General features: G+C 48.6%; 7 protein-coding genes, 1 long non-coding RNA gene and 5 other non-coding genes across 21 annotated transcripts; 11 read left to right on the top strand and 2 right to left on the bottom strand.

The window, feature by feature from the left end:
* The first annotated feature begins 21351 nt into the window (after positions 1-21351).
* On the top strand, positions 21352-38191 carry TRNAU1AP (tRNA selenocysteine 1 associated protein 1). Of its 3 annotated transcripts, none has more exons than XM_063177705.1 (10): positions 21352-21438; positions 24165-24241; positions 24357-24454; positions 25179-25278; positions 27745-27797; positions 28421-28552; positions 31955-32074; positions 33523-33685; positions 34581-34614; positions 36812-38191. In XM_063177705.1, the coding sequence occupies exons 3-10, from the start codon at positions 24369-24371 to the stop codon at positions 36946-36948; spliced, it is 825 nt and encodes a 274-aa protein (XP_063033775.1). In that variant the 5' UTR covers positions 21352-21438; positions 24165-24241; positions 24357-24368; the 3' UTR covers positions 36949-38191. The 3 variants fall into 3 exon arrangements, with proteins under 3 accessions (XP_063033775.1, XP_063033776.1, XP_063033774.1); XM_063177706.1 differs by having other exon boundaries at positions 24165-24247; XM_063177704.1 differs by lacking the exon at positions 24165-24241 and having other exon boundaries at positions 21354-21438.
* Positions 38192-42710: 4519 nt separating this feature from the next.
* On the top strand, positions 42711-45549 carry LOC134429983 (uncharacterized). The gene is made up of 5 exons (XR_010030698.1): positions 42711-42914; positions 43308-43348; positions 43943-43988; positions 44356-44459; positions 45093-45549. It is a non-coding gene; the product is annotated as an uncharacterized LOC134429983 (long non-coding RNA).
* LOC134430160 (small nucleolar RNA SNORA16B/SNORA16A family) lies at positions 42984-43126 on the top strand. Its single transcript, XR_010030750.1, has one exon. It is a non-coding gene; the product is annotated as a small nucleolar RNA SNORA16B/SNORA16A family (small nucleolar RNA).
* LOC134430161 (small nucleolar RNA SNORA44) lies at positions 43696-43826 on the top strand. The gene has a single exon (XR_010030751.1). It is a non-coding gene; the product is annotated as a small nucleolar RNA SNORA44 (small nucleolar RNA).
* LOC134430162 (small nucleolar RNA SNORA61) lies at positions 44027-44143 on the top strand. Its single transcript, XR_010030752.1, has one exon. It is a non-coding gene; the product is annotated as a small nucleolar RNA SNORA61 (small nucleolar RNA).
* LOC134430158 (small nucleolar RNA SNORD99) lies at positions 44894-44964 on the top strand. The gene has a single exon (XR_010030748.1). It is a non-coding gene; the product is annotated as a small nucleolar RNA SNORD99 (small nucleolar RNA).
* Positions 45550-46638: 1089 nt separating the features above from the next.
* LOC134430005 (ras-related protein Rab-42-like) lies at positions 46639-48217 on the top strand. Its single transcript, XM_063177440.1, has 2 exons — positions 46639-46904; positions 47599-48217. The coding sequence occupies exons 1-2, from the start codon at positions 46645-46647 to the stop codon at positions 48011-48013; spliced, it is 675 nt and encodes a 224-aa protein (XP_063033510.1). The 5' UTR covers positions 46639-46644; the 3' UTR covers positions 48014-48217.
* A 295-nt stretch (positions 48218-48512) lies between these two features.
* Positions 48513-51136, top strand: LOC134429948 (ras-related protein Rab-39B-like). Its single transcript, XM_063177368.1, has 2 exons — positions 48513-48762; positions 49568-51136. The coding sequence occupies exons 1-2, from the start codon at positions 48548-48550 to the stop codon at positions 49995-49997; spliced, it is 645 nt and encodes a 214-aa protein (XP_063033438.1). The 5' UTR covers positions 48513-48547; the 3' UTR covers positions 49998-51136.
* Positions 51137-51380: 244 nt separating this feature from the next.
* TAF12 (TATA-box binding protein associated factor 12) lies at positions 51381-58002 on the bottom strand. Of its 3 annotated transcripts, none has more exons than XM_063177366.1 (6): positions 57931-58002; positions 54926-55177; positions 53640-53717; positions 52806-52920; positions 52531-52619; positions 51381-51844 (listed from the first exon to the last, which is right to left on the bottom strand). In XM_063177366.1, the coding sequence occupies exons 2-6, from the start codon at positions 55091-55093 to the stop codon at positions 51809-51811; spliced, it is 486 nt and encodes a 161-aa protein (XP_063033436.1). In that variant the 5' UTR covers positions 55094-55177; positions 57931-58002; the 3' UTR covers positions 51381-51808. The 3 variants fall into 3 exon arrangements, with proteins under 3 accessions (XP_063033436.1, XP_063033435.1, XP_063033437.1); XM_063177365.1 differs by lacking the exon at positions 57931-58002 and adding an exon at positions 57735-57862; XM_063177367.1 differs by lacking the exon at positions 57931-58002 and adding an exon at positions 57601-57624.
* Positions 58003-58379: 377 nt separating this feature from the next.
* On the top strand, positions 58380-58509 carry LOC134430156 (U11 spliceosomal RNA). Its single transcript, XR_010030746.1, has one exon. It is a non-coding gene; the product is annotated as a U11 spliceosomal RNA (small nuclear RNA).
* Positions 58510-58832: 323 nt separating this feature from the next.
* On the bottom strand, positions 58833-68485 carry LOC134429923 (discoidin, CUB and LCCL domain-containing protein 1-like). 2 transcript variants are annotated; one of them, XM_063177335.1, is made up of 15 exons: positions 66357-68485; positions 65695-65916; positions 63334-63471; positions 62835-62886; positions 62577-62649; positions 62277-62410; positions 62100-62137; positions 61788-61982; positions 60978-61099; positions 60721-60889; positions 60513-60605; positions 60234-60324; positions 60004-60041; positions 59721-59837; positions 58833-59270 (listed from the first exon to the last, which is right to left on the bottom strand). In XM_063177335.1, exons 1-15 carry the CDS (start codon positions 66448-66450, stop codon positions 58882-58884), a joined length of 1965 nt encoding a protein of 654 aa, XP_063033405.1. In that variant the 5' UTR covers positions 66451-68485; the 3' UTR covers positions 58833-58881. The 2 variants fall into 2 exon arrangements, with proteins under 2 accessions (XP_063033405.1, XP_063033404.1); XM_063177334.1 differs by having other exon boundaries at positions 65695-68485.
* Positions 68486-69207: 722 nt separating this feature from the next.
* On the top strand, positions 69208-100447 carry GMEB1 (glucocorticoid modulatory element binding protein 1). Of its 4 annotated transcripts, none has more exons than XR_010030720.1 (13): positions 69208-69262; positions 70661-70821; positions 71752-71834; positions 72781-72905; positions 73700-73803; positions 74214-74368; positions 75489-75617; positions 76311-76448; positions 77517-77639; positions 78695-79881; positions 82588-82612; positions 82892-82971; positions 99498-100447. XR_010030720.1 is itself a non-coding variant. In XM_063177545.1 (10 exons), the coding sequence occupies exons 2-10, from the start codon at positions 70694-70696 to the stop codon at positions 79399-79401; spliced, it is 1692 nt and encodes a 563-aa protein (XP_063033615.1). In that variant the 5' UTR covers positions 69658-69809; positions 70661-70693; the 3' UTR covers positions 79402-80764. The 4 variants fall into 4 exon arrangements, 1 of the variants encoding a protein (XP_063033615.1); XR_010030719.1 differs by lacking the exon at positions 69208-69262 and adding an exon at positions 69658-69809; XR_010030721.1 differs by lacking the exon at positions 69208-69262 and adding an exon at positions 69819-69850.
* YTHDF2 (YTH N6-methyladenosine RNA binding protein F2) lies at positions 82067-100447 on the top strand. Its single transcript, XM_063177544.1, has 5 exons — positions 82067-82167; positions 82588-82612; positions 82892-82971; positions 86959-88521; positions 99498-100447. The coding sequence occupies exons 1-5, from the start codon at positions 82141-82143 to the stop codon at positions 99519-99521; spliced, it is 1719 nt and encodes a 572-aa protein (XP_063033614.1). The 5' UTR covers positions 82067-82140; the 3' UTR covers positions 99522-100447.
* Positions 100448-121896: the final 21449 nt, after the last annotated feature.

The following is a 121896-nucleotide window of genomic DNA, read 5'->3' as shown; positions in this document are numbered from 1 at the left end:
ATTCCCTGGCTCACTTTCCCAGAAAGTTGTGTGGTGGTAGAAACACCTATATATATATATTTAGAGGTGACAGTGTTATTAATTGTAGTGGAAAGTTATTACACATGCTGCATTTTTTCATACCATTTATGTACAACAGTGTTACTGTTACAAAACTGCTTAAAACACTTCAAGTTCAGAACCTCTGTTTTCAGTACAGCTGTTGCCACACTGTCTTTTAAATTCCCAATCGCTATAAAGCAACCACTAACACACTGCTCAAACTTTTGCAGTTTGGGCCATTTGACTTCAGATATGAAATAACAGATATTTTCAAATCAGTTTTGCAAAACCTCAGTCTGTTTTTCTTTTCTGCTTTAAGGAAGTTATTTGAACCAATAATTTGCATCTCTGTATTTTAAATTGTTTCCCCCTCAGACACATGATGTCATCTGGCAACAGAGATGGGTTTGAAGACAGACTTTGGGCAAAAAGCAGTCACTTGGGTTTTTTCCAACCTGATCCCTGCAATATGGCCATGACTCAGGTTAAAGAAAAGCTGTAGGTTGTTCCATTTCTTGGCCAAGTGAATACTCTCAAATCACCTTTACTCCAATGCCTCTTCATGCACAGTCATTTCACAATGTTCTCTCTGGTGTATTAGACTGGAAGTTGACAACCTGCCTGGCAGAGAGAGACAAGTCTGCAAGGTCAAGATGCTTTGGTAAAAAGGAAGTTTTGGGGGATTTTCAGATTTTTACAAAATTGAGCCCAAGATGGCCTAACCTCACAAAATGGGATGGGGGAGCTAAAAATTGTAGGGCTGGGCTCTGTTTCAAGGACATGAGGCAAAAAGCCTTTTCCTGCCAGGGCAGCTGTTGGTCACTTGGCACTCAGCGCCTTCAGAACCCACAGAAATGTTCCTGGCTCTGGCATTAATTAATTGCTAGGGCTCTGTATGTGTCCCCTGAAACATTCTGCCTGGACAGTGCAGCTACTGTTTTAGCTGTAGCGGAAAAACTGTGATTCTCCTGGCTTTCCCCAGGGCATGGGAGGAGGTGAAGACCTTTCTCCTGCCCTTTCCTTGCAGAATGGAGAGGCAGCCAGGATGTCTCCCTGCTATTCCAGTCCCAGATAAAGGAAATAATCATAAAAATGTGTGTAAGAAAGGTGAGAGGAGGGTCGGGGCTCTACAGTGTTTGCATCATGGTCCCACATATTTACAGGAAGACATTCACTCCATAAATACTCTGGATTGTGGCTGGGCCTGGAGCTCATACTGAGTTTAATGGACTGTGCTCAGTGAGCAGTGTGGATGGGGATGCACATACATGGTTCCTCTGCCTTCCCAGAGGGAAGCTGCTCTGTGCTCTCCAGAGGCAGGGATCTCTGTGGCTCTCCAGGGGCTAAATCACCACGTCAAAACAGTGCTGATGTGTTTCAGGAGGAAGAGAAGAAAAAAATCATCCACTATCAGGAAATCTGGAATTTCTTCATGGGCACTACAGGAACCTGAAGTCTGGACAGAGCTAAAAAAACATAGATCAGAGGTAGGACCCAGGAGGGCCACACCAGTTTACACCAGTTGAGCATCTGACCTGGATTTCCCTTTTGGCACTCAGGGTGATTTTGGAAATAATTGTTAGCATATGTCTGCACTGCAGACCCCCAGCTACCTCCAGCTCAGCACTGGATCTCGATTCCTTCATGCAGTTGAGCTTGTTTTGATTAAGGTCCTGCTCTGCCTGAGGGCCCTGAGCCAGCAGAGACGCTGCTGTCAGCATTCCCAAAGCTCAACTCTCTCATGTTAGACCATCCTGCTCTTCCACATTCCCATGAGATGCACATGGAGCTGCTGCGCCTGTGGCAGGAGGAATCCTCACTTACACCTCAACAGGAACTGTCCCTCTGCCATTCCTCTGGCATTAATCCACACACTCCTTCCAAGGGCTCCTTCTTTGTTTACAAACTAAAGAAACACAAAATCTTGCATTACTGAAAATTTCTGCTCAGCTCTGGGTCAAATTTTAAGAATCCTATGCTTTTCTTTCCAAGTAATAAATGTTTGTTTTGCTGAAGAAAAGGGGAGTGAACCTGTTCCACTCAAATGGCTGTAAATCAGGAGTAATTCCACTGAATCCCAAAGGCCAGGAGCAGAGAAAACCCAGCATGAAGAGTATATGCCGTCCATTTCTATGAGCACATGAAATCCACACTGCTCATTGCTTCTTTTATCTCCCATTGCTTTTGTTCTTTTCCCACCTTTGCCCAGTCTCCCTGCTGGAAAGAATGTCATGCCCAGCATGTCAGAGCAGTTATTAATGGATGTTTGGTTGTTTTGGTAAATTATGTTCTCCAGATGCTAAAGATCTGAGAAGGCTTCAGATGCTTGCCTCTGCTCTCTTTCACACAGCCATGAATTCCAAGTCACTCCACCTCCTTCACCAGACTCGTGCCAAATGCAAGCAGAGGAACCAGATCAGCATCCAGCCTGGAGCTACTAAAAGCAAACTGGCCAATGGCATTCCTTAGGGAAAGGCTCTTCCAGTGATTAATGATAGAGAAACAATAGAGGGGCCTTGGAACACATTTCTCTAAGCCACAGCAATTTTCACTCAAGGAACTGGGAAGTTTTTAGCCCAAAATAAGAGAGAAAATTATTTACTGTGTTCAGCTTACCCAGTTTATTTGTTTTTCTCTTTAAGAAGAATCAGCCTTACTGGGAATATGAATGGAAAGATCCTGTTCACAATTTGGGCTTGACTTTGCCTGAACTAAAAGTCACTTGGGTTTAAGTCAACATGAGTCAGGCAAAAGGAATGGTTCCCATAGCCCCAGATCAGGAATTTAAGGATTTGGGATGTCCTTTAGTACAACTGCTGTTGCTCTCAGGGGTTCCAAAAGTGCAGGCAGAGTCAGAGGGGTTTTTCTAAACCAGGATCAGGTGTGGCTTTGACATCTACCTGATAACATAAGAGTTTTTGCTGTTGTGTACAGTGAGGTGCAACTGCATTTTACTTCTGTTTCAGTGGGCCATTTGTAACCCTGGTGGGAGTTTGGGGTCTGATGAGCACTGATGGGAAAAAGTCTTGCAGGAAAGGCCTGGTGATCCTCTCAAAGGAGGGCTCAGAAGCAGATTTCCATACAGAATGTTTATTTTTGCACACTCACTCAGGTTCTCGCAATTGAAAAGTGTTTGGCCAATGCTCTCAGGCACGTGGTGTTGTTTTTGCAGTTGTCCTGTGCACAGCCAGGAGCTGGATCCATCCAACTCAGGGCATTCTATGATTCCATGAACTGCAAGACTGCTTGCACTCTTATCCTCACTAACTTAGGTTTGGCACACAGTTAAGTCTCCTGTTTATGTCACTTCTGAAGTGAATTATAGATACTGCTGTTGATCCAAATTTATGGACAAAGTTACTTGATTCTTCAAATAGTTCCCAGATCCTGTTTATAAATTCTTGGATACTTTAGATCAGATGTGTCAGCAGGAGCCAGGACACCATTCCTTTTTCTGGTAGTGCAAAGTAGTCAAAACCTGATTTAGCTGGCCAGTTAAAGTGGATTCACTGGTGTTTTGGAGTTGAAGCTGCTCAGAGAGTCAGAGTGTGTCAGTGAATACTTGTCTGCATGTGGTACATTTCAGATGGATCCTTACAAAAATGCATACTTTCCTCAGAGAGAGGTTTTTGACACTTTATGGTCTCTTCCTTCTGTAAACATAGCTTGTTTTATTGAAAACAGCTGGATTTGTACCAGTGTCACAGAGATGATGGTCAGTGCTGTCTTGTCCTGACAAAACAGGTGTCAAAGAAGATCATTAAAGGACTGTTTCATTTGAAGGTATAAATTAGATGAGGGAAAAACAATGCATTTTAGACACACATTAAATCTCTTATATTGGAGTGTCTGAGCATGTTAAAATCTTTTTCACATGCCTTCATATTTCCTGGTGGGCAGCCCCAGTGCAGCTGTTTGGCTCATTAGCTGTCAGACACAGAGAATATTTGTGCTGGGAACAGTATTTATAACCTTTAGAGACAAACCAGAGCCAAGAGATTTCAAAACACAGTTTGTACTGAAGTGATACCTCTGCTCCCAGATAGCCCATGGCAGAGTTTTCTAACCAGTTACTGGGATTACCAAAACAGCAGGGAATCCAAAGGGAAAAAAAACCAAACCAAAACAAAACAAAACAAAACAACAACAACAAAAAAAAAAAAAAAACCACAAAAAAAGTGTATTCTTGACTTTGTAGGCCAATCTTGCTTTTGGTAAGGGTGAAGAAAGAATTACTTCCTTGAAGTGACACATCTGTGGTGTTTCCTGGCCAAGGCAAGATAAGAAAGTTCCCATTCCTCTTAAATGAGAAGGAAATTTGTGCAGAGAGAGAATGAGGATGGACTGTTTCTGGTGCAGTCTTTTATGGAAAGAGTTTAGGGAAGGTCCCTGGGGACCCATGGGGGTTTCTAAAAGGTTTAAGTGCTGCAGTGTTTTATAGAATCATAGAATGTTCCAACTTGGAAGGAACGCTCAGGGATCATTGAGTCCAACACCTCTGCACAGGCACCCAACAATCCCACCCTGTGCCTCAGAGGGTGCTCCAAAGGCTCCTGGAGCTCTGGCAGCCCCGGGGCCGTGCCCATTCCCTGGGCAGCCTGGGCAGTGCCAGCACCCTCTGGGGCAAGAACCTTCCCTTGATATCCAGCCTCTTGGAACCACTTAAGTCATTCGGGTCTTATCAATACAAACCTACAAAACAAGACAGAGAAGATTTCCTGCAGAACCACTTCCCTATATTTCCCTTGCCTTCTTTGAGATGTAGGGATTTCAAACCTTATGGCCCAAAGGAAAACTAGTTTCATAAAAACAAATAAATATTTATTTGGAGATCTCCTGGCGAGTTTGACAGTATCACAGGGTTTCTTAGGAAGTTTTTCAGTGCCTGAGAGAACATATTTTCTTTCTTCCCTGCAGAAAAGCTGCAGCTATTTGACATTCCACTCCTCCAGGTGCAGTTCCTGCTGTACTAACACCATAGCTCTGAATGATGGATTGCTGTGACCAGCACATCCTAATAAAGGGACCCTCCAGGTTTTCCCAGAAGTATGAAATGGTCATTTTCAGGAATGAGAAGACTCAGGAGATAAAATAACTATGCTACAGTGAACAGGTACAGTCACTTCCATGAGATAATTCCCACTGAATATTCCTAGCTTGATTTTCAATCACATTAAACAGTCCAGTCACTTCTCCTTGGCCTTACATATTTTCTTTTTGGTGTTTCCTGGCATGTTAACTACACACATGAGTTTTTAACTCAATTGTAGCTTCTCAGGATTAGTAGGAATGGTATCAGATGGGAATAGTCTGCTACTCCTTCATAAGGAGGGATGTGAGCTGCACCAAGCCTGGGACTAGAAGCCATGATGAGAATAGATTATAAATTCCAACAAGATTATAAATTCCAACAGATTATAAATTCCAACAAGAGATGCTGGAAAAGCCTCAAGAAGGAATAAAATAAGCAGAAGAGAAAAGTGGTTTGAGAAAGAGCTCCAGCTTGTTGTGTTTGTGGAGCCCATGTGTGGGTCTGTATATTTTGACCTAAGTCCAAGATACATTCTCTCCTTCCAGATGCCCCATTAATAGGAAATTTCCATGCATACACAAATTCACAGCTTCATGAAAAATGCTTTGCTGTGTCCCTGGGATGCCCCTCAATGATAAAAGAAGATTTCAGAGAAATCTAGAAAATCTTGTCACTTCCCAGACTGGTCTGTAGTGTTTAGGTGTAACAGGAATGATATGGTTGCTTTCCATATTCCTGCTGAGAATTACATCCCAGGATTTTTATAGGGTTAGGCTTTGCTTAGCAGGTTCATTCTTTCCATGGGACAAGCAATTGGCGGCACTGGATTTGGACAGATCTGAAAGAGGTTTCCATATTCACTGAGGGAGAAGACAACACCATGCCCTTAAATTCAAGACTCTGACAGTGATTCCCACCTTCTGCCTCACTTTGTTTTTTCTGAAAGGAAGGAAGTCCATGAATCCAAAGAAACAAGTATTTATTTCTTATCTGCATGACATGAGACTTGATAGCAATGTGCAGCAAGGAGCAGGAAGGGAGAACCTAACACGGCACAGCCTGACCTGGCTCCTCTTTTCACTCCTTGAATCCCAAATTCCCTGCTCCTTTCACACCCTGGAGCCACACTCAGTTCTTCAGTCCTGCCCTTCCTAGCCCCAGCCACCTCCCACAGCCATGGCTGTGCCTGGACACGAGTAACAATGTCCTGCTTTCAGATGGGATAAAGTTAATTTCTCAATGACACAGAGCTAAAAAGCTGGGCTCACAATGCAGCAAAATGAGAGCAAAGCATTAAATGTGAGAGAGGCCAAGCCTGGTCCAGTGTCACCTTGATCACTGTCACCTTGATCAGTCTCTTTGTCTCTTTGCAGCATTTCTCACTTTCACTGGTGGAAAAAAAAATAGTCTTGTAACAAGCTGAGCTTTTGGTAAGCCCGTGCTCATCTTTAAGGATGTAAAAAATTAGACCAATGTTGAAACATGTACCTATTCTGAACACAGTCCCTTCCAGTTGCACCTCGCAGTTTAAAAGCCTGGTCAAGAATCCCCAGAGAAGCAGCTGTCCATCCCTGATCTCACCACACATAGAAGGATCTACAGTGCAAAGGAGGAACTTGTTGGAGGCCACAGAGCCTGAGCATGGCCAAGCCAGAAGCACGGGGCAGTTCTGTGCTCAGTCTGCCGCGTTTCCATCAGCACAGACAGGACAGATAGTGCAGTGAGTTCAGAGAACAGAGGGCCCTCTCTGAGCTGCCATGTACTGCCACGTGTTTCCCTGCTGTCAGTGATTATCCATGGAATTCCCAACAAGGACCTACAGTCACTGACAACATTTGCTGCAGACTTTCTAAAGGGGACTCAGGACAAGCTGGTTTTAGCCTCTTGTTTATTCGAACAAGTTAATTGCTTGCCAGAAAAGTTCCCCTCCAAACCCCCCACGCTCTCCTGAGCCAGAGGCAAGGCCCTTCCATCCCACACAGGCTGCTGTGTCCAGCCAGCTCCTCGGGAGGCAGTTCCTCCCTTCTCCCAGCTGCTAAAAGCAGCGCTGAGCTCAGACAGATCTCACCCACCCTCTGGGCTGGGGAGCACATGGGTTTGCCAGGCTTCTGGACAACCCAGATTGGAGCACAATCTGGGTTGTCCAGAAGCCTGGCAAACCCAGCATCCTGCTCCTGGCAGGAACCACTTGCCCATGGCATATGAGAGGGATGCCACATCCCCTTCCACAGATAGATCTTGCTGGTTGCACAAGGCCTGATGCAGTACATGGATAAAGGTTTCTTTTCTATGCAGCCAACATGAGCTCCTGCTGTCCAGCTGTGCCCCAAAACCCCCAGATACTGGTTTCAGACAGAGCCAAGGTGATGTGCTCAGAGTTGAACAAGCTCTGGAGATTCCATGTGGACCAAAGAGAACAAAGACCTGAATCCAAAGATGTTGCAGGATGTTGGAAAAGCCCCAGAACAAAGATCTGCTCAAAGGGTGGATGTTCAATACTGATCACACAGGACTTGTTCAGTCCTGAGCTGTGGGATCACTGCTGTCACTCAGAGGCACTTCCAGGGCAGGATGAGGCAATGTACTGGGCTGCCAGCCCTGCTTAGAGTCTGTGACAAGATCCAGCTCTCCTTCCACAGAGGAGTGTAGGATAAGGTTGAGGTAGAAATCAAGGAGAGCATACAGCACTGAGTATTTTTTACTCTGCTCCAAGGCTGCTTTGGTGCTCTTTGGTCTTCATTGCTGCAGTTACCAGCAATTAGTTAAATAGCAATGGAGAAAATGTAGCTCTGTGAAAAAACTCAAATGGTCATTTCATGGGTCTCAAGGAAACTCAAGAACGTTGTTTCCCTCTCATCTGCTCACCAGTTTAAAGGGGATCCTTTCACCCCCACAACTAAACTCTTCTAACTCAGAGGTTTAGCTGTGAGAACAGCCTATTTTGGAGATTTAGGGATGTCTTGAGGTGCTGAAGTTGACATCCAAATGTCTCCAACTCACTGAACACATGCAGTATTTGTGCAGTAATCCATAATTAGGGAGCACTGCTTTGCCCACACTCCATATGAGAAGGCTGGCTGCTGTTACATGTATTCCAGGAATATTTACAATTCTAAGCCTTGTTACATTGGGTGGGATCTTAACTGCTATCAACACTTAAATGGGGATAAGCAACCAACAGATGGATCCAAAATCTGATCCCATAGGATCACATGCCAGAGGATTTGATGCTGCCAGTTCATTTCCAGTGACTTCCCAGTCAGTCTCGGTGACTACGGCACCAAGGCTGCCAGGCCAGGCCAGGCTCCAGGGCTGTCAGGCTGACACAGCAATGTCAGGGGAAAGGAAACCTTGTTAGGGGCTGAGTTTGGTCCCAGGAGTGAGGTGGAGTTGCTCTCTCAGGCATTATGGAATCAACAAAAAGAGGGATCCAACCTGATCACAAGGAAAGAAGGTCTCTGATCTGCCCTTCCCAAGTGCTATGACCCCACCCAGAGAGAGGGAGGGTGAGCAAAGCCAGAGGACAGCCTAGGCAGCCCATCAAGAGAACTGGGGGTTCCAGACCAAGAGAGCAGCCCCAGGTTTGTTCACATATTTCAGGAATCCCTGACTCTGCACTGGAAACCAGAGCACTCTGTTTTCAGGGTGGCCATTCAGAGCTCGTGCTCTGCTGTGGCTGTTGTTGTGCATGACAAACACAAAGCCTACAGTAAGTGAAATTACATGTTGGCCTTGTTTTTAAAAGCATTAACATTTACGGAAAACTAGGAACTCATACCAGTTCAGGCTAAATCTGAGCAACAGAGAAAATAAATCAGACTGGGCTTCATCCACATACCTTTCCATGAAGAAAGTTGTTTACAATGCATACTACACTCCAGAATAAATCTGGGATAAACAAAGTTGAACTTTTAATCTTCTCAGTCCTTCTTCCCGTGAAAAAAAAAAAAAAAACTTTTTCAAGAGAGAACCAGCCCACCATCTATTCACTCTGTCTAGTTTAACTCCTTGTGAGGATCGGTGCAGACATTGTGGAGGACAGATTGCTCCCCTTCCTGTGTGTCACTTGGCTGCATGGATGTTTCTCAAACTCCTTCCCTTGCTTTGCTAGGCAAAATAACACTATTCTCCAAAGGCAGCAGAACAGCTTACCTATGTGCCAGCTCCAAATCCCTTCTTGCAGGCACCAAGCACCAAAAACTCCAGCAGGAAGCAGGAGAAGATGGAATCATTCGTTTGCAGGAAGGGCTTAGCATTTTTAAAACCAAACTTCTATTCCCTGTGTCTGAATCCTTGTACTGCAGAGGTTTTATGAGAACACTTTTTTAAGGTCCCCAGTAGCCACCAAAACGTTACTCTGATATTCCACCCTGGATGACTGATTCCTTTCCTAAATTAGCACACAGAGAGGTGCCATTGAAAGAATGAAAAGTCACACAGTAATTTTTGAACTTGCAGGACTTAGAAAGTCACACTCCTGAAATGTAGAGAACCTAGTATTTTCCAATCCCTACATCACCTTTTTTTTGCCTGCAAACCCAGAGCCAGCCTGGGAGATTGCTGGCCATGGCAGAGCTTTATACCCAACAAACACCAGCACTTTTACCCAGTGACCAAACACCAAAGACACAAACTGTCTCCTTTGACACAAACACCAAACTACACACATGTGCCTTGCAGCCAAGACTCACTTTGAGGTTCTTGTGTCTCAAAGAGGAGCACAAGGGAGCTCATTTTGGTCTGGCTCAGCCTCCAGTCGCACAAACTCCTGTATTTCCTCTCCTTGTCACCTTCTCGCTGTCTCCACAACTGCTTTTCCACAGATGAAAGATGGATTAGGGAACTGACCTGAAATAAAAATAACCTAACAGGATGAAAAATCAAAAACAAAGGGGATTTTGTCCTGGTTTTCTTTTGGAATTGAGATAATTCCAAAAGCTAGGCATCACATAGCCACGCAAATGGTACAACAAGATGAGAGAGGAGAACAGTGGTGGTACAGTAGGGATCAGTCACAGAAAGGAGAATTTGACTGGCTTCTGGAACAATCAGCCATAGCAAGGAGAACATAGCTGAGTTCTGGAAAAATCAGCTGTAACAAGGAGAACGTGACTGGGGTTTTGGAAATGCACTGCTGCTGTAAAGAAATACTTGTGAAACCAAATCCTGCCCCAGTTTGGAGCTATTTGTTTTCCACTGGAGACTTGAGAGCCTGTCCATTGCTGACTGAGAGCCTGCCACACAGACAAATCCCACTTGGCTGCCCATTAGCAACAAAGAATCATTGTCCTGCAGGACCACAACATTCTTGGGTCCATCTCTGACACTTTGAATAAAAACAACCCGAAAATCTCAGTTTAATAACTTGGTTGACAGAAGAAGAAAAACACAAACCTGTTAATGCAACCAGTGCTATTAATAACCTTTAAAGACCCAGGCTGAGAACTGGGTAAGGCCCACAGGAAGGTGAGAGATGAGCTCCAGGTCTTTGTGGTTCAGGAGAATTTCCTGCCTTGTGAGTGCACATTTCCTCTGATCCAGGGAGGGAAGGATGGTGTCCAAGGCCATTCCTTTCACTCACCGACCATGACATCAGCTGGAGGAAGGGGTGGCTGAGCAATTTTAATGCTAATACATGGTGACTTAGGAATTGAATGACTGGGAGAGATGAGCCAAGTTGGATTTGGGGCCTTGGGGATACTGGGGTAACTGCAGTGAGGATGTGCAGATTAACTCCGCTCCCTTCCTGAGGGAGCTGTTCCAGCAGGACCTGTCTGCACCCATCAGGATCCATCCATTGCATGAGTGACCTGGGCTGACCATCCCCAGCTGCCTTTGGAGAGCCACAGTGGAGACTGCAGGGGTCACACATCACTGCTGGGAGTGGGGAAATCCTGTGCAATGGGCCAAGGCAAATGCCAGGCTCCCAGTGAGAGGGAATCCTGTCATCCTTCTGTTTGCATGGCCCAGGGAAAAACACTCCCTATCATGTTCTTCTCACCAGCAGACAGACCTCTGGAAATGAGACGGCCACACATGGATTTAGGAGTCTGGGCAATCAGGTTGGTAAATGTTTAGTGCAGGGATTTTCAAAAGCAGATATAGCATGTCCTTGTTGAAAATCCCCCCTCCAGTAGTATTGCATGCAAGGTGCTGTGGCAATGTTCCTTAATTAGTGCATACACGTTGTGAGGTGGAATTCTTTTCTTACCCCTCTTTTATGGCTGGGAAAGGCAAGGTGCAAACCAGGCAGCCTTTCCCAAGGCTCCATTGTGTGCTAGTGCCCAAACCAGAAACAGACCCTACTGATTCTGACTCCCAGTTCCTGCTCTCATTACCAGAAAATTCTGCTCCTCTGTGGCACAGCCAACTGGTTCCAATAATAAATCCAACCTATTGCAAAGATTAAGTCCATTTTTTCACTGCTTAATCCAAAAAAACATTTAATTTTCAAAACACAGGTTTGGCTTTTCACTAGAGAAAATATTTGTTTTTCATTATTCATCTGGTTTTTGATTTCTCTCTCTCTCTCTCTCTCTCTCTCTCTTTTTAAAAGCCAAACATTCAATCACTCTGTTCAATATAGGGTTCCTAGGCCAGGAGCACTGCAACTATCATTACCCTATAAATCTTCATTATTCTTCCTATAAATACACTTTTGTATTTTTCATGTTGTTATTTTTATGACTAAAAATGGCACCTTTAGTAAACTTCAAAATGCTTTCCAGAATTAAGAACTCTGAATCAAATCCTGTAGTCCTGACTTCTGAGAAGAAACACTTTAAAAAAAATTATAGTATTCCTTGGTTTATGCCCAAAGCAATAACATTTAACTATAGCTTTCCAACACTGCTTTTATTATGCCAGTCTGGTGGTAAAGATAATATTGTTTTACTTAGACACAGTCAGATTGTCATAATGGTATGTTACCTAATCCTATATGGGAATATTCTAAATTGGGATAAAAAACTCCATATTTTTAAACTGTGCCCACTCAAGTTATGTCGCAGAAATTTTTTTAATAGAAATCCTTTCTTTGGGATTTGTTCATCTTCTGGGAAGCTGAGGCCCCAGAAGAAGAATGTAAACAATTGTTATCGGCTGGTGTGGAATGTAACAGGAGCATCTGTGATTGGTCTTCTGTGAGTGTTTGGATTTGCTGACCACTCACAGGAGAGTTGGTCCTTGCTTTCTGCTGGACACAGAACTTTGTTATTCATTCTTTTCTATTCTATTCTTAGGTTAGCAGCCTCTGCAACTTCTCTCCTTATTATTTTTAGTATAATTATAATGTATTATATATCATAGATCAATAAATCCAGCCTTCTGATCATGAAACAAGATTCTCGTCCACTTCTCTCACCCATGAAGACCTCATCAGGCTGCTGTAATAAAGTTATGTCAGAAAAGATTTCTGAACAAGCTTTAATGTTTACAGGTACTTCTAGCACATACTGCTGGGCTAAAAAAGAACACATATGCACACAAAAATTACATTTGTCCTTTCATAAAAGTAGCAGAATATTATTTCTAGCTTTTCTTTTTACATACTTGGGTTCTTAACCTGGGAATTCAGATTCTGTGGAGGTTGGAAGATTTTCAGACAAGCAGAAAGTAACTGAAAATAGTTTTATCACCAAGTTTATGAGTGTAAAGACTGATATGTTGGAAGGAGAAGTAAATGCTAATTAAATCCTTAAACTCTGTTTTTCATTCCTCATTCAGCACAAATGAGTAACTAATTTTGCAGAGAAAGGATGCTTTTGTTGAAGAACTGAATCACACCAGGCTCCCATTAAATCCCATCTTGTCCAAGAACCAGTAACTCACTATAAACAGGAGAACAGAGGGGGTTAAAATGTCTGAATCTATCTGGGATGGATCTTTTATCTCTGCTCCCCACTTGAACTTCATCCCATCAGATGGGGTTGGACACAACTTTTCAGTACAACAACAGGTAACAAGGAACATTAAACTAGGTGCTTTCGTGGGTGTTTTTGTTGTGTTTCCTCAGGCCCAGAGCCCTGTGCTGAGCAGGCAGGTGTAATTCTAGAAGCAACACCACTCCATGGAAAACTCAGGAGCTTTGGGGCTTCCAAACAATCAAAACCAGTTTGGGAGATCCAAGTTCTTCACCCTGGGCCAGCTTCAGCCTTGGTGGCCCCATTAACCTCCCTGCCACACAAAAGAAGCAAATTATTAATTTTTCTGGATGCCTTTGATATGGACACTAACTCTCTTCTATCAAAGCCAAAGAATACTTGGAAAACTACTTCAGAGGATTTGAAATTATCTCAATATATCTTCAATACAAAGAACACTGAAATAGGAGAAAACAGGTTAAGAATTAAAAATCAAAAATCCCCCACAAAACCTTTGTTGAAAAGCCCAAGCCTCTGAAAACTTGTTGAGCTTTTAGCCTGAACAAAGAGGGGAATTCTACCTTCCCTTCAGTTTTTCAGCATTCACTAAGACAAGAGCAAGATCAAGAAAAATTGTCCCACTGTATTCCTCTCCCAGAACCTGATGGAAACCTTGCAAGCAGAAATAAGGAAACTACAATTTACTTTTGGAGCCTGCAGCCAAAGAGTTCAGATAGCAAGGCCTCATCTCTTTAAACTTTAGACAAAAGTTTTCACGATTCCCACCCTGATTCCCTGATCCATGTTTGTTGGAATCAAAGAAACAATGTAAAAGTTAGACTGATTTCTCTGTTGGGTTTTTTTTTTCCAGTGAAAAACCATCTCTAAGAAAGCAGCTCTTGGTAAACTGGACTGCTGGCAACCAAGAAAATATTCAAGTGTCTCTCTGTTCACTGAGGTATTCATTCAGCTGGCCTCTTTGGAGCAGAACATTTCCCCACTCACCCCCAAAATGGGTACTGCTCCATCAAATCCAGAGAATTTCAGGGATTTATTGCATTTTCTCTGCCCAGATAATCTTAGATCAGCCTTACAGACTTTATATGCCCTGCAGTGTGCAAAACCCACAGGTATTCCATCCTGGAAAGAGGTGTGGGTATCATCTTATCTCCCCTCCCTTCCTCCTTCCTTAGGACTGATTGGGGTTTTGTAAATATAAGGGTTAAATCCTTAAAAAAATTCCTTTAGATCATCTATCCAGTAATTGTAACTGTGATGGTCTCATTCACAGAAATGGTCATTTTGGGAATTTGTTCTGGCTTATTCCGTGTAGTCAGTTCCAGCGTTATTTTGTAAATGTGGAAATTCCCTGAGTCCATGGGAGAACTGGCTGGATGGCCGGGCCCAGAGAGTGCTGGTGAATGGTGTCACATCTAGCTGGCAACCAGTCACCAGTGGTGTCCCTCAGGGGTCTGTGTTGGGACCAGCTTTGTTCAATATTTTTATTGACGATATGGATGAGGGCTTAGAGTCTTTTATTAGTAGTTTCGCTGACGATACCAAATTGGGAATGAGTGTAGATCAATTAGAGGGGTGTAGGGTTCTTCAGAGAGACTTGGAAAGGCTGGACATATGGACAGAATCAAACGGGATGAGCTTCAATAAGTCCAAGTGCCGAGTATTGCACTTCGGCCATAATAATCCCCTGTACCGATACAAGCTGGGGATGGAGTGGCTGGATAGTGCCCAGGTGGAAAGGGACCTGGGGGTGCTGGTTGACAGTCGATTGAATATGAGCCAGCAGTGTGCCCAGGTAGCCAAGAGGGCCAATGCCATCCTGGCCAGTATCAGAAATGGAGTGGCCAGCAGGAACAGAGAGGTCATTCTTCCCCTGTACTCGGCACTGGTGAGGCCTCACTTGGAGTATTGCATCCAGTTCTGGGCCCCTCACTTTAGGAGGGATGTCGAGTTACTTGAGCGTGTCCAGAGGAGGGCAACGAAACTAATAAGGGGCTTGGAACACAAGCCGTGTGAGGAACGACCGAGGGAGCTGGGGTTGTTCAGCCTGGAGAAAAGGAGACTAAGGGGTGGCCTCATCACTCTCTACAACTTCCTGAAGGGTGGCTGTAGTGAGCTGGGGGTCGGCCTCTTTCTCCGGGCGACAACGGATAGAACAAGAGGACACAGTCTCAAGTTGCGTCAAGGTAGATGTAAGTTAGAAGTAAGAAGGAAATACTTCACAGAAAGAGTGGTCAGAAACTGGAATCATTTACCCAGTGAGGTGGTGGAGGCATCATCCCTTGAAGAATTTAAAAAAAGACTGGATGTGGCACTTGCTGCCATGATCTAGCTGAACAGTTAGAACATCGGCTGGACTAGATGATCTTATAGGTCTCTTCCAGTCTTGAAAATTCTGTGATTCTGTGATTCTGTGATTTGCCGATGGCACTGTGCATCTGGCAAGCCAGATCCTTGTGCATAGCTATACCACTCACACCCCTTCAAATCCCCTGCTTCCCAATGCCACTGAATCTCATCCCAAGCACAGAGGAGCAATCTTTCCTCCCTCAAAGTCATGATCCAGTTTCCACATGTATTACCTTTTTCCATATGTATTACACATATACACCATATTCAGAGGGTCTGCTATGGTAAAAAAACCCACAAAAACCCCCATGTGAACCCTCCTGTCTAATAAAGGAAAACCTGTAAAAAGGTTCTTGAAATGTGTGTTGCTGGAAGTTCAGCACCTCCCCATCCTTTCTACAGCAGTCAGAAAACAGATTCAGCCTCTTCCCTTTCATCATTGTCCTTAGCAAATCCTACCCTTAATCTGCAATTTCTGGATTAAATAAATCCAGTTCCTCCATCTTCCTCCATAGCACCAGAGTTTTAGACCTCTGGTTGTTCTTTTGGTTCTCCTTTGTTCTCCAGTGTGTCTTTCTCTCCATCAGTGCACCAAAGACTCCCAGAGTGGCACAATTAATCACCCTGTGCCTCACATGACTTTCCTGCTAATATATTCTAGGATAAAAAGTTGGGGTTTTGGGTTTTTTTTCCTAAACACCAACTGTTAAACTGTGGTCTCCTAAAAACTCCACATCAATCTCTGCTGTGTCAATGGGAATGAGCAAATTCCCATTCCTACAAATCCACTCGGGTTTTCCTTGCTTGTCTAGGAGAACCTGACCTACCTGTTCCAGACTTACAGGAAGGAATGAACCAAAAATATATATTAATTCAACTGCACAAGCTTCTGGAGAGACAAAAGAGATGAGGGATAGGTCTCTGAGGAGCTTTCTTGGCACACCTCCAGCCTCATCTGGGCAAGGATAGATTTGTAACTGCTCCGGAGACTCAGACAGGAGTCCCTCAAGTGTAATTTTTCTGATCAGTGACCATTTGTGGGGTCGTGCAAGACCTTTCCAGCCATCTCCACTTGATGCTGTGTTTCCAGCTCAGTTTTAAGGCTGCAGATAGAGCCAAATGTCACATAACTGGGACCAGACCACCAAATGCTTCTGCTCTGCCACCCCATGCTCAGCTTTGCCATGGCCTCATGACATGGGTGCCACACTCTACACAGGTCCAGATTTTAACTTACAGAGTGCAAAATACACACAGTCAGTGAAGAAAAACCTGAACACTCCACACACTGCTTGGAGCTTGGTTAAACTGGAACACAGAGAAAGTGCTTTTAACTGCATTTTACAGAGGGAATTAAGAGAAAAGAGGCCTGATGTGGCTCCTTAACTCCAGGTATCTTTTTTATGTGCTTCAATTAGATGCCTAAAGTGAAGAGCAGCCCTTCTCCACACATCCTGCACTGCTACACACTTACATGCACAGACACATGCACACAGGTGCCCACCTGAGTGTAAAGGGTGCAGCAGAGACTTGTGCCAGCTCCTGCAGTGAAAACTGATCACCTGGTACTGCCATCTTCCAGCCATGCTATTTCCAGCACAGATGCCCTGATGAATCCCCTGTCTCAGCCTCCAGCTCCCCCTCTTTTTCTGCCAGCCTTGCACTGTGCCCTTCCCTGTGCTGGCTCCATTCAAACAAGGCCCTTGCATGACTTTCTGTGTTTCCTGTTGCCTTAGAATAAATTTGAGCAGACTGGGACTTGTTTTCAGCAACACTAGAACTGTTGTACTGGGCCATTAGCTGAATACTTTGGTGGGCTGGAAAAGTTCATTTACGTACTTTACCTTAAAACATCGTTATCATAAGATCCCACAGCTGACTGCATATGGACTACAAACACTCCAACAGATATCCGAAGAGCTACTCACAATCAAATATCCAGACCCAGGATTTAATCTCTTCCATGGGATCCTTATGGAGGATGTGAACAAACGACCCCTGCCAGTTAGTAACTTATTCCTGTGAACACCCAGAACAGTCTTATTTGACCAACTGACCTTTCCATAAATTCTCTGAGGGTGAATTCCCTGTATTACCAAGGAAGAAAACACAAAATAGCCCTCTTTTTGACCCTATTCCTGGTGAATTCCATCCACAATCCAAGATGGCCCTTGCTGAATCCTGGTGAGACACAGCAGACTATGATTTCGTCCCTGTGGAGGATAAATGTGGTCTCCAAAGAATTCTCTCTGAGGAGTGAGTAAGGACACCCCTCAGTGAAGATATGAAGAGGATAAAAACTACAGAGGAGTGAGGATTGACTGATGGTGTGGAAATAGGAATGCAAAACCAGCAAGGGGAGCACGTTTGCTCCTAGACAGCAAAACTGACAGCCCTGGGAATAAATTCCTCTGGCCCCACTTACTCATGGATGTGCTCAGCTATTCCCCATACTGAACTCCTTGTGTTGTTGCTCACAGTCATCCCACTCAGGAGCCACTGAAACTGGAAATGCATTCCTTTACAGCAAAAAGAATGGACTGTCCTTGTCCTTTGACCTTGACTTTGTCGAGGGATCTCACAAAATCCACGGATAAATATGAGTATAGGACTTCACAGAAATAACTGCACTTTTTCTTAAATAGAATGCAATACAGGACATCAAGTTTCTCCAACTGCACCTTGATTATATACAAGAGACTGGGTCTGGATAAGAAAGCTAGCAGGCACAAACACATCAATGAGCTTTTACTAGAACATCTTTCAAAAATACTACGGGCAGCTAGAAATCAATCAGAAATTATTTTTACTTGCTGTGAAATCATGACAGGAACAGTGAATCATCAATAAATAAATAAACAAATGAGAATGTCAAGCCTACAATAATTTGTAATTCTACACCGAAAAAGACCCCAGATCTCTACATCACTTTAAGCGGCATTATCTTTATCATGAAAAAATGGATTTGATCAAATTTTAAGACACACCATCTCATGCAATAATGGAAAACAGATTTCATGGCATATTTTCTTCTGGATTACTTCAATTACTTTCAGAATCTGAGAAGCTATTCCAAACTCAAAGTTTTGCTTTATGTTTTGGTTTGGTTTATTTTACTTATTATTTCAATTATCCCTGGCCAAATTAACCCCTGATCTCAGTCCACTGCATGCAGTTGCTTAAGACTTGCACCTGCAAGACCAACAAAGGGAATGTTCTAACACACTAACATCCAGTAATGAGGGCACAAAACCCATTTAAGTCAGTTTCAAGCTCAAGCTAAAACCAGCAAATTCAAACTAAAATCTCCCAGGCCAGATTCTCAAGATCAAAACCATTAATTCTAAAAGTTGAAAGCAGTCACTCAGGAGGTACTGAGTGACCCTTAACGCCAATCAAAGTTACCAAGAGCTGAAAGAGCTATGAAGCCTCCAGGATTAGGGCCTCCAACAGGCTACAGCTCCTAGAGACCAGTTAAACGTGGGCTCAGGGATCACCCTTCCAGTGGATTCCAGTGAACACTACTTGGAATTTACTCAGCAGTTTTCAGGATCAAGTTTCTAGATCCAGAAATACCGGCTGTCCTAGCAAAGGGAACAAGGAGCACATATGCTTTGGCTCCTAACTGCTGACACTCATACTCAGGACAGAGGAATAGCCACATCTTTCTTTCATGGCCTCTTTGCCAGTTCATAAATTTTTAAAGGGGAATAAACACTTTTTCATGTAATAACATGCTCCTGGCACTGTTTTCACTCTGTCACAAGGTTAAGTGCATAAACAGCAGTCACTTCAGATATAACACTGAATTTAAACTTGTCTTCTCCTAGTCCAACACAATCATATCCTTCTGCATTTTTGTTGCCCAATATCCATGTCTATGGATTATCCTAGGAAAAGCAAGTTTCGTGTTACTCAGTTGGAAGGAAAAGGTCAGAAAGGGATTATTAAAGACACTGGACTCACTTCATTAAATGACAAAGAACTACTGGCTTTTGTAAGTAATAACAGAGAATGAGCGACAGCTTTGTGGACTGTGCAGAGCAGAGCTCCAAGTTAACCAGTGGATAAATTGCCATGTTGGGAACATAAAACCATTCTGGAAGCTGACATCTGAAAGGCAGACACAGCAGGGGGTTCAAAGGGGGTGAATTTGCAAGAGACCAGGTTGCCAGTGACACCAAGGCACAAAAAGGGCAACTTGACAACCTAGGGTCTTTGTTCAGCTGAGTTATCAACTGTGGGTCTTGCTGCCTTTCTGATTTCATGTTAGATTTTAGGGAGGAGCTTGGAGGAAAATGATCTGAGGGTGCTCTAAGGACTCAGAAATCAGAAAACACAACTGTTCATCTCACATCTTGCACCCCTCAAGGCTTGATATTCTAGAGCAGCCAATGCTGGACGTGCGTGATGAGAGATGCAGATCCTGCTCAGAATAAGGATGAAGGATTCTCACTGTCTCCTGCGGGAATGTAGGAAGGATCAAACGTGCCCTACTCTATCCGCAGGGAAAAGCAGAGCAAGGAATTCTCCACTCCCCTCCTGGCGGGTTTCTGCCCTTGGTCGTGGAAGTGGGATATTGTTGGGCAAGATCTCAGCGAACGCTAACACATCGCTTCGGAAGGAGTTCCAGAATTGGCTCCATCGCACGAAGCTGCCCAATGCCAGCACCGGAAAACCTCGGCCCGACACCGGCGGGCTCTTGCTGCCCTCTCCCGGGATCCGAGCGGCGGAGGCACCGCCCGGAGCCCGAGGCACCGCGGCGAGAATAGCGCGGAGGCTCTCGAGTGTCCCTGTCGCCAGGAGCTGGATTTATGGCGTGCAGCAGCGCCTGCACAACCACAGCCAGGCATTCAGCCCGTGCGTGGCGTTCCGTAACAGAGCAAAGGCCTTACCCGTGATGGGAGATGCCGGAATTCCAACCGGCTCTCGGGATGCCGGAAATACCAACCAGTTCTCAGGCTCACTCGCCTCTGCTCCGTCGGTAACAGGGGGTTCATCTTCTCCAGGAATTGCCACCCACGCTGTCGAAGGCCTGCGGAAGTAAACAAGAGAAGAGGATCACACCGTACCCAACCCAAACCCGCGTGTCGGGCTGATCATCCCGAGGATGGATCTCCTATCTGTATGAAGAGGCAATTTGGCTGGGATTCGAAGCTTCTGATGCAGCTGCTGCCCCATTGGGTGGAGGGGAGCCGGGATCATGGTCTCTCTCAAGCCTCTCTACAACAACAACAACAAAAAACAAAAAACACCAAAAAAAAAAAAACCTACAAAAAACCCCAAACACAAGTCTTTGGCCTTTCAGCATTGTCAAAAACTGTCCAACTTTGTAAACCCTGTGCCATCTCTGACAGCAGTGGTGCCTTGAAGAGATGACCAAAGTGTTTGTCACAGAATAGAGCTGTGTCAGGGGAGGGTTAGGTTGGATAGCAGAAAAAGGTTCTTCTCCTAGAGGGTGCTGGGACACTGAGCAGGCTCCCCAGGCAATGGCCATAACTGCAAGGCTGCCGGAGCTCCAGGAGCGTTTGGACAATGCTCTCAGGCACAGGATGGGATCGTTCCAATGTCCCGTGCAGAGCTAAGTGTTGTTCTCGATGATCCCGGTGTGTCCCTCCCAACTCAGCATATTCTATGATTTTTTTTCCTGATATCTGAATCTCCTGTCTCAGATTAAGGCCATTTCCCCTTGCCCTCTCACTGCGGGCACTATAGAAGAGACCGCTCCCCACCGCACTCCAGTGTCCCCCCGGTGGCTGCAGTTGCCCCAAAGGGTCCCCCAGATTGCCCCAAACCCCCCTCACCCTCTGCCCCGGCTCCCTCCCGCGGCTGTCGCTCCTCCTGCCGCCAGGGGGCGCTGCGGCGGCAGGGGCGCCGCTCTCTCCGCCCGCCGGGGCCGCGGAGGAGGCGGCGGGGCCGGCCCGGGCGGCGGCGGGAGGGACCGGGGGAGGGACCGAGGGACCGGGGCACCGGGGGTGGGACGGAAGGAGGGGCGGCGGCGGCGGGGCCGGGCCGGGCCGGGTCGGGCCGGGCCGGGCCGGGCCGGGCCGGGCCGGGAGGTGGAACGCGCGGCCCCGCGGAACCCGCCGCGGGGCCTGCGGGAGCAGCATGGCCGCCAGCCTGTGGATGGGGGACGTGAGTGTCCGGCCGGGACCGCGCGGCTTTGTGCGGGGGGCGACGGGGCTACAGGGGCACGCGGCTGGGCCGGGGGGGCGCGGGAGGCACTGACCGGCTGATACCGTCACTGACCTGCACCCGCACAATGACTGACACTCTCCCACCGACCGACTGACACCCTCTCATTGACACTCGCACTGACTGGCACTCTCACACCAATTGATGCCGTCCCTCTGGCACCGTCACACTGGCTGTCTGACACCATTACAGCAACTGACAGCCTTACGCTGGCTGACTGACACTCTCACTCTAACGCCCACACAACAACGGACAGACTGATATCCTCACAGTTCTGACACCCTCACTCTGACACCTGACACCAGCTGACCCTCTCCCTGACCGACTGACCCCTTCACACCACTGACACAGCCTCACAGCCCCTCACACGTTCAGACACACCTGAACTCCCCAAGTGACACTCACATCATACACTCCTGTGCATGCTGACATGCTCACCACAGGCTGACACACACTCAGACATAAACCCCAGCTTGACAGGCTTATTTGTGAGCAGTTATACACACACACCCCCTAGAGTGACCCTCATTGCCTGCCTGCAGCCAGGTCACAGCGAGACTTACACCAGTGTCACTGGTGGTCAGACACATGCATGGGCAGCGAAAGGTCTCACAGCTCCATACTCTTAAGAGGCACTTACTCCCATACTCACAGCGTGTACACTTGCATGCTTCAAGGATTTATCTGATGTTTTACATGCTCAGCTGCTATAGGCAGTTACATGCTTACATTGTGCAAGGCATTTACACATACTCATGGTTGTGCTGCTAATTGTGCTCACACTTGTAGGCACATTTGTATGCACCTGTCCAAGATTATCCCTCACAACCTGCCGCCTACATGCACACCTGTGGGTGCACTTACGCCCTCATAGGGATTTGTACTCCCCTACGTGCACGCACATTCAAAGCATTTGCACTTCCTGCTAGGTCCCTCATTCCTGCCTGTGTGTGTACCTGGCAGAAAGAGCAGCTGTGTGAAGCACACTCACAGGGGCTTCCTCACCCAAGAGTATCTTGATGCCCACTCACGTGCACACTGTAGGTACACTCACAATTATGCACAGCCCACGATGTTCCTTGTGTGCCCCTCATACACCTTGTGCCCCTGTGTCCTTTACACTCACTACTGAACACACTGCACTTTCACACACGTGTACTCACCCCAGCATGTTGTAGTGCTCTGCCACCCAGCCGCACTGCATGTGTGTGTGTGCTCAATGTGTTGTGGTGCCTGCATTGCTGCCACTGTGGTACACTGTGACACACACATGCGGTCCCACTGCTGCGTGCAGTGTCTTTGCTATCTGTCACACACTTGTACACACCTGTGTGCACTCCACTATGCATGTACAATGTCACAACTTCTCTGCCACCTGTTTCTTGGATGCACATCTTCCTTCAGCCCCTTTCTTGCAGCTCACACCATCACAGTCCTGCTTGCACGTAGTGTTCCTCATCTCTCACGTGTGTGTGTACACACAGCTCAACACATCCCTGAGAATCCCACTGGGTACTTCTCTTCCACACACACACTCAGCACACCCACGTTATCAAGGTGTCATCCTCTACCTGCCTCTGCTCGGGCATGGAGACTCTGGAGTCTGTTCTCCCTTTTCCCCACAGAGAGGGTTCTCTGCCACCTGTCTATGATAAAGCCCATCTTCTTTTTCATCGCTACTCTCACAAGCAGGCCGTGGCTCTTTGAGCCATATGGACATATCCAAGCAACTGGTTGTGTTTACAAATACAGCTTTCCTGTGCACACACACAGCCAGGATCACCCTGCATGGCACATCTGTGCAGAGTGGTGCTGCCTCTGCACCTGGGACAAGTCAGTTGTGCTTCACACTCACCTCCACAGGGCATCTACTGCCTTTGACACGTGCAAGTGCAGTACGGTCACCTTCTTTCACATACTGCACAATCTGTCACACACGCAAGTGGTGGAGCCACCTGGTACGTGACAGATACACAAATACTTGAGGGCTGTAGGTTACCATGAGCCACCTGTCTTACACAGGTAAATACATGGAGCTATATATATTTTATACATACATTTTTCAGCTCCATGTTACTTGTCACACACACCGCTCCCCATTCTAATTTTGGTTAGTTCCCTCCTCCAGTTTCTGTTATACACAGAGGTGCCCTGTTCACCCAGGCTCTTCGTAGTATATTTGATCCAAATTCCAGTGCCATTTCCTACTTGTCAGTACCTTACACCACTCAGACACTTGCTCTCCAGCATGTTCACATGCACTCTTACCTGCACAGTGCGGTCCTTCCCTGTGACATGAACGTGGTCAGTGCTCCCATGGGCAGGATGAAGCGTAGAGCTGCTGTGGGACGCGATTCCAGGGTTTCCCCCGAGTGTTGCCCTGGTATAACCGGGGTTGTGCGGGCAGACACAGCTCTGCAGACCCCTGCCGCAGCTCCACGGGGCAGTGTCACCTGCCACATGCCGCCCGGGGTTGTGCCACACTGTGTATCCACAGTGCTGGCCCAGCCTTTGCTTGCACCTGGGGAAGGAGCCTGCCACCTTCTCCCCTGCTCCATGTAGGAAATGCTCAGTTTGTTGCTGTATGTTTCTGAGTGGCTTTTGTCCTTCTGTGAAGCTCCCTTGTTCTCTGAAATTCATGCTGTCTCTTGGGTTCCACTTTGCAGACTGTTGAGCCTGGTTCATGCATGCCTGCTGGTTTTGAGTGGCATCGACCCTCTTAAATGAGTCTTCTTTTTGAAGTGTAAGGGTAAAATCCTTCTCAATAATGTTTTAACGGCTTAGAGGGACTTTGACACATATATTCTCTTTTTTGTAGATGCCCAAATCTAACTTTCTTTCTCTTTTTGCTTTTATAGCTGGAGCCCTATATGGATGAAAACTTTGTTTCAAGAGCCTTTGCCACCATGGGAGAGCTTGTACTGAGTGTAAAAATCATTCGAAACAGGTTGACAGGGTAACTGTTTCTGTTTGTTCTCCGAGTGTATTTGGACTGAAGCCTCGCTGTGGTCCATCCATATCAGAGTGAATTTTCCCTTTGAGTTTCTCACCATTGCTGCCACCAATATGTGAATATTGCTGAGAGCAATGGAGAGGGCACTGCTGGCTCTTCAGCCTCCCCTCAACAAACACGGTTTGGTCCACATCCTGCAGTGCTCCAGCACTCAGCCAGAGCAGTGTATGTATCTCATTCCATCCTTCTGGCTCTACACCTCCCCAGGCTTTGATTGCTAGTCTGTAGTACAGCTATGTGACGCTGGCAGAGGTGGGAAGTCAGACTCAGAGCAATAAGAGAACCTTTAAAGTTCATTTGAAATAAAATGAGTGATTTATGCAGAATAAAATAGTTTCATTCTTATTCGTTATTCTTTTAAGTGTTGTAATTTCAGTTTTCAGTAGTTTAAACTTGGGTGGGCAAATTGATAGTCAATGAAAGTGGGAAGTAAACTGTAAGCTAAACAATTTTCCATGTGCTTATCTACTTGACTTATGGTAAGTAGGGGCTGTCTCTTGAGATCTGACTTCTCTTAGGTAGCCAATATTTATACTTTAGAAAGAAGCTCTTCTATGTATTGCAACTACAGCAAATTTCTTACCAGTTATGTAAAATACAGCTTTCCTCATCAAATGTGTTTTAAGTTTATAACTTTTGTCTCTTCTCTTCTGTGTTGTATGTTCAGAATTCCAGCAGGCTATTGCTTTGTAGAATTTGCAGATCTAGCTACTGCAGAGAAATGTTTACACAAAATCAATGGAAAACCACTTCCTGGTGCTACACCGGTAAGTAAATGGGATCAGCCAGTTGAGAACCAAAACTTGGTAGGGACAGATAGTGTAGATTGTGTATTTTTAATGATTACAGATAATTCAGTGGTTAGCAAACTGGGATTCATCTTTGCTTCAGAATTGAAGTTATGACTATAAAACTGCTAATGTTCTTGCTCCGAAAATTGTTGAGAAAAAACAGTGATTTCTTTGTGACTGTCTAGATAAAATTCAAGTGTAGAAGTGTTGTGGGGTGTGATGTTTTTTATATCTAACCATTGCTGCTGTTACCAAAGTTGGACTAATCAGAAACCTGAGAAGAGCAAGGAAGAAATTAGACTGAGTATAGTGTATGTCTGCCTCAATTCTTCCATCTCTCTCATTTTGTATAATCATGGAGTCACAGAGTGGCTTGGGTTGGATGGGATATTAAAGCTTATCATATTTCATCCCCTATCATGGGTAGGAACTCCTTCCACTAGACCAAGTTGCTCTAAACCCCATCCAACTAGGCTCTGAGCATTTTCAGGGATGAGGCAACCTGAGAATTTAGCTGTGTGTATAGAGGATGAACTTGCAAGTTTACACTTTCTTTTGAATAGCATTGATTGGCAAGAGAAACATGACTTTTAATTTTGCATTGTTCTTGGCCCTTAGCAAACAGAGGTTACTCAAACCTCTTTAGAGTGGAGAACAAGACAGAGTATTGAATAATTGCAGTGGACAACTAGCATCTCTTCTACATAAAAGCTGGGTAGTTAGGGAGAAGAAGAGGAATAGGCGGAGAGGCTAATTTTAGGATGTTGACTAGAATATGTGGTAGATTAAAATGGGACGGCTGACACAGCTGTCTGTTGTACCCACAGGAGTTGGCTGCAGTAAGCTGGGGTGACTGATTCATAAAGCAGCTCTAGAATCACCTCACTTATGGTATGATATACAAAGTCAATGGATTCCTATTTCAGAGTAGTTAATACCCGGAGGAGACTGGGAAGTTCGGGTTGAGCTATTCAGTCAACATTGCTGAGAGGGTGACGTGCCCCGTTAAAAGGAGTCGATGAGAGGCCTGGAGATATCTGTTTCATGTGTTTGCTCATGATTAAGGCAAGCTGATCATCCTGGATGCTTTCTATAGTCACTGGAGAGACAAAGAGAACAAGGAGTAAGATAATAATGGAAATCTGGTTTTGGGAATACCCATCTTTCTTCACAGTTTTGTTCAAAACACAGTGCTGTGGGGAGGGATGATTTACATAACACATGGAGAGAACTACAGATGTCAGGCAGAGATCCAAAGCAGCCCAAATCAATGCACTCAGCAGGCAACTGCCCAGCTCATCCTTTGCATTTAGAGAATTTTGTTTACAGAAAACTTGAGTGTGGCTCATGCTTTTATTTCTTTTTAAATACTGAATCAGTCAAGGGAATAACAGAGAGCCATGGTGCTGGTGGTGTTTCTCTTTTCCAAGCATTGGTGTTCACAGTTCCCATCTGAGTGGCAGTACTCTCAGGTGTCTTGTTGATTGTAAACCCAGAATATTGCAATGAAGAGCAAGATCCCCCCCCAAAAAAGATCTACGTGCTTCAAATGGAATCTAAATTTTGTGTTAGCTTGTAAATAATCCACAGAAAGTTGTGTAGCACTGTGCTCCAGAGAATGCAAGCATGCAAGGAGCAGGATTATAGTCTAGAGTTGAGTCTGTGCTCTATTTCCCAAGAAGTATTTACCTGGTTTTGAGGGAAGGAAATCCATCATATGAGGGCTCTTCACTGTACTGAACAAGTACCCTGATCTTTAGGGCATTTCTGATTGTGATCTGAAATCCTGATTTTAGGATCTGAAATCCTGATCCTGAGATTAGCCCCTGATCTCTAAGACTGATTCAAAGATCTTGGTCTCCTTAGATCTTGGTCTAAACTTAGATGTAAGTTGGATAAAAGTTGCTAAAAGTCTGGTAGGTGGGGGACAGAGAGTTCCAGATGTGCCAGAGGGCACAAATGTGGTCTGCTGTGAAACTTATTTCGAAAACAAATTCAGATGCAAAATTTAAAGAGGGCTTCAGTGTCCAATGTAGTTCTTTCAGAACCCTTTGAATCTTACTAAATGTCCAGAACCAAGTATTTAGCCACACTTCCAGACTCAGGTTGGTTCCATTTTCCAGTGTGTTGGATTCTGGTCTGCTAGTGTTTGTGTTAAATCACAAAAGTCCAGTAATGGTACTGTCATTTCATTTTAAGACCTGAAAATTGGAAGAAATTTAACATTTGTTGTTTCTACCTCTGTTTACATTTTTATTTTCATTATTATATCTGTACTGATGCTAAATAAAAACGTACTTGTTACCTTAACTGGCTGGCATGAAGGCATTGAACATGTGTCAGCATTAAGTTGTATTAAATCAGCTTATTGTATTTTTCCCTAATTGCTTGAATTCACATGACAACGTTTGAATGTATGGATTCATTTTTGCCTTGTTTCAGGCGAAGCGATTTAAATTGAATTATGCAACATATGGAAAACAGCCTGATAACAGGTAAGTGCTCAATATTTAAATATTAATTTTTCCTGCTTAATGTCTCTCTATTAATTGCCTTGCAAAAAGTATTCAGAATATGTAAACTCAAAGTTCATCACTGCCAGTCTTTAGTAGAAGGAAGAGAACTTAGACTGCCAGTTTTGTGTTTTGCACTGTGTGTGGCACAGCACATTTATCCAGTGTCCTTTAAGGTATTTAAACTTTGTAGCATCAAAGTATCTAATTCATATATTATAATTTAAGATCTATATATTATAATTTAGATCTGTGTATTGGAAATAGCTTATCTATAAATGAGATATTTTTTCTTGCCGTTTTAGAAATCGGAAATATCCTGTGAGTAATAAGCTTGGAAATAATCTTTAAATAAAAAGCAGTATTAAGTTGATTGGTTGTGCTGCTTCAATTAACTTGAAAAAGCAGTGTCAATCGAAATTTTAGTTAAGCAGCTTAACTAGTGGCATTTAAATTCTCCATTAAATGGTCTTTTAGTATCACTCTTCTCTGAGTTCAGATATTTAGGCTAAATGGTAACTGTCACTACTGCGCTACTGTCACTCAGCATGTCCCTTTTTTTTTTCTTAATGATTATATTTAAGATGTTCTTTTGATTTCTTTAGTCCAGAATATTCCCTTTTTGTTGGAGATCTGACTCCTGATGTGGATGATGGGATGCTGTATGAATTTTTTGTTAAAGTTTATCCATCATGTAGAGGTGGAAAAGTTGTTTTGGACCAGGCAGGAGTATCCAAGTAAGTTGTCTTTTATTCACATTTTTTTTTTTTTTTACTTCACATGTTGCAACAGGAAATATAGAATACAGCAAGGGGAAAAATATTCTTTTAGCATAGATTTTAGTAATCTTAAAATGTAGTGGTTTTGGCTGTTCAGTCTGCAGTTTGCTTGAGTTTTGATAGGCACCATGGGTATTTTCACTCCTCTGTCAGTGTGAGGCCCTTTGTGTGTTATTGCACTTCTTAAAATGCTGAAAAATATCTTAAGTAATCTTGAAACACTCTCTTCCTGGACTCTTGCATGGAATTATGCTTTACAAACTTCAGGCTATTGAGTGCATATTCCTGTGAGAGCTGTATGTGTTTTCTTTCAAATAGGGTAGGGCACACAAAGCTATGATTCACTGTCAAGTTCTCAGTAGCTGCCTTGTCTTTTCTGAAAATGTCTTGCTAAAAGTAGGTAACAAGTGGTCAGATCTCTTAATGTAATTAAAACATTTTCTAAATAACACGAAATTAAGCTGTATTTTCCAGAGAAGGAGCAGTTGGTGAGCATCCTTGTTTTCGAAGCAGAGCATGGCTCTGTGAAGCACAATTTTGTGATATAACACCTCTGAGAATGTTGGGATAAGATATAGTTATGGCTGTAGGTCCCTCCACCTTCTCATATGTGGTTTCTTAGTCTTAGGTTGGTTTCTGGAGGTCTCTGGTCCAGCTCCTACCAGGACTGCAGCCAGCGCTAGATCATATCATCCATGGATTGTGTAGCCTGGAAAACCTCCCAGGATGGAGTTAATTCAGGCTGTCTGGGCAGCCTGTTCCAGAGCTGCACTTCTCCCCAGTGATGAAGTTCCTCTTCATGTGCATCTTGAACCTCTTGCAGAGCTACTTAGTCTCTCTGGCTGTTGTGTCCTCATGCTGTCATTACCACCTCCCCTGGGACTGACACTGCTGGGCTGGGCTCTGTGTGCCTTCTGCTCTTCCTCAGTGTAAACCCCACAGTTCCTGTTGTGCTGCACCTGCTTCAGTCTTTGTCTATAGAACAGGTGTTGGTGCTGCAGGTTGGACTATTGCTGCAGGTTGGGTTTGGGAGCTGTGCATAGGTGCAGACCTCAAGGAAAGGTAGCTGCTGAGTAGCTTCCCAAGCTGTGGTAGCTTGAGAAGCTGGGGAGGAGCAGGGACTTAAGAGTCCTGTTTCTGGGAAGAGCAAAGCTGTCTCCCGTGGCAGTGCCAGAGTGTTGGTGCCAGGGGCTTTGTTGGGACTTGTGCAATTGCTCAAAGCTGAGGCATCTGCAGGTGTCAGTGTGATGTGAGAGAGGAGCTTAGGGCTTGTGGACATGCCCAGTGAAGTCCTGGCCCTTCCAGCCAGGGCTGGTGGATCAGGAAGGCCTCCTCCCAGCACCTCTTGTCCAGACAGGAGAGGAGCTTGGAGCATGGTGCTCTGGTGCTGTGCCTACTTCTCTGGTCTCTGCTGAGGGTACAGGTGCTGGGGCCTTCCAGACTTCAGGGGCAGGACAGAAGGTCTCCAGGGAGGTCCTGGCCAGGAAAAAATTATTTCTTTCCTTACCAGTGGTTTAGCCATTGGTGTGGACAAGCTAAATGTGTGGAAGAGTTGGAAGAATCAGTGTCTGGAAGACTTGGAAGAATCACTGTCTCCCTTGCAGCACCCAGCATCTATTCCTGTACACTGCATCCATCTCTATCCGTTTCTGTTTTGGAACTGCCAGTCTTCCCAGTTTCTCTTACACACTCCTGGTCCCATCTGAAAATCTGGAGGAGTCTTTTGGCAGCTTAGAAACTTAGTTGGGTTTGTGTGTGAACACCTTAAACTGACTTAGAAGTTGACTTTCACTGGATTAATTTGCCATAGTCGTTTGGCAGAGGGCAAGTTAAATGAACGTCAGTCTGTGTAGAGTTTTGCTTGTGTTTAATAATCTAGTTTCTATGTAGATAAGTCTAAGCTTTGATCTGGTCTTTTTGTGAGGAAGATACATCCATACCTGTGTGTGTATATGTATATATATATTTTAATTTTTTAAAATATATATATATATATATATACATATAAATAAGATATTTATATATCTTGTGTGTGGAACTTGTTGTGCAAGGTACTGCCTTTTCTGGGGCATGAACTGCTCTGAAATAGCTGCCAGTGGGGACCTCCCTTGAGTAGTACATGATGCTGCTTTCAAAATAGAACATAACTTGGCGTTTAGCAGTTCCCACAGAATAGATAATGCACTGTAAGTTTACACCCTTGTTATGGCTCATTCTTTTCCCCAGGTAGACAAGCCCTTCCCTCCCAAACTTCTTCCTTTGCTTAGATGGATTCCTCTTACCCTCCCACATCTAAGTCTTTGATCTTTCTGCTGTGTTAGGCAGCCCATCCCATGATGGGATCCTGGCACTGCCCTCTTGGATGCTGTTGCATTGCTTCTGACTCACTACAGCATCAGAATCCCACGCAAACAGGACTGTTGGGGTTGGAGGGAGTTGGAGTTTTCTGTCTGGCTGACGTGCAGTGCTGCCACATCACAATGAAGGCTTGTTGCAGAGTCCAGGGGTTCTGGATTGATATAACAGTCTTTTCCAGCCAGGTCTTATAAGATCTTGGAGATCTATATCACACCCGAGATAGCTCAGCCACCTCAGATGGCATAAAATTAGCAGGATGGCTTCTGTGGCAGTGTTGGAAACACAATAGTTTTAATGAAAGGCAAAATAACAAAGCTCTTTACAGAGAAAATCCGAGCCAGGTGTAAGAGGCTCTTGCTCCTGGTAAAACACCTCATAAAAGCTATTAGTTTCTTTTGTTGTCTTCTTTTTCTAGTGAATTGCTTGGGCGGGACTTTTTGGCTTCTGTCCAATTGGCTATCTTTAAGTTTGAGGTGAAGTCCCCCAGGTCCTATGAGGTGTTTTTTTACCTAATTGAGGAGAGAAACTTCTGGGCTTTTTGCATTTTTAAGGAGACAAAAGATAATTTTGTCACTCCGTCAACAGGGGGCACATTCCTACACTGGATGTACTGTCCCCCCATTCCAGCTGTGCTTTTGAGATTATCAGTTTCCTCCAAGCAGAGATTTGGGGCTTTACCATGTGTCAGTTCACACATTTCAGCATGGCTTGTGTCAGCTCACTTCCAGTTCCCCAGAATCCGCTGGCACAAGAACTACATTGTTACATTGACAAGCCCTCCGAAGTACTGCCAGAGCTTGGACGTGTGGCTTCAGGCATTCTGGAAAAGCAACTGAAACGCAGAATAATTTGATCTTTCCCAAGAGCAGGGACAACAACCCTAATGAACCTTTTTGTTCACTGTGTTTCCCAAACCAAATCAAACTTCGCCGTAACTAATTTTTATAATGTGGCATTGCTCTTTGGGGTTGGTTTTATGTGAGTTTTTCTATGTCTCTGCAGAGGTTACGGGTTTGTGAAATTCACAGATGAACTGGAACAGAAGAGAGCGCTGACAGAGTGTCAGGGAGCTGTGGGGTTGGGCTCTAAACCTGTACGCTTGAGTGTGGCTATACCAAAAGCGTGAGTAGAAGAACAGCTGGACATTTATTTGAAAAATCACATCTGGTTTTAAATGCCTTTTAGTGCTTTGGGTACATGTCCTGGATGTGGCCATCACAAAATGAAAGAATACCCATGAATAAGGGGTGTATCAAAATGCCCAGGAGTTCAAAGAAATTATAACATTAGCTCAAGACTAAGCATTTTACACTGTTTTGAATTGTATATATTGTTAAATCCGTACACGTGTGCACACACTGTAGTTAAATATGATTGTTTTTAAAATGTATGTTCCTTTGCATTAAATTGAAATCGTTTAAATCTTCTTAACGATGTCTGGATAGCAAAGCTCAACTACCTTGCTAATTCTCTTATGATGTCTACTACACATAAGACTTTTGGGGCAGGGATTAACTTTTTTTTCTGTGTTTGTTCAGAACCTGATACAATGAGATCCTGGTCTGACTTGGGGCTCGTAGCACTAGGGTAATACGAATCATAGTAATTGCTCCCTATTTGAATAATATTTAGATTTTCAGTGACCTCATAAGGCTTGGGGGGGGGGGGGAAAGGAAGAGAAAAGCAGAAAAAATGGGTGCATTGTGGTGAGAAGATTGATGTTTCCTTCTTCCTGCTTCTCACTAATTTCATCATTAGTAGAAATAGCTTTATGTGTGACATATTTTCATTTCCAAACAATATTTGTCATCTCATTATTTCAAATCTTGGTAGTTAGGTGGAATGATGTTCCTTGGGAATGCTGCCACTTCATAAAGTGGCAAGGAATAGAAATTTTAGTCAGTTCTCAGGGTATTTAAGTTTATTTTTTGATTACTATTACTTTGTATTTCATGAACTTTCTCAAGTCTGTGCATTGAACATCAGTTCAGAGAGAAAGGGGACAAGTCCTTGCTTAGGTTTCTGTATGACAGTGGCAGAAGGGAAAGTTTTTTTCCATTCTTACAAAAGAAAACGTGAGGTTTTTTGCCAGGCTTTAAGTCTTTAACTCTTCATGTAAAGCAGGACTCAGGGCTTTCTCTCAGAAAGTTGCAGATCACTTAAATTCATCCTCTTTACCAGACAGAAGAAGGGACTCCAGTATCTGGATTGTGGTTCAGGATTGTTCTAAACTGAAGCTCATAGTCCTGAACTCTTCCCTTCCCAAAGCCAGGAAGTGATATCCAATTAGCTCATAAAGAATGAAAGTCATGTTTATTAATGAAGAGGAATATGAATACAGGAAAGGGTATTTAAATCACTTCTTTATGCAAATAATAAATATTGCTGCAGTAAATAGTGAATATATTTTCAAGATTGAAATTTGCTTGTTAGACTAAACCTTGTATCTTTACCACATTGTATCTTAAGCTGTTTCACTGCTTTTTTCATACTTGTTCTATTTTATTGCAATTTTAAAAAATGGTTTATTGCTGTTTTATTGCTATTTTTATCCTGCTTTGTTTTTGAAGTAATCGTGTGAAACCAATGGAGTACAATCAGATGTACAACTATAATTACAACCAGTATTACCAACAGTATCACAACTACTACGCTCAGTGGGGGTACGACCAGAACACGGGCAGTTACAGCTACAGCTACCCCCAGTATGGCTACACGCAGAGCACCATGCAGGTAGGGCAGCGCAAAACCACAGAGCTTGAAAGGTGGGATGGGAACATCTCATCTTCAGTTCTGAGAATCATAGAATGTCCTGAGCTGGAAAGGACCCACAGGAATCATTGAGTCCAGCTCCTGGCCCTGCCCAGGACACCCCAACAATCCCACCCTGTGCCTGAGAGCATTGTTCAAATGCTCCTGGAGCCGAGGCAGCCTTGGGACCGTGACTATTCCCTGGGGAGTCTGTTCAGTGCCCAAGCTCCTTCTGGGGGAATAATCTTTTCTGGATATCAAGCCTGACCTCCCCTGACACAGCTCCAGCCATTCCCTTAGGTCCTGTCCCTGGTCATGGAGAGCAGAAATTGGAGCTGTCCCTCAGGAGGAGCTGCAGACCCTAATGAGCTCTGTCCTCAGTCTGCTCTGCTCCAAACTGAACACACCAAGAGATCTTAGTATATACCTCTTAATAATGAAGTCTTAATATCGCTACTATTTAGTGTTTAGCCCCTGGTGTGTCCTGTTGCATTATGGAGAGTATATTGCTGAGGTAAAAAAAAGTCTGGAGGACACAAAAGGTCCCTTAGTACAGTTGTGATGGTAGAAGAGTATAGGTACAGGCAGTGCTCGGAGTGCCTTTGGGATCCTTCATAAGCTTTGTTTTAAAGGATAGAACACATCAGAACAGTCACCCCACTTCAACCCTGGAATTTCAAGAACTGCCTCTGATAGAAGTTTAGTGTAGGGTCTTGCCTGTGGAGTGTTAGGAATGGAATACAGGCTTAGGTGTGAAAAATTCTGTTCTAATAACTCCAGTATAAAAGTCAGTCTCTGACTGTACTAATCAACAAGCAATGCTTGCAAAAGAAAAGATAATTATCCACTGTCCTAAGGGATTTGTTTTTCCTTGCAGACATATGAAGAAGTTGGTGAGGATGCGTTGGAAGGTATGTTTCTCAAATTGAAGTTGTCTGTATGTTCTGCACTGCTTGGAGATAGACTTTCTCATATTGGCCCTAATTTCAATTTATAATATACCTTTATCTTTGAGTAAATCTGAGAACATTTGTGAGTCACTGTCACCTAGAACAGTTGCATCCTGGTTTTACTGTTGCTGCTCCTATTCTGAACCTGGTGAGGACTGAAACTCTTTGACTTTCCCAGCACTGAGATTTTAACCTTCTGTAGTACTGAAATTGTTATCCTTTTTTTACTAGGGTTTCTTTTTCTGATATGCTACCAAGAAAAAGGTAGATATTCTGGTGTTCTATAAAATCCTGACATTTAGAGCCCAGAATACTTCGTTGTGCTTTTAGTTTACAAGTAAAAGGGAATAATATTAGTCACCACACTGATAAAATATTTCAAGCAGTTGTTGCTTGAAATGGGTCACTAAACCGGATTGGGGTTTTAGATACCTGTACAAGTAGCTTTTATTTATTGATGCATGAAACTATAATTTCATGCCAGCCATTCCAGATTTCTGTCTTAAGTGCAATATGCACTATGCAGTGTATCTTACTCTATTCTTAAAAAACAAAAAAATTAAAAATAGTAACAGATCTACAGGATTCACAGGTATGCATGATGATGTGTGTGGAAGCTGTTAAAAGCATTCTAGGAGAGTTTCCCTTTTGCTGAACCAAACATACCAGGACTAGAATTGGGATATCTCTGGATATTTCTTTTCCTGGTTGATTAAATGAAAGATTCGTACCTTTGTAGGAAACTGAATTAATGTATTGTCACTGTATCATTCCTTTTCCTTAAATCTCTTCTCCTGTAATGTGTTACAATATGACATAGCTAAAACCAAACATAGAATCCTGGAATGGTTTGAGTGGAATGGAACTTCTAAAGCCATCTTTATCCACCCACTGCCATGGGCAGGGACACCTTTCACTTAACCAGGTCACTCCAAGCCCTGTCCAACCTGGCCTTGGACATTTAAAGAAATGGGTCAACTACAGCTTCCCTGAGCAACCTGTGCCAGGGCCTCACCTCCCTCACAGGGAAGATACATGTTTATAAACATTTTGTTCCTGATGTGTTTTAGAGTCTTCCCAATCCTTCAGCTTTGTACTAAGAGTCATTCACTGACCTTTGTGATTGCTCTGATAACCTGAGCTTTGGGTTGCTGGTGTTGTCAGGTGAGCTTTACACCCTACACCATCACTGTGCATTCAGAGCGGCAGGATTGGATCTGCACGCTTGTTGTCCAGCTCCAAAATGCTTTCCAAACATTTGTTCTACATGTAAAATAGGGCTATGCTCACCATGATGCTGTGGTGCCACTGACACTCCCTTCATTCCTAGCTGTGACTCCAGCTTTGAACTGCTGGAGGCTTTGGCAGATGAGCTCTGGTGGCTGCTTGCAGCAGCACAGAATGTTCCCATCCATCCATCCATCCATCCATCCATCCATCCATCCATCCATCCATCCATCCATCCATCCATCCATCCATCCATCATTTGTGACCTCACAGTGGAGGGAGCTGAAAGGAATGTGTCCCTGCCTCTGTTTCTGCCCTTCTCATCAGGACAAACCCCTTCTGGCAGTGCAGGTGGCTGCACTGGGCTGAGAGGTGCAGTTGTGTGTTCCCTCCACTGGCTCTCCTGTGGGCCAATCACTGTTGTCAGAAGGGACATGTTTTTGGATGTAGTTATTCCTTATCTCATTGCAGAGAAATTGAATAGGACTGATTGGGTCAAGTTTATGATTGGGCAAGTGCTGGGAATGTTTGGTGACTCACAGAATCACAGAATACTTGGGGTTGGAAGGACCTCTGGAGATCATCCAGTTCAATTCCCTGCTAATGCAGGCTTACATAGAGTATGGGACACAGGAACACATCCAGGTGGGTTTGGAAAGTCTCCAGAGAGGGGGACTCCACACCCTCCCTGGGAAGCTGTTCCAGTGCTCTGCCACCCTCCATGAAAAGAGCTTCTTGTTCATGCTGAAGTGGTTGCTCCTTGTCCTGTCAGTGGCACCACTGAAAAGAGTCCGGCACTGTCCTCTGACACCTGCCCTGGAGATATTGAGACTCCCCCCATGTTTGTTTTAATATACCAACTTGTTTACAGGGTGTATTTTTTTCTGAACACCTTTGATGCGTGACATATTTTCTGTCTTTCCTCCCATAGATCCCACACCTCATTTAGATGTCCATGAAGCAAACAAGCAGTTTATGGAACAGAGTGAAGAGCTCTATGATGCCTTGATGGACTGTCATTGGCAGCCTTTGGACACTGTCTCATCAGAGATCCCAGCTGTGTTATAACCTCGTTGCTGAGGTGTCTGTGAGATCCTCCCAGTGCGCTCCAGACTGTTACACTGCCCCGGATCCTGCACTTGTGAGGGGTGGCCCTTTCCCCACCCAGGCCAGGTACTCGGAGTACAGGAGGACTGTGGCCTTTCCTGTAGAGAACAAGTATTGTAGGAGCATCACGGTAACCTTTATTCATGGTGAAAATTAGAACTGCGACAATTTTATTCCTTTTGTCTTGAAATGAACTCTTAATATTTACTGGGAATTGTAATTTATAAACTTTCAACAAGATGGCACAGGAGAGAGACTCTACTCCATCGTACAATAAAAAAGTTGGTCTTTTAAGTAAAATTACCCTTTGCAATTTGGTTCCTGCCCATCTTTCTGCTTTGCTGCCCATTCAGCTGTCTTAAGTCATTTGACCCAACGCTCATGAATGTGTTATTTCAAAAAAGACCATTTTTAGACACCACTAAAATATCTCAAAATCTTTCCAGTGACTGGGTAAGGTTGCTGTAACTTGAGCATGGGATGAAAGCTTATGTTGTGGTTAACTTAAGCTGTGATCTTGAGCTTGCAAGTTTGATATTCTTAAGCAATCGACCCAAAGAGCACGTTGGAGAGCAAAGGCAGAAAGGAGTGTTATAAAGCTTTTACCTGGTGGTATTTTGCACACCTGGCCTGCTTCTTCACCTGTGTATGAGGAAATAATTCCCCATGAACCAGCAGTGTAAAACACTTTTTCCAGCAACCATATTTAAATGTTATTTTGTGTATCATGCCTATTTTTTTTTTCATTGTGGACACACCATGATGGTCTCATTGAGATGATGAGATTTTGTAGTGTCTTCCACTGTCCAGTCAGAGTGAAACTTAAGATCTTGCAGCAAAAACGGGTCAGAGCAATTGCCTTGATATATTGTGCAACAAATGGTTGTTAACTTGGAAAGCGGTTTTTTACTGGATGTTGTATAAGCTGAATGGACAAGCAATATATTTAAACTGATATGTTGCATTAGAGGTGAAAGTGAAAATAATAGCACTTATATACATGTTATAAGCCCTTTTTCAGGCTTTTGTGCCTTAAACTCTTGGAGAAATAGGAACAGAGAAACTACCTGTAATAAATGTCTATCCAAGGAATAGTTTGGTAACTGAAATTGCTACTGCAGAGCATTTCGTTGCCTCCCTGCCCATGTTGATGCAGAGATTTACGATAAAATTTAAATACTTTGATAAAGTTACTTCTACTACACCTTTGTTTGTGTCCATAATTATGACCTATTTGTCAGTCTGTGGTCTCTTTTTTATCAGCTGGAAGTGGGATGTGAGGGGAATGGTGATGTGACTGGAGTTAGGTTATTCCTAATGAGTGACTAGAGGAACTAGAGGGCTGCTGGACTCCTGCGTTCTCATCTGCTGTGAATTTTCCTCGTGCTGTGCCCCTGACTGTGCTGCTGTCTCACCTTCAGTTGCTCTGAATGTAAGGAAAGGAATGTTCCCTGCGTATGCCAGGAGTTTCGGAAGCAGCAGAAGTGGAAGAGAGCAGAGCTTTATATCCTCTGATATATCCACTCAGCTCAAGACACCACCTCTTCTTGGGAAGTTCAGCAGAGTGACATTGCAGAAATTATGTAAAGAAGGGCATTTAAAACACTTTTTAGATCATTCTGTTACTATGCTGCCCTGTATGCCTGCCCTTCTCCTATTTTGGAGTTGTCTTTTCCTATCCCCCATGAATTTTGGCTTTTACAATGTGGCCATCCCATTTTCCTCCAGAGGATGAAGCTGCATTTATTTATCAATATAAATTTATTCTGCTGTTCTCATCTGCCTAGCATTGCTGTCTGTGGAGTATTCCCTAATGCCTGGGTAAACTCTTATCTATACAGGTCTGTCTCTAGAGGAGAGGGGAGCAGGTTATCAGGGATCAGACAGCAACCCTGTGGGAAAATCCTTTTGCTCTCTGCTTTTGTTTTGTGGTGGAAAGAAAAATGGTAAATATGAATCCAGCCCATCCTAACCCCTAATTCCTGGAAGAGCTGGGCATGTACAGACCCTTGTGAGGAATAATTTGGGAGTGCAGAAGCCAGCAGAGATGACCTGCTGACTCCTGTTTACTGGTGCTGCAGAGCTTAAAATAGCTCCAGCTTTTGTTTCAGGAGAGAGGTTGATGCAAGGCTCTGGGCTTCATTCCCTGGAAGTATGAGCCAGGCTTTTGGGGTTGCTTGGGAGAATCTCAGCCAAGGTTGTTTGGAGCTGTTAAACCTCTGCATTATTTGGGTTTGTTTTGGTTTTCTTAATATCACTTACTCATCTTAATGTTCGTTTTCAGCTCCTGGCCATTATTGCTGTGTCTTATATAGTCTTATATATAAAACGAGAGACTTTTCTATGGAGCTAGAAAACAGCCACCTCCTGGGATTTGTAAGGTTTTCCTTGTGGAATCCCAGTTAAATAGAGAGTGGGATTTTGTTTTTCCTGGATGGCTACAGGAAAAGCCCAGATTAATTACCATTTAGTGTTAGACAGGATCACAGACAAGACTTCATGTAGTAAGGTAAATTCTCCTTTTATCTCTATGTGCTAAAGACAAGAAGTCCAAGGCAGATGATATCACAGCTCCTGAAAATAGCATCCGTATCAGCAACAGAGATCAAGAAGCCCTCTGCCCTTCAGCAGGCAGGGTTTATATCAAGTCCAAAAACAACTCAAAATTTCTTATTGTGTTCTTTGATGAAGATGAGATCATCTAATTTAGATTAAAGTGTAGGGACTCCAATTCTCGTTTGAGTTACACAGACTGGGAATGTTCAGCAGAGCTGGAGGGACATGGGTGTTTTAGGGCACAGAGGAGTGATTTCCAAAGGGCTGAGCTCTGAGGCTGCAGGGAGGGCTCTTGCCATTAGTCTGTGTTTAATTAAAAGCTTGACAGTACACATTGGGGTGGCCTGGGGACAATCCTGACCCACTTCCAAAGGGATGAGGAGTCTGGAAGCATTTCTTTAGCAAATGATAAGAGGGCTGAAAGGGGCTGACAGTGATGCGGTTTTTTCCATGTGAGTCTGACTAGAGAAAATTTCTGTTACTTGGATCAGTTTCTGGAGACAGGTTCATATCCCACTTATTGAGACATACACAATACCCTTAGGAATTTCTCTAAATATCTTTTGAGGAACAGAAATAAATATTTAACTCTAATCTTCCTGTACTGGCTATCTCATTACTGGCTTGTTAATCTTCAGTTTTTGCTAAACAAGATCTGAGAGAAATTTTTATGTTCCTGCCTTGCTATCTTCCAGTGATCTTATAAAGCTTACTGGATACACCCATTTCTGGGTTTTACTTGGGAATTGCTTAACCATCAAACTAATTCAGTGGCAGGATGGGGTGTGAATTTGAAATGCAGTAGCAGGAACTGATAGAGCTGCTTCGGGAAATGTCACTGACAGAGCTCACTTTCCTTTTTTTCCTGGTTAGAACATTTTTTCAGAAAATATCTCTTTTTTTTTTTTTTTTTTTTTTTTTCTTCCTTAGGAGTTATTCCAAGTCAAAATGTTTTTTCCAAGTGCAGTCAGATTTTTAAGTAGGTGTTTGGGGTCCTGCTCAGCACACACTCATTTTTCCCAGGCACATGGTGGGATTCTTGGGGTGTTCTGTGCAGTTCTGTTGGATTTGATGATCCATGTGAGTCCCTTCCAAATCAGGATTCTATCATGATTCTATCATTCAAAGATCATGCTGATTCTGCTGTAAAATTTCCAGGGAAAAAGCAATGGTGGATAACACAATTGGTAGAGATTGAGAGCTGACCATGGCCAAGACTTGCTTCAGCCCCTTGATGTGTTCCAGGGAGCCATAGGCACAACAATCCACCTGGATCACTAATGCAGTCCTGCTTTTCCTTACTGATAGTTTTCACATCTCTGTGTATTGTCTGCTCCCATCTGTCAGGTGCTGGGAACTGCAGCCTCTCCCAGCATGTGCTCTCTGTTCTGTGCTGTGACAGACTCTCAGGAGGTTTCATCAGGGCTTCGCTGACCATGGACATGCAGTGGGATTTTTCTCTGCCCCTTTTGGATCTCCATCCATCTTGTCATGGCAGGCTGACGTCTGCTGGGCATCCAGTATTACAGCGTCCTGAGTGGGTCGCTGCTGGTGAGAGAGAGACGGTGAATCTTGTTTCTAGATCAGAAGGCTGGATTTATTGATATATGATATATAATACATTGTTACTATACTAATAGAATAAAAAGAGAAGTTTGCAGAGCTGCTCAAGCTAGGCTAAGAATAGAAAGAAAAAATGAATCTATAACAAAGTTGTGGCCAAGGACTCAGTCCCCGGCTTACACTTTGTGATTGGCCCTTAATTATAAACAAGAAGCATGAGCCAATCAAGGTGCCCCTGTTACATTCCACAGCAGCTGATAATAATTGTTTACCTTGGCTTCTGAGGCCTTTGCCCTCCAGAAGACGCAGAAATCTGAAAGAAAGGATTTCTGTGAAGAAATGTCTGCGACAATCCAGTACTTTTCATTGCTGCTCTTTGGGGATTCTCCCAGTTCACCATTTGGAAGAGTCTCTTCCCAAGCAGTCTTTGCCAAGGTTTGAATTTCTGGGGAAGGTTGATGTTTTTTCCAGAGTAATCTCCCAGGCTTTACTCTACCCTAGGATTTGACATGATTTTTAGGCTCACGTTGTATCAGTGGCTGTGCCAAGGAGACTCCAGGGATTGCCTTGTGCCTTGGCAGAGCAGCTGTGAGATCCATGTAGGAGGAGAATGGGAGCAGCTTTACCTTGTCCCTGACAGCTTTGGCAAGGGCTGTCTTGGGGAGAGTTTGTCCACACAAAGTCTAGGGCTTGTTCCCAGACTTGGCCTTAAATGACTGAGGGTTTATTTTGTTGCTGATCTGCCATGTTTGATGGAATTACCAGCTCAAAAGGCCATTGATGAACACTGGGAATTTTTTCATCTGTTCATTTGCTCAGAACAGATTAAAATATGACCATCCATTTTGCCCTTTCTCCAGGACTTGGGCAGGAAGCACTCTCAGGCATTTCCAGCTGATTTCCCGCTATGGCTGTGCCTTCAGCATCAGCACCAGCAGCAGTTCCAGCACTTCCTTCCAGCCGGTTGACAGGTGCTGCCATTTTAAATACTTTCTACGAATTATGAATCATGAACCAGGAGCCTTACAGAGGTATTGTGTTGCCAAACAGACTTCTGTTTCCAAGAACCTTTCCTTCTATTCCCCGAGGGTGGAGTGTTCCCTCCACCCCGTTCCAAAAGGGAAGAAGGAGAAGGGGAAATGCAGCTGCTGTTTTCAGCTTTTCAAAGAGCGGCCCCTGGTGTGGACCTTGCATGGAGAAGGAGAAAGAAATTGTACTTGTCCCACCCGGACTGGAGAGTCATTTAGGTGGGGTGGGGGTGTACAGCTGCTCCCAGTGCTAGTGGGAGTTGTGAATCATGGGATCCTGAAATAGTTTGGGTTGGGAGACGACTGAAAGCTCATCTCATTGCACCCGCTGCCATGGGCAGGAACACCTGCCCCTAGAGCAGATTGTTCGGGAGTCTCGTTTATCCTTTGGGATGGGGCGGAGCGGGGGGGCTGGAAGGGAGCAAGGCAGGAACGGTGCTTGGGACTGCAGGCAGCGCGACCTACAACTCCCAGAAGCCTCTGCGAGAGAGCCCGGCACCAGCAGCCAATCGGAGCCCGCGCTGCCGCGCTATAAAAAATGGCCGCGGAGCAGCTTCCGCCTCTTTCTGCCATGGTGGCGAGCTGGGGAGGTTCTGCGGCGGCCATCGGCGACCATCCACCGCCATCCGTCGTCTCTGGGGCTCTCCCGCCAGTCGGCTCCGCCGCATCGGCGCCCTGTGGGCATGGCGTCCGGCGGCGGCGCTTTGGTGCGCTTCGAAGGCTGCGAAGGGCAGCGCGACCTTGCCCCCGCCCTCCTCCTCCGGCCGGGCCCGGCCCCGGGTGAGTGAGGGACCCTCGAGGCTGAGCTAATGCCCTGTCCCGGGCCAGGCGGCCGCGGGTGGAGAAGCCGCCCGGCCCTATCGAAGCTGCGTCTGTCGGTGCGGTGGTAGATGCAGTCAAAAAGGAGCCGAGAGCAAAGGGGTTTTCCTCGACGGTCGCCGCTCAGTTGGAGCCTTCGTAACTGTCCGGCAACATTTCGGGAAAGTACATGGCCCGCCATGGGCTGAGGGGGCTTACTGGTGCTGGAAGGAGGCGGCTGCCTCAAATCCTGCCCCTGGGGTCCAAATTGATGCACGGCCTGGGGGAAGGGGAAGGAGTGTATCCCATCTTTCTGTACTTTTATTTTAACTTACTTCTCTCGCAATTTGCTTAAAGTTCTCTTCTTCCCAGCAGCATCCTGGCGTAGAAGGTGATCCCGGGACATGGGATGGCAGGTGAGATGGACGATCCTGGTTCTGGAGTCCTCTTTTGAGAGGCTGAGAATTGGTTGGTTTTGAGGCCTCCCTGGACCAGAGTAGGAACCAGCAGCGTTTCCTGCCCCTCTGCTGTTGGGCAGTGGCAGCACGTGCTGTTCCGAGGCTGTGCATCCTCCACGGGGCTTGTCCTTGGGGCTGGGCCCTGCAAACTCCCTTGGTACTTGCTCCATCCAGATGATGTATGGATGAGATAAGGGCAATTCGTCTCTCTGGAGCCGGCTAGAGACAGATCTGGGTGTCAACCCTGATCCCAGAGCCAGTCAGTCACTCAATCACTGACTTTACCAGATAAACTCTGTGTTAACCTGCATGTTAATCCAAGAGCTGTGGCTCCATGCAGTAGCTGCAGGTCTCCAACAACATGCCAGAGCAATGGGAAGGTCTTTGACTGCTGGGCCTCTTCTGCCTGTGGCAGTCACTCACCCCTCCAATACATTTTTGGGAATTGGGCTGTTCCTTGCTTGGGGTTCCAGGGTACAATGAGTCAGAGGTGGGTCCACAAAAGTCTGCAGCCTACTGCTGATATTGGGGGTATGTTGTGATGTCTTCCAGGGGTCCTGCGTGTTCCAGAGCTCACCCATCTGATGGATAGACCCAGGTGAGAGGGTGGTACCCTTGTTGAAATTCCACAGCCCATCCCTCCAAATCCCTTTCCCACCAGATCTGAATACCGATCTTGTGGTCGAAAAAGGAGGAAGAGTAACATTCATGCTGGTCTTGGGCTCTCAGCAGATGTGTCCTGTGCTGAGAGGGGCCACTAGGAAGACAGGCTGCGCTGGCCTCACTATTTTGGGAATTCTGCTTAGGAAGGAAACTCCTGGTCAGGAGAATGGATAAAGATGGGGCACGGGGGGCAGACATGCCATGAGGGTTGGGGGGGGCTGGAATTAGTTGGGAATATCTGAGCCGTGGATTTACAGTAACCCATTGGCTTCAGGCACTAAACTCCAGCTCTGTTTTTTCAGCAGTAACTCTGTGGAAAAAGACTAAAACCTGTGAGCCCAGTCCCAAGGGCTTCAGCTTGCTTTCTGTAGGACCTGAGTTGTGAGGAAGCTGCAGTGTGGAGCGTGTGAGTGTTCTCTGGAGAGCTCCTGGTGCTGGGGTGAGCAGTAAGTGGAAACTAGATACTGGGAGGAATTTCTTGGCTGTGAGGGTGAGAAGGCCACGGTTGCCCAGAGAAGCTGTGGCTGCCCCATTCCCTGAAGCGTCCAGCGCCAGGTTGGATGTGACTTAGGCTGTCCTGGTCTGGTGGACAGTATCCCTGCCCGTGGCTGGCTGTGGAATGGGGCGAGCTTTTGAGGTGCCTTCTAACCCAAACCATTCTGGGATTGTGTGATCTCGAGTGGGGTCTGGAGGACAGGGGACAGTTCATGCTGACTGCTGGAAGTGGCCAGTTGTTCACCTGGACTGTGCAGGTGGGAATGATCACCTTGTTTCCAAGGCTTTTCATTGGCCAGTTGTGCTCTGTGGTGCAGCGTGTGGGTGAGGTCAGTGGCAGTGCAGCCTGGTCCGTGATGATTCCTGAGTCTGGAGACTGTTGGATGAGTCCTGCGGATATGGGGCTGAGGCCTGGCAAGAACTGCCCAAAACCACAGGGCAGGGAGGGGACATCCAGGAGTTCTGGAATGTGGATGGAATCTCACACAGTGCTGAGCCTGACTGCTCATCCCTCAGCTGGATTCTTTTTTATCCCTTTTTTCAGGTCTAAGCAGAGGATGAACCATCCCTGATGGACTTGGTGCTGCAGTGCCAGACTGCAGTTCTTTCCCAGCCCTCTCCTCCAGAAGTGGGAGCTCTGCAGAGCCAGATCCTGGCTCCTTCCTTAGCTGTGAGCTCTGCCAAGTGGGATCAGCCACTTCTGGGCTCCCCTCACCTGCAGTGGAGGGAGGTAGAACTGATTTGGCTCCAGGTATATCTGAAGCTCTGGTTCAGATGCTCCACCTGGAAGAACAGTCTGTTCCATGGAGTTTTTTCAGGAGGGGGTCTGGATAATAAATATTTGATTAGAGGAGAGAGCCAGTAATGCCAGGGTGGTGGGTTTGATCCCTGTACAGGCCATTCGCTTAAGAGCTGGACTCAGTGATCCATGTGGGCCCCTTCCAGCTTGGAATATTCTCTGTGTGTGATAGGAGTTTGAATAAATGCAATTACTTCAAATCCTTATGGTGTCTCCAGTGTTTGAGTTGCATTGGGATGGGGTGAAGCTGGGCTGGCTCTGAGCCATGGAGCCTGAGGATCCCCCAGTGGAGTTCACCAGTGCTCAGAGGCAAGTTCCTGTGCTTGCTGTAGCACCTGCCGGTGGGATGTCCCCCACAACCCTCCACAGGGGTCCCTGGAATGCAGAAACACCGTGGGCCTTCATGGAGGGGCTAGAGCAGCTCCTTGCAACCTCTGGATGCTCCAACACCCTCAGCTGGAGAGTTGGTGATTCTGGCTGCCTGTTTTCTCACCATGGAGAAAAATTGGTAGTGGGGAGCCGCAGCCTCTGAGTTGGAGCCACTCTTATTTCTGTCCCTGGGTGGCTGGGCTGTGACAAAGTCCCAGAACCTGAGGTAAATGTTTGTCCTGAAATAATTGGGCTGGTGCCTCTGACTCCGCTAGTCTCCTACCTGCAGGTCTTGGGAGCCCTTTCCCTGTGGAGCATTTCCCAGGATCTTGGCTCCTGGGGACAGCAGGGGGTCTGCACTCACTGCCTGGTTGTCCCTGTTGACACCAAAGCCAGGCACTGGAGACATGAGAGACTGCCAGTAGAGGTGGACATCCAGAGCTGGCATGTGGCCACACTAAATGTCCTGGCCACAGCAAATGGAGACTAAATGCCAATGTGATTACAGCTGAAGCTGTGCTGCTGCTAAGGTTTGAAATGCTGGGCTGTTGCTAGGGTTTGTGATTTGGAGTTCGGTGGTTGGGAAACAGGTAAATGGATAAAAATCGTTTTAAAAACAAGGGAATAAAAAAAAGCAAGTAAATAAATTCAGTGGTTTTCTTAAGTGGTTAAAAGAACTATGCAGCAGCTCCAAAGCCTTTTTTGTTTGTACACCTGAGAAGAAAACTTCTTTCCTCAGTGTTAGCAGGAAGGATGAGGACGGAGCTGGCCAGCTGCTCCCTCCCTGGGACAGTTTGTTTGCCTGTCCGGGTGACTGCGGGGCCAGAGCCGTCATTGTCCCGCGGGGGGGTGGGGACAAGGGTGGAGACCTGTCTGTCGCTGTTAGCACAGCACGGGCACGGTGGGTCGGGATCGAGTCAGCTCAGCCATGGAGACAGTGACAGATTCCCCCCAGGATCCTGAGCCCGAGGGACACTTCCAGTTCCGTGTCATCGTGCTGGGAGATGCAGCCGTGGGCAAGTCCTCCCTGCTGCGCTGCTTCACTGATGGGCCGGCTGGAGGTCCTGGTGGGGCAGCCGTGCCAGGCCCCACCGTCGGCGTCGAGTTCTACAGCCGGACTATCCCGATGCCACCCACCGGCAAGGCCAAGCTGCAGCTCTGGGACACGGCTGGCCAGGAGCAGTTCAGGTGAGGCAGGCATGGGGACCCCAGCATGCCAACCGAGTCATCTTCCCACTCTGGGGTGTTTGTAAATCCCCAGCTGGGTGTGCAGGGACAGACCGCAATGGCTCACTGGGATGGTGATTCTTTAGGGGCCAGTGATGCCTTGTGCTGAGCTTGCAGTGACACTGTAGTTGTTCAGAGGAGCAGCCAAGGGAGCAGGGCCAGGTGCTTGTTGCTGTTTGCTGGCGGTGGGCTGGGGCTGGGTGGTTTCTTTCCTGATTGCATCAGGCTGGAGCCAGGAGCACCTGGGAATGTGAGAGGCTCAAATGGGACGTGAAGGGCTGAAAACCAAAGTGCTGTGGCTGGAGCTGGCCTCCCAGGCCCTCCCCCCATCCCTGGGAACCTTTTGGGGACCAGAGGGTTGGCTCTGGTGGTGCCCTATTTCTGTTCAGTGCTGCCCCATCCCCACAGATCTGGGGCTTTTGTGGGGATAAACAGTACCACAGAGTCCCTGAAAACCCCCCAGATCTACTCTGGAGCCCCCCACTCTGGGGAGAGGGATGCTGAACAGAAAATGGCAGTGTAAATGCCCAAGACAGGTCTCCCTTTCCCACTCCTGAAGTCTGATCTGTCACCCAAAAATCTCCCAAGCGCCATCCTAGGGTTGTTGGTGTTAGAGCTTCCCAGTATCCTTTGAAAACCCGCTGGGTATGCTCAGATCCATCACCAAGTCCTTCTACCGGAGCGCGGCGGGGGTGCTGCTGGTGTTTGACCTCACCAACCGAGCATCTTTTGAACACGTTCCTGAGTGGTATCACGAGGCTGCGGGGGACCAGCTGCCTGCCTTTGTCCTGGTGGGACACAAGTGTGACCTGGAGGATGAGCGAGCTGTGTCAGCAGAGGAAGCTGGACACCTCGCCGCCACTCTGGGCATGGCCTTCGTGGAGACCTCGGCCCACAGCAACCTCAACGTGGAGTTGGCCTTCCAGACACTGGCTGGAGGTATCCAGCAGGCACTGGGCCAGGGGATCCTTGCCCCGCACCAGGGATGTGATGGCATCAGGCTCATCCCCAGCCAGAGTCAGCGCCAGCCCCTGGCAGGGAGGAAGCCCCACAAGCACTGCCAGTGCTGATGGTGACAGGGGGACGTGGGACCCCCAGTTGTGCGGATGCTTTTCTCTCCACCCAGCACCTGCAGCCCTTGGGTGACCATGAGGGTTGGGTCTCCCACCTGGGCTTGGGTTTATTTCAAACCTTAATTTGGGGGCTCTGAAAAAAATAGTACTCTGCTGTAGGAGTGTTTTTAATAAACCTAACGCTTTTCCACACCAAATAAAGGCTGTGCCAAGCACTTCATCCCAGGCAGGGGCACAGCACTCAATGCATGGCGTGGGGGGATGGTCTGCTTTGGGGGGCATCACTGGTGGGGCAACAGCTCCCCATGTCTGGGACACTTTTCAGGGTGTCCTGTCCATGGGAAAATGGGAGCAGGCACTCCTGAGTGCTTCCTGCTGGATAGAGCCAAAATAAAGGGGACAAAGGGGCTCCAAAGGGGCCACGCGGCACCAGTGGTACTGGGAACGCCTCCTGGGTGGAGGAGCTCCCTGCCTGCCTGAACACGCTCCTGGTGCGAGGGCGGCAGGTCCTGGCAGGCAGCAGAAGCACCGATGGAGCCACGGTGGCAGTACCAGTTCCGAGTAATCATGCTGGGGGACTCGACAGTGGGGAAATCCTCACTGCTGCGGCGCTACACTGAAGGTGCCTTCCTGGACACTGTCAACCAGACGGTGGGGGTGGACTTCTACGTCCAATTCGTGGAGCTGGAGCCAGGGCTGCAAGTGAAGCTGCAGTTCTGGGACACAGCCGGGCAGGAGAGGTTCAGGTGGGTCCATGGGGTCAGGAGGGGTGGTGGAGATGGGTGTCCCCCTCCAGATTTGGGGTGGAGTGTTGTGACTCCAAGCCTAAGGAGGTTGTTGATGTGGCTGTGTTCCCACTTGTCCGTTTGGGTGAGGAACGACCATGTCAAAAGCCAAGGGAAAGGAGCCCTTGGGACTGCCTTGTAAGCCCTTGCTCCAGCTCTAAAGGGGGTACAGTACTCCCTCAAGCACCCCCCTGCCACACCAGCTGCAGAAGGACTGGCGAACAGCTGGGAACCCACTGAGGGCTGGGCAAAACTTCTTCCTCAGCTGCTAGGAGCCTCAGACCTCCCTGTGGGGCTGTCTCCACCAGCCAGGCAGCTCCTGGGAACAGGAAAGCTTGGGAGATGTTGGCTGCAGGGGATGAGAGTGGCAGATCTGGGTTTGCAGGAATGGGAAAGTTCCAGGACTGTTGCAACAGAGATGGGAAAATACTGGGAACACGGCAGCAGGGACAGAAGAATTCCAGGACCATGAAAGCAGGGATGGTGGAGCCCTGGGGACATGGCTGCAGGCACAGGGGCACTTGGGGGCTGTGGTTGCAGGAGATAGATGAGCTATGGTGGCTGAGCACGCACAGAGCTGCCCCTGGAGTCCTTATTGACACAGCAAAAGGCACCCCTCTCATGGTGCTTTGAATGCAAGATGGGTGCTGCTTGCAGGAGCAGGTCCTGGACAGGGCCACTCTGTAGGCAAGGAACATGCTGCCCGAGGTGCCACAGGAAACCCCAGGGGCCACTCACTCCCCTGCTCTCGGTGTCCCCACCCCAGGTCTGTGACTCGCTCCTACTACCGCAACTCAGCCGGGGGGATGCTGCTTTTCGACATCACCAACCGCACATCCTTTGAGAGCATCCGGCAATGGCACCAGGAGGTGACTGACACCATCCAACCCTTCCGCATGGTCTTCCTGCTGGTGGGGCACAAGAGTGACCTGGCTGGGCAGCGCCGGGTGGGCCAGAGGGAGGCGGAGAAGTTGGCGGCCTCACTGGGTGTCCAGTACGTGGAGACCTCAGCCAAAGATGCTTCCAATGTAGTCCAGGCCTTTCAGATGCTGACAGTTGCCATTTACCAAGCGCTGCAGACGGGGCGGTTGGTGGCCACTGAGGCATGGGATGGGGTGAAGAGCAGCATCCCACTGCCAGTGCTGCCCAAGGCTCAGGCACAGGAGAAGGAGAAGCAGAAGAGATGCTCGTGCTAGAGCTGAGGACACTGGCAAGGCAGGGACATGCTGGGCTCAGGAGGGGAAGTGGATATGGAGCAGCCAGGCACAGGCAGGGGTGGCATGGGAAGCGCGTTGGAAGCGTGAAGTCCCCAGGTGGAACCCCACAGGCTTGCAGAGGCCAATGTTACCCTTTCCCCTATGCTCTCTTGTACTGACTGAGATCCCTACCATAAAGCCCTAAATCTTTAAGTCTTTCCAAATAGAATTAAAAATGACAAATTTATCGTGGAACTCAGATGATGTATCTGCCACTCCGGCTGAGTACATGCCTAGTTGAGCCCAAAGCAAAAACAACCACATACCATTCTGAGGAAATGCCCACTTTCCCTTTCAGATTAATCTTCATACAATATAATTTGAAAAAAACCTTCTCTACAAGGTTGCAGAAAGGAGCTCCCTAGGCTCCTCATCCCACAGCGACATGAGGAGTGACACCAAGATGGTCATGGGATCACTTCACCCGCCCTGGTTTCCCCTGCAGGTACTGGGAGCCTCCAGAGAGCTGGACAAGGAGGATGAGCCCAGCTCTGCCTAGGGCTGCAGAAGCCTTCCTGAGCCTTCCTGTCATGCAGGGGTTTGCACTGCTGTCAGCTCCTGCATCCCCACAACAGCCCCTGCAGCTCCTCTGAAGTCTGAGCAGAGCAGCGGGAACAGCCAGGGGCATGTGGCCTTTTCAATGTCCAGGCACAAACAGAATCAGGGGGACTCTGACTTCCTGCTTTGTCACAACATCCCCCTCCCAACAGTCCTAATATCCCAGCAATGGGTTGGAGGTCAGGAGGGAAATGACCCCGCCATCCTGACTGGCAGGTGAGGGACTGGGCAAATTCTTGTGGTCTAGAAAGGTCTGGAGGGGAGGAAACCTCTGGAAGAGCAGCTGAGGGCACTTGGTTTGTTCACCCTGGAAGAAACAGGGGAGACTCACCAGCATGTGCAGCTCCTCCCAAGTGACACCTCCAGTCTCTGCTCCCTGTGACCAGACAGGACCTGAGGGAACAGCTGAAGCTGTGTCAGGGGAGGCATAGATTGCATATTAGGAAACAGCTCTTCCCACGGAGGGTGCTCCGGCAATGACCAGGCTCCCCAGGGAATAGGCACAGCTCCAATGCTGCCACAGCTTCAGAGAGCGCTGGACAGTGGCATAGGGTGGGATTGGTGGGGTGTCCTGGGCAGGCCAGGAGCTGGACTCAATAATCCTTGGGGATCTTTTCCAGCTCAGGATATTCCATGATTCTGCTCCCTGTAAACTCTCAGATCTCCCTCAGAACAGCACCACACACAGAGCTGAGGTAACAGGGAGCCCTCCCCCTGCCATCCCTCTGCAATGCTGCCTGAAGAGCACAAGCCTATACCAGCAGCTTAGAATAATTTCTTTATTCATGTAAAACAAATGCAAGTATTTATATAAACACTGACATTACAAAGTACTGGAGCAAGTAGGGGCAGGAAGGAGGAAACAAAAACCTCTACAGACGCTTCTAATACTGTCCCACACACGATCAAATGCTCTGTCCCTTGGATAATCACTTGTACAATAAACCACTTTCAAGTCACAAATAAAAGTCTGTTTGAGATATGTCACACTTTGAGGAGGAACGAGAAGAGGGCGTAGAATGTTTTTGGCAGGTCTCCTCATCAAGTCAAGATATTGCTGCACTGTTAATAAAAAATAGATGCTTCTCTGTAAAGCATTAAAAAAATATCCCACAGGTGACATCATGGAGGCTTCAGTGGAGCGGCAGGTATCCCAAACTGCACTGGTGGTGTCTCCAGCTCTGTCCAGGGGGCTATTTCTTGGTAGTTTTGCGAATCAGTGCCATTCTCTGCAACAAGAGAGGGAAAACCATGGGAAGCTGAGCAGCTCAGAGTGGGAGACTGCACAACCACCCACAGCAGAAACAAGGCATCCCAGGTGCTCCCAGGACGCGGTCTGACTTGCTTCCACACTGGTCTTTCAGGTCTGTTTGAATCTTAATGGGGTATCAGGCTGAAGAGGAGAAGGAAGTATCTGTGCTTCTCCACTTGGCAACTTGGGGCAGTGGAATTAAAGCCCATCTCAAGGTCCCCCTCTCTGCCCAGTGGGAGCTGCAGCATCACTCATGAACCCACTGCAGGGCAGCTCCTTCTAGGCTCTGACCACGGCTTAAAAACCAATGGTCCAATGCAGTTTAAAAGCAAAATTAGCAAAATTAAGGGTGTTCTCAGTTCCTTTGCACAGAGATGGAGTTGCCAGGGGCAGCTGAGAAGCGCCTGTGTGCAGCTCCCAGTTGGTTTTAACCCTCCTGAGCTCCTCAGCACCAACAGCTGCTGCTTCTCTTTGGGCAAAGCCAACATAGCTGAGGAGACACAGCAACCTCAGTCTGCTGCATAAACAGATCAGGAGGCTCTGGAAGTCATTTCTGGTCTGAACAACTTGGAAGAGGCCACAAATTCACAGTGCCAGGAGGCCATGACCTCCATCCTCACATCAGCCTTCCATGTGATTCCTGGTGTTGTGAGGGCGCCTTACCTGTTTGTGAGCTTCTGTAGTGCAGGCTTTTTTGTAGGGCCTGATTTCTTCAGAACCAAAGCCCGGGATCCACATGTTCCACTGGCGCTCTGGAAGTCACAGAATGGTTTCAGTTGGAAGAGACATTAAAGCTCATCCAGTTCCAACCCCTTGCCACAGGCAGGGATGCATTATCTACTCACAGGCTTCCACCACAGCACTGCAACTGTGCCCTGACTCCAGGAGGAGCTGAGAGCTGGGGGTAGAAGGGAAAAAAACAGGTAAGAGTCACTCACCAAGGTGCAACTGGACATCTTTGACTTCCAGAGTGTTGGACTTGCGGTGCCGTGCAAGCTGGCAGGCGGCTGTCACCACACTCTCAATGAAGTCGTCAGCGATCTGTAGCAGCATCTGTGGTAGAACAAGGGCAACAATCAGTCTGGTCAGCACTGAGCAGTTGAAATTATGTGGGAAGATGAAAACAAGCCCTCAGAAGCTGATATTTAGAATTACAGAATGTCCTGAACTGGGAGAGACCTGCAAGGATCATACAGGCCACCTCCTGGCGCTGCAATCTCCATCCTGTGTCTGAAAGCATTGTCCAAATGCTCTTTAAGTCTGGCTGCCTGGGGAGCATGGTCAGGGCCCTGCACCCTCTGGGGGAAGAACCTTTCCCTGATCTCCAGCCTGACCCTGCTCCAGCCATTCCCTGGCTCCTGTCGTGCCACGGGAGCAGAGGTTGGAGCTGCAGTCCCCACGGAGCTCTGCCCTCAATCTCCTTTGCTCCAGCTGAACACACCAAGAGCCCTCAGCCACTCCTCTTATGGTCCTCCTGATTCTTCCCCATCTTCAGAGTCTCCTTTGGGAGCCCTCTGATAGCTTTAGATCTTTCTCATATTGTGGTGTGCAAAATTCCACTCAAAGGAGTGGATTTCATAGGTGATTGCTGCAATTGCTGTTTTAAAAGCCTTTTTGGGACTGAGATGCAGAAAACCAGGGATGGCTGAAGACTGCATGGGAAAACAAGTGTTACATAAACTAAATGCTCCCTCCTTGGATAAATGGCCACTGATCTGTGACAAATTACAAATTAACTCTTCCTGCAGTCCCTTCCATGGGCTGGAACCTACTTCTTCCACATCTTCATCCAGCTGCTCGTTCGGATCCACCTCACGCACCAGGTCTTGCAATTTCTTCTTGGTTAAAACCTGAGCGTGTGGGAGGAGAGGAAGGATTTACTGCCCTGCTCCTGCAAAGAAGCTGCCCGTGGAGCACAGCCACAACCACAACCACCTCCTCCCCCATGCCCCCAGGGCCGAGTCACACTATTGACACAGTCTATCAGCTCAGGAATGGCAGAGATAAGAAATATCAGGTGTTAAGGAGTCATTTTCAAGCACCAGCAGTTGCTCTGGACAGCAACTGGAGTGCAGCAGCAAGAATAAATGTTTCCAGCATGAAAATGCAGCTGACAAGGAGTGGAAAGGCAAACCTACAAGTGTTAAGAAGCAGACAGCAAGTGCAATCAGCGTATCAGTGACTAAAGTTGTGCCTAGGGCATGAGGGAAGCATTTCCATCACTCTAGCACTTATCAGCTTTAGTGCTTCACGTGGAAAACAGAGTTGTGGGAGTGCTGGGTTATTCCAGGGCAGTCAGACGTGGCAGAAGCAGAAACCACACTGGGCTGAACAACAGGATGCCGAGTCTTAAAAGATATGGATGGAAGGTGTCAGCCTGGTCCGGTCAACCAGATACATGGGAAATTCCTGCCCTTCCTCATTCCTTCACTGCTGTGGCTGTTTTATGTTTTATGGGGTTTTATGTTTTATGGGGTTTAGTGCACTTCCTAACAGTCTGGGTGCCAGCAAAGCCATCAGGGAGCAATGCTGGGACATTCCCTGGGCAGCAGTTTGTTTTATGTGCATCAAAGGCTCCTGTGCCAGGCTGGGTTGGAAGGACCTTAAAGCTCATCCCACTCCACCCCCTGCCACGGGCAGGAACACCTTCCACTATCCCAGGCAGCTCCAAGCCTCATGCAACCTGGCCTTGGACACTCTCAGGGATGGGGCAGTCACAGCTTCTCTGGGCAACCAGCACCTCACCACCCACTTCTCCCCATATTTTTCCCATCTAAACCCCACTTAAAAATAACTTCCCCTGTCACACTCCAATGTACACTTTCCTAAGACTGGAAAAGGCTCTACACCTACAGCATCCAAACCCCATCCAGCCAGGAAGCACCTGGGAGAGAGGAACTCTGTGAGGAAGTTTTGTTCACTCAGTAACTGAGTAAATTTAATAAACCTTATATTTCTGCTGGTGATTTAAAGAAGGCAAACAAAGCCACAGGCAAATCTGTGATACTTGTGATGCCCGAGCATCATCCCTGTTGTCCCAAACTCGGGATGGAATTACCTGGTTGCTTTCAGGACTGAGCCGCCCTCCTCCACTGGGTGCTCCTGGCATCTTTGCCACAGTGGTGCTGTTGGCCATGGAGGTCTGGGGGGGGGTGCTGGCTGGTTCTGGCTTGATCGAGGAGAAGCTGGAGAGGTTGATCAAGGCAGAAGGGCCAAACTGGTTCATAATCTGTTGGGCTTTAGGTTTTAGATCATAAAGCTTGTCTAGGTCCTGCTTCTTCTTGGGGTTGTGGGGATCCGAACCAATCAACTGGAAAGGGAGAGAAAAGCCATGGTTAGCAAACAGAAGGAATTCAGCAGGGTGAACAGGTGTTTGCCCAAAGAAAACTGCACTGTTCTGAAAGGGCCTGCAGTTTATAGATCAGGAACCTCCGCTCACAGCATGAAGGGAGAAGTGATGCTTAGTAGCAGAGAAAACCTTCCCTTGATGTACAGAAAATTAAGTTTTCCAGCATCACAGTGGCTGCATGCTGGTGACAGCACTGACCCACCCACCCATTCATCCCTTGAGCTGAACTCCACCACATCCAACCCCACACAGCCTTCCTGAGCCCAATTCCCACAAAGAGCAGACCACTCAGAGCAGATTTAATTGCAGGACATGGTTTGTTCCTGCTGCAGCAGCATGGAAACCCTCATCCCCACAATCCAGAGCCCCAGAGAGAAAGTAGGACCCAGCCTCCCTGGGGCCTTGCTTTTGGCAGCATCACGCTCACAGCTTGGCCTGCAGTGACCCCTCCATGTGGAACTGATAACATTGGTTCATTTTGGGTTCTGAGAACACAATCTGGCCCTCAGAGGGGGAGGAACATGTGTGTGCCCACACTGGGCAATTGACTGCAGGAAATGGAGTGGGATTTATAGAGCTCACAACGGTGAACTACAAGTGGATTGTGTGGTTACACAGATCCTCCAGGTGCTGAAGTTACTCAGGTTGTTGGTCATGGGGTGAACACTGACTGCACCTCCTCTGTTTCTGCTCCAAGCCTCAGGCTCAATGAAGTTTTGCTCTGTCTTCAGTGCTCCATGACAGGAAATTCATCCAAACCCTGCACCTTCCACTACCACAACCACCGTGGGCAGCATTGATGGGTCTGTCACAGGAAAGAGAGTTTAAGGAATGGTTTTATGGCAAAGCCTCTGGCCCTACGGCAGGGCCAGAGATGGCTGAGAAACCAAGGCTGAACTCACAAAAAGAGTTTGTTTAACCAGCTTTAGGTGTCTGCTCCCTGATCTACAAATAGACATTTCCCTTCATCAAAGCAAACCTAGTCAGTTTGGATTAATTAATATCAAAATCCACACAAGAAGGTACATGAGAGAATTTAGAAGCTTTAGTACTTCACTCCAATGCACACTCATGCACCTGCAGACATGGAGCCCTCTGAGGGGAATTTATGTCCCTAACAGCCTTCTGCAGTGCCCTCAGCAAGTTTCCAGCTCCATTTTAATTGAATTCACAATGGAAAATCATTATGCTGGCACCCTAAACCCCTCAGCTGGCACGTCTGGCTGAGAAGTCCAGCACACGATTGAGAGGGACCTTCAGTCTTGGCTTTAGCTGGGGTTGATCTCAGGCTGTTCACCCCACGCCTCACTTCACAGATCCACAGAGCAGAACTCCCACCCACTATGCAGGGAAGGAAGCACCAAAATCCTCGGACACAAAGCCCCAGTATCCTCGGGCAGAAGCACTTTAGCAGCCTAAGGTTGGTTTATTCTCAGATCTTACTGTACCCTTCACACGCTACTAAGATCCCTGAACACAAAACTAATGGGAGGAGCAGATCCACAGGGCAAATCCCACATGCCAGCCCCATTTACCTACAACTGAGTGTCTTGATCTTTAATTACATCAGCAACTGCTGTGAGCCCAGTGAGTAGAGAAACCATAGTCCACACCCTTCCCAGAATGTCACCAGTCAGCATTACCTACTCTGGCATCCTCCTCTTCCACATAACTCTTATTCCTACAGAAACACCAGATACTTTTTGTATCACCAGTTCTATATAAGATGGTTAGAGGAAAGAGTTTCACAAATTGTCCTCACTATAGTGCCACAGATTGCATTGTCAGAAAAGATCACACAGAGTTGCTGCTGCAGAGAACATCATCCCACAGGATTCTGAAGAAAAATATGGTCAAAATCCATTTTTCTGCCAGGAAACAGAGCATCCTGGTACCTGCTGATGTGCAGGTAAGCCCAAATCCTCAGAGCAGCAGCTCCCTCCAGGGCAAGAGGAGCTTTGGGTGCTGCCATCAGCACCACAAATTGCTCAGCTCTGCGACAGCACAGCATTAGAGCCGTAACTAAAATCCATGTTAATGACAAACAGCACATTCACTGGAGTGCTCAGGGGCCCCCCACTTCCATTAACCATAGTGAATTTTACCAAATATCTAAATACAATCATAGAATCTCAGAATGGTTTGGGTGGGAAGAAACTTTAACGTCATCTCATTCCATCCCCTGCCATGGGCAGGGACACTTTCCACTGTCCAAAGTGGCTATAAGCCCCGTCAAACCTGGCCTTGGGCACTTCCAGGGACGAAGCAGCCACAGTCTCCCGGGTCAACCTGAGCCAGGGCCCCACCACCCTCACAGGGAGGAATTCCTTCCGAGTATGCCATCTATCCCTGTCCTCTGGCAGTGGGAAGCCATTCTCCTTGACCTTTCCCTCCAGGTCCTCGTCCAAAGCTCTTCTTCAGCTCCCCTGGAGCCCCTTCAGGCGCTGGAAGGCGCTCTAAGAATCTCCCCGGGGCCTTCTCTTCTCCAGGCTGAACTTCCCCAGCTTGAAGCGCTCACCCCACGGAGACAGCGGGATGGGAACGAATCCCCCTCCCAGTGCAGAACGTCCCCGCCGGGAGTCGCGGGGCAGAGCGAAGGTCACCGACCGCCACCGGGACCGACTCGGCGCTCACTTCTGCGCTCCCTCCCGGATTGGCAAGAGCCGATGTGGGATCCCCGGGCGGTCCGCGCAGCCCCCTCGAGCCCTCCGTACCTCCCCATGACCCGCGGGCAGTCCAAGCCCCGCCGCCACCGCCGCCCGCCGACACTCGACAGCGCTTCCGCTTCCGGCCGTCGCCTCTGCCAATAGGAAGCGAGTCCCCTGCGCTCGCGCGCATCATCGCCAATCAGGAGCGAGTTCGCCTGCGCGCGCGTGCGCGCCATAGCGCTCCCGCAAAAAGCGCTCCTCCTCCCCGCGCTGCCTCAGGAAAGAGGTGTGCCCAGCATGCCCCGCGCGATTTGCATAACCCTGGCCGGCTAAAAAGCGGGGAAAACGGCGCTTTTTTGAGAGATAGCCACAGAAATGGCGATAAGAAATAAGTTGAGGATGGGTGAAAGAATAGACACACCGATCTTCATGTTTAGTATCTGCGGCGTCTGTCGCCCTGTCCTAGCTGGTACACCGGCGCTTTCCGGTATTGGTTGGGGAGGAAATGGCGACTTAAAAAGGGCTTCTGTCGTGCGTGGCACGGGGGGGGCCGCGTGTTCCCCCCGCGGAATCGACATCAAGAGATTTCGGAAGCACAATTTTTGTGAGGGAGGGCTGCTGGTAACCGCCTGTTCCGGCACCCCGGCATCGGTGAACGATAGAGAATGGGCTGCGAGCGGCGTTCGCTGCTGCGAGCGGCTCCTGGCGCTCAGGCGTACTGCGCCCTGTCTGAGCAGGGGTGGAGCCGAGACACCACGGATGGCGGGAGAGGCGGGACAAGGACTGTAACAGTGTGGCCCGGGTGCATTGGTTGCATCCCCGGGCAGCAGGCGTTGCAAGGCACTCCTGGCACTCCAAGGCACTCCACTCCATATCTGTCTTTCTATGTATAAAGCATATATTTACATACGATTACTTTTAAAAAGCCCACTGCGAGCGCGGGGAAGGTCCTCCTTTACACGCTTTCCGCCCCCCCCTCCGCCCCCCCCCAAATACCGTGCTGTTGTGCTCCCCTCCTCACAAAGCCTCATGGTACACGTGTGCGAGGGGACAGTGCCTAGGCCACCCACGGGACTCTTCAGAACAGGGAGTGCCAGTCCCCTCCACCGCAGCTGGCAGCTCCCCGGGCCGCAGGGCAGGGGTCTGGTACTGCCCCGGGGAGCACTCGGCAGGTCCTGTGATGATGCAAGTGCTGCGGTGCATCCCGGCAGGCTCCGGCTCACTGAATGGCATGGCGTACTCAGGCTCTGGCGGCAGTGGCTCCGCGTACTCATTGTGCTTCCCTGGGACGTCGTAGTGGTTCAGGACCAGTGGTAGAGTGTAGCCCTCTTCTAAGAGTGGTTTGAAGGTGGAGGGACCTGTCTGGCTGCTGGGGTTCGCCTGCACCAGGTCTGGCTCAGTGTACTCTGAAACAGGGAGGCTGCCATGTCAGGAGGGAGGGTGGTGGTGCTGCGGCAGAGGTGGGTGAGGTGGGTTGAAAAACTGAGCATGTTTGGACTTTCAGGGATAGAAAAACTGCTAAAACCCACCCAACACAGGGTACCCACCCATGGAGAACCCACATTCCTTTGCCTCACCACAGAGAGGGGCTCCTGCTGTCCCCAGCCACCCTCCAGTGCCAACAGCTGTAATTGAGGTGGACTACTACTACTAAATAATGTGTGGTGCTATTACAATAAATTATAATAATTAATTATAATAATTAAATGGGCATGTCTAATTTATCAGGGCCTTCTTGTTGCACAGGTCCACGATGCAGGAGGGGTCAGACCATAATGGGGAAAGAGGTACGATTGGGAAGATTCGGCTCCAACTCTGGCCCGAGGGACCAGTTCCTGCCCTGATGTCCCTGTTACCTGGCGAATGGGTCCAGCTGAGGTCCCCTGGTGTGGGGGCCATGGGGAAGGAGGCCAGGCTGGGGGCTGGCAGGCTCTGCAGGGAGCAGACTTGGCTCGACTCCAACTTGGGGTACCCTGGACAGGGAAAGGAAACCCTCGGTTGTCATAGACTGTCACCTGGACGTGCAAGTGCCCCTGGGACATGGAACAAGTCCAAGCTTGGCAGCAGCATCAGTTAAACCAGCTGCACCCCACAGCACATAGACCCCTGATTTTGGGGAGGAGTTGTGAACCCTTTTACCTTTTGTGATCCCACAGTTCAGCTCCACTGTTGATTTCCTGCCAAGGGGAGATGCAAGATGAGACAAGAGGTCCCAGCTACCCTGGGCCCACCACCACCTATCTCCTCACACCCACTGCCTTAGGGGCTGTGCCCCTTGGGACCTGGTGAGCAGCTAGATGAAGCTGCTGGAATCTGGGGAGGTGATGCTGAGCTCCCCAGGGCAAAGCAGGGGACAAGGCAGGACCAACCTCTTCCTGTGGCAGAGGAAAGCCAGGAGCAGGAGGCAGGAGCAGAGGAGCACAAAGCCTCCAATAAGCAGTATCACCAGCAGTGTGGAGCCTAGGGAGGGAGTGCAGTGTCAGTGCCCTGGGCCCCATTCCACCGCTTTGCACCCATGAGTGCCAGAAGCCCACCTGGGGCCACTAGAGGAGGAAAATGTGTACCCACGGTGGGATGAAGCCCCAATGGCACCTTGAACACCAAAAGACAATGCTGCACCCCAAGGACAGCCCCCCCATGGCACCCACCTGCCTTCTCCGGGTCCAGGGCAATGCCAGGGATGGGGGTGTGGCTGGCTGGGTGGCTGGTGGCTTCAAGCACCTCCTTGGGGACACTGGGCTCTACAGGACAGAGCAGGGACCGTGACTGTGGAACCACCACAGGGTGCACAGGAAGGTGAAGGTCCCAGGAGGATGTTTCAGATATGGGGGTGTGAGCTCCTGTGGAGGGTCTCACCATAGGGACGGGGTATGCGGACCCGTGCCAGCTGGCAGCCCATCAGGGCCACCTTCAGGGCAATGCGCTGGTGCCAGCTCTGCGGTGTGACACGGATGTAGCGGGCGACGATGGGGGGGATAAAGGCATTAGAGACCTCCCCGTGGCTGTCAGCATTTCCTTCAAACACCTACCAGAGAGGGTGAAGAGGCACCAGTGGCTAAATATCCACTGGCAGGGGTTCTCAGCCTGCTCAGGGATATTCTCCACATGCCCACCTTGTCCTCCTGACCACTGCTGCCTCTGTAGGGTCTCCAATTCTTCCCGTCGCGGCTAGAGGAGACATGGTAGGACGTCACATAGTAGTCGTGCTGCTCAGAGGAGCCCTTTGTGATGATGCCTGTGAATGCAGGAGGGAGTTCCCTGCTGTCAGTTAGGGCGCTGGGGAAGGGCTGCCCTCTACCCCGCTGCCCTCTTCTCCCAGCTGGAATAGCCCTTTATCTCTGAGATACTCAAGACCCAGCTGGGAAAGGACTATTAGGGCAGGACACGTCACCTGGCAGAGGGGGATCCTTCTGACCCTGGGAGGGGATTTGGGTGGCAGATTCCAGTGTGGGATACTCTGGTCTGCCCCCACGAACTGATAACCTCCAGCCCCGGCTGCTAGCCCTGCATTCCTCCCTCCTCCAACCTCTGGCTGGACAATGTTCCCATTTTCCTTGCTGCGGTCGCCAGTCGCTGGCACACAAAGCCCCTGCTTTTGGCAGGCTCGGGCCGCACAAAAGACGCTCACTGGCACCAGATGCAAGAGCATAATATTAACTTGTTCATCCCAGAAATGACTGCAGATGAGGGGGGCAAAGGAACAAAAGGAGGACAGGAGCAGCCAGAGGGGCTGGTGTGCTTTGCATCCTTGTTTGCACCAGTAAAACCACGGCACAATGAACTCCAGTCTATCCTGGGAGTTATAGAGGTGCAACTGCCCTGGGCATTTTTGTGGGGATCAGTGAAGCTAGCACAGCAGGAGGACAGTCATCAGGGTAGCATGGGGACATAGGCAGCTGTTGTCTCACTCGGCCAACTCTCACCTGTGACATTCTTTCGGGTGCCCAGGTCCAGCTCCAGCCAGGCAGCCTTGGCACCGGGTTCAGCTGCCCAGGAATGGTCAGTGGTGCTAAGTGCTGCTCGTTCGGCCACCCAGGCTCGGTCCTGGCCCAGCACGTCCACCTCATGCCACCAGGACGAGGCATTGAAGGTGACCACCTCCAGCACATCATCACAGGCTGGGGACAGGAGACAGCACACTGGGAACCTGGAAACCTCAACTAGGCACAGGGGAGTGGCAGCAGGTCTGACAGCTAAAATCCTCCCTTAATTTCAAGGGAAATGGGAAAAAATACCTTTGTGGAATACAAGTCGCTTCTCAGAGAGAGATCCCCTGTGTGGAAGAAAGCAGGGGGAGCATCAAACAGGGTGAGCAAACCCTAGGGTCTCTGAGGGGTGGCAGTTTCCCAGTGTCAGTGTGAGTGGGTCCTGCAGCTCCATGGGGGGTGCAGCCCCAGCCACTCCTCACCCACCTTTTGGAGCGGAGCCCATTGGCAAAGGCTGACTCATAGAGCGTGATCCCCTTCTCTCGGGACAGGGTGACCTGCCCTCCCAGCTCATCCGCAATCACCCCAGCATGCACAGCTGCCTTGCACAGCACCGATGTCTGCAGGGAGTGGGTAGTAAGGGCAGCCCCCCACGGCAGGCCTGAGCACCCCGTGGGGCCCCCCAAGGCCACACTCATCACCTCTGGGTTGCTGAGGGTGACAAGCAGTGGCCACATGTGCTGTGGGGACCATCCCCAGCAGGTGCACCATGGTGCCCACACTTACGTCCCGGTAGCCCTGGCTCGGGTTGCCCCAGATGTCCCCATGGATGTCCTTGCAGCCTGCAGGGCAGTACACACTGAAACACATGGTAAGCGGTGGGTCAGGGCTCCCTCCCATCCAAACCCTCTCTTCATACCCACTCTGCTCCCCATCCCACCGGAGCTGTACGTCAGGAGAGGGATGGGGATTAAACCAGGATTGATAGGGACCCCTGCAGCAGGGGAGTCCAAAATGGGACAATTCCCCACCCCGACCACTCACCTGATGTACTCCTGGGTGTAATGGGTGCCTCGAACTAGGCAGGAGATCAGGTCTGCAAGGCAGGAACACCCCAGGGTAAGGGATCCCCACCTGCCCCACAGCACACACCCACTTCTGCCTCAGGGCACTCCATTCCCCTTCCCAACTGAATCCTGCTCCTCATTTGGGTTCTGCCCTTCATGCCCCCCTGTCTGGAGGGGCAGGGAGAGATGGCCCCTTGGTCCCTGCAGCCATTGGCCCCATGGCACAACCTATGTTGCCTGTGGCTCTGCCTGATACTGGGGTGCCACCTGCCTTGGGGGTTCAGGGTTCTCAGAGGGGTCTGTATGGCCTGTGGGTCTCCCACATTTGCCTCCAGCCAGGGAGAACATGGAAGTTCGGGAGCTCAGGGCAATGGAAGCTCATGCTGGGGTCAGCAAGGAGCTTCCTTCATGTCCTTGCATGGGCCAGGACACATCCCAGGGGTGTCTCTGCATGCCAGGGGATGCTGCTCCCATACCTGGGTGCTGTGAGGTGGCATAGGACATGAGGAGGCCTCGTCCCGAGCGGTGGCTGGTGCTGTTGAACAGGACGGTCACAGTGCTGGAGTTTGTCACCAGGAGTGGGGCAGAAGGGACGGAGTTCCTGCAGTAGGGCCCTGCCGGCAGGGATGGCACCAAGGAGAGGATTTGGGGTCCCTGGAGACACACTTCAACACATAGACCCCAGGACTCCACCTCCTCTGGCCTGGCCCTCACCAGGGCCAGGGGGGCTCAGGCATTTGGACTGTGCTCAGGGTGGTCCCAGAGTTGTTCCACATCCAGAGTGACCCATCCCCACCAGAGTGCTGAAGGGTGATCCCATGAAGCATGGACCTATGCCAGGCTGGTCCTGTCTTGAAGATGGTTTCATATTTCAGGATAGTCCCACACCCAGGGTGGTCCCAGGTCAGGGCAACATCATGACAGGATGGTCCCATGCCCAGGCTGGTCCCAGCCCCAGGGTGGCTCTATTGCCCTCATTGGGCACCTGCCACCACATCCCCCACTGCAGGGACTGGTACACATGGCATCACCCCACAGGACCCCAAAATGGGAGCCATGTCCTTGTCTCCTCCACATGGCCCCTTTCATAGGTGCTGCTGAAGCTGCCTCCTAAACTGCTCCCTCCCCCCATTTAATCCACGTTAATTTGCAATTCTATCTCTCTGATTAAAACTTCAGCTTAGCAAGCAGGCGGATTCCTTAGGGACATCTCTGGTTCCAGCTGGGGACAGAACGTGGCCCCAATCCCTGGACTGCCATCACCCCCTGTCCCTCACATTGCTCTGCTCTGTATCATGCCTATCACTTGGGCCTCTGGACACACAGAGGTGTTTTGAGCAAATGCCATCATTGTCCTGGGGACAGGGAACTGTGTCCTTGTGTTCCCCTGGGGCTGCTGGTGACACTTCCCCCTGTGCCTCAGTTTCTCTACCCTGACTCACACCCTCATTGTGCCTGGATCATATTGAACCAGGAGGTCGATCCCAGGGGACGTGGGACACATGTGCGCGCAGAGATCTCACATATATCTCACATATCTCACTGTGCCAGAACTGAGATCTGCACAATATGCAGATGAGATGCAGATGAGCCCCCTGCAGATTTCCCTTCCACTGGTTGCCAGATGGCAGCGCTGCCCTGGGTCACTCGTGCCACCTCTGTATGGATCTTGGTGATACCCTGGGAGCTGGGGACCCCTCAGCTGAGCCCCAGAAGCTGCCACCCCCATGGAGACCCTGCCACATCCCAGCAGAATCAGGCCAGCGGCCAGACACCAGCTCTGAGTCAGGGAACGAGCCCACGGCCTCTGCCTGCTCTAGCCTCTTCCCAGAAAACATCTGGAACTTCTCAAGGGCCAGTGTCAGCCACGGGAGAGGGAGTGGAACCCAAGCTCTGTGTCATGCTGGCATGGCTCTGGGGGCACCCAAAGGGTCTGTGGGTGCCTGGCCACCTCCCCCAGCCCCCCAAGAGCATCATCTGGGAGTCCCCCCCCTTTCCCACATTGCTGTATCTCAGCATGGGGCCAGGATGTCTCTTAGCTTTCGGCACAATTATGTCCCTGAGGCCACAGCAGAGAGGATGGGGACCAGGGACCTTGTGTGCTGTCACTCCTTTGGGGACCAGCCCAGAAAGGGTGAAAACCCTGAAGAACAGGGAAAACTCCCAGTCCCGTGGATCCAAGCCAGCTCCTTTCGATCCTGTATTTCCCACTGCATCTCCTGTCCAGCCCCTGCCCCTCACCAGCGCTGCTCCTCCATCCCACCCCACCACTTGATGCTTCCCCCCACCCGCAAAATGTTTTCCTCAGCATTGGTCATGTTCCCAGTGCTGCCAAATCCCTCCAAGACCAGTAAATCTGTCTGGGAAAATCCTGGAAGTGTTTGGGCAGTGGCTGGTCCAACAAATTAATTATTCAGTGGCTGCATCTTGTCCCAGCTGGGCAGTTTCCCACCAAGCTTTGCAATAATCATCTTGGGTACCCATCTCCTCAAATATCCCCATTCACAAATATTACTCTCCTTCTATATCCTCCTCCTTGGATATCAACCCTTATCTTTGGGATACCACTATTTGGGTATCCCCTTCCTTGGATATTTCTCTTCTTTGGATAACCCACTTGTCACATACCAGATACCCCTTGTCCTCTGATATTCCCCTCCTCGGATACCCCCTCCTTGGATATCCCCCTCCTTGGATACTGCCCCACTTGTTTACCCTCCTCCTTAGATATTCTCCCTCCTCATGATGAAATCAGCTAAAACCCCAGATTTTCCTGTTATTCTCCCTATCCACAACACTGTATCACCCTTGCCTCCATTCCCCCAGGACCCCCTTACCGTAGGCAGTGCCAGTCTGGGGGTCAGCGAGCAGCAAGGAGCTGTGGGCACAGTGCTCTGAGGGCTCCAGATCCACATCCCCAAATGCCAGGAGTAGGGAGGAGCCCGGGGGGGCTTGGAGCCGCCAGCAACACATGGTGTGGTTGGGATACGTGCCCGGGTAGTTCTTGGAGCTCAGGGTGCCACTGTGGGGTGTCAGCAGCGTGTGGCCACAGCCGTTTCCTGCAGACGCACCGGGGATAGTGCTCAGAAAGGCTGTTCCCTGCCTCAGTTTCCCCCCTTGGTGAGGCCCCCAGAACAACCCCTGGGCACCTTCAGCCTCTTCAGATGTTTTCCTCATCCAAAGCATTATTTTCTGGTGGCTTTTCTGGATGCTCTTGGGACTGGGAACTGTCCACAGGGGGATCCAGGGATGAAGCTGCCATAGGTTCCCCCACAGCCACCCAGCATGACCCTCTACCTCCAGCTCCTCTACATCCTCCAGTCCAGGACAACCCCAATTTGGGGGGATATAAAAGGATTAAAGGAGAGAATATCCCCACTCCATGGGGCTGTACAGCATCGAGCAGCCCCAGGAACCCCTGACTGCAGCCTTGACCTCGAGGATAACCTTGGGCAGCTGCATTCCCATTGCATCCTTCCCAGGATGATGCCAGACTCACCACAAAAGGGCCTTTTCTCTGGGCTCACTGCCTTTGGGCATGAGGGAATATCCTGGAAATAAGCTGAAAGCATCAGGCATTGAGACCCGGCCATAATTTCTGGGCAGAAGTGGAGTGCAGGGAAAGGGGGAAAGCACCACTTAGCCCCACTGTGTGGGCCAGGCGTTTGTAGGGGTCCGGTGCTCAACACCTCCTCCTCACATCCCCCAAAAGCTGTTGCTCCTGCCAAGCATAATGCTGGCACAGCCAGAAAGAAAAGGGATGGTGGGATAGAATTGCCCAGCCTTGGCTCCCCTTACTGTCGCTGGGAGACAACACAAAGCGCCAGCAAGGGAAAATCCTACAGGAATAAAAACCAGGGGGCTGGCAGTGAAAGATGCCAGCCCCAGCACAGAGTCCCCTCCTCTCCAGCCTGTGGGAAGGGCTTGCATCCAAACTGGGGGAGGTTTATTCTGTAGGACTGGGAAAAATCACCAACTTTTCGCCTTTCTGGGCAGTGTCCACTGACAGAACAGAGCTGGGAAGGATCAGGCCCTCCAAGAGTGGGGGCTGGGGGGGCAGCGGGGACCCCAGGGCTGCCAGGACAATAGCTCCCAGAAGGGATGCTCTGCTGGGGGAGAGAAATTTGGGGTATTTGGGGGCAGTTTGAGCACAGAAAGTTGAAGCCACTGGGATATGCATGGAAAACCCTCTATGGCCAGGACAGCCGGACCTGTGTGCAACTGGGGGGGTGCAACTGGGGGGTCTTGGATGGATCCCCCTAGCTCTATATCCATACTGGTAGTGCAGAGGAGCTGTGGGGACCCATTCCGGAAAAAACCAACCCAAGGAAAGGAAATCTGTTGAAAACATCCTGAGTGTGACCAGCGCATGTCGAGAGGGAATGCCAGAGATAAACGGAGAGATGCAGGCACTCCTGGGAATTTGGCTCCAAAGATGATACCAAGAGGCCAGGAATAGCCAAGACAGAGCCACAGGGGACTTGCCCCCAGCCACAGAAACTTTACTCCCCTCTCAAAAAATGTGAAAACTGGATTTCCGGTGGGCGAGGGTGAACTCAGCCGGGCCCTGCTGGGATCATTCCTGCCAGGGATTTGTTTGTTTTCTTACAGGATGCAAGAAAGACACAACAGGGCGATGCTCCGACAAAAGCCCGGCACATTCCTGCCTCTGAGATCATGCGGCTGGCCCCGGGAAAGCTCCCCCGTGTCCACCAGTGGGTCGGGAATCCGGTGGAAACCTGTTGCGTGATGTGCCCCAAACCACACTTTTTGACCGGGAACGTACTGGGATTCTGCCTCCAATGATCCCAGCCTGTTCCCGTGCCTCAGTTTCCCCTCGGGGATAATGCTTTGGATGACCCATCGTTGTTTCCTCGCTCTTGGATGAGTTGGGGACGAGTGACACCGGGAAACATGAACTTTGGGATCACGTTTGGGTGAACATTTCCTCGGGGTCGTCCTGGACCCCGCGGTTACAAATTCCCCCGGGAGCGGCATTCCGGGGATGGAGGCCACTGCCCGGCTTTGCACGTAAACCCCAGCGATCCTCTTAACCCGTGGATTAGGGGTTCCCCGGGAAAGCCCTGCAGGCGGGATGGAGCCGAACGCGGACTCTCGGGACCCCCGGCGTAGTCGCCACCGGGGGCAGGGACAGAGAGAGTTGGGGTGGGGCTGCGGGGAAAATGGGCTGGTGCAGGACCGGCGTGATGCGGGGGTGGTGGGAGCAGGGACAGAGCTCGTCCCGTCCGGTACCGGAGCAGAGGGATACTGGGAACCTCGTCCCGGACCAGTACCAGGACAGAAGGAGGGCGGGGACCCCGTCCAGTCCGGTACCGGGACAGAGAGATGGCGAGGATATCGTTTGGGTTCGGTACCAGAGCAAAGGGATGGCAGGGACCCTGTCCCAGGTCGGTACCGGGACAGAGGGATGGCAGAGATCCCGTTCAGGAAAAGAACCGGGGCAGGCGCACCGCGACGACGCTGTGCCGGTGTGGTCTGCTCTGGTCACAGCAGGGAACCGTTCCCGTGAGCCTATCCTGATTCGATCCCGGTCCAGACACAGCGAAGAGCCCGTCCCGGTGCAGAGGCGAGCCCGTTCGGTCCCCCTTCCCAGTCCCCATACCGCACCAAGTTCCAGTCCCATCCCGGCGAGCGAAGCAGAAGCTCCGACGGTACCGGTGGGAGTGGGGCTCCCGGTGCCGCGTCTCGGTGTGGGATGTCCCGCTGCCGGTGCTCCGCAATCAGCACTCACCGTCCTGTGCGCCGGCCGAGCGCAGCCCCAGAGAGCCGAGCAGGAGGCAGTGGCGGACCAGCACCAGCGCCCCCGAGGCCGCCCCGCCGCCCGCCCGCATCCTCCTCCCTCCGCCGCCACCCTGGCCCCGCCACGGCTCCGCAGCGCCGTCGCCCCGGCCGCGCCCTTCTCCGCCCTGCCACGCCCATTGGCTGTCACCGCCCGACCCCGCGTAACCATTGGTCGGACCCCTTGTCAGTCGACCGGCACGCACTGCAGGGGCGGTGGGAGGTTGGGCAGGCCGGCCGTGGGAGGTCCCGGTGGTCCCGCCGGGGCTGGCTTGGGGCGGGGCGGGAGATGCCCGGTAGTGCGTTCTACGACTCGCTGCTGTGACCAGGGGGGAGCGAACTTCGCCGTGACAGCCCCGCCTGCAACTCCTGGCTTGGGCTGGCGGGTGACGCCGCGAAGGCGATACTGCCGGCGGCCACCAGGGAGCAGCAAAACGCCGCGTGCTTCGCCGGTCGGCCCCTTTAAGGCAGGAGGCGGCCGGAAGTGCTGGCGGCCGAGGCCGCGGCGGGCACTGCGCATGCGTTGCTGCTGCCCGGCCCGCCTCCCCCCTCCCCATCCCCCCGTTCCCCCGTCCCACAGCCCCCGGTTTCGGCCGCTCGCCGACGGTAAGGCCCAGCCGGCGCCGCGCTACGGGGGCCGGGAGGGGCCATGCGGCGCGAAGGGGCGGGGCGAGGCGGGAGGGGGCCTGGCCCCGCCGAGAGGGGAGGGAGGGGTCGCCGCCGTACGTGCCGCCGCCGCTGCCGCGAGGGCGGGCGTCGCGCGCGCGCCGCTCGGGGTGGGGGGTGGGGGGGGGGCAGCGGGGGGTAGCCAGCGCCGTGGGGAGGGGGGCCGAGGCCACGCCCCCTCCCCCGGGCAGGCCACGCCCCTTCGCCGCCGTGCGCGCCGCGGGGTGGTCCCGCCGGTCCTGTGTCACGTGACCTCTCGACCCCGGCGCGGGGCAGGCGGCGACCCCCGAGCCGCGGCCCGGAGACCCCGCGGGGCCCGGGGGGGTTCCCTTGTGTAGCTCCCCCCTTCTCCTTTAAGGCCTCGGCGTGATCGCCGCCGCGATTTGTCCGTGTCCTATTGACCCCCCCGCGCCAGGTATCCTGGCGAAGCTCTGCCGTCTCTCGAGGGGCCCCGGGTGGCTCCGTCTGTCCCTCGGAGCGGGATGAGGTGCGGGAAACCGCGGGAGTCCCACGCCTGGAGCCGGGTGGGTGCGTAGTCCCTGTGTCGGCGGCTCCCCGGGTTTGTCCTGGTGTATCCCAACCAGGGGATACCGAAACCCCTGTCACTCGCCAGGAGATCCTGACCTGAAATCTCTGAGATTTACATGGGATATTGAGAAGAAATTGTTCCCTGTGAGAGTGGTGACGCCCTGGCATAGGTTGCCCAGAGAAGCGGTGGCTGCCCCTGGATCCCTGGAAGTGTCCAAGGCCAGGCTGGATGGGGCTTGGACCAACCTGGTCAAGTGATAGGTGTCCCTGTCCATGGCTGGAGGTCGGATGAGATGAGCTTTCAAGTTCCTTCTTACCTGAACCATTCCACGATTCTGAGACTGGCTTTCCCAGCAGCATGTAGACCTCAGGCTAGCAGGGATGACCTCCAGGCACACATTGTAACCAAACCACCTCTGTGCCTTGTGCACAACCATAGGCTCCATCTCCTGGGAGTGCAGCTTCTCCGGGACCCCCTGTCAGGTCCTCCTGTGTTAACACCACACCTTGACACCAGCTTCTCCTGGGAAGGATCATCCACAGGCATGTTCCTGGTAGTGAGGGATCAGAACATGCCAGGGGTGGACCAGAGCATTCCAGGGGTGGCTGGAGGCACCGCTGTCCAGGGCCAGTGGGAGAAGCTCTGTGTTGAAAACACACTCTTGCCAAAACCCACCAATGTGGGTCTGTTCCTTGGTGCCAGGTTGGGGGTTCAGAGCTGGAGAGAGCTGCTGGCTCGGGAAGTTACGAGTGGGATGACACTGGGGGGATCTGCCTCTGGGATCTGTTCCCAGCTCTCATGATCCACAGGGAGGAGAAAACCTTGCCACGTTCATGTGAGAGATGGCGAATGCCGAGGTGAGCGTCCCTGTGGGTGATGTGGTGGTTGTACCAAGTGACGGGAATGAAGGGGAGAGCCCGGAGGATACCAAAACCCAAGTGATCTTGCAGCTCCAGCCGGTGCAGCAAGGGTGAGTAGGATGGTACTACCTGGGAGGTGTGAGGTGGGATGGGGGGGAGCCCTGTGGGTTTTCATGGTGTGGGTACAGTGTGTCACTGTGTTTTCCAGATCTGCATCAGTTTTGTGCCATGAAGGGGAGAGAGAAAATACAACAGATTAAATCTTTTGTGTGTATGGTTGTCATGGGGCCTCCGAGCGCTGAAATTGTCCTGCAAGGCTGTGTTGCTGCAGTGCTCCCAGATTGTGGAAGCAGTGCTGTCCCAGTCTCTCTCTTCCTTCTCCAGTCCCCGGGCTGGTTTTTGCCACACTGCAGCTGCTGGATGTGGTGGTCTGTGTGTTCAGACCTTCATGTGCCACTGTGCCAGCTCTCTCCTAAAATAATCCTCTTCTAAAATAATGTGGGGCTGGGATGTGGAGGGAATTTTGTAGTTCCCTGGCAGCTGCTGCAGAGAGTGGCTTCATCTTCACCCTGGATCAATCAGGATGGAAAAAAAAACTGGCTCTAATTTGATAATATTTGCAGGGGCAGGGTGGCTGTGGGCCTGACAGTAGCTTCCCTTTGTGGTCGTCTGTGTTGCAGTGTCACACAGGGCTGAAAGGGAAATCCTAGGAGACTGGGCTCTGCTTCCTGTTGTCGAGGGTGACCAAGGGCAGAGGAAAAGGCACAGGGAAGCCTGAAGAGCTGCCTCAGTGGTGCTGGCAGAGTGGAGGGTGGGATGACAGTGCTGGGAATGCCTCTGCATCTATCAGCCCTTGGGATTATTTGTGTTTTATTAGCATTTACCAAAAATTTCCAGGTGATTGCAACTGTATCAGACAAAATTAATGTCCCTTGAGGATAGGCAAAAAGAAATTTACTGATTTTTTTTAACCCTGTGCTGTGAATCCTAATTTCCCATGATTTATATAGTTTGTTTATGGATGGCCACTTTCACCACAGGATTTACCAAGAGGGCTCCGAGGCCAGTGCCGCTGTGGTGGCCGTGGAAACTCACACCATCCACAAGCTGGAAGAAGGGATTGGTGAGTTCACACTTGGTGTGGATGAATCCCCTCCTGTGCAGGGCCAATTTTCTCCAGTTCGCTGGGCTTCTTTCTGGCTCTGCCCCTGCAGATGCTGATTCCCAGGCATGGATGTGGGTAAAGGGGCTGGGCTTACTCTGGAATAAGAGTCTGCTGTTACTGCTTGGTCTCAAAGTCCTGGAAGTGAGATCCTGGCTCTCCTTCAATGAATGGTAAGGGCTCCCATGGGGTCCAGGGGAGCCGGGATGTCACCCTAGTCCTAGTGTGCCGACACTGGCAGCAGGAATGATAGTGATGAGGATGTGGTGACTGAAGCATCAGGTTCTGGTTGTGGGGTCTTTGCTGAACTAGCGTCTGATGGTTTGGATTGGATGTTCATAAGAACTGAGCAGGTTGGCTCCAACTGCTTTCTCCCATCCTGAGCAGTGTGTGGAAAAAGGCTCCTGTCAATGGATGCTGTCAGTAGATCTTGACTAGAGTTCTGCTTTCTGTGTTGGTTTGGGTCTTTTGGCAGGATTAGCAGAAACTCTGCACACGAAGAGAATATATTATCAGTAAATATCTGATATCATTGCTAAAGAGATACCAGAGCTGCAAAAATCTGAGAGATATCTGTGCTTGAAATTTTAAACCATTTTGTTGCTTCTAAGATTGTTCTCACTGACACCTCCCCCCTTAGAGATGCGTTGGATTTCTGATTTCATGTTTCCTTATAGCTGAGCTTCATTTGGAGCCAAATGTTATACCAAAAAGCAGATGCCAGTTGCTGTTAGAGTTAATCTGAACTAACTCTGAGAAGATGGAGAGGACTGATCCTGAACTGGGATCTGCCCTTTTTTTTGGTTTCCCACGTGCAGGTCTCATAACCTATGAACTTTCAGCTCCCGTCTTGTGGGATTGGAGCCTCTTGGGTGGAAAGTTTAATTTTAAGCCATTCCTCCCTCAGACCCCAGCACCCTTGAAACGAGTGAGGAAATCGAGATTGCCTATCCCATCACCTGTGGGGAGAGCAAAGCCATCCTCCTCTGGAAGAAGTTTGTCTGCCCAGGAATTAATGTCAAGTGTGTGAAGGTAAAGGAGAAACTCACAGTGGATTCCTTTCTTCTCTTCATGTGTGCTGGTTGGCCTCCACAGGAATTCCTTAGTTTTTGTGTTTCATCCTGGGTCCTTGGACTGTTGGTGCCAAAGTTGTTTTTTCATGGGGAGAAGCATGGAAAGAGTGGATTAAGGAGGGAAGGATATCACCCCCTTCATATTTCAGTGGTATTTGCCCTTGAGGAAGGACTGAAGGCAGGCAGGAGATATGTGTTGAGATCTGGCAGAGCTTTGCCTCCTCCCTTTTCCTTCGTGTCCTGGTATTCCACTTCTGTCACTGCCTTGGCTAGCAGGTTGCATTGAGAAGGGAAATCTTGATGTTACCTTTTCCCACTTGAGAACATGGCAGTTTGACAGCCAAGTCCCTTGTACTCCTGCCCCTCAGCAGGAGCTACTCAAGTCACTGGAGCAGGGCAGAACAGATGCTCAAGGGAAAACCTGTGTCAGCTAGATGCTGCTGGGCCATTGGATGTAAGAGAAACCTCCTGTAGTGATCTCCAAAATGACCCTACATGTTCATTGGAGATTTTTTGGTTCACATAAACCCTTCAAGGGCTGTTTTTGATTAGGGCTCTGAATGCCTATGGTTGGCAGGTCATCCCTACAGACATGCTTCCTGGAGCTGTGAGCATTGCTGTGTCCAGGGGATCAAAGCTGGGAGGGATCTGTGGAGCAGCTCCTCTCTCTGGGTGGAAGTAGGGGCTCAGATGAGCTGTACTGGATGTCCCAATCCTCCCTGTTTGCTGAGCCTTTGCTTGTCTTGTTGCCAGTTCAATGACCAACTGATTAGCCCGAAGCACTTTGTTCACCTGGCTGGGAAGTCTACCCTGAAGGACTGGAAGAGAGCCATTCGCCTTGGAGGAATCATGCTAAGGTATTTGACCCCTGTCCAGCTTCAGGGCTCCACCCCTGCAGCTGCAGGACCCCCAGCAGGCATTTTGTCTGCGTTGCAGTCCCAGGAGGCCTCTTGGAGGCCCACAGTACCTGCAGCCTGCAGAGATCCTGGCTCCATGATTTGAGAGTCAGGATCCCTCACCCTGGACAGAAGTGGCATTGCCTGGGGAACCTGGGGTGGAACAGGACTGAAACAGTGTGTGTGAAGCTGGGAGTCTCTTGTGTTTGCCATTTGAAAGCCTTGCAGGAGATTTTTTGGGTGCAGAGTGGCCTGGGGATCTCTCTTTCTCTTTCCTTCCCATGACCATAGCTTTCGCGGGTGGAATACTCCCTTTTGTCTCTAGGCTGAGATTTGAACTAAGCCTGATTCTATCCCCACTCCCTGCACAGGAAGATGATGGATTCAGGGCAGATTGACTTCTACCAACATGACAAAGTTTGTACCAACACCTGTCGAAGCACCAAGTTTGATCTCCTGATCAGCAGTGCCAGAGCACCAGTGCCGGGGCAGCAGAGCGTGGTGCAGACTCCAACCTCAGCTGATGGTAGGAAACCAGTTACCAATGCCATGGGAACTTCCCTCTGATGCTCCTCTCCCTCCTACACGCACTTCACACCTTCTTCCCAGGCACATCAGGGCAGTCCCACCAGGAGATTGCTCTGGTTTCTGGAAAGGAAAATGCTTCTTGTGTCTGTTCAGAGAAGTCTTGGCAGCATCTGTCAGGGGGCTCTGTTCTGCAGGACTGGGAAGGTTGGAAAACAGCTGGCATCAAGAAGCTGCTTTCCAGAGAGGCAGCCTTCATAGCCAGGAGAAGGATTGAGAGTCTTGCAGGGATCTTTGTTCTGGGATCATCATGGGAGCAAACAATTGTGAGAGCTTGCACAGCATTTTCCGATATATTTCCCATTTGTGACTCTGTTATAAAGGCATGAGTTGGTCTCAGGAGTGAATTTAGAAATGCTGTCCTTCTTCAGAACGTCCATGAACAGGATATGGTGGTTGGACATGATTTGATTGTCATTCCAGCTGTAAGTTCTGAGTGATCCTGTGCTCCAGATCAGATATTGATCTCTTTGCTGAGGTTAAGGGAGAAGACTATTCCCAACTGTACCCCACTGTTAAGCTGGGTGGGTTACATTTCTCTGCCCCTGGTTGGGTGACATGGCAGAGTTGTCCATAGGCTAACGAGAATCTCTTGGAAAGCACCATAGCCAACTTACAGTGGCTGCACATTGGTAAGTCCCAAATTTGATCCAGAAATTTAGAATTGGGTCAGATTCATTTCCCTTTAATAAACCAGCTGGGACCCCAGCTCCATTTCATGAGGGATTAGGGGTGCAGAGCTTCCTGTGAATGATGCAAGGGGAGAAGAGTGGCTGGACTGAGCCTTGTTTGTTCCCTTTTTTATTCTGATCTCTTTCTGCTCCCTTGAGCCAGGACTCCACTGTGCAAGGCACATGATTTTCCCTCCAGAAGCTCCAGAGCTTTTCACAGTCACAGTTCCAATGAGAAGCAGCAATACATACTTTTGAGTGGTTTGGTTGAAAGAAGCCAAGCGCAAACCTTACCCAAAGAGTGAAAGAGAGCCTGAGGAGGGCTGAGGGGTTGGGAAGCAAAGCAGGGATTCAGGCTGTCAGAGGGAGTTGATGAGAGCTTTCTGGCAGGGAGCATCACCCAGATTGCGCTGTCAGAGGAGAGTATGGAGGAGGGGATAGAGTGGAACTCGGCTCTGACAGCTGCTGTCACCATGGCCACTGAGGAAGGCATGAAAAAGGACACGGATGAGATTTCAGGTAAGCTTAGGCTGCTTGTTGGGTGTTTTCTTCCCCTCTGCTCCCCTGTTACATTTTTGGAAACCTAAATCTTGCAAATAAGTAAAGTTTGGACAATGACAAAGCTGTCCCTCAGCCTCTTGGATCTTCAGCATTACCCAGGCATTCAAGATTTCTGCCAATGGAGCTCCTCACCACTGCAGGACTTTGACCCTGGCCTCATGGCTGATGTATAATCCCTCAGATCAGATGTTACTGGTTGCTGTGAGGGGCTTTTCTGTTTTATTCAAAGGACATGAAACACATCTGCCAGCCTGGAGCCAGGCTGGAACCAACAAAGAGCAGAGTAATGTTTGCTCTCTGTCAGCTCTGTTCTGTGTCTCTCTGGCCTTCCATCCCCTTGTATCAGTATGGAAGCTTAGCTAGAATTTCCTCAAATTATGATTTTAAGCTTTGCATCTTGCAAAAATGTGAATTGTTGCCTTGGAAGTCATGGACTTGCTTAAAAACCTATTCCTGATTTTCTGCCTGAGTCCATTTTACTTGGTTTGGAGTTGGTTATTTTTTTCAGACGTCCTGTCCACCCCAGTAGCCAAGCTACCTTGCAAAGGTAGTCACCTTGAAAAGATACATTTGCCTTAGAGGGTTTAAGGACTCTGTGGGAAAAATGCCAAATGCTTGTATATGTTGACTTTTCCTCCTCTTCTGTGCCAGAGGACACACTGATGTTCTGGAAAGGAATAGCTGATGTGGGGCTGATGGAAGAGGTGGTGTGCAACATCCAAAAGGAAATAGAAGAAGTCCTAAGAGGTGTGCAGCAGCGGTTGAGTCAGTCTCCCTTCCAGATGACAGGTAGGTTGTGAGGAAAAAGCCTCAAAAAGGCAGTTGCAAGCAAAAAAAAAACAAAACAGTGCTAAGGGTCCATTCCACCATGTGAAGCTGGTGAGTCAGGATGGGGAGTGAGTTCCCACTCATTAGCTGAGTTGTGGGAGCATAGTCTGCGTTCTCAGCCTGCCTCAGCCTGCCCAGCTGTGAAGTGCCTTTGCTTCAAAGCACAAAGGTACACCATTCCCTCCTGTTCCCTGAGCAAAGTGACCCTGGCAGCTTGCTCGGACCATCAGATGACTGTCCACAGCTCCCAGCCCTGATGGAAGCTTTCCCAGAGTCACTTGGACTGGAGTTACTTAAACACTTCTCTGTGACACTGCAGGGCTAAACAGGTCCTGCACCCTCACTTCTTACTCTGCTTTTACTGGTGCCAGAAAACCTGTTTTGGGGCTGAACCAGATGAGGGAAATTATCTGGGTTAAAAATAAATCCCCCTCCCCTTTTTAGGGTTATTTTTAACTTGTAACAGGCTCCCTAATCTGATTTGGAACATGCCCCTGTGAACACCTCTTGTTGATGCTCTTCCTGGGAGAACATACATGTAGCCACAAACTTTATTTTACCCAGGATATATATTTTTTTTATTTTCTAATTTAACTTTGGGCTGGTTCATCTTTGTGTCTGATAGGTGTCAGGTTTTGGGAACTATGAGTGATTGAAGTCAGTGGATTATAACAGACATTTTGCACAGCTTTCTGTGGAGCTTGGCATGTTAATGACACTGTCAGGAGCATGGGGGTGATGGTTTGTAGGTGGAGAGCTCGTTTGTATCTCCGTGATTGCAAATTACACTTCCATTTGCAGCAATTAGGAGCTGCTGGAGTGACACAGCTCTGTCAAATTTGCTATATCATGTGAATGGGATGATTTAATCCTGGGATGTCAGAAGGATGAGGGAGTTGAGTTTCCATTTTTCAGCTAGCCCTTGTGAAAGAACAGAGAGTGTTTTAAAAAGTAGTAGAAAATATTTGGTGTAACAGGAGCATCTTTTGAGTGCCCAAGTCTTAACATCCCTGTGCCCCTTCCTTGGAGATGCTGCAGTCCTGAACAACGTCGCCCATACATTTGGCTTAATGGACACAGTCAAGAAGGTACTGGACAACAGGAAAAACCAGACAGAGCAAGGAGAGGAACAGTTTCTTTACACACTGGCAGGTAAAGGGCCTAATAGGAGTTCACATCCTGCTGCTCCTCTTGGGAATGGACATGACTTTCCTTTTCCTCAATTAATTAGGGTTAGTGTTCAGTACAGGCTGCCCCAAAACAAGTGCATCCCAATCATTTTCTGTCCTAGGGCTTGAGTGAAATTTCCTCTCTCCCCTGTCTCACAGAGAGCAATTGCTTGGGACTTCGGACAACTCAAAGTCTGTGCCCTTTGCTGCAATGGGAGTGCTGCAGGCACCTGAGGTCCAGTTCCCTCAGGATTAGGGGTAGGACCTGCCAGCTCAGGGCTGTGCAATCATCACCTGAGCTGTGGACAGTGTTGTGCTGTACCCAAGCTAATAAGCCTCTCTGAGTATGGGGTGCTGAGCTTCTGCTTGTCTTGGCTATCAGGACTATCTTCTTGTCTTATAGTGCTATTGGGTATCCTGCTCAGTTTTCTCTGAGCTGAAGCCACTGACTGACCTGGGATCCCCAGAGCTGCTCATTGGATGTGTCTCCCTCCTCACCATGTACTGTAGGATCTGTTATTATCTGAGATGTCCTAGTCCCCTGCTGCCTGGATAAATGAGGTCACTGTGCTACTTCTGGCTCCCAATGTTCCCACTGATAAGTGTTGAGGGGGATGTTTCATCCTGCTGGCTGTCCCCAATGCAGGTGCTTGGCTCCTGGGGAGGTGATCCAGCCAAGCTCAGGAAGCAATTCCAACTGCCTGGGGGGGGTTTATCCACTCTCCCTTGCAAGTGGGTTTTAGCTTGTGGGGAGCAGAAATGTCCATCTCGTCAGTAGGAGTAGCCAACACGTATGGAATGTTACCTGTGTCTTACCCAGGTGCTGGCAGCTGGAACATTGACCAGGTCTATGTAGGTGGCAGGAGAACCTAGCCTTTTCCTTCAGTGCCCTTTGATCTCAAGGGAGAAGCCAAGATCAGGCTTGCTGGGTGGTTGGGTGACCTCCTGTCACAAATGTGGGAGTGATGGTTGGTTCTGGAGCCCCAAGAGCTCCTACTTACCCTGGCGTGACATGTTGCTCAACCATTCCCTATGCAGACCTGGAGCGGCAGCTGGAAGAACAGAAGAAACTTGCCAGGGACCAGAAGACCAAGTCTCAAACCATCCAGAACGTGGTGCTGATGCCCATGAGCACTCCCAAGCCTCCCAAGAGACCCCGTCTGCAGCGCCCAGCCTCTGCTACCATCCTCAGCCCCTCCACCCCCATCCAGCAGCCTCAGTTCACTGTCATCTCCCCCATCGCCATCGCGCCCGTTGGACAACAGTTCTCTGTGGGCAACATCCCAGTGGCAACCCTCAGCCAAGGCTCCAGCCCAGTGACTGTTCATACCTTGCCGTCTGGCTCCCAGCTCTTCCGATATGCCACCGTGGTTTCATCCTCCAAGACCAGCTCCTCGGACACCGTCACCCTGCACCCATCCTCCAGCCTGGCACTGCTGAGCTCAGCAGCCATGCAGGACACCGGGGCCCTCGCCAACGTGGCGACCATGGTCAACCCTGTGGAACTAGTGGCCATGGAGTCTGGCATCACTTCCACCATCCAAGCTGTGGAAGGCACCTCAGATGATGGGCAGACCATCATAGAGATTGACCCAGCGCCGGATCCTGAGGTGGACACAGACGAATCAGAGGGCAAAGCTGTGATCCTGGAGACAGAGCTGAGGACTGAGGAGAAAGTGGTGGGAGATGTGGAAGACCATCAGCACCAGGTCCATAATGTGGAGATTGTGGTCTTGGAAGACTAGTGGGGAAGGCAAGCATCTGTTAGTGGAAGAGTTGGGAATTCGTTTTATTTCAGGCTTTTTTGTTAAGCATCTTTTCCAGCCACCTCAGTTGTTACTATGGATATTTTCATTGTACTGTGTATATATATATATATATATGTGTATATATATATATATATATATATATACACACACACATATACATATACATATATATATGTGTGCGTGTGTGTAAAAGGTTTGGGGTTTTTTTTAAACAAAGCTGGAGAAACACATGAGACATGGATAAGGCTCCGTCTCTGTGGAGCACTGAACAATACCACCCGTGGCAGGGTCAAGGAGAGACTGGATCTCTGCTGGACAAACCAACCAGGAGGAACTAGCCATGCCCCGGTGCTTCTGCTCCAGGGCTGCCCTGGCCCGGAGACTTTATTTGAGAGACAGTAACACTTGCGTGTGGATGTGGCTGTGAGAAGGGGTGACGGATTTGGGGTGGAACAGGTACCTCATTTGTATTTTTATTTTCCCCAGGGAAAGGGAATTCCGTCAGACCCTTCACTGTCACCTCAAATGGGATTTTTTATTATTTTTCTTGCTTTGAGGAGGCTGACAGTACAATGAATTTACTGTCCATGTTCTCCTCCTCCACACAAATTGTTTTTATATCTCTATTTTTTTGTATTTGTTTGCTCTCTCCCTTCCCTTGTCCAGATTTCCCAGCCGCAGAGCCCTGGGACCCTCTCTCAGGGTCCCTGTATCCCAATCCCTCCTCTTCCCATGGCACTTTTCCCCCATCCCTTTCCCTGCCTGGCAAGGCTTGGTGCTGCAAATGCCACTTGAAGATTCCGAGATCACTTCAGCCTTTGAATAAGGCAATGAATATCAACTCAAGCTCAAACCCAGTCCTCCCCCTTGGCTGCTCAGCACCCCAGGGACCTTTCAAGGTGTACAAAGCATGTTGTGCTGTTGCTTTCTGGGAGAGACAGATTTCGGATCAGGACAGCTTCTGTTTACACTGTGTGCTGAGGCTGCTCCGTGCTTGTTGCTTCTTGTTTGGTGGTTTTATTTTTGTATTACTTTTTCTTCTTTCTTCCTGTAATCTCTTGGCAGGGTTAGAACTGGCACATTGCTGAAATACGGTGCACTCCGCTGTTTTCCCACTTTCCCTCTTTTTTTCCAGTGGCTGGAGATCTATTTGGGCTTTGCCACACTGGGAAAATGGAGGGGGAAAGCAACGGGTGGCTTCAGAGGTGCAGAGATTTGGGAGGCTGGAAGGGTGGGAACTGCTTGGCTGGAAATACTAAGCAAAGGAAACACACCTGGGGAGGGTGGGGAAAGGGCAGGAAGATGTGTCTGGCTATTTTTTTGCATTAAAAGGAAAAATGGAGTTAAGCTCCAATGGATTTTTTCATTGGAGAGGTGAAAGGCAGTGCCACCACCGCCTTGGGGAGAGCAGGGGATGGGCAGGGATTCCTGAACCTTGATTTTTGAGGGGTGGGCGCTGCTGCTCTGACATTGGCCTCTGGGAAGTGCTTCCTGGCTTGGAGTGGAGGTGGGAATAGCTGTGGGAGTCAGATCCCATGCTCAGTCTGGAGAAGAGAAGGTTCTGGGGAGACTCTTAGAGCCCCTTCCAGTGCCTAAAGGGGCTCCAAGAGGGCTGGAGGGGAACTTTGACAAAGGGCCTGGAGGGACAGGACAAAGAGGAATGGCTTCTCACTGCCAGAGGGCGGAGTTAGATGGAGATATGGGAAAGAATTCTTCCCTGTGAGGGTGGGGAGGCTCTGGCACTGGGTGCCCAGAGAAGCTGTGGCTGCCCCTGGGCCCCCGGCAGTGTCCAAGGCCAGGTTGGATGGGGCTTGGAGCAGCCTGGGACAGTGGAAGGTGTCCCTGCCCACAGCAGGGAGTAGAACAAGAGGAGCTTTCAGGTCTCTTCCAGCTCGAACCAGTCTGGGATTCTGTGGTTTTGGATCAGGGATCCACCTCCTTCCACATCCAGCCAGCTTCCCTCCATTCTCCTCTGGCTTCCTCAGGCCCATGATTGAAGGGGAATGGGGACCTTTTGGGGACCCCCTTCCCCAATCCAGGCATACAGCAGATCCTGTCAGGTCCCTGCTGGAGGTTTTTGTGTCTTTTGGCCGGAAAGTGGGGTGACTCTGCACTCCCTGATCGCTGTACATCTACCTGGCACCCAGGTAGCCCCCTTGACCTGGGTGGGTGTCCTATGGGACTATGATGTTCCCTGGGTTCTCTGCACCCTGGAGTGCTGGACTGGGGACGGGGGGAGCTAAAATGTCGCGCGCGACAGGATGAGGTTGGGCTGAGCCCGCAGCCGGGTCCCGAATTTGCCATTTTTTGCCTTAGAACCTCAGCGAGGCCGCCATGCCCTTTAAGAGGCCTCCCACTTCCAGTCGAATGGAGGCGCTGCTCCCCACCCCGCGCCGGTCCTCCGCCGTCCCGGCATGCACTGCGCCCCCCAACCCTACACCCCCCCCCGTTTCCCCCCCCGCTTTCCCCCCTATTTCCCGCCATTGTGCCTGGGCGCGCGCGGTGCCGCGTGACCGGGCGGGGGGAGCGCGAGGCGGCGGGCCCGGGCCATAGAGACGCGCGGCCGGGGGGGTGGGGTGGAGATGGTGGGATAGAGCGTCCCCCCGCCCTGCCGGCGACCGCCCCGAGTCCGCCAGGGCCGCCCCGAGCCCGCCGGGCCCGGACAAAGCGCTGCCGCCTCCCGCCCCGCCCCGCCTGCAGCCCCGCCGCGGAGCCATGTCGGCTAGCAGCCTCCTGGAGCAGGTAGGAGTCCCCCCGCCGATACCGGGACGGCCCTGCTGGGCGAGGCCGCGGCTCTGGGCCTAACGGGTTGCGCCCCGGGCCGGGCGGCGGCTGCGGCCTCACTCCTCTCCCGTCGCATGGCCGCGCTCCATTGTGATGCGGCCGGGTCGGGCCTGTCCCCGCAGGGCTCGACCCTGCCGGGCCGGATCTCTCCCCTCCCCGGGCCGGGTCTGTCCCTGCCGGGCCTTGGCTCTCCCCGCTCTGACGGGTCTGTTTACCCACCCCAGATCTGCCCTCCCCTCTCTCGGCCGGGTCTGTTTACCCTCCCCAGCTCTGTCTTCCCCTCACTGGGCCGGGTCTGTATCCTCACCCCAGCCGGGTCTGTTCCTCTGACTCACCGCTTTCCCTTTTTCTTTCCCCACGTCGCTGCTGGCGCGCCAGAGACCCAAGGGCCAAGGCAACAAAGGTGAGATCCCGGGGGGTCGGGCGGGCCTGGTTGGGAGAGGGAGGATCCCTCTGCCGGGAGGGAAATAAACCCTGCGACCCCGTCTGCCTGCTGGGCTGGGGATAGTTTGCAGGTGGTGCCTGTGCGGTGGGAAAGTGTCTTGTGTGCCGTGGGCTGAGCGTGGTGTGTTAGAATTGGCAGAAGTTCATTATATTCTCGGGTTTGACTTTAAATACTTTAAGCTCATAATAATGGGAGCTTATTGCCTAGGTTTTTCTAACTTTACGCATCTCTTCTCAGTGCAAAACGGCTCTGTGCACCAGAAAGATGGGTTGAATGATGATGACTTTGAGCCCTACCTGAGTCCCCAGGCTCGCCCGGTAAGTACCTGTTGCAGGCAGGAGGACCAAGAGCAGCAAGGTTTCCTGCTGCTCCAGTGGAGGGAAGTTTGGCCTCCTTGTATGTTTCCCATCTCCACTGATTGCATTTTGATGTTTGCCAGCTGCCATAACTAATACTCTATCCTATATCTGCATTTCTGCTGGTAGAAAGCATTGACTGCCCTTAGATTGTGGTGGGTGAGGTAGGAAGGTTTCTAGCAACTTTTTGAGAACTTCCTGGAGTTGGTGTCCAGCTCTTTTTTTTTCAACGTGACTGTCTCAAAGTCACCATTTCTGCTCTTTCAGTTTTAGTGTTGTGACTGTGTTGGTTTCTGGTTCTTTACACCAGAGAAATGTGCTGAGTTGGGTTTTGAAGTTGCTTCACAGCAGGCTACTGTACCTTTCAGAGGATCAGACCAATCTTCTTACCTCAACACCAAGTCAACTGATGATGCCTATCAGGGGGATTTCTCTGTTTTTCACAAAAAAAACCCAAACCCAGAGCCCACATGTGATTCAAGTTTTGAGACTTTCTGAGAAGTTGAGCCAGACAGTTTTGGAGCTTTGTGACCAGATCCTGGAAGTCAAACTTGCAGCTACTTTTCCTCTTCACTTTCTCTTAGAGTAACACCACTGTTAACTGGTGTTTGTTTTCTGTAATGAGCTGCAGGGGAGTGACACAGAGCAGATGGAGTTCAGCTGATTAGATGTACAAGTGAGTACATAGATAAACATCTGTAATAGCACTGGAGCAGACAGGTTGCTGTCTTGCCTTCTCTTTCCAGTTGCGATCAGTAAAAATCAGCTGATCTAGTTTCCCCTTTTTGTGTATGCTGTATATATATGTGTATATAAATGTGCTGTATTTTTGCATATTTTTATTTTTTAGTACGTTATTTTTCTCATGTAAACGTGATGCATGTTTTACTGGAACACATGAACAGGTTACTGTCTCAGTTAAATTTTCAGCAAGTATTTTCCTAGTTTGTGCTAAAGATCTGAGGATAAGTATTCTTTATCTGTCAGCTGTTCATAATCTTCAGAATTCAGCCTGTCCATCAAGACAACTCACTGCATTCAACCCCTTGAAAAGTTACAAGCCTAAATTCAGCCTTCATAGGGTGAGAGAATGTTATTGCTTTCTCAAGTCTTGAATAAAAGCAGTTGCTTTCCTAGTAGCTGTTGTTTAATGCTGTTTTTTTTCTTTCTCAGCTATCAACATCCCTAATTCCCAGCTTCTTTCTGAATATGGATGTTTTTCATACAAACTGCAGTTTTATTTAATTTCCCAAAGACAAAAAGGTTACTATAATTTTGAAGCAACGCAGTATTTTACTCTCTTTTACATGTTTTGATGAAGTATTTCTGGATCTTTAATTTCTTTCAGTGTGTCTCAGGCTGGTAAAAATGCATTTTAAAAATAAGGAAGTGGTTGTATGTGCCCCAGGAGACAGAAACTGAGCCAGGGCAAGATGAAACCACCAAGTTAACTTGGAGTGGAACCTTTGAGTGACTCTGTTCCTTGTTGTGCTGTGTAGAGTCCAAAACCTCCAGAGCTCAGTCTGGAGGGAGGCAAAAATACATAGGTATCCAGGGGTACACCTCTTTAGTGGAGATGGGAAAGGGAGTTAGAGAAACTGCTCTGAATAATTGAAGTAAATGAGTTTTGGAGTTGATTCCTGAGCTCTCCACATACCCGTGAGGTAACCGTGTTGTAAAGTTTCACTGCTCCTTATTTTCCGCACCTACTCTTTCAGGTCTGACTGTTACTTTTCAGTTCCCAGGAGGTTACTGTGTATTTTAAAGCTCAGATACACAGTAAATGATTTTTTAATCGTTTAAAATCCAAAAGCTCAACAGCAAGGCTCACTAAGAACCTTGGTCTGAGGTGAAGAGGAACAGTGAATTTGAGGAAATAACTGTGCGAAGAGTCTTAGTCATGGAGAGAATGAGAAGCTGGTGTTGTTTTATTTGCATGGTAATCAGCAAGTGTGTCGGCTGTGTCAGGGCAGGGGAGCAGAGTGAAGTGCTGTTTGATAACAAAGCAGTGTTGAAGACATTCAGGTGGAGAACAGCAGCGACTGTGTCCCAAACAGTGTCCCAAATTCCCAAATCTGCTCTGAGCTGCCTGTGCTCAACTCTTGAACTACTCTGCTCTCTTACCTGTATGCAAGTGCTTAGTATTCTACAGGTCATAGCTTAATATGCCCTGTGTTGGATATGTCAAAGTTGGACATAATTGACCAGTGGGAAAATATTTTAAGCTGGCAAGAAGAAAGATTTTTTTTTTTTTTTTTTATATCTGACAGTGATGTGCTTTGAGTACTCTTGTGGAGAAATGCTCTGCCTCAGGTTTAGGGATGGGCTGGCATGTTCCTGTTTCTTTAAAGCTGAGTTCAGGAGAGAAAATATTACTCTTATCATTGAGGCAATAAACTTATGAAGTGATTTTAGTGGCTCAAAATAGTAATAGGAAGTTTAAGTTTCATTTTTCTTACAAGTTAGTGTCAGTGTTGGTGCTTTTGGACAAATTAAGTCCTGGATTTAGCAGGATTCAGTTCCTCAGTGTGTAAAACTCTGGATGAGAGTCAGTTTTTTTACTAATTTGCTTTTGGGAGACGTTTGTGAAATCAAAGCTTGAACAGAGCATCTCTTGAGTTTTCAGGCAGTACCACAGAAATCTTGTCTCAGAACACATGGTGTTAAATAGTTCCTATTAATTTCTCTAAAGTTGGGGGTTGGTTAGCCCCAAACCTGTTGCTCTCCTGTAAGTAGAAGGTAGTGGCAAACCTTCAGGTATTTCTGGAGAGTGCCAGAGCCGACTTGAGAGACTCCCTGGATTTCAGTGTAACGTAAAATCCTCTGGGAGCTGTGCTTCGCACGTGAGTGATTCAATGAAAAATGGAGCAGAGCCTGCTGCAAGCCAAGCTTTTAGCTGGGAACTGAATGCACCTTTTATCTCGTCTGTACTGGGCTCATGTCTTAGGGGCTGGGCAGGCGAGGCTGCTGCTCACAGGTTCAAATTACTCAGGATGATGCCCATTAGCAGGACTGAAACCACTCCCCAGAGGGGACCTGGGTTTGAATGGGAAATGACAGATGTTTTTCATGTAAGCAAATCTTGGGGATGTCTGAGACTTCCCTAATTGTCAAATTAGGCATTTGTTTTTTGTAACCTGAAGGCTACTTGGATGTTAAAAGGGAGATCAAGACATGGAGGCGGGTTTTTTTTTTCCTCTCTGGATTTGAAACCTGCTTGTGCTGGTGCTGTCACTGTGCTGCAAAAGGCTTCTGTTGATTACTTCCCATTTTCAGGTAATTTTCAGTGTGTACCCACAGCACTGGAGGAGTTTGTGTTTTGAAGAATAGGGCTTAAATCCCTGTTTGTTTGCAATTGCTTGAAATATTGTGAAGTGTGGAACTTTTAATTGAAGGAATAAAGCTGTTTTCATGGCTAGTAAGTTTAAGGAAAGCAATCAGGGACACTTGTGATTTTCACTGTGTGTGTCTTCTGGATCCTTTTCTTTCTTATTCCCCTTCTCTCTGCATTCTTTCCCCAGATCCTCCCTGGAACCCCCTAATATGGGTTAAGTATGTTACACAAGCAGGAAAAATCCTTGTTGGAGGTAGCTACTAGCAGAAGATGATATTTGGATGCAAGATACTGGATTTATAGCCTGAGCAGGAGCTCCGGGGATTCTCAGTGTCCAGTGTATGTCAGGAACACCACACACTCCCCTCTTGGCATGAGAAGCTTTGTCTTTAACCTTTCTTAGCCTTTATCTTTAACCTTTCTGGCAATGGAACAAATTTTTGAGCCCTTCTAACAAAGGAGGTGTTCAAGGCTGGGCCTATTTGTCTGCCCAGTCCTAAAGCAGGAAGGAGCAGGGCATGGGGAAGTCTAAGGTGCCTTTACTCCTGGTCCCTTAAAATTGGTTCACTTCCTTCTAACAATTCAGTGCTTATGTTTTTGTGGTTTTCTTTCAGAATAATGCATACACTGCAATGTCTGATTCCTATTTACCAAGCTACTTCAGTCCCTCCATTGGATTCTCCTACTCCTTAAATGAAGCTGCCTGGTCTACAGGGGGAGACCCCCCCATGCCCTACCTGACCTCATATGGACAGCTAAGCAATGGGGAGCCTCACTTCCTTCCCGATGCCATGTTTGGGCAGCCAGGGGCCCTTGGCAGCACTCCATTCCTTGGGCAGCACGGCTTTAACTTCTTTCCAAGTGGGATTGACTTTTCAGCTTGGGGAAATAACAATTCTCAGGGACAATCTACTCAAAGCTCTGGCTACAGCAGCAACTATGCCTATGCTCCCAGCTCACTGGGAGGGGCCATGATCGATGGGCAGTCAGCCTTTGCCAATGAGACCCTCAACAAGGCTCCTGGCATGAACACTATTGACCAGGGCATGGCAGCCCTCAAGCTGGGCAGCACGGACGTGGCGAGCAGTGTCCCGAAAGTCATCGGTCCAGCCGTGGGGAGTGGGTCTATCACCAGTAATATTGTGACGTCCAACAGTTTGCCTCCGGCAACGATTGCACCACCAAAGCCAACCTCATGGGCTGACATTGCCAGCAAACCTGCCAAGCAGCAGCCCAAGCTGAAGGCCAAGAATGGCATTGCAGGGCCAAGTCTTCCGCCTCCTCCCATAAAACATAACATGGATATCGGAACTTGGGATAACAAAGGGGCAGTGGCAAAAGCCCCATCACAGACCTTGGTCCAGAATCTTGCTCAGCAGCCGCCACAGGTATCTCCACAGCCCCTGGGCCAGCAGATCAGTAGTAGCCCACCGGTTACCCAGACTCCGGGTGGGCAGCAGCCGCAGGCACTGCCACTATCAGCCCCACTGCCTGTGCCACCAGCACAGCCCACCCGCTGGGTCGCCCCTCGGAATCGTGGCAATGGCTTTGGCCAGAATGGAGTGGACGGTAATGGAGTGGGACAGGCTCAGGCCAGTTCTGGTTCTCCTGAGCCACACCCAGTCTTAGAGAAGTTGAGATCTGTTAACAACTATAACCCCAAGGATTTTGACTGGAACCCAAAGCATGGGCGGGTTTTCATCATTAAGAGTTACTCTGAGGATGATATCCACCGTTCCATTAAATACAATATCTGGTGCAGTACGGAGCATGGCAACAAGAGACTGGATGCAGCCTATCGCTCCATGAATGGGAAGGGCCCCGTATACTTACTGTTCAGTGTCAACGGTAGTGGTCACTTCTGCGGCGTAGCAGAAATGAAATCTGCTGTGGACTATAACACCTGTGCAGGTGTGTGGTCCCAGGACAAATGGAAAGGACGTTTTGATGTCAGGTGGATTTTTGTGAAGGACGTTCCCAACAGCCAGCTGCGACACATCCGCCTAGAGAACAACGAGAATAAACCAGTGACCAACTCCAGGGACACTCAGGAGGTGCCTCTGGAAAAGGCTAAGCAGGTGTTGAAAATTATTGCCACCTACAAGCACACCACCTCCATCTTTGATGACTTCTCACACTATGAGAAACGCCAAGAGGAGGAGGAAAATGTTAAAAAGGTAACATGTTTGTGTGTCTTGTCCGAGTTCAGAAGGGCAAGAGGTGGTGGGCGCTGCCTTGCACCGGACAAACTCTGGGGTGTGGACTTGTGGATATTAGCCTGCCTTTTGGCTGTCTGCCTCCTCATACCTGGAACCCACACCCAAATAGTAGCCTGACTTTGTGGGGAAGTATGTCCAGAGAAGCCACCAAGGTGATTAGAGGGATTGAGCAGCTCTCTTGTGAGGAAAGACTAAGAGAATTTGGATTGCTATGCCAGGAGAAGAGAAGGCTTTGGGGTGACATAATTGTGACCTTCTAGTGCCTGATGGAAGCCCAGGAAAGATGAAATTAGGCTATTTACGAGGGCCTTAAGAGACAGGACTAAGGGGAATGGCTTTAAATTGAGAGAATATATTTAGATTGGATATTAGAAGAAAATTGTTCCCTGTGAGGGTGGTGAGGCCTTGGCACAGGTTGCCTGGAGAACCTGTGGCTGCCCCATCCCTGGAAATGTCCAACACCAGGTTGATTGGGGCTTGGAGCTGCCTGGTCTAGCAGGTGTCCCTGCCCATGAGTTAGAATTAGATGATCTTTAACATCTCTTCCAATCAAATCTGTTCCATGATTCTATGAAATAGGTGCCAGCACTTGGCAGAGTGGGGTGAGAAGCCTTGCCCAGGCCCCACCTGCGATTATTGACTGTGTGTTGGTTATGCTGAATCTCAGCCTTTGCCGAGTGCTGTGATGTAAACAAAATGTATTTCTGTGCCATTATCAGCTCCTGGATCAGAGCAGTTTGAAGCTGGAGACCAGGAAGGGATTTGGGAAGTTGTTAGAAACCAGAGCCGGGTCTTAGAATGGCTGCTAATCCACCCCCTGGCCACAGTGGGGTCAGCATGACAGATGTCTCCCTCCACTTGTAAAACCTCTAGGAACAGCAGTTCCTGTCCCTCCCCAGGCAATCTATCCCTCTTCTTAATTATCCTTCCTGTAAGGAGGCTTTGTCTAATGCCCAACCTAAATCTCCCTCACTGCGATTGAAGTCCATGCCTGCTTGTCCTGTGGACACGGTCGCTGTGTTCCTCCTTGCTCTCTTTGGGGCCATGGTGGGCTGTCACCTGCATGGTGCTGCCAGCAGTGTGGTACATGAGCTGAGCTCCCAACTTGCTTTGCAGCTGCTCTCAAATCTTCCCATCGTCATCTACTCCTTAATGATACATTAATTGAAAATCCTGCCCCAAATTCAGGAACCAGTGGACTTTGAATCTTACTTGGGTTCAGCTGTAGTAAAGTCACCTGGTGCCCTTCCCCTCAATGTGGATCTGGCTTATGTTTGATCAAAACGATAATTATAAAAATTAGCATTAGCACAGCTGGCTGGGAGTTTGCCAAGTTTCCTGATGATCTCTTTAGTTTGAGCAATAGGGAATTTTCCCCCCCAAGACCTGAAGAACATAATCAGGAGCTGCAGCTGCTCACTGTGACAGTGAATGCAGTTTTAAATTTTTTTATATATATTTTACATGGAGCATCATATAAATTAAAATAATTAAGCACAAATGTGGTTACTTGCAGTACTTAGCGAAAGTCTGTAAGGGAGGCATAATAAATGGCAAAGTGTGAAGGTGTAAACTGGTGTTTTGTGAGGACCTGATTGTTTTGTGTGATTTCACCTCCTAGAATTGTTTCACTTGTTGTCTAGCCTCTGTCTTCCCTGTGAGGGTGGGGAGGCTCTGGCCCAGGTTGGCCCAGAGAAGCTGTGGCTGCCCCGTTTGTGGAAGTGTTCAAGACCAGCTTGGATGGAGTTGCCTGGTCTAGTGGAAGATGTGCCTGCCCACAGCAAGGGGTGGAGCGGGATCATCTGTAAGGTACTTTTCAACCTAAATCCTTATGGGATTCTGTGAAACCCTCCAGACCTGACTTCAGGGAGCAACAGTTAGCATTGTTAGAGAGTCAGACTGTGGCACAGTGGGAGAATGCAGGGGAAAGGAGAAAATGCTCCTTAAGGACAGGTTAGGGATGGATGGATGAAAAGAGTTAATACTAGGTATGGGTAAGCAGAAGGAGGAGGAGAAGAGAGAAGGCTTTGGGAAAAGCAGACAGAATGATGGGCTCTTCTGGAAGGCTGCTGCATTTGCTGTGTGAAGTCTTAAAATCGGGAATATACTAGAAATAAGGCTTAGCAGTTTTCTTAAAGCTGTAAAGTATCTTTATTCATCTTCTCAGTTGCTTTTTGAAGTCTCCTCCCCTTGCTTGCATCTTGAGACGTGCTGGTGTGGAGAGTCAAAAGCAGCAGCGGTAGTCTGAGTGCCAGTGCTGCCTTTCTGAACCATGTTCTAGAGGATGCAGCAGTAGTTGATTAGGAAAGCACTCTTTCTCTGCAAAGGAGCTTAGTCATAGGTCTTTGGAATTCACAGAGGAGAAGGGAGCTGTGTAAACACAGTTGGTGTTTGCTCTTTGTTATTTACTCATCCTGTGTTTCATGCTCGGGCCCGTGTAACATCCGGCACAGAGGAGGTGACTGGGCCTTGGTCATTCTTACAGCAACAGTTTGACCTCCTCAGTCATTCACTGACACAGCCTGGAATGTGGTTAAGGTTTCTGTGTCTTTTCTTTCATGGTTTCATTGAGGAACAGTTATTTTTGGTGGAGGAGGGTTTTCTTTTTTCTTGGAGTGATTCCTACCATGGGACTAGAGGTGCCAAAAAGCCCAAACCATGCTCTGTCTGCTTGAAGCATCTCAAGTAATCACCTGAATTTAAAAAATATATGAGGAACCAGAACTGAAGCACTGAAAAGTTAAAACACTGGTCTGGCAGTAGCTCCCTGCCTGCTTTTGTGCTGGGGAAATTCCATTGCTCCCAGCTCTTTTATTTCTCCTACAGTGTGAGATGTTGATGCTCTGCAGTTGTATTCTTTGAAGCTTAAATGTTTCAAGGTTTGGCTTGCTTCAAACTTATCCTGAGCTGCAGTTATTTCATTGAGCTGCAGCTTGCCCAAATCTTTGTCTCATTTGCAGTTTGATTGCGGCTTGCTGCCTGAGCAGATGGATGATCACTTGTGAAAGTCTGGAAACTCTTGATTATTCTTTTATACTTCTCCCTGTTAGTCATTTCTTCAGAATCCCCTAAAGCAGGTCCAAGAAATTATATGAAAAATGTATAGTGTTTATGCTGTTTCCATTGTCCAGTGAAGGGAGGGGGTGGGTAGTTAGTTTAGTGTTGAAAACACTGAAATAATCCTCTTTCTTTTCCTGTTGCCTGTGCCCATCCTTTTCCTCTAATGCTAATCCCCATTCCTTTTCCATGTGTTGCTTTGTTCTACTAATCCATTTTTTAAAAAGGTTTGAATATTCTCCTGACCCACAATGGTTGAGCCAACTTGCAGTGCAATCCTGTCCAGCGCAGTCTTGAACCCCAGAATAGCTGCTTTTATGGTAGAGCTTGTCACTGACTTCTTCCATGTAAGAATTCTTTTATCTTTGCTTTAAACAATCAAAACAACTACACAATCCCTGCCCTGTGGTCATGCACTTGGATTTCTAGGAATGCTGTGTTGACCTTGTAGTAAAGGTCTCCCATAATGATCTGCTTGGTGTGAAAGGTTGACAGCTTGTGTTTTGTGGAAATGCAATCAGTGGAAAACTCCAAGGGAAGTTTATTTTGGTTCTTTCTGCCTGCCCAGGCATGAGATATTTGGCTACTCACAGGTTCCAGGGATTTTAGGAAGGCTGTCAGGAAAACCAGTGCTGTGTAGTGTTTAGTGGTAAGATTTGCAGCTGAGAAGAGACACTGTCTGCTGAGACTTTGAATGTTGAGTCAAGCTGAGCTGTGCAGAACGGGGAGAGCTTTGGTGGGGTTTTTCATGATCAGGATCAGCCTCAAAGCACAGAGGTCAGATTGGCCAGATTGGATCTGTTATTTCTGGAATTGTGCTGCTTTGTGCCTCAGATGATGCTGTCTACTGGTTAAGAGAGTATTAATACTGGCAAGTGTCACTGCCTCCTTGGAACATGTGATTTAAGGGAAAACTGAGGGGTGTTGTATGAGGCTGTTTGAAATGGGCAGGCTATTTTACAGTCACTGGAATACATGAATGCTTTCTGATGGATTTTACAAAGCTCTTTTTTACTTCTTCCCAATTTGTAATTTCAGAGGGGAGGAGGGAGAATATTCCCTATAGGGTGGACCAGCACTCTTTTTCCCTGCTGTTAGAGTTGTCCTGAAACACAGGTGTGTGTTTCAGGTTATGTTATTAACATCTGCTTCCCCAGAAAAAGTTCTTATCTTCCAAGCAAGACTCTTTGCTGTCTGTTTCGTTCAGTGAAACCCCAGCGCGTGGTCTGGTTCAGTTCCCTGGATTTTTCCCTAATGCAGAAGTACAGTGGGTCACAAGACATTGCTTGAAAGCCGATTAGGATCCCAAGAAAACAGTTGAGGTGCATTGTTTTGTGAGCAGTCAATCAAGTACAGCTCCATGCACAGTGTTCCTTCCTTGTTCTTATTGAAACTGTAATTCTGCACCAGCTTTTTGCCTGAAAGAAACTTTTATTTTTTTTCTGTTTCAGGTTCATGAAGCTCCTTGTTTTGTGTTGTGGTCACTCTCATTACAATTAGTCCTCTCATTTTCCTGCATGTTCTGGTTTGTACCTGGTAGTAATTGTGCTGTCTTACAGCTTTGTGAGTTAATAATTAGTTCCTTAGTGGTACAAACCACTGGAGGTTTGTCAGTCAGAACAGTGCCAGCACCCTGCTCTACCACAGCAGTTCCTAGGGAAGTCCCTCTTAAACAAGGATGGTCATTACCCAAACTGTGATGGCTAGGATAGAAGTTATTTGTAGCTCCTTCCAGTGACTAGTCCCCAGTATGAGCCTTTTTAATTGACATATAAGTCATATAACAGTGTGTTTGAGCAGTTAATAATGAACCATTTGGGGTTTGTGCAAGAACTTGGAAATTTCTGGTTCTGTATAATTAGATTTTTTTTTCTTAAAAGTACAATGCTGAGCTGCTTTTTTGTGTGGTTAACTGCAGAGCTATTGTAATGTAATCCCAGTTTGGAAGATTTAGATAAAATCTACCTAAAAAGCTTGTACTTTGTTTCTAATCTTGGGGGGAAAGGAAACCACACTCTTCGGTTTCCTTCTTTGTATCTATGCACAGTGGGGAAGGGCTCTGCTGTCTCCATCTCAGCTGTTATTTGTGGTACCATCTGTAAAATACCTTCAGAGAATGTTGCTTGACATTACACCTGCATGGTGTGACAGAGGGCACTGCCAGGGCTTTAACTCTAAAGCAGTGAAGATTTTGAAACATTTAAGTGGAGTTCCTTCCTTTTCTGAAGAGTTTTGTGACACTTATGGTAAGACTTCTTGCCTGAGCGATCGTTTAAGGTCACCAAAGTAATGAAATGCATTTCCCTTGTAGTGATGGGGAGGAATAAAAATCTCCCTGGTTGTTGAAGACCAGGAGAATTTTCTTTCTTCCTAATGACTGGAAAGGACTTGTGTTTTGGGTTTTTTTTTCGCTCCAAAATCAGCCAGTCCAGTTCCAGGCTGTGTTGTGAGCGAAGCTGTCTTTCCATGGAATGCCACTGGGAATCCTCCCAGCTTGCTCTGTCTCTTTTGCTCTAAATATTCATGCATGTTCTCAGCTTTTCACCATTCTGTTTCCTGACCTGTGGGACAAGAGTTCCTGTGTGAGAGTAATTAGAAATGTTTATGGGAATTGGTCTGCTTTATTCAGGCAATTAAATGTGATGTTTAAGAGGAGGTTTGTTTAAGAGGTTTGTTCTTGGCAATTGTTTGAATCAGTTTTAAAAGGTGCCTGGAAAGATTCTGGGGAACAGCAGTGTGCCTGAGGATACCCAATAGCACAGACCACCTTGTGTAAACCCCCCTGTAGAGGGAAAGCCTTGGCTGTCTTCATGCCCTTCTCGTCCCAGGCTGGTTGCTCTGACATGGAAATTAGGTGTCCAAGGCCATGTCTCTTCTTGGTTCCTGCTTGTTCACTGATATGAGTTTGTTTTGTTTAGAGTTCTGTGGATATATGGGTTTGCTGTGTTGGATTTTGATCTGTAAAACAAAAGGCCTGTCCTGCTATGACAAAGAATCACTTTTATTTGCCTCATCTCCTGTCTTCCTTGGTGGTGAGCCCCATTGAGTGAATGGGAAGTACGATGAAGGTGTCAGGCTATAAGCAGATCACTACATGATTTTTATCCTCTTTTCTAGACAAGGATGTAGCTTTTTTTGGTAACCCTGATGGCTTTCTAATGCTAACAGGAAAAGTCATGTTTGGTTTGAAAGTACTGGGACTTGAGACTGCTTGTGGAGCATAATATACAAGTGATACATCATCCATCATTTGTGCTGTGTCTTCCTTGAGCAGATCCTGCTGGGAGGGCCATGGGCTGCAGTAACTCATGATTTCTAAGGCAGTGATCTAAGATGTCTGCCTTGGAGACATGGGCACATGGAAGTCCTGCTGGGTTGTTTGGCTGGGATTGCATCAAACAGCGAAGTGCAACATCACAGGCTGAGTGGGGCTGATGTGTGTGTGTCTGCGTGTACCAAGGCCAGGGTTTGATTACAGGCTCTCCAGGGAATGGTCATGGGCCCCAAGGCTGCCAGAGCTCCAGAAGCATTTGGACAATGCTCTCTAACATGGGGTGGGATTGTTGCTGTGTCCTGTTCAGGGCCAGGAGCTGGACTTGATGATCCTTGTGGGTCCAACTCTGGATTTTCTGATGGGGTGTCTTAGCATTTTGAGGAATGATACTGGGAGTTTCATTGCTCCAATGGAGGAATTGCCTGCTGTTTCCTCTATGGGCAGGCACTGGGTGAGTGATGCGTTTTGCTTGGAGGACTTTCTCAGGCCAAACAGACTGTGCCTGGCCTGGCCTGCCCAAGGCAGGCCTGCAGCACTGGCAGGTTCCAACAAACTAAGGTTTGTAAGCTTCACAGCTGGGAGCTGTGCCCTGGCTTCTTCTCCAGGTCCTCCTTTGGCTTAGTCTGGCTATTTCCCTATCTGTGGTGTGGCAATAAAATCCTTACCTTTGCTGGGAGTGTTGATGCTGAACCTTGGTTGTCAGTCAAGGTCAGAGTCTCTGAACAGATGGGCAGTGTTGTCTCTCACTGTCATTTTGTCAGGTGCAAACACTTGATCCTTTTTTTGTTGGCTCCCCTGCAGTGTGAATATATAAGGTGATCTCATATTGCTCAGTTGCTGTTATCAGGACCTGGCTTGTGGCATGGCTGCAGCCCCTGGGGACAGTAGTGACAGGACTGAAGTTGCTTTGAGTGGTGCGATCAGAGAGCTCCTGTTTGCGTACTTGCTTTGTGTGAACTTTGTGTCAGCACAGGATTTGAGCTGTGGCACAAATCAACCATTTCCATGAGGTGCTGCTCTTGCCCTTCCTGTTCCTGGGGGGTTTGATGGATGGGGATGAGTCTGAGCAGGTGTCTTTCTTATTTCTTCCCATATGGATCAATAAGATATGACCCAAGTTTAATGAAACTGCAGCCAAAGGGCATAAAACACTTATTGATGGAATCCCTTTGCTCTCCAATGATCATATCCCAGAGCAAAGCCCAGTCTGCGTGCACAGATGCTGCTTTGTCTTCTGGGGCTGTCGCGTAGCTGGGTGGGCTGTGACACCTACACTGCTACATAGCCTGTGGATTTGGACAAGGATGAGCCAGGAAGGACAAATGTTTGCAATGTGGTTGAGCCTTGCTGTGTATTCTGGTAGATCTGGCTGGTGGTTGAATGATCACTGTAATGCTCCTGAGGATAAGATGTCTTGGATTATTCCTCTGCTCCACTCAGATGACACCTTACATGCAGTGCTGCATCCAGCTCTGAGGATTCCAGCATCAGAAGGATGTGGAGCTGCTGGAGAAAGTCCAGAGGAGGCCACAGAGATGCTCCAAGAGCTGGAGCCAGGCTGGGAGAGCTGCAGGTGTTCACTTGGAGAAGAGAAGGCTCCAGGGGGACCTTACAGGCCCTTCTAATGCCCAAAGAGGCTCCAAGACAGCTGAAGAGGGACTTTTGACAAGGAATGGAGGGACAGAACACAGGGAATGGCTTCTCACTGCCAGATGGGATATTGGGAAGGGATTGTTCCCTGGGAGTGTGGTGAGGCTCTGGCACAGGGTGCCCAGAGAACCTGTTGCTGCCCCATCCCCAGAATTGTTCAAGACCAGGTTGGACAGGGCCTGGAAGAACCTGGTCTAGTGGAAAGTGTGCCTGCCCATGGCAAGATGAGATTTCAGCTCTCTTCTAGCCCAAACCTGTTAGGTTCTGTGGTTTTGGATCAGGGATCCACCTCCTTTCATATCCAGCCACCTTTCCTCCATTCCCCTCTGGCTTGCTCCTTGAAGCAGGCTCTTGACTGAAGGGGAATGGGGACCTTTTGGGGACCCCCTTCCCCAGTCCTGGTTTACAGCAGGTCTGAAGTGAAGATGTTCACTTTGGCCCCCTCTCTAGCTTGGTGACATGGGGAGCGTCTGCTCCAGGCTCTGTTCTGACACATCGGTATTTAAGAGTTTGGATTTTCCCTGGGGTTGGCTCCTTATTAGCTGCATGCAGGCCTTGGGAGCAGCATCATCTTCTCAGCAGGAAGAGGTGATTCAATTAGGGTCCAGCTGCTCAGCTAACAGGGTGATGTGTGCAGCAGGAACCTTGGCCACTGTCCCAGCCCAGGACACTGGCCTTGGAGATGCACAGGGCATGATTGAACATGGCAGCCAGCTTATCCCATGTCTGCATTTGGGAAGTGGTTACATTAGCTCAGGCAGTTGCAGCTGCTTCCCAAAGGGATGTGTGACTTTGCCATCTGTCCCTGTGTAACATATATAACATGCTAGCTGCTGAACCAGGAACAGGGCTTGGCACCTTCCTTTGGATTTGTGGCTCTCCCTGTGGTGCTTTTTGTGCTCTGTGTTCAGGCCTGGCTCTGCTTCCCAACCTAGCAGTTGGATTTTGCTGTGCTGTTGTGGTGTTTTGGCAATGAAAGCATCTGCAACAGACTTGGGCAGGATTACAGGAAAAGGGGAATTAAATTGACTTACTTGGGTAACTGTTCTTGATGAGAACATGTGCCTTTGTCTGATCCCTGTCCCCAGAAGACAGCAGAGGATCATGCTGGCCTTGCTCTGCATCCTACAGAGGAATGGGAAGTAAAGCCTCCTTGGGTCTGTGGCTGAGGCTAAAGCCAGTGGTGGTATTCTAAGCTGGAGACCAGGCCTCCCTTTTTGGGAAGGTTTCTAAGGATAGATGGCTGCACGTGTTGTTGTCCGAGGATTGAAGCTGTTTGGGGATGGGCTCTTCCTGGATTCAGCAGTGGCAAAGGATGAGGTTTCCTGTAGCAGCCTGTGTGCTTGTGGCAGAGGTTGCGTGAGCTGCCAAGATGGGAAGGTGCCCCCCCATCAGCAGGTTAGCATGGGACTGTGGGAAGCAGGCAGGGGACTCTTGCTGCCCTTATTTCAGGTGATACAACTCCAGGCAGAGAGGGACATGCAGGGAAACATCCTCAGCTGAACCAAAGTACTAGGTTCAGAGCCCTGACAGCATCTCCTCTGAGTGAAGAGGGAAAACCTGCTGTACCTGTGGGTACCGGCTGCAGGTATGGCTTTGCTGTGGAAGTGGGATGGACTTGGCACCTCTTGGACTAGTTAGGTGGTGATGGGCTCACTCCGCAGGAGCTGGAGCCCTGCAGTGCCTGTCATGCCCAGACTACAGGCACCTGACTGTCTTCAGGGAAGAGGCAGAGCCAGGGAGAAGCATCAGCTCAGGGCCCTCTGGCTGCTGACAGGTTTCATTTTTTAGGTGGTGTCTTATGATCTGGGAATGACACTTCAAACACCTCATAACCCTTTGAGGAAGCCTGGACCTGCTTCTGTGAGAGCTTCTCCATTAAACCCGAACAGAACTCTGAAGAGATGGGCATGGAGTGCTGAGAACACCAAAGGGGGTAGCAGCCTTTGGTGTCTGGGGGTATTTGGTGCTGTGCTGCCTCTTTGTTCTGGTGCAAGTGTTTGGACAGGGTGTTTTCACAGTGCTGGAGGAAAACCCAGGGTGATAGCAGTCAGTGGGAAATTCCTGTGAAGTTCTTGTTTTTCAAGTGAGATACCATCAAGTTGTGACAGGGGTATTGGAGAGATTTTCTGCAGGGGAGCTGGGACTGTTTCAGTCCCTGCAGATCAAGGCTGATGTCAGTGCTCCCTGGGTTTGGGCTCCAGCCTACTTTGATGCCTACAGGGGAGTTCAGGTGGCATTTGTTTCATAGAATCATGGAATGGTTTGGGTTGGAAGGGAACTTAAAGACCATCTCATTCCAATGCATATATACCTTCTTCTAGACCAGGCTGCTCCAAGCCCTGTCCAACCTGACCTTGGACACTTAAAAGCATGAGGCAGCCACAGCTTCTCTGGGCACCCTGTGCCAGGTTCTCACCAGCCTTACGGGGTAGAATTCCCAAGATATTGCCTAACCCTTCCTTCTGGCAGTGGGAAGCCATTCCTCCTTGCCCTGTCCCTCCAGGCTCTTGTCCAAAGTTCCTCTCCAGCTCTCTTGTAGCCCCATTAGGCACCAGAAAGGGCCTCAGAGGTCTCCCTGGATGAACCACCCCCAGCTTATCTCCAGAGCAGAGGGGCTCCAGTCCTCAGAATGTTTCTGTGGTCTCCTCTGGAGTTCTTCCAGCAGTTCCACATCCTTCTGATGTTGGAATCCCCAGAGCTGGATACAGCTCTGCAGGGGGTGAATCACCTGAGATGAAAAAAGGAGAATAAGGAGCTGTTTGACCTCAGCAGTGCCACATCTCTGCAGTGACTGGATGCAGTAGCAGCACTACTTTTGACAAGAACAATGCTCTTTTCCTGGCTTTACTGGGACAGGGTCTGTGGGAGAGCCATGTCTTGGAATGCCGATGTGTAACAGTAGTGAATAAAACTGCTCTCAGTTAATATGATCTCTGTTATTTTTTTGCAGGAACGCCAAGGCCGTGTCAAGTAAAAGGCCATTCCTCCAGCACAGATTGCTGCAGAGATTGCATCCCAGCTGTCTTTCAGAGAGAGAAAGGAGCAAGAGTATCCCAGAAAGAATTAGGACTTTTTTTTCTTAATTCCTTTGACTTCAAACAGACTTTTACAAACTTCCAATTAAAAAAAAAAAAGTATTGGAATATCACAAGACATAGGACTAAAAAAAACCAAAAAACAACTACAAAAAAATCCCTTCTAGGTAGAGTAGAGGTAAAACCTGTCCCATTTCTTTTGGTTTTGGTTGTGATTTCAGAGCATACACTTTGTTTTTGTCTTTTTACTATGGTTTTGGATTTTCGAGTCCGTAAGTGGCATATGCCTTTTTTTTTTGTCTAATTTTTAATCTCATTGTTCCTCCTCTTTCCACCCTGTTGGGCCTCCTTCCCTGGTTTTGATATTTGCACTTGGAGCACTGAATTATAGCATCCACCATGCAAAGTGGAGTAACTTTTTTTTGTTTTTCTTTCCCCGGACCAGAAGAGGAGGAATTCTGTGAGGAAGCTGGGGTTTTGGCCTAAGAAGAATTGAACAGAAAATTGTCCCCGAGGTTATGTCTTAAAGGTGGTTCATTTTTCTCTGACCCTTTGTTACTCAAAAGTCAAGTACTAGGAGTCCTAAGAAATGTTCTGTTCTTGTGCATTTTATAGATTTAAAGATTAGGTCTGGATGAATTTGATTTTTTGAAAGCTGAGAACAGTGGTAAAAACTTGCCTTGTTTACAGGAAAATGAATTTTGGACAATAAAAAGCCCAAAACAAACAAACCAAGGAAGAAATATTGTAAAATGTGTAGTGACTATGTTTCAGTTTCTTGTTAAGCCAATGAGGACTGGGCGTTGCCTTTCTTTTCACCATTAATCACTTCTCATTAATAAATGTGAGATCCTGTTGAGCATCACTGTTGTCTCCTGCTCCCTTCCCCTTGCTGTCAGCTCCTCAACTATTGGAAAAATACCTGAAAAAAGTAGTGGAGAGGTGTTTTCTCCTTTAGTTTGAAGTAAAGTGCTCTCATCGTGGCATCCCCAGCAAAATCCTGGGGCTGTTCCAAGCCCCTTGGGATTGCTGTGGCTCCGTAGTGTCACCTGGCTCCAGATGTGAGGGGCAGTGCCCACCTGGCCTTGCTCCCAGGATTCCTTCCCATGTCATGGGTAAGTTGGGGACGATCCAAACTCCTTCCAGGAGTGGAAGATGCAGATGCCTCACAGCCCAAATCATCTTCCCTGGGAAAAACACATGGTGAAGAAAATAATAAAAAACCTCCCCATCCCTCTTCCTCTTCTGTCATCATGGACCCTGCTTCTCCATTTTGGTGGAGTCCACCTCTGTGCAGCAGCCTGTTGCTCCAGGAGGTGACCCAACTAACCACTGACAAGCACTGCTGTGGAACAATGTCAGGTGTCCTGGGGGCATGGCCAGTGTCAGGGCCCCCAAGTACCAACAGACTTGCTGAAGTAACTTGGTGAGTGAGTAAGTGAGTGAGTGGTGGAATAAAACCATACTGGCTGCCTTTTCCTCCCTTAGAACTGGGGAATGAGCTATGAGGGAGCCCCGGTTAGGAGATGATACAGAGATGGCAATTTGGGGGAGCCGAATGTCAGAGGGAGAGAGTGAAGATGCAGTGGAGGAGAAGGCAGACTAAAAGAGCAGTTAGGTGGGGGTCCTCCCAAAGAAAGGGAGGTTACAGCCCTTTTGGAGCTGTAAACTCCAAAATTCTCTGGAAGTTTTGGGGGTGTTAGTGCAAAAATTACAAAAACTGGTATAATTTCTTTTATGTATATAAAAAAATTATTCTTGTTAAAATTTATTTCAAAATAGAACCTTGTATCTACTGTACTATACACAGGATATTGGAGTATTAGAAATTCTAAATAGAGATATATACAGGGCTTAAAAAAACAAATACAACTTTAATGTATATAAAATAAAAAATAAAGGGCTTTAAAATGGAAGAAAATATCTCCATGATGGCACTAGTAATATATCGAACTATTCAGAGTTTTTCTCTATCTCAGCGTAAACAGTCAGGTCTTGGATGGGACTGAAATTGCTGCAGCAAACCGGTGTTAAGTATCAGTGATAAGTGCCAGTGGGAGTGGCTACAAAGGGAGGCCATTTTCCATGGGAAAAAGAAGCCATTTCCCCAGGGACTGGAAAGGTGGCTTTTTGGGCTCTAAGAACTTGCAGGGTCCTTGTTGCTGGCAGCTTTTCTTTTGGAGAAATCCAGCAAAGTTTGCAAATTTTTCGCCCGGCAGCTCACAGTCTGCAAGTGCAAGCAAACGCAAAGGGAGGCCATTTTCCATGCCAAAAAAGAGGTCATTTGCCCAGGGTCTCAGTATCAGATTAAATCATTTGGGGCTCTAAGGACTTGCAGTGTCCTAGTTGCTGGCTGCTTTAGTTTTGGAGAAATCCAGCAAAGTTTGCCAGTTTTGAGCTTGGCACTGCCCTGTCGGCCAGGATGAATGACCCCAAATGGAGTCCATTTTCCATGGGAAAAAGATGTCATTTCTCCAGGGTCTGGGTGTCAGTTGGAATGTGGCCATTTGGGTTCAAAAGCCTTGCAGGGTCCTAGTTGCTGGCAGGTTTAGTTCTTGACATATCTAGCAAAGTCTGTCAATTTTGATCTTGGCACTGCCGTGTTGGTCAGGGTGAGTGTCCGCAAACGGAGGCCATTTTCCATGGGAAATAGAAGTAATTTCCCCAGGGTCTGGGTATCACTTCAGAGGTGGCCATTGGGCTGCTAAGGATTTGGAGGATCTTTGTTGCTGGCAGCTTTAGTTTTGGAGAAACCCAGCAAAGTTTTCCAATTTCTCACTTGGCACAACTCATTCTGCCAGTGGGAGTGGCTGCAAATGCAGGCTGTATTCAATGGTAAAACGATATCATTTCCCCATGGTCTGGGTATCAGATAAAGGTGGCATTTGGGGCTTTAGAGATTTGAACTGTCCTTGTTGCTGGCAGCTTTTCTTTCGGAGAAATCCCACAAAGTTTGCAAATTTCTTGCTTGACACGTCACAGTCTGCCAATGGGAGTATTCTTCATGAGAAAAAGAAGTCATTTTCCCAGGGCCTGGGTATCAGATTAAATAATTTGTGGCTCTGCGACCTTGCACTGTCCTCTTTGCTGGCAGCTTTAGTTTTGGAGAAATCCAGCAAAATCTGCCAATTACGGACTTGGCACTGCCCTATCATCAAGGGCGAGTGGCCGCAAACGGAGGCCATTTTCCATGCGAAAAAGAAGTCATTTTCTCAGAGTCTGGGGATCATGGTAAATGTGGATTTTGGGGCTCTAAGGACTTGCATGGTCCTAGTTGCTGGCAGCTTTAATTTTGGAGAAATCCAACAGAGTCTGCCAATTAAGGGCTTGGCACCGCCCTGACGGCCATGGCAAGTGGCCCCACTTGGAGGCAATATTCCATGGGAAAGCGAAGTCACTTCCCCAATGTCTGGTTATCAGTTTAACAGTGGCCTTTGGGACCGCTAAGGAATTGCAGCATCCTAGTTGCTGACTGCTTTAGTTTTGGAGAAACCCAGCAACATCTGCCAGTTTCTAGCATGGACTTCCATGTCAGTCAGGGCAAGTGGCTCCAAATTGAGGCCATTTTCCTTTGGAAAAAGAAGTCATTTCCTCAAGGGTCGGGAATCACTTGAAAGCTGGACATTGGGCTGCTAAATACTTGGAGGGTCCTAATTGCTGGCAGCTTCAGTTTTGCAGAAATGCAGCAAATTTTGCCAATTTCAAGGTAGGCACTGGCATGTCGGCAAGGGCGAGGGGCCGCAATGGGAGGCCATTTTCTATGGGAAAAAGAAGTCATTTCCCCAGGATCTGGGAATCAGTTGAAAGGCTGCCTTTGGGGCTCTAAGGACATGCAGGATCCTATTTGCTGGCAGCTTTAGTTTTGGAGAAATCCAGCAAAGTTTGCCAATTTCTAGCAGGGCAACAACATGTCAGTTAGGGCAAGGATCTGCAAGCGGAGACCATTTTCCATGGAAAAAAAAAGTATTTTGCCCAGGATCTGGAGATCAAATGAAAGGCGGCCTTTGGGGATCTAAGGAATTGCAGGGTCCTATTTGCTGGCAGCTTTAGTTTTGGAGAAATCCAGCAAAGTTTGCCAATTTTGAGCTAAACACTGTCCCAGGACCCAGGGTCCAGTGGCGGAAAATGGAGGCCATTTTCTGTGGGAAAAAGAAGTCGTTCCCCAGGGCCTGGGTATCAGTTGAAAGGTGGCATTTGGGACTGCTAAGGAATTGCAGGGTCCTATTTGCTGGCTGCTTTAGTTTTGGAGAAACCCAGCAAAGTTTGCCAATCTCTATCATGGACTTCCATGTTAGTCAATGCAAGTAGCCCCAAATTGAGGCCATTTTCCTTTGGAAAAAGAAGTCATTTCCACAAGGGTCTGGGAATCACTTGAAAGCTGGCCATTGGGCTGCTAAATACTTGGAGGGTCCTAATTGCTGGCAGCTTCAATTTTGCAGAAATCCAGCAAAGTTTGCCAATTTCACGCTTGGTACTGCCCTGTCGGAAAGGGCGAGTGGCCGCAAACAGAGGCATTTTTCTGTGAGAAAGTAATTTCCCCAGGGTCTGGAAATCAGATGAAAGGTGGCTTTAAGGCTCTAAGGTCTTACAGGGTCCCAGGAGCTGACACCTTTAGTTTTGGCGAAATACAGAAAATATTCCCGTTTTTTAGCATGGTACAGCCCTGTTGGACAGGGCGAGTGGCTGCAAACATAGGCAATTTTCCATGGGAAAAAAGGAGTCATTTCCCCAGAGTCTGGGAATCAGAAGAAAGGTGGCCTTGGGGTTCTAAGGACTTGCAGTGTCCTAGTTGCTGGCTGCTTTGAATTTGGAGAAATCCAGAAAACTTTCGCCCATTCCTACCTTGGCACTGCCCTGTCGGTAAGGGTGAGTTTCTGCAAACAGACTCCATTTTCCATGGGATACGAGTCCTCTCCCCAAGGTGCTGGTATCAGATGAATGGTGGCCGTGTGGCTCTAAGGGTGTTCAGGGTCCTAGTTGCTGGCAGCTTTAGTTTTGGAGAAATCCAGCAAAGAGTGCCCATTCCTAGCTTGGCACTGCCCTGTCGGGCAGGGCCTGTGGCAGCAAAAGGAGCCCACTTTCCCTAGGAGTAAGAAGTCATTTACCACCGTCCAGGTATAACATGAAAGGTGGCCTTTGAAGCTCTGCGGCCTTGCAAGGTCTTAGTTGCTGGCGGCTTTAATTTTGCAGAAATCCCGCAAAGTTTGCCAATTTTGAGCTTGGTACCGCCCTGTCGGAAGGGGCGAGTGGCCACAAACAGAGGTATTTCTCCATGAGAAAAAGAAGCCATTTCCCCAGGGTCTGGGAATGAGTTGAAAGGTGGCCTGTAAGGCTCTAAGGCAGCTCTAAGGCCTTAAAGGGTCCAGTTGCTGACAGTTTTAGTTTTGGAGAAATACAGGAAAGATTCCCATTTGGAGCATGGTAGAGCCCGGTTAGACAGGGCGAGTGGCCACAAACAGAGGCAATTTTCCATGGGCAAAAAGGAGTCATTTCCACAGGGTCTGAGTATCAGTTGAAAGTTGGCCTGGGGCTCTAAGGACTTGCAGTGTCCTAGTTGCTGACTGCTTGAGTTTTGGAGAAATCCAGCAAAGTTTGCCAATTTCGCACTTGGTATTACCCTGTCGGAAGGGGCGAGTGGCCGCAAACAGAGGCATTTTTCCATGATAAAAAGAAGCCATTTCCCCAGGGTCTGAGTATCAGTTGAAAGGTGGCATTTGAGACTTTAAGGACCTGCAGGGTCCTTGTTGCTGGCAGCTTTAATTTTTGAGAAATCCAGCCAAGTTTCCAATTTCTAACCTGGTGCCGCCCTGTTGGTCAGAGCGAGTGGCCTGCAACGGAGGCCATTTTCCGTGTGGAAAAGAAGTCCTTTCTTCTGGGTCTGGGTATCAGTTGAAAGGTCACTTTTGGGACTCTATAGCTTTGCAGGGTCCTAGTAACTGGCCAATTTAATTTTGTGGAAATATTTCCGGTTATATTTCTGTTTCTGCCAGACACGCGTAGGATGGTTCTGGGGCAGCCTGTGCTTCAAAGGACAAGACTGGACCCTTCAGTTATTTGGTCCTCGGACTTGTTTATTATTTCTTATCTGCAGAGTTTTTCTCTCTGCCCAGCCGGGATCTGACCAGCAAGGCAGCCAGAGGCACTCTGCTCACCCACGGGGCGGTCGTGTCTTTTTATAGTAAAAACTACGTACAACATATTTACCTTTTATCCCCAGTACGTTTCACCCTTGTTAGTAAGTGCACCTTCACCATGAACCAATCCAAAAGTGCCAACGTCACCACAGAAGATGGATGACAAGAAGAAGAAAGAAGAATCACGAGGCAGACCCTGATTCCTTCATCTTGTCTCCATTACCCCCGCTACCAAAACCCTAAAATCTACATTTCACCCTATAAATATGCCATCCCTGCACCATTCAGACCCGAGTGATTCCCATGTCCCCACACACAGGTGGCACATCCCTAGAAGGGTCAAAGTCAAGCCACCAGGCACTTTTGGCAACATTCCAAGACCTCTGAGCCCTCCAAGGGTTCTCTCAGTAACACTGAACATCCGAAGTGATGTGCTGAGTTCCCACAGAAATCCAGAAAGTGTGCCCATTTAAACCTTGGCACTGCCCTGTAGGGGAGAACCTGTAATAACTAAGTGGACCCCACTTTCCATACAAATAAGAAGTCATTGCCCCAGTATCTGGGTATCAGATGAAAGGTGGCCTTTGAGGCTCTGCAGCCTTGCGGGGTCCTAGTTGCTGGCTGCTTTAGTTTTGGTGAAATCCAGCAAAGTTTGCCAATTTTGCGCTTGGTACCGTCCAGTCGGAAGGGGCGAGTGGCCGCAAACAAAGGCATTTTTCCATGATAAAAAGAAGCCATTTCCCCAGGGTCTGAGTATCAATTGAAATGTGGCCTTTGAGGCTCTAAGGACCTGCAGGGTCCTTGTTGCTGGCAGCTTTAATTTTTGAGAAATCCAGCCAAGTTTCCAATTTCTAACCTGGTGCCACCCTGTCGGCCAGAGCGAGTGGCCTGCAATGGAGGATATTTTCCATGTGGAAAAGAAGTCCTTTCTTCAGGATCTGCGTATCAGTTGAAAGGTCACTTCTGGGACTCTATAGCTTTGCAGGGTCCTAGTAACTGGCCAATTTAGTTTTGTAGAAATCCAGAAAGTGTGCTCATTTAAACCTTGGCACTGCCCTGTAGGGCAGGGCCTGTAATAACTAAACGGACCCTACTTTCCATGCAAATAAGAAGTCATTGCCCCAGTGTTTGGGTATCAGAAGAAAGGTGGCCTTTGAGGCTCTGTGACCTTGCAAGGTCCTAGTTGCTGGCGGCTTTAATTTTGGAGAAATCCAGTAAAGTTTGACCATTTCTACCTTGGCACCGTCCTGTTGGCAAGGGTGAGTTGCTGCAAACAGAGTCCATTTTCCATGGGATACGAGTCCTCTCTCCAGGGTCCTGGTATCAGATGAATGGTGGCCATGGGGCTCTATCGCCTTGCAAGGTCCTAGTTACTGGCAGATTTAGTTTTGGAGAAATCCAGCAAGTTTTGCCAAATTCTAGCTTTGCACCTCCCTGTCGGGCAGGGCCTGTGGCAGCAAAAGGAGCCCACTTTCCCTAGGAATAAGAAGTCATTTACCACTGTCCAGGTATAACATGAAAGGTGGCCTTTGAAGCTCTGCGGCCTTGCAAGGTCCTAGTTGCTGGTGGCTTTAGTTTTGGAGAAATCCCGTAAAGTTTGCCCATTTCTAACCTGGCGCCACCGTGTTGGTCTGTGCAAGATGGTGCAAACGGAGGCCATTTTCCATTGGGAAAAAAAGTCCTTTCCCCACGGTCTGGATATCAGTGTAATGGTGACGTTTGGGGCTGTAAGGACTTGCAGGGTCCTAGCTGCTGGAAGCTTTAGTTTTGGTGAAATACAGAAAAGTTTGCCAGTTTCTAAACTGGCTCAGCCCTGTCGGCCAGGATAAGTGGCCTCAAACGGAGCCTATTCTCCATGGAAAAAAGAAGTCTTTTCCCCAGGGTCTGGGAATCAGTTGAAAGGTGACTTTTGGGGCTCTAAGGTCTTGCAAGCTCCTAGTTGCTGGCAGCTTTAGTTTTGGAAAACTCCAGTAAAGTTTGCCAATTTCTAGCCTGTCGCCGCCCTGTCGGTCTCTGTGAGATGCTGCAAATAAAAGCCATTTTTTGAGGGAAATAGACGTCATTTCCCCAGAGTATGGGTATCAGTTGACAGGTGACGTTTGAGGCTCTAAGGACTTGCAGGGTCCTAGTTGCTGGCAGATTTAGTTTTGGAGAAATCCAGCAAAGTTTGCCCATTTCTAGCCTGGCTCCACCCTATCGGTAAGGGCGAGGTGCTGTAAATGGAGGCCATTTTCTGTGGGAAATAGAAATCATTTCCCCAGGGTTTGTGTATCTGTTGAAAGGTGACTTTTAGGGCTCTAAATCCTTGCAGGCTCCTGCTAAGTGGCAGCTTTAGTTTTGGAGAAATCCCGCAAAGTTTGCCCATTTCTTACCTGGCACTGCCCTGTCGGTCAGAGCGCGAATCCACAAATGGAGGCCATTTCCCATGTCAAAAATAAGTCCTTTCTACAGGATCTGTATATCAGATGAAAAGTGGCCTTTGAGGCTCTTCCGCCTTGCAGGGTTCTATTTGCTGGCATCTTTAGTTTTGGAGAAATACAGAAAAGTTTGCCAATTTCTAATCTGGTGCTGCCGTGTCGATCAGTGCAAGATGGTGCAAATGGAGGCCATTTTCTGGGGGAAAAAGAAGTCATTTCTCCAGGGTATGGGTATCAGTTGAAAGGTGACGTTTGGGGCTCTAAGGACTTGCAAGGTCCTCGTTGCTGGCAGATTTAGTTTTGGAAAAATCCAGAAAACTTTGCAGGTTTTTAAACTGTTTCTGCCCTGTCGGCCAGGACAAGGGGCCTCAAACAGAGGCCATTTTCCCCATGGAAAAGAAGTCCCTTCCTCAGGGTCTGGGTATCAGCTGAAAGGTGATTTTTGGGGCTCTGAGAACTTCCAGGGTCCTAGTTGCTGGCAGATTGAGTTTTGGAGAAATCCAGTAAAGTTAGCCAATTTCTAACCTGGTGCCGCCCTGTCAGCCAAAGCGAGTGGCCTAAAATGGAGGCCATTTTCTGTGTGGAGTAGAAGTCCTTTTCTCAGGATCTGGGTATCAGATGAAAGGTGACTTTTAGGGCTCTAAAACTTTGCAGGGTCGTAGTTGCTGGCAGCTTTAATTTTGTAGAAATCCAGCAAAGTTTGCCCATTTCCAGCCTGGTCTCCACCCTGTCAGTTAGGGCGAGAGGTTGCACACGCAGGCCATTTTCTGTGGGAAAAAGAGGTCCTTTCCCCAAGGGTATGGGTATCAGTTGAAAGGTGGCCTTTGAGGCTCTAAGAACTTGCAAGGTCCTCTTTGCTGGCAGCTTTAGTTTTGGATAAAAAAAGCAAAGGTTGACAATTTCTAAATTGTCGTCGCCCTTTTGGACAGGATGAATGGCCTCAAACAGAGCCCATATTCCATTGAAGAAAGAAGTCTTTTCCCCAGGGTGCAATGTCCGTGGGTCTCTAGGCTTATTGTAATCCAGAGCCGGCCCGCTCAATACTAAAGTCCACACAGAAACGCATGAATGAGACAAAAGACGAAGAGCGCTCTCTGCCTCGTGGAGATTAGTATCCAGTTTATTAGCTTGTCCAGGGACACTTCTGAGGTCAGTGACCACCAGGTAGCAAAGAGGCGGAGCCTCACCTGTGGTAGGGTTTTATGCCTCAGGTGATGGGGGCGGGGAAAGAGGACCGCGGCCAATGGGATAACACTGGGGAGGTGTGAGGGGAGGGACCACCCATGGGGCAGACCACCAGGGATACAGAGACCAGGGGGGTGAGGGAGAAACCATGTGAGGGGGAATATACCATCCACATGACCCAATAACATATTTTCCCAACACCCAGTGCAAACAACTAAATAACTATTTAGCGCAATACCACACCTCCACGTTTTCAGTTAACTAAAACTAAAGGAAATGTGTCAGACTATCCCTGCTGGTGATTTTGAATTTGTCCACCACTCATGGTTTATGGGCCTGTCAATTTGCTTTAGTTTCACAAACTCTGAGCGGTTGACTTCTGCGGTACTGGAGACCAAACCGTTGATAGCCTTTAAAAGTATATGACGTAGAATCCCGAACGTGAACATGACCAGGAAAAGAACAACAAAAAACAACAGAATTTTCCTAATTATAGAGGTCCACCACCCCGAGAGTCCCCAGTCCTTGAACAATCCACTGAACCAGTCCTCGGATTCCTGCTTGACTTGTCCGATCAGGCTTTTCACTTCTCAGAGAGCTGCATGGACATTGGGTGCCTTTGATGCTAGGTTCAGGCAGCACAATCCTTCAAGTTCCTGGCACTCACGTCCATGCAGCAGCAGGAGGAAATCTATGGCTGCACGATTTTGGAGTGTGGCCTGTCTAGTAATCTCCTCGTCCTCTAAGAGGGAGCTGATGGCCGTGGATGTCAAGTTTGCCTGTTTGACTACCCAGCACTCTAGGTGGCCCAATTCACCCAGAGGTTTGGCTGCTGCAACCCATGGAAGGAACAGGGATACAGCAACTCTTTTTGACTTAGCCCAATGGAAGATTTCTGCATCACAATTTGGATCCAAATTGTCTATGCTTCTCTTATGAATTTTGCTGACTGAATTGTTCTTATGAGTCCACTCGCCAGTCATGGGTTGGTTGGGTGCCAACAGGGACATGGCCCTCCTAAAAGCTGAGAAGGGATTCCTGCCCATGCCCGAGATCCACAAATTAAAACCAAACCTTTGGGGAGGCTCTTGGGATGTAAATGGTCTGGATTGTCTGCTGCAGCATGGCTTAAAACCTTACACCACCTTTTGGCAGTGAATTCCTCTCGGTACTGTTTAATGTTGTTAAAAGGTTTGGTGTTGGAACGTGGGATAAAGAAGGGTATGCAGTATGGTGCCGGGGAGGAGCCCAACAGCTCTAACTCTTGAGGCTCCTGAGCAGCTCTGGGTAGCTTTGGCAGCCACTCCTCTATGGGGTTTTTAACTATTGCAGCTCGATGGATATTGTGTGGTTGTGTGTGATTTGGTCTGGGACTTGGGTGAGGTATAGGTGTATCTACATGGTCTGTGAACTCTCCAGCTTGCAATGGAATCCCTACCAGGTAGGTAGACATAGGGTCTTTCACTGCTGCTGTGGACAGGCGTATATTTTCCTGTTAGAGCGTCTGTGCCAGGGTCACCCAGATGTTTTGGTGTGGCTGAGGAACGATCCACGCGGCTGTCAGACTGCTCAGCACGAACAGGATGACAACTCGGACAGGGCTCATAGTGAGGTTAGGTAGCAGGTAGATTTTCTGTTCTAAAAAGGAAAACAATTTTTTTTTTTTTTAAAAACACATACAAGTTCATGGGTCTGCCAGAATGCAGCTAACTCTCTTAGGAAGGTTCTTCCTTCTTTTTCTGGCAGCGTCTTCTCTTGGAAGCGACAGCTGCTTGCTTTTTATCCCCGTCTGCTGGAGCTGGATTTTTGGGGACGAAAGGTTTTACCCACTTTTGGGGTATCCATCGAAGGCCTGAGGGAGTGGATACATATGCGTAACCACGCCTCCAGGTGACAAGCTCATAAGGACCCTTGGCTTCCCAAGTTTCTGGGTCTTTGATGAGAAATGGTGGACGCTGTGACAACTTAAACCGGTTGTTATTATTGAAATGACACATTACTGGAGGATTCATGTTTTCAAATGAACAATTCAGAAAATTAATGGTAAATAGGGCTTTGCAAAGCTTTTGTTGTGGAGTCATCCACACTGCTGAATTGGCCTGCCTAGCCAGGACCTCTTTGAGCTTGTGGTGGGCACACTCAATCACAGCTTGACCTGTGGGCCAGTGGGGAATGCCTGTCTTATGCTCCACTCCCCATTGCTGGACAAACTCTAGGAACTCCTTGGAAGCGTATGCTGAGCCATTGTCCGTTTTAATTTCCCTAGGGACCCCCACTACTGAAAAGGCTTGCAGCAAGTGTTGTTTGACATGCGCAGTCCTTTCCCCTGTATGGGCAGAGGCATAAACCGCGCCTGAGTATGTGTCTATGCTGACGTGTACGTATTTCATATGACCAAAACTGGGAATGTGTGTGATGTCTGTCTGCCACACTTCACAGCTCCCAAGGCCTCGGGGGTTAACCCCAACACCCAGGGATGGCACTGCCTGAAGCTGGCAATTGGGACAGGTGGCCACAGTGGTTTGAGCCTGACTGTGTGTTAACTGGAACTGATGGATTAGACCTGGAACATTTTGATGGTATTGTTGATGACTTAACTCTGCCTGTTGAAAGATATCTGGAAGGCGTGCCATTTCTGCTGGAGGGGCAAGGGAATCTGCCTTGCGATTACCTTCTGTGATCTTGCCTGGCAAATCGGTGTGTGACCTCACATGCATCACATAGAAAGGGTGCTCCCACTGTGAAACCAAATGAATTAGTTTTGAGAGCAACCTGTGGAGCTGCCCATCCTCAATCTCTTTGAGGACTGCCTGCTCCGCCCTGGACACTACTCCCACCACATAGGCTGAATCAGTAACCAAATTAATTGGCTCCAAAAACTTCTCAAAGGCTCTTATTGTGGCTAGCTCAGCAATCTGGGGCGACCCTTCTACAAACTCAACATCAGCTTCCCAATGCTGGGTTTGGGGATTTCTCCAAGTCATCACCGACTTGTGGGATGCTCCGGACACATCAGTGTACACTGTAAGTGCCTTGAGTGGCCTACGACTCCTTTTCTCAGGAGCAATGAGGTGGAATTCCTCATTTAACAGCTTGTGTGATGGGGCTGGGACTGATACCTGTCCACTGTAGCTGTCCAGGGATAGCTGGAGACTTGCATTGCTCTGGAGCAGGTCGTTGAACCTCTTCATGGTCAACCTCTTGGGAGAGCTCTTTCCCTCCTTAGAAAGGTGGACTGGAAGGTGAATATACTTAAAATCAAAACCGGCCAGCTCATGCAATCTTAGCCTGGCCTTCCAGACCAGCTGATCTATTAGCTCCTGTGGCTGTGTGATGGTTTTGGATCAGTGATGGGAGAGGAAAACCCACTCTATGTTTAGTAGTGGATCTTTTTGTACTTCAAACCACTGGAATATCAACCTGTGTAAGTGTGGTAACTTGCCCAAAACAATGAATTCAAAAGACAGCTGGGGCTTATAACGATGAGCTTGCCTCTCGGCCAAAGCCTCCGGCACTTTTTGGAGGGCGGTTTTTGCCTCCGGGATCAGCTCTCTGGGAGAGGCTAGCTGTCTCTCTCTCCCCTCAGTAAATTGAGAAGGGGAGCTAGTTCCCTGTTGGTGAGACCCAGCCAAGGCCTGACCCAGTTCAAAGACCACACAAGGAATGGAGATTTGCTAGGGTTTTGGGATCGGTCTTGATTTCCAATTTTTGCGGAACAATGGTCTGCGCAGTGATTTGCAAGCCCAGATAATTCCAAGGTGGCATTCTCTGAACCTTGTCTTCCTGCAATTGGAATCCAGCAGAGGTTAAAGCATTAAGCACTAGGTCAAGTGTGTCTTGGAGTATTATGTCATTGGGGGCACACACAAGCACATCATCCATGTAGCGTAGGATGATTGCCTCCTTTTTCTGGGTGCACACTAGGGACAGCAATGAAGCCACGTACCCCCAGCAGATGGATGGACTGCATGTCATCCCTGAGGCAGTACTTTCCAGTGATAGCGATTCACTGGGGCTTTTCAATTGGTGGTGGGAACCGAGAAGGCAAACCCTGGTGCATCCTCCGGGTGTAGGGAAATATGGAAGAAACAATCCTTGATGTCTAGGACAGCCAGAGAAAGCGGCAGCTTCGGAAAGGTGAAGAAGGAAGCTGCACAACACTGGGATTGTGTGCGCAGCTTGCAAACTGATAGAAAACAGTACCTTGCCACTCTCATGCCTTTTCTAATAACATGAACATTCCATTGGAGGGTGTTTTGGACAGCTTTTCTTTTTCTTGTTGCAAAACACTCTGCACCTCCGTGCCACTTGTAGAACACGATGGGAGATGTTTCCTGTGCTGGCACAGTTTCTCCTTGCCAGAGAGAGTGGAAAAGATTTTTGCGAAGATGTACACAAAACAGACACCCATTTGTAGAACACAATGGGAGATGTTTCCTGTGCTGGCACAGCTTCTCCTTGCCAGACATAGTGGAAAAGCTTTTTGCGAAGATGTAGACGACAAGAGACACTAAAAACGAAGGTACAGAGCTCCCCCGAGCTGAGCTCTGCTCCTGGGCGTCTTTCGACAGAAGCCGCGCTCTGGAGAACACTGTGACCGGCACAATCATCTTTACGTGAAGAAGCCTCTTTTCGCCTCCGCGAGCCTGACAGAGCGGCAGCTTCGGAAAGGTGAAGAAGGAAGCTGCACAACACTGGGATTGTGTGCGCAGCTTGCAAACTGATAGAAAACAGTACCTTGCCACTCTCGTGCCTTTTCTAATAACATGAACATTCCATTGGAGGGTGTTTTGGACAGCTTTTCTTTTTCTTGTTGCAAAACACTCTGCACCTCCGTGCCACTTGTAGAACACGATGGGAGATGTTTCCTGTGCTGGCACAGTTTCTCCTTGCCAGAGAGAGTGGAAAAGATTTTTGCGAAGATGTACACAAAACAGACACCCATTTGTAGAACACAATGGGAGATGTCTCCTGTGCTGGCACAGCTTCTCCTTGCCAGACATAGTGGAAAAGCTTTTTGCGAAGATGTAGACGACAAGAGACACTAAAAACGAAGGTACAGAGCTCCCCTGAGCTGAGCTCTGCTCCTGGGCGTCTTTCGACAGAAGCCGCGCTCTGGAGAACACTGTGACCGGCACTATCATCTTTACGTGAAGAAGCCTCTTTTCGCCTCCGCGAGCCTGACAGAGCGGCAGCTTTAGAAAGGTGAAGAAGGAAGCTGTACAACACTTGGATTGTGTGCGCAGCTTGCAAACTGATAGAAAACAGTACCTTGCCACTCTCCTGCCTTTTCCAATCACATGAATACTCGATTGGAAAGTGTTTTGGACAATTTTTCTTTTTCTTCTTGCAAAACACTCTGCAAACCTCCGTGCAACTTCTAGAACACGATGGGAGATGTTTCCTGTGCTGGCACAGCTTCTCCTTGCCAGACATAATGGAAAAGCTTTTTGCGAAGATGTAGACGACAAGAGACACTAAAAACGAAGGTACAGAGCTCCCCCGAGCTGAGCTCTGCTCCCGGGCATCTTTCAGCAGAAGCCGCGCTCCGGAGAGCTCTGTGACCGGCACAATCGTCTTTGTGCGAAGAAGCCGCATCTTCACCTCCGGCAGCTGGAGAAAGCGGCAGCTTCGGAAAGGTGAAGAAGGAAGCTGCACAACACTGGGATTTTGTTCGCATCTTTCAAACTGATAGAAAACAGTACCTTGCCACTCTCCTGCCTTTTCCAATCACATGAACATTCCATTGGAAGCTGTTTTGGGCCACTTTCTTTCTCTTCTTGCAAAACACTCGGTATGCAAAGTACAGTTCCCTTTTCAACCATTCTTCACTGGATCTTTCTTCATGGAAAGATTAAGACATAAAGCAAGCAATTGCTGTGCTATTGAAATGTGCCCTGTCAATATCATTTTCTTCTCTCCAAGGAGCTATGAAGATGTGGGAAAGGCAAAGTTATGCCCAAAAGGGAAAAAATCCCCCCCATGAAGGTTAATATTCTAATAAGAGGCCACTCTTTGCATAATCACAACCGTTCTGCAGGAGATTTTCCTTTCTTTGAGTGTCTCTGCCTTACTGTCTAATTATTTGACTGAGGAATACTTTTTCTTCTAAGTTTTGGTTGGGAGTTGCTGTTACATTGCTCTGCATCAGGAGTTCCAGACTCCACTGTGTGCCATTGGAGTTCCTGTCTTTGTAGCCAGGGAGATGCAGGAATCTCTCACCTTCTAGCCTGGGCTGCAGGTATCTCATTAGTCAGGAGCTGGGCTGTGTGAGGATCAGACCAAAGGAGCTGTCTAGAGCTGGGAATTTTGAACTCCCTATAAAAGTAAGCTCTGAACAATAAAACAGGCTGTTTGTCACAAGGATCTTTGGAATGTCTATCATCTCTGACTGCAAGCCACAGCCCTCACCATAACACTGCTTTCCTCACACTGCATTTGTGTGTGAGCATACGCATCTCATTGATGACACACAAACCTCTGTTTACGTGTTCCATAGCTGGGACATTTGATTTTTCCTTAGGCAGGCAGTGTTTGCATGATCTAGCCAGAAAAATTCCACTTATGAAGACACTGAAAAACACTCCAGTTGGAATTTCCTGAGACAATTGGAAGAGATGTGGGAATTGCAAAGATAGAAATGTCACAGACTCAAGAGGGTTTGATTTAGAGCCTTAGAAGAAGCCTAGATTGGTGTGAAAGCAAGGTACGCAGACACTGAACAGAGAAATCATCAACTTACGTTTCTTTAGTTATAAGTAAGAATAGCCTTATGGAAGTAAGAGACTGTATTAGATAAGATAAGGAAGGCTTTTATAGTATAGTCACGTGATTGTACTAGAATACATCTGAGAGTTGAGCTATTGTAATAGAGACATATAAGTGTACATGCAATCAGGCCTTATGGGCAAAAGTATCCAAATTGCTGTAGAAAGAAGTAAAGGTGGCAGCTTAGAAAAGCAAGACCTATTCTCTGGCGACTGTCCATGGGATTAGAAAGTTCTATGGCTACAAGTGCATTCTCACTGACTGTGAATGAGCTCTTTCTTGACTTCTGCAATGAGGTACACTGCACATAACATCCCTGTGCTCTGCTACTTCATTCTGTAATCTGCATAGAACTAAAGCTCAGCGAAGGCATTCAGCTTTGCCAGTTTTCAGTGTCTGTGCTGGAAGAAAGCACAGTGATATCCCTCCAGATCTTTAATCCTTGCAAGGCTGTAACGTGTGCATCGGTACTTCAAGGCAAGAAGGAGCGGGCAGAGAGCACTGTGATCTGACAGTGGTTTAGAGGTTGTATAGGAAAGAGTGATGCCCCTTGAATGTGGTGCAAACCTGGGGAGGGGGTGGGGACGCAACGGGTACAGGGGGTGGGGACAGGGGGCCGGCAAGGGGCGGGGAAACTGTGGGAACAGGGGGCGGGGTCAGGGGGCAAGCAGGGGGCGGGGACACCTGGTGACATCACATCAGCAGATGCCCCCTGGGAGGAGTAAAGGGGTGGAGCTGAGGGTATTGCAGGAAAGGGAGGGGGAGGGGGAGGGGGAAAGGTATCACGAGGAACAGGAGGAGAGGGGGATGGGGCTGGAGTTTTGGGATGCTTAAGAGGATTTTGGGAAGAAGAAGACCAGGTTTGGGAAGATGCCACGTGGCATCCACCATCTTGTGGACCCCCTAGGGACTGGGGGCCATTTTGGGCATCACTGCTCTCTGGAAAGCTGACACGTGCTGTGGGTTTCAGAGGATGGGACACAAGGGATTGGGGAAGGTTCCACGCAGCCTGGCCAGGGCCTTGTGGACAGGGCAACTCAGGCATTTCAACAGACTCTGGGAGTCGACTTCCCAATGAGTGTGCTCTCTTTAAAATACCAAGTTTTGCGGTAAGAGGTTTAGGGGTTTTAGAGCTAGGAGAGGGAGAAACAGGGAGAGCAGAGGTACATGGCTTTACATCTGGCTTTTTCTCTATTTCCTTTTGTTTGAGCAATGCTGTTTGAATTTGTAAACTCCAAAACACAAATTTAGCTGAGGGTGCATTGCCAGATTGTCCTAAGGTTATCAATTCATTCCCAACTTTATCCCAGAATTGAATATTGTGGATTTCTTCAGGGGACATTTGTGGGAAGTGGAGGAAAAGCCATCTTATAAACTGTTTCAATTTTCCCTTTGAGAACTTCACATTACCACTGTCTAAAATGCTAACAATATTATAATACGCTCCTTTTTGTACAATGCTGAGTTTCGAACCCATGTAAGATGTAAAAAAGCAAAGTACTAAATCCCGCCTGACCAAAAACAAAGCTAAAATCAGCTACCGATTTCTAGAAAAAAAACCACAGATAGGAAAGCAATAACGAACAGACAAAAGCTTCACAATGCAGCTGTATATACTGCTTTTAAAATTCCCGGGCAGCAGCAGCAGGGCACACCCTGCCGAGCCCAGGTGGAAACAAAGCCTGCCCCGCCATGGAATGCAGCCCCCCCGCGGAGCAGAGAGAGCAGCCACGCCACGTGGCAAGCCGAAACCGGGGTCCCCTGCGCCGTGTGTGCAGAGAACCCCCCTTCCCTGCACAGAGAGAGAGAGAGAGATATCCCTTGACCACGTGGAGAGAGCCGAGCATGCTGCGCTGCAGAGCCAGGGGGAAGGGCAGAGCACTCCCGCTCCGGTGCGAATTCCAAAAGAGAGTAACACATGCAGCAGAAAGCTAAAAGCTAGAATGCAATGAATTCCCGTCTGTGGGGCTGCGCAGCCAAAAATGCAAAGGCAAAAAAAGGAACAGAACTCACGGCAGAGTCTGTTTTTGAGCTCCTGCTCTACCGAGAGCAGAGATACTCACCCGAAATGGAAGCTGTAGCTGGCTGGGTACAGGCAGGTCTCTTCACCGGAACAGGACCTCTCTATGGGCGAGAGAGGCTACCCTGTTCTTCCTCTGGAAAATCTGCTCACCACAAAGGAGCTGGGCTTTCCAGAGGTGCCGAACAGTCCACGAAACTTCTTCTGGAAATATTCTCAAAGTCTCTAGCTGAGGGCGTTGCAACCAAAGCCCTTTTCAGCTGGATGCACGGCTGCCAGAAGCTTCTCCGAGGTACTGCAAGTCCGTCTCGGGCTGCAGAGTCGCTTAGCCCACCCAGGGACGCCAAATATTGGAATATGAATCCCAATATTACCAGTTATATTGTGCCTGGGCCAGTCTGACCCTCGCTGCTGGGCCAAAGGCAGCAACTGCGGTGTATCACCCCAGAGATACCTTGGCTTGCTAGAGATTGCAGCTGGGAAATAAACAAGTCCAGGCTTGTTAGGAACCCCGTTTACCTCAGGAGGAGAGCTTCAGGCAATGGTGAAGAGAAAAAGGAGATGGATTCTGCTGGAGGGTTTAATGTCCAGAGTTTTATTCCATGGTTACAGAGGTCTGAACGTGAGCAACTGCTCCAACAGAATTCCCGGCCGCATGGTCTGATTCACCTTTTAAGCTCAGGGACAGGGGGAGGGGAGGTACAGGTGAGCCACCAACCAGGTGAGAGGGGCAGGGTCTCAGGGGAAGATGACACCCAGACAGGCCAATGACCCCCAGGCCTGAGGGGCATCCTTTGAACTTGACCAACCACACGATGCCTTGCTGGAATGTTAAGCCTGATTGACAGGACTCACTCAGCAAGGGGCGAGGGGGAAGGGAGAGGGGGGTATTGGCACACCTGGGGAAGGGACCCGGAAGCTTAAGACACACCGCAACATACTTGCTCTTACAAAACACCTGCTGCCCTCTGACAATCAACTAGCAGAAAACCAGCAAAACTGAGACTTGAGGCAAACAACCCTTGGAAGGGAATCATGATGTGATAAAGACAACACATTTCCAGGCTACTGAGATATTGGAAATGTCAGCAAAGGCTTGAGAGCAAAGGCTGAACTAATGGGGAAAGGGTAAAAGAATCCCAAGAAAAACATGACCAAAGGTTAAAACAATCCCAAGAAAAACAGAGGCAACTGACCTGTTGAAGCCTTAAGGAAATCAGTGGCCGCTGATTTACATAGGCCATTCAAGTTAATTGATATGTGCACCTTCCACTACTTTTTCACCTTTCGGCACCATAGGGTGAATTGTGACCATGGAATCACAAATCCTTGGATTCTGTTCTTAACTTTAGGAGAGAAGTACAGCAGATGAAGTACCTGTTACTGATGTTATAACCAGGAAAACCGAGGTGACATATTTCATTCTTCTGCAATAGCAACTAGCAATAATAAGAGGATAAGGCTGGCTTCTTTTCATGACACATTTCTTGTTTTACGGCCTGCTCTGATTCCAGTGAAACTTTTTCATTAGCTTCTCTCTAAAAGGAGAAAGTCCAGTTCAATGTCACGCCCTACTGCTGCAGGTATACAATTCGGTTTGTCAAGCCTAAAAATGGAATTGGAGGGAACGGAGCTCACCGGAGCAAAGAGCCGCTCCTGGGAGCCTTTCGGCAGAAGCCGCGCTTTAGAGAGCACTGTGATCGGCCGTCATTGCGCGAAGAAGCCGCATCTTCACCTCCAGGAGCCGGAGAAAGCGGCAGCTTCGGAAAGGTGAAGAAGGAAGCTGCACAACACTGGGATTGTGTGCGCAGCTTGCAAACTGATAGAAAACAGTACCTTGCCACTCTCGTGCCTTTTCCAATCACATGAACATTCCATTGGAAGGTGTTTTGGACCACTTTCTTTCTCTTCTTGCAAAACACTCTGCAGACCTCTGTGTAACTTCTAGAACACGATGGGAGATGTTTCCTGTGCTGGCACAGCTTCTCCTTGCCAGACATAATGGAAAAGCTTTTTGCGAAGATGTAGACGACAAGAGACACTAAAAACGAAGGCACAGAGCTCCCCCGAACTGAGCTCTGCTCCCGGGCGTCTTTTCACAGAAGCCGCGCTCTGGAGAACACTGTGACCGGCACAATCGTCTTTGCGTGAAGAAGCCGCTTCTTTGACTCCGGCAGCCGGAGAGAGCGGCAACTTCGGAAAGGTGAAGAAGGAAGCTGTACAACACTGGGATTGTGTGCGCAGGTTGCCAACTGATAGGAAACAGTACCTTTGCGCTCTCCTGACTTTTCCAATCACATGAACATTCGATGGGTATCTGTTTTTGACAACTTTTCTTTTCTTCCTGCCAAACACTTGGCAGACCTCCGTGCAACGTCTAGAATACGATGGGAGTTGTTTTCTGTGCAGGCACAGTTTTTCCTAGCCAGACATAGTGGAAAAGCTTTCTGCTAAGATGTAGACTACAAAAGACGCTAAAGACGAAGGTATGATGCTCTCCGGAGCTAAGAGCTGCTCCCGGGCATCTTTCGGCAGAAGCCGCGCTAAGGAGAGCACTGTGAGCGGCACAATCGTCTTTGCGCGAAGAAGCCGCTTCTTCGCCTCCGGGAGCCCGAGAGAGCGGCAGCTTCGGAAAGGTGAAGAAGGAAGCTGTACAACACTGGGATTGTGTGCGCAGCTTGCCAACCGATAGAAAACAGAACGTTAACACTCTCCTGACTTTTCCAATCACATGAACATTCAATTAGAGTCTGTTTTGGACAACTTTCTTTCCCTTCTTCCAAAACACTTGGCACACCTCCGTGCAACGTCTAGAACACGATGGGAGATGTTTTCTGTGCAGGCACAGTTTCTCCTGGCCAGATGTAGTGGAAAAGCTTTTTGCTAAGTTGTAGACGACAAGAGAGGCTAAGGACTGGATGTACGCTAATGACACCCATCTTCAAAAAAGGCAGTTAGGAGGACTCGGAATAGTACAAACCAGCCAGCCTCTTTTTTATCCCCAGGTAGTTGATGAAGCAGCTCTTCCTGGAAAACCTTGCCAGACACATGAAAGACGACAAAATAATGTAGTTAGCATGATTTTTCAGGGGAATTTCATTCTTAACATCTCTTTAAACTCCTCTGATGAATCAACTTGACTGGTAGATGAAGGGAATATTATCTGCCTGGGCTTCAGGGAGGTTTTTGACATATCTCTACATGGCAGCACACATACATATGGAAGCAATAGTGCAAAGGGGAGGGAACCAGTGTCTTTTCAGTGATGTTGAGTGAAAAGACAAGAGGCAGTGGGCACACACTGAAATACAGGAGATTGCCTTTGAACATCAGTAAATGATTCTTTACTGTGAGGGTGACTGAACCACGGCACAGACTGCCCAGAAAGATTGTGGAGCCTGGATCTTTGAAGACATTAAAAGTACACCCAGATAGAGTCCTGGGCAAGAGGCTCTAGGTATCCTGGTTTAGGCAGGGGGGTTGGGCCTGGTTAGCCCCACCAACCTTTTCCACTCTCATTCATTCTGTGCTAGTGAATTCTCTTCAAGATGCATTTCAAGCACTGGCATGACAAAGTTCTGTGCAGACAGAGATCCAAATGGACATGGCATCTATGTTCCTTAAGTAGTGTTCAAGAAGAATGTAAAACTCTGGGACAAGTGTCTCTTCCCTAACTGAATCCCTTTCATGGGAAAATTCCCAGCTCTAGAAATATCTTCTGATACGCATGCTTAAGACTGACACTGGCTGAGCAAATTTCTCCCCATGTGTATCTAAGACCAGTTAGGAT

This window comes from Melospiza melodia, chromosome 27 (genome assembly GCF_035770615.1).
Source record: "Melospiza melodia melodia isolate bMelMel2 chromosome 27, bMelMel2.pri, whole genome shotgun sequence".
NCBI lineage: Eukaryota > Metazoa > Chordata > Aves > Passeriformes > Passerellidae > Melospiza > Melospiza melodia.
Note: the sequence above shows the minus strand (reverse complement) of the source record. Positions and strands in the feature narration are given on the sequence as shown.

What these genes read in the sequence shown, in the direction of transcription:
- TRNAU1AP (XM_063177704.1), top strand. Translation starts at nt 21,412, where the DNA reads ATGGCCGCCAGCCTGTGGATGGGGGAC. An exon ending in ATTCGAAACAGGTTGACAGG is followed by an intron (nt 24,455 to 25,178) that starts GTAACTGTTTCT and finishes TTGTATGTTCAG; the next exon opens with AATTCCAGCAGGCTATTGCT. An exon ending in GGAAAACAGCCTGATAACAG is followed by an intron (nt 27,798 to 28,420) that starts GTAAGTGCTCAA and finishes TGATTTCTTTAG; the next exon opens with TCCAGAATATTCCCTTTTTG.
- LOC134430005 (XM_063177440.1), top strand. Translation starts at nt 46,645, where the DNA reads ATGGAGACAGTGACAGATTCCCCCCAGGATCCTGAGCCCGAGGGACAC. An exon ending in GCTGGCCAGGAGCAGTTCAG is followed by an intron (nt 46,905 to 47,598) that starts GTGAGGCAGGCA and finishes GGGTATGCTCAG; the next exon opens with ATCCATCACCAAGTCCTTCT.
- LOC134429948 (XM_063177368.1), top strand. Translation starts at nt 48,548, where the DNA reads ATGGAGCCACGGTGGCAGTACCAGTTCCGAGTAATCATGCTGGGGGAC. An exon ending in GCCGGGCAGGAGAGGTTCAG is followed by an intron (nt 48,763 to 49,567) that starts GTGGGTCCATGG and finishes TCCCCACCCCAG; the next exon opens with GTCTGTGACTCGCTCCTACT.
- TAF12 (XM_063177366.1), bottom strand. Translation starts at nt 55,093, where the DNA reads ATGAACCAGTTTGGCCCTTCTGCCTTGATCAACCTCTCCAGCTTCTCC. An exon ending in TGGATGAAGATGTGGAAGAA is followed by an intron (nt 52,921 to 53,639) that starts GTAGGTTCCAGC and finishes GTTCTACCACAG; the next exon opens with ATGCTGCTACAGATCGCTGA. An exon ending in CTACAGAAGCTCACAAACAG is followed by an intron (nt 51,845 to 52,530) that starts GTAAGGCGCCCT and finishes CTCTTGTTGCAG; the next exon opens with AGAATGGCACTGATTCGCAA.
- LOC134429923 (XM_063177334.1), bottom strand. Translation starts at nt 66,043, where the DNA reads ATGCTTTGGATGAGGAAAACATCTGAAGAGGCTGAAGGTGCCCAGGGG. An exon ending in CGAGCCAGGGCTACCGGGAC is followed by an intron (nt 62,411 to 62,576) that starts GTAAGTGTGGGC and finishes CACTCCCTGCAG; the next exon opens with ACATCGGTGCTGTGCAAGGC. An exon ending in AATGGGCTCCGCTCCAAAAG is followed by an intron (nt 62,138 to 62,276) that starts GTGGGTGAGGAG and finishes TCTTCCACACAG; the next exon opens with GGGATCTCTCTCTGAGAAGC.
- GMEB1 (XM_063177545.1), top strand. Translation starts at nt 70,694, where the DNA reads ATGGCGAATGCCGAGGTGAGCGTCCCTGTGGGTGATGTGGTGGTTGTA. An exon ending in CTCCAGCCGGTGCAGCAAGG is followed by an intron (nt 70,822 to 71,751) that starts GTGAGTAGGATG and finishes CTTTCACCACAG; the next exon opens with GATTTACCAAGAGGGCTCCG. An exon ending in TTAATGTCAAGTGTGTGAAG is followed by an intron (nt 72,906 to 73,699) that starts GTAAAGGAGAAA and finishes TCTTGTTGCCAG; the next exon opens with TTCAATGACCAACTGATTAG.
- YTHDF2 (XM_063177544.1), top strand. Translation starts at nt 82,141, where the DNA reads ATGTCGGCTAGCAGCCTCCTGGAGCAG. An exon ending in CTAGCAGCCTCCTGGAGCAG is followed by an intron (nt 82,168 to 82,587) that starts GTAGGAGTCCCC and finishes CTGGCGCGCCAG; the next exon opens with AGACCCAAGGGCCAAGGCAA. An exon ending in TGAGTCCCCAGGCTCGCCCG is followed by an intron (nt 82,972 to 86,958) that starts GTAAGTACCTGT and finishes GTTTTCTTTCAG; the next exon opens with AATAATGCATACACTGCAAT.